The sequence below is a fragment of the Oncorhynchus clarkii genome, chromosome 18 (assembly GCF_045791955.1).
Source record: "Oncorhynchus clarkii lewisi isolate Uvic-CL-2024 chromosome 18, UVic_Ocla_1.0, whole genome shotgun sequence".
Taxonomy (NCBI): Eukaryota; Metazoa; Chordata; class Actinopteri; order Salmoniformes; family Salmonidae; genus Oncorhynchus; species Oncorhynchus clarkii.
Window position 1 is genome coordinate 33,519,829 of NC_092164.1, and position 144,179 is coordinate 33,664,007.

Consider the following 144,179-nt stretch of genomic DNA (forward strand, 5'->3'; position numbering starts at 1 on the left):
CTTATGGATGTTGCTGAACTTGCAAGACCATTCCCACTTCCTTTGACTGAACAACTAAGTGCATATCTGCTGGGCAAGAAACCCATAATTATCTGTAGTTACCAACAGTATAAGGGACGTATAAAGTTAGCGCCATACCCAGTAATTTGGCATTTGGAATCTTATTTTTTTCTTATTTCCATAGAGAACTATCTATGGTGGTGTACTGTACACTTATCCAACCTCATAATGCAGTCAGATGTCGTTGGCAGGTCTGGACATCTCAGGGCTTTGGGAACTGCTTCTGTGACAACACACAACATTAGTCACATGTCTATCACATGGTGGCTCTCAAAGAGTCTGCCCATCTCTGTAAGTGGGAATCTCTGCAAAACAGTGGAATGTAATCAGCTGTGTAGGCCTTCGTGATGCAGAGGTGCCATGCAGTAATCACCTTCAATAGACACTATGTGGGTGTCTTTCAGAACACAGCACAGCTTGCCAACACCGCTTGCCTCATTCAGATGTTGAAGTTGCACTTTTCAGAGTAGGTTATGATAGTGGTACTTCACTCAAAGTATTTCTCTACACAACAATGCGCTGTGAATGCCAAATGTACAAACAAAAATGTTGGGTCAATTATGACCCAATTTGGGTCCTTTCTGTGACCCAATACTGCATTATTTTAACCCAGCACTGTTGGGTTATGTGAATGACCCAACATGTTGGGTCCTTTCTGTGACCGAACACTGCATTATTTTAACCCAGCACTGTTGGGTTATGTGAATGACCCAACATGTTGGGTCCCTTGATTTTCCCAAAAATGTCTATTACAGAATCTGTTAATTTTCTAAAGGAACAAATAATTATATCAATCAATGTTAAGATGTCACTATACAGTCGACACAATTCTTTAAATGACATATGGCCAATCATGACAAATTGTAGATAAAGTACAAAATATTTATTTTCTGATATTCATTTCAGTTACAAAATGAAGTCATGCGAAAGTTAACAAATTAGGAACACACAAATAAACAAAAACCTTAGAAGCACAGTCCATCATTTGAAAATCCCAGCAGCCCTACTGGGGAACGGGGCTGAAGAATATTAAACACTTTACCCTCTACTCCCCCAACCCCTACTGGGTATACATTTTCAATATGAAATTATGTAAATTTAAAAAATGCTGAAACAATGTATTCTGCTCCAGAGCCTGATGGTGAATGCCAGGGATTGGAGGCAATGGTCTCCGAGAGTCAGAACGAAGGTGTTGGGTCTCTTGTTCTTCTAGTCGCCTGGCAGAGATATTCAGCCATATTGGTTCCAGCCTGAAGATTAGAGAATGACAAAAATGTTGAACAATAATCAAGACACTCATCACAATCTTGCACAAGCCCGCGCGTGCACACACACAAATTGAGGCATTTCCTATTGCTCAGAACATGTTATACTCCTATACCGTCTATTGCTGTGTGCAGGATGTTGATATGCATTGAGTTGAGTCCAGCCACTTTGTGTGTTGTTTACAGCAGGGGTGGGAAGAGTAATGAAATATCCTACTCAAGTAGAAGTACTGTTACTTCAATGAAAATGTACTCTATTAGAAGTTTAAAAAAACTACTCAAGTAAAAGTAGCTCATTTAAAAAGGTACTTTTTTCATGCATTAAATTGAAAAAGGGAGAGGAAAAGAATGTACATTAGGAACTAATGTTGCAATTAGACATCTATCTGTATGTCTAAAAAACGAAGGATTTGTCCAAAATAAACTATTAACATTTGAAAATATAATAAACATTCAAAGAAATGACAATCAGTGGTGGAAAGAGTACTGAACTATCTTGCTCAAGTAGAAGTCAAATGGCTGACTTTGAGAAAGACTCAATAAAGTACAAGTGCTTGGAAAAGCTACTAAATTACCAACATTACGACCAGGAATACGTCTTTCCTGAAGCGGGTCCTTTGTTCGGACCTCCATCCTGGACATGCGATCTTATCCCAGAAGCCGACCACAAACAACGCGGTCGCCGGAGGAGAGGCAGACGGAGCGGCCTCCTGGTCAGACTCAGAAGGCGAGCACACTATCCACCGCTTCTGAGAATATTTTTCACCAATGTCCCGTCTCTAGATTACAAGGTGGACGAAATTAAGGCACGAGATGCCTTCCAGAGAGACATCAGAGATTGTAACATTCTCTGTTTCACGGAAACATGGCTCACTCGGGATACGTTATCAGAGTCGGTATAGCCACCCGGTTTGCTTTCTTTGAGGACAATACAGTGCCACTGACAAGGCCCGCTACCAAAGCCTGTGGGCTCTCCTTCTCCATAGCCAACTTGAGTAAAACATTTAAATGTGTTAACCCTCGTAAGGCTGCCGGGCCCAGACAGCATCCCTAGTCGCGTCCTCAGAGCATGTGCAGACCAGCTGGCTGGTGTGTTTACAGACATATTCAACCAATCCCTATCCCAGTATGTTGTCCCCACATGCTTCAAGATGGCCACCATTGTTCCTGTTCACAAGAAAGCTAAGGTAACTGAACTAAATGACTATCACCCCGTAGCACTCACTTCCGTCATCATGAAGTGCTTTGAGAGACAAGTCAAGGACCATGTCACCTCCACCCTACCTGATACCCTAGACCCACTCCAATTTGCTTACCGCCCCAATAGGTCCATTGACGATGCAATCGCCATCATACTGCACACTGCCCTATCCCATCTGGACAAGAGGAATACCTATGTAAGAATGCTGCTCATTGACTACAGCTCAGCATTTAACACCATAGTACCCGCTAAACTTGTCATTAAGCTCGAGACCCTAGGTCTCGACCCCGCCCTCTGCAACTGGGTACTGGACTTCCTGACGGGCCGCCCCCAGGTGGTGAGGGTAGGTAACAACATCTCCACCTCGCTGATCCTCAACACTGGGGCCCCACAAGGGTGCGTTCTCAGCCATCTCCTGTTGTACTCCCTGTTCACCCATGACAGCGTGACCATGCACGCCTCCAACTCAATGAAAATAACCTCACACTCAACTTCAACAAAACAAAGGAGATGAAACAGCAGAGGGAGCCACCCCCCCCCCCCCCCCCCCCCCCCCCCCCCCCCCTTCCTATTGACGGGACAGTAGTGGAGAAGGTGGAAAGTTCCTCGGCATACACGTCACGGACAAACTGAAATGGTTCACCCACACAGACAGCGTGGTGAAGAAGGTGCAACAGCGGCTCATAAACCTCAGGAGGCTGAAGAAATTTGGCTTGTCATCTAAAATACACACAAACTTTTAGACGCACAATCGAGAGCATCCTGTCGGGCTGTATCACCGCCTGTATCACGGCAATTGTACCGCCCTCAACCACTTGGCTCTCCAGAGGGTAGTGCGGTCTGCACAACGCTTCAACGGGGGCAAACTACCTGCCCTCCAAGACACCTACAGCACCCGATGTCACAGGATGTCCAAAACGATCATCAAGGACAAAAACCAACCAAGCCACTGTCTGTTCACCCCGCTATCATCCAGAAGGCGAGGTCAGTACAGGTGCATCAAAGATGGGGCAGAGAGGCTAAAAAACTGCTTCTATCTCAAGGCCATCAGACTGTTAAACAGCCCATCGTTAACATAGAGATGTTGCTGCCAACATACAGACTCAAATTTCTGGCCACTTAGATAAACTGACTTAATAAACGTATCACTAGTTACTTTAAATAACGCCAATTTAATCATGTCTACATATCCTACATTACTCATCTCATATGTACATACTGTATTCTGCACCATCTATTGCATCTTGCCTATGCCGCATGCCATCACTCATCCATATATTTATATGTACATATTCTTATTCACTCCTTCACATTTGTGTGCATTTGTGTGTATAAGGTAGTTGTTGTGAAATTGTTGGATTACTTGTCATTTTGCTACACTCGCATTAACATCTGCTAACCATGTGTATGTGACCAATAACATTTTATTTTATTTGAAGTACAGTGTAGACATTGTTAATGTTGTAAATGACTATTGTAGCTGGAAACGGCAGATGTTTAATGGAATATCTACATATGTGTAGAGGCCCATTATCAGCAACCATCACTCCTGTGTTCCAACAGCACGTTGTGTTAGCTAATCCAAGTTCATCATTTTAAAAGGCTAATTGATCATTAGAAAACCCTTTTGCAATTATGTTAGCACAGTTGAAAACTCTTGTTCAGATTAAAGAAGCAATAAAACAGGCCTTTAGACTAGTTGAGTACCTGGAGCATCAGTATTTGTGGGTTCGATTACAGGCTCAAAATGGCCAGAAACAAATAACTTTCTCTTGAAACTCATCAGTCTATTCTTGTTCTGAGAAATGAAGGCTATTCCATGCGAGAAATTGCCAAGAAACTGAAGATCTCGTACAACACTGTGTACTACTCCCTTCACAGAACAGTGCAAACTGGCCCTAACCAGAATAGAAAGAGTAGGAGGCCCCGGTGCACAAGTGAGCAAGAGGACAAGTACATTAGAGTGTCTAGTTTGAGAAACAGACGCCTCAGCTTCATTAAATAGTGCCCACAAAACAGCCTCCTATGAACCCAATCACCCAACCTTGCTCTGTTTAAAGCAAAACAACTTCGTTACCTAATGCCTGCAACCAAGCAAATGGGACATTCAAAGTAAAACTACTCGTGTAAAAAATGTGTCATCTAAACAACCCAGTATTTTTTTAGAGTGTAATATTTCCTCTCACCCATGGGGAGGGGATCCCATTTCAATTGAGTATATTAGAGTATCCTTATGAACGACAACACCTGTGTTGCAGCCTGGTCTCATAGAGTAGACATAACATAGTAAATGTAAATCCAGGATCTCAAATTAGTATAATTTGTTATGTTTGGTATGGTTACATAAGACAGATGGTTACTTAAGGCAAAAACGAAGGGGATGAGTGGGTGTATAAGGTGTATAAGATGAACGTCTAGCAACCCAATGGTTGCGAGTTTGAATCGCATTATGGACAATTTAAGCATTTTAGCTAATTAGCAACTTTCCAACTACTTATACTTTTTAGCTACTTTGCAACTACTTATCATGTTAACTAACTCTCCCCCTAACCCTAACTTTAACCCTTTAAGCTAACCCTAACCTTAACTCTAACCTAGATAACGTTATCCAGATAACTATAATTTGTAACATATCCTACGTTTTGCAAATTCGTAACATATATTACTTTTTGGAAAATCAAATTGTAATTTCTAACATATCATACAAAATGGGTGATGGACACAAATTAATACAAACCATATGAAACGTAACTCTAAATGGACTGGCATGGATTTATGTACAGAATAATACAAAATGCTCTGAGACCAGGTTGCAGCCAGCCATCCCAGCCCAGCCAGCCATGAAATGGTAGCTGTCTATTTCATCATGGGGTCATTGGCTCAGTGCACTTCCCCATTCATTTAAAGAGCTCCCCCCTTATTTATTTGACCTCATGGAAATCTCTCTCCCAAAGCATGGGGCCTAATTGTGGCAGAGGGTATCATTGCTCCCCCTGTTCTCAAGCCATGTGTCACTGAAACATGTGCTGCAGTAAACACTTCCCCATCTGCAGTTAATAAATAGCACCACTGTTGCTGATTGACGCGCAGCTCCAACTACGTCAGGGCAGCGTCGGATCACTGTGGTTTTCCCACCCATGCCTGCTCCTGGTTAGCAGGCACTCTGGTCAGGACCATCCCTGAAAGCAGTATACTGTAACTAAGAACAGATCATCAAAATCAAAGCAAATTTTATTTGTTACATGTGCCGAAATCAACAGGTGTAGGTAGACCTTACTGTGAAATTCTTACTTACAAGCCCTTAACCAACAATGCAGTTTTAAGAAAACAAAGTTAAGAAAATATTTGTTAAATAAACTAAAGTAAAAAATAAAAAAGTAACACAATAAAATACAAATAACGAAGCTATATACAAGGGTACCGGTACCAGGTCAATGTGCGGGGATAAAAGTTAGTCGAGGTCATTTGTACATGTAGGCAGGGGTAAAGTGACTATGCATGGGGGAATGCAAATAGTCTGGGTGGGCATTTGATTAATTGTTCAGCGGTAATGGGTAACAACGCAAGTGTCTTGTCTTAGTGGCGTAGTCGGTACAAGACCCAATACTTTATAAACATTCTGATGTAGTAGTAGGTCTACCCCAGCAGACCCACCACTACATTATCAAAGTTCACTTTCATTAGCTGTGTCTTATGGGCTTGATACATACATTACTTACATTCCAATAATTCATGTGGATTTTTTGCAGATCAAGTCAAGTGCATTCCTCAAAAGTTCAAAAGGACTGGGACCCTCACATCTGTGAGATTTCGTTCTTCAAAAGGACTGGGACCCTCACATCTGTGAGATTTCTTCCCCAAAACTACTACACACTACAGTTCAGTATGGTTTATGGAGAATATTTTGGCTGAACCCTACAAGTGATTATTACAGATAAACAGTGCCATGTTCACAACCCCAAAACCTCCCCTTACCCGCCCCTCTCTCCCTGACAGCCCTTCAGTCTGGACAGAGTAGGGCCCTTTGAGGGGGGTCTCTGATGTCACAATCCTAATCACCTCGCCTGCTGTTCCATATCCTCAACCATTTGGTGGGTTAACATCCCTGGTATGACGTGGGTTGGCCGGCGCATAGTGGAAAAGACCTTGACTCGCATTTCTTTCCATAACGCTTGCCTTAAATCCAGTGCCCGGCTTTATTTGTCTATGGACAAAAACATGGTAGAAAATGTCAACATTGAACAGATTTCCAAACAGAGCTATGATCAACACAAATGTTGGCCATGATGCTGAATCACCTGTTTGCTTTGGAAATATGATTTGGTAGGACATTTAATATCCCTGATTCTGTGTTTGTGTGCAGAGAGGTTTTCTTTCCATAACTAGCAATAAATTCATCATGACTGGGATTTTATTATGTGTTTCTTGATTTAATATCATAAACATTTTAAATTATCTTTCCACTTATAAGTACTTTAGGAAAGTTCAAATGGTTACAGCCCAATGACCCTAAAAATAGCGTAAAATGACATGTTATTTTGTCATCTGGATGGGGAGGGGATGTGGGTTAGGAGTGGATTGGAAAGGCTGGTAGATGGATGGAGGGGCTGGAGGGTGCCCTGCCCACCCTCCGACCTCCCTCCCACTCAGCCTTCCTGTCTCCCATCAATGTGCTCCATTTTTCTCTGGCGCTGTGACGGAATCCCCCAGTTCATTTCCTGTTGTGTAGGGTGGTTGCCAGGCATCAATGGCAGGCATCCAGTGGAGAGGGAGTTTTCCGAAGCAGTGATTCCCCCAAGGCTGAGAGAGAACTCACAGCTCCCTAACACTGCACTAAACACAACCTCCACTAAAGACACAGTATGCTTCAGCATTTTAATAGGTGTTTAGAGATCTTCTTTTCCTTGAGCACAAAGAATTTCCCTATCTTACAGAGTATAGTTTAAATACTGGCAATGTCAGACTACTATACTGAGATATCTTCTTTAAGCATCCCTAAACTGAACTCCTGCCAGAAGCCTGGACATTATATCTGGTCATTTTACTTATTTTGTACATAATTTTGCTGCTACCATCTCTTATGACCGAAAAGAGCTTCTGGATATCAGAACATTGATTACTCACCTCGAACTGGATGAAGATTTCTTCTTTAATGAGTTCTTCCCAGGGACCAAGCCCAAATCCCTGTCATTCTCGTGAAGAAAATACTAAAATACAGGGGGCGGAGATCGGGGTGCCTTGTGAGAATTCATCAGCGAGTGCGTAACCTACCTTTACCATCCGTTCTATTGGTCAACGTGCAATCATTGGAAAATAAACTGGATGATCTCCGTTCGAGATTATCCTACCATCGGGACATTAAATTATCTTGTGTTTCACCGAATCGTTGCTGAACGACGACACGGATAATATAGAGCTGGCTGGTTTTTCCGTGCATCGGCAGGACAGAGCAGCTATGTCTGGTAAGAGTGTCAGTGTCAATTTGTCAATAACAGCTGGTGCGTGATGTCTAATTTTAAAGAAGTTATGAGGTATTGCTTGCCCGAGGTAGAATATCTCATGATAAGCTGTAGACCACACTATCTACCTAGAGAGTTCTCATCTATATCATTTGTAGCCATCTACTGTATTTACTACTACAACCCGATGCTGGCACTAAGGCCGCACTCAATGAGCTGTATAAGGCCATAAGCAAACAAGACAACGCTCATCCAGAAGTGGCACTCCTAGTGGCCGGGGACTTTAATGCAGGCAATCTTAAATTCGGTTGACCTAATTTCTACCAGCATGTCACATGTGCAACCAGAGGAAAAAAAACTCTAGACCACCTTTACTCCACACACAAAGCACTCACTAGCACTCCATTTGGCAAATCTGACCGTAATTCTATCCCCCTGATTCCTGCTTACAAGCAAAAACTAAAGCAGGAAGTACCAGTGACTCGCTCAATACGGAACTGGTCAGATGACACGGATGCTACGCTACAGGACTGTTTTGTTAGCACAGACTAGAATATGTTTCCGGGATTCATCCAATGAGCAATGACGAGCATACAACCTCAGTCAGCAGCTTCATCAATAAGTGCGTCACTGAAGTTGTCCCCACAGTGACCATGCATACATATCTCAACCAGAAGCCATGGATTACAGGCAACATCCGCACCGAGCTAAATGCTAGAGCTGCTGATTTCAAGGAGTGGGACACTAATCCGGAAGCTTACAAGAAATCCAGCAATGCCCTCAGATGAACCATCAATAAGGCAGAGCATCAATACAGGACTAAGATTTAATCCTACTACAACGGTTCTGACGCTCGTCGGATGTGGCAGGGCTTGCAAACTATTACAGACTACAAAGGGAAACCCTACCTGACGAGCTAAATGCATTTTATGCTCGCTTCGAGGCAAGCAACACTGAAGCATGCATGAGAGCACCATCCTTCCGGACGACTGTGTGATCACACTCTCCATAACCAATGTGAGCAAGACCTTTAAATAGGTCAACATTCACAAGGACACGGGGCCAGACAGATTACCACGATGTGTACTCAGAGCATGCGCAGACCAACTGGCAAGAGTTTTCACTGACATTTTCAACCTCTCCCTGACCGAGTCTGTAATACCTACATGTTTCAAGAAGACCACCATAGTCCCTGTGCCCAAGAAAGCAAAGGTAACCTGCTTTGACTTCCGCCCCATAGCACTCATGTCGGTAGTCATGAAGTGCTTTAAAAGGCTGGTCATGACTCACATCAACGCTATCATCCCAGAAACCCTAGACCCACTCCAATTCGCATACCGCCCCCAACAGATCCACAGATGACGGAATCTCAATCGCACTCCACACTGCCCTTTCCCACCTGGTCAAAAGGAACACCTGTGTGAGAATGCTGTTCATTGACTACAGCTCAGCATTCAACACCATAGTGCCCAGAAAGCTCATCACTAAGCTAAGGACCCTGGGACTAAACACATCCCTCTGCACCAGGATCCTGGGCGGGCTGCCCATGGGTTGTAAGAGTAGGCAACAACACATCTGCCAGTCTGATCCTCAACACGGGGGCCCCTCAGGGCTGAGGGATTAGTCCCCTCCTGTGCTCCTTGTTCACCCACGACTGTGTGGACAAGCACGACTTCAACACCATCATTAAGGTTGCTGACGCCACAACATTGGTAGGCCTGATCACCGACAATGATGAGACAGCCTATGGGGAGAAGGTCAGAGACCTGGCAGTGTGGTGCCAGGACAACAACCTCTCCCTCAACGTGATCAAGACAAAGGAGCTGATTGTGGACTAGAGGAAAAGGCTGGGCCGAACAGGCCTCCATTAACATTGATGGAGCTGATGTGGAGCGGGTCGAGAGTTTCAAGTTCCACATCACCAACGAACTATCATGGTCCAAACATACCAAGACAGTCGTGAAGAGGGCATGACAAAACCTTTTTCACCTCAGGAGACTGAAAAGATTTAGCATGGGTCCCCAGATCCTCAAAAGGTTTGACATCTGCAGCATCGAGACCGGTTGCATCACCGCCTGGTATGGCAACTGCTCGGCATCCAACCGTAAGGCGCTACAGAGGGTAGTGTGTATGGCCCAGTACATCACCAGGGCCAATCTTCCTGCCATCCAGCACCTACATACAAGGCGATGTCAGAGGAAGGCCCAAAAAATTGTCATAGACTCCAGTCACCCAAGTCATAGACTGTTCTCTCTGCTACCACACACCAAGTGGTACCGGAGTGCCAAGTCTATGTCCAAAAGGCTCCTTAACAGCTTCTACCCCCAACCCATAAGACTACTGAACAATATCAAATGGCTACCCATTTGATATTGGCCAATTTACATTAACAATGGTCAATTTACATTGATACCCCCCTTTAGTTTTACACTGATGCTACTCACTGTTTATTATCGATGCATAGTCACTTTACCCCTACCTACATGTACAAATTACATCGACTAACCTGTACCCCCACACACTGACTCTGTATCTGTACCCCCTATATATAGTCTCATTATTGTTATTTTATTACTTTTTATTTTATTTTTTACTTTATTTATTTAGTAAATATTTTAACTCGTTAAGGTCTACACCTGTTGTATTCGGAGCATGTGACAAATAACATTTGTTTTGATTTGTGTTCGTCTTGCCTACTTAATTCAAACAGGTTGCATTGGAATTCTAGAACAAACCCAGTCAAATGGAATAAGGCATTTGGCCATTTAGTAACAAGATACAGTAGCATAATAGCATAATGGTAGGTCTTTCCAGCGTATAAAAAGCTGTCATCGAAAATACACATTTGACAAAATGTTTCTCCACACATCTAACATTTCTGTAATGTTTTAGTATTACACCCAGGGTATGGCTAACATAATTTTGTCAAGAAATGTCAAATAGATGCATCATCCTGCAGCATTTAAAATTATCTCACTCACAACCATCTTACAAATGATTGATAATATGAATTCTCTGTATACCTTAAAATCCAATTTGGACACTTATTACAGCTCTTTGATAATTTGCTCCAATGAGCCCTTAGTTTGTGCTGATCATTGACTAATACTCCCTAGTACCTTCTATTTCATTATTCTTTGTGTGTAATTTTCACCCTCTTTTCCTCCCCAATTTCGTGATTATGATCTTGTCTCATCGCTGCAACTCCCCAATGGGCTCGGCATAGGCAAATGTCGAGTCATTCATCCTCCTAAACATGACCTGTCAAGCTGCGCTTCTTAACACCCGCTCAACTTACCCAGAAGCCAGCTGTACCAATGTGTCTGAGGAAACACCGTTCAACTGATGACCGAAGTCAGCTTGCAGGCTCCCGGTCCGCCACAAGGAGACGCTAGAGCGCGATGAGCCAAGTAAATCCCCCCCCCCCCAAACCCTCCCCTAACCATGGACGATGCTGTGGGACACCCGGTCACAGCCGGTTGTGACACAGCCTGGGATCAAACCCCACGCTGTAGTGATGCCGCAACACCTTGATGCAGTGCATTAGACCGCTGCGTCACTGGGGAGGCCCAGATTATATTTAATTCTAATGAAGGTAACTATATTATTGGGAGTAATGGGTTTACAGTAGCTTTGACATTGTGCACTCACCTGTGTAGAATTTCCACAACATGTGTACAGAATCTGATTTGACTGCCAAACCTGTTGACTAACAAAGAAAACATCCAAACCAGGGAGTCATAGAACACATTAACTAGTTGTGTTATTAAGCAAAAAAGGTCACAAAATAAACAAGCTGATTTACAGTGCTTGAAACTCTGTATTTATCTTTAGTATACTGCAATGTCAAGTAAACCAGCGGTATTGCCATTTTCCAAATAACCACATAGAAAAGGCTATTCTTTCTACTTACAGTACCTTTTCCTCTTTGTGAATGTGAAGCTGTGTGTGAAAACAAGGGGGAGATGCAAGTGAAGGTTTCCTAACATGAGCCATCAGACCATCATATTCATCGCTGGGTCACCCACCATCCACAGTGTTTCCTAGTACTCTCGAGGGGGGAAATTGACAACACATTGTTTTCTGCTTAGTAAGCAGCTCAAACCTGAATACTGTTTTTACAGTATATCGTAACCCCCCTCTCTGAAGGTAAAATATAAGAAAGCAGTCTAAATACTGCTTCCGCATAGTGAGGAGTTTTCTATTGATCAAGTCATTCCTTTGTATTACTATACATTCGGAATCAATTACTGCCTTGGGAAAAGTTGATTAAATGGTTAGTCTGATTATTTGGAGGTGCCTAAGGAGGAATAGATGAGCCCACAGACTAACATGAGGCAACCTGATGGGCCCATGAGGGATGGGTACCACAGAGATCGTTGCAGAAACGTATACCACACCACAAATGTTAAGAGCATAGTCCTGCATACACTTCAGTTGCTTCGACCTCAACGAGCCATTGTTTAGAATGGCTCGTTGCGGGATGAAGCGAACACCTCAACAGTCTTCAAATGTACTGGATTCTTAAACAACCTTTTTAGATTAATTGTCATATCTTTCCAATGTCTGGTCTTTGCCACCATCTTGTGGTCAAAAATGATTCTCCATCAGCATGAATACAATACTGAGGGTTACCAGTATTATAACCAAAGACAGTACAGTAGCTAGGTTTTAAAAACTCTCTGATACAACAGTTACCACTCAAATCAGACAAAGTTTTTAACGAGATATAAAATATCCACTTACTTCCTTGAGCATGATGACATTAGGGAATTGTTTTTAAAGTGTGCCAATCTAAGTGACATAATACAAAACCCCATCCAAATCTGTCAGTTTAAGCTAGAGATACACTACATGTCCAAAAGTATGTGGACACATACTCGTCAAACGTCTAATTCCAAAATCATGGGCATTAATATGGAGTTGGTCCTCCATTTGCTGCTATAACAGTCTCCACTCTTCTGGGAAGGCTTTCCACTAGATGGGTCTTGCTTCCATTCCCTCGATCGGACTGCCAGATGGTGAAGCGTGATTCATCATTCCAGAGAACGTGTTTCCACAGCTCCAAAGTCTGATGCTTGGCATTGTGCATGGTGATCTTAGGCTTGTGTGCTACTGCTCGACCATGGAAACCCATTTCATGAAGCTCCCAACAAACAGTTATTGTGCTGACATTGCGTCCAGAGATAGTTTGGAACTTGGAGATCACCATCGTGTTCGTGAGTTTCCCCTTTCCATAGTGGGTTCATATTAGTTCATTTTAGAATAAGGCTGTAACGTAACAAAATGTTGATAAAGTCAAGGGGTCTGAATATTCAGAGGAGGACAAATCAGAGCAAGATTACTGAATGTAAGTACATTATTTACCTTCAGAGGTGAGTGTATCAAACCAGTTGCCGTGATAAAAGTTTTTTGTTGTTGTGCACTCTCCTCAAACAATAGCATGGTATTCTTTCACTGTATTAGCTACTGTAAATTGGAGACTGCAGTTAGGTTAACAAGAATTTAAGCTTTCTGCCCATATAAGACATGTCTATTTCCTGTGAAATTTTTGTTGTTACATACAACGTCATGCTAATCACATTAGCGCACGTTAGCTCAACCGTCCCGCGGGGGCAACACCGATCCCGTATAGATTAAAAAAATGTGGTTTCTACTGACAATTGAGATGTACAAACTATTGCATAAGGGGACAACAAGCGAGGCAATTCGTAATTTCGATTTAGACAATAATGAGCGAGCTAGGACGGACATAGTGTGACGGCCCTGAATTTTTCTGAACCGTCTCAGTGCTTCTCCTTCCAATAGGGTGTTTTCCCTTTAATTCCCAATTAAATAGCCAGCACCAGCTGCCCAAAAGTGGGGTTGTGATGGAGACGTGAATGAGGATGTGTTCAACCCTCAGTTCCGAAGCTTCTCTATTCCGTTTGTTTTGTTGCCTTTAAATGTGTGTTTTGTAGCCTCATAGAGTTTACCCAGGATCGGATCCACTCTTTGCGTCTGTGGACTACACCTCTCTGTTCTTCGTGGAGAAGGATTGGATTGTCTGACTGACCGACTACAACCTTTTTGTATACGGTATTTCATTTGTTTTGATGTGATGTATACTGTGATGATTTATGTAGTTAGTTGTAGTTGAGAACTTAGTAAGAGTTGATACGCTTTAAAGTTCTGTGGTAAAATAATTGTTACATTGATTGTATGATTAATACTGGGTTTACGCTACACTTGTAGGAATGGACAAACATTGCGTGACTAAGGTCACTTGAGTTCCCTGAACTTCTTTGTTGTAGGTTGTAGTCTTCTTTGTTGTAGTTTGTAGTCTTACAACTTCAAGGTGACATCCTTGATATTCGTCGGACTCAACAACATCTCCAAACTCTAATCCACCATAAATTCAAATGTCTGAGTGAAGAGCAACAACAGAGTGCCATGGAATTCAGAAACTCACTGAGCACTCTAACCCACACGTTGACAGAGCTCAGTGAGAGTGGAAGACTGGAAATTACTGGTGCCATGGACAGGCAGTTTGACTACCAACGAAACCAACTCACTGCCACTCTCCAATGGCGCCTGCAACATCACCACACTGAGGTCCTCAAGGATGTTAATTCTGTTTTTTCCCCCATGGTTAACACTGTAGACCACTTGCAGACCGAGCTCTCTAATTGTGTTAAAATGTTGGATGACATGTCTGTGGACATGGCCTCCATTAGGCACAACTCCTTGCACAGAGTTTCTCTGGTGTCCACTTCTGTTCAGACCACTGAGGGCTAAGCTGGCACCTCCGAACAGCCAAGACAAGGCCATGCTGCAACCACCCCTTGCAGGATGCAATCCACCATGCATCCTGGTGTTCATTTTCATGGTCCGATAACTCTTTCCCCCTCTACTTCCTCAATCCCTCCTAGCTCGTTTGTTCATGGTGATTTGAGTAGACGTCATGTGGGGGCGATGCCCATTAAATTGCAATTTCACACCTTTGGGAAAAAAAGATGACAGTCCTGATCCGCTAATGTATCTGGAAAGATGTCGTGACTTTCTTGCCCTCAATCCCCTGGCTGACGAAGAACTCCTTACCACATTGAGGAATGTGTTGCATGGGACAGCTCGAGACTGGTGGGATGTGGCACGTCTCACCACTATCTCCTGGGCTGACTTTGAGGCCAAGTTTTCCTCTGCATTTCTGTCTGAGGACTACACAGATGAGTTGGCAGGCAGAGTCAGAAATCGAGTGCAAAGAGAGAAAGAGTATCCGTGACTTTGCATACGGTTACCACTCCCTGTGCAGAAGGTGGAAACCTGGAATTGAGGAGGAAGAGGTCATTCAATTGATCTTGAAGAACATCAAACCACTACTAGCCAGTCAACTCCGAGAACGAGTCACCACTGCCGATGGACTGGTTCGCTTGGGACAGCAGTTTGAGAAGGACAGAGAATGCCAACAGCAATATGACCAAAGAAAGAAACAGACCCCCAAACAGTTACCAAAGCCAGACCATCAACAACAGCCAGAGTCTCCAGCCAAGACCCCTCCCATGTTCTGTTGGAGATGTAACCAAAAGGGACATTCTTCAGCTACATGTCTAAGACCGTATCAAGTAAACCCTTCCAGAAACCACAAATCACAACAGGCCAACACACCTAACTCTCTTCGCAGGAATGACCATCCTACTCTGGTTGCTTTAACCAGTGCTGAAACCCCAAGAATCACTGCCTACGCCCCCCCATCGACATCCCCTTGCTTTCAGTTAATACCGCACCAACTGATGTTACCCCTGTCCATAGGCCCATGGACAGGAAGAGCCATCTGGACACCGGGTCATCCTGCACACTGCTCAATGAGAAACTATGGAAGGAGGTTAAAGGTCCACAAAACAACTTGAAGCCGTGGACAGAAGGTCCACTCTATCTGGCTGATGGTGAGGCTAAACGACCACTTGGATGGAGTGAGGTAGAGTTCCGCCTGTGTAACCGCTTCTATATGATTCCTTCTGTTATCCTACGAACCAAGAACCTTGCTTTTCCTGTCGTGTTGGGAATTGATTTCATGTACTTCAGTGGTGTCCAGATTGATATCGCACACAATTGCTACTGGTTTCCATACAATCCGAGCAAGAAGCATTTCTTCCAATCAGAAGCTACAAAGTTACATGATTGGGGTTCAAATGTGGCAGTCTTCTCTGCCGTTGCTCCGGTACCACTAACCCTTGATAATCCTTCTGATGATCTCCTTTTACAGGGTGTGAGAAGAGCTCAGCTGGAACAGCCAGAGAAGTTAAGGCTGTTGGAACAGCTCCAGAATAATGCGGATGTATGTACTTCAAAGCTAGGACGCACCGGGCTCCTGAAGCACAAAATATTCCTTACACAGGAAATGCTGATCAAGCAAAAGCCATATCGTTTGTCCCCAGCGAAGCTAATCATCCAAAAGGGACTCATTAATGATATGTTAACACAAGATATAATAGAACGTTCCTCCTCTCCCTGGGCTGCTCCTGTTGTCCTCATCCCAAAAAAGGTCGGTGATTTTGTGTGGACTATAGGAAGACCAACAATGTTTCCCAGACTGATGCCTATCCTCTTCCCACCATCCACGAGATCCTGGAGTCATTGTCTGGCCCTGTTGTGTTCACTATCATTGACCTCAATAGCGGATATTGGCAGGTTGAGATGGACCAGGAAAGCAAGGACAAGACTGCTTTTGTCTGTGCTGAGGGCTTGTTTTCCTTTAAGGTGATGCCTTTTGGATTAAAGAATGCACCTGCCACTTTCCAAAGACTTATGGAGATTGCGTTAGGTGAGCTCAAAGGTAAGATCTGTTTCGTCTACCTGGACAATATAATTATCTACTCCCAGAACAGAGAACAACACTTTCAAGATCTTCAAGCAGTGTTGGACAAGCTAAGAGAAGATGGTCTGACCTTGAATATGAAGAAGAGCAACCTCTGCCAAACCTCCCTGAAGTTCCTGGGCCATATTGTGTCTTTTGATGGCATTCATGTGGATCCTGAAAAGACCAAGGCGGTACAAGATTTCCCTGTCCCAACCACACTCAAGGCCCTTCAACAGTTCCTTGGGATGGCTGGATGGTACCATCGGTTTGTGTCGAACTTCTCCCAGGTGGCAGAACCCCTCAACGCGTTGAAGCGAAAAGGAGCTAAATTCCTATGGACGGCAGAGTGCCAGACCTCCTTTGAAACTCTGAAACGACACCTCGTCACACCTCCCATTTTGGGTCATCCCAACTTTGATTGTCCTTTTGTTGTTTACACTGATGCAAGTGACGTTGGACTTGGTGCTGTCCTAGTCCAACAGACTGGGCTTGGCACTGAAGAAGTGCTAGCGTTCGCCAGTCGGACATTGAATGGAGCAGAACGGAACTACTCCACAACCGAGCAAGAGTGCCTTGCAGTTGTCGGGGCTTAGGAAAAGGGGAGGTACTACCGGGAGGGAAGACACTTCACTGTGGTCACTGACCATTCCTCCCTTGTGTGGGTGTTCAAGACCATCAAACCAAGTACCAGACTCATCAGATGGGCTTTACCGTTGCAAGAGTTCACCTTTGCAGTAGAATACAGGAAAGGAAAATACAACACTGTTCCAGATGCCTTATCCAAAGCTCCTGCTGGTGGTAATGGTGGCCCTCATCTTACATGTGCTAATGTCCTGTCAAGCAGTCGAGACTCACCCAAAACTGACTTTCCCATCTCTGATGAGGCCATTTGGAAAGCCCAACAGGATGATCCAGAAGTACAGGCTTTGTACCAGACTATCCTGGAAGATGAAGAAAAGATGGTCCATCCTACCACAAAGCTGACCATCATTGAAGACAAGGTCTACCGAGTTGTACAACTACCTCACAGAACACTCTACCAAATGTACATACCTGAACCTCTGCGCCTTCAACTGCTTTAACATTTCCATGAAGACCCATTAGCTGGTCATTTGGGCACGTTCAAAACCTACAAGCGGTTGCAAGCATTACTGTACTGGCCACATCTGAGCATGGATGTGAAGTCACACATCCAAAACTGTCAGGTTTGTCAAATGTACAAACCAGAAGGTAGAAAGCCTGCTGGCAAGTTGCAGCAAACGGTGGTTACCCGACCTTGGGAAATGTTAGGAGTGGATTTGATGGGTCCATTTCCTAGAAGCTCCAATCAGAATGTGTACATGCTTGTTTTTGTTGATTGCTATTCTAAGTGGGTGGATCTCTTTTCTCTGCGTCAGACCACAGCAAGGACTGCCTCTAACATCCTTACGAAAGAGATCCTGACTCACTGGGGAGTGCCTGATTACATCCTGTCTGATCGAGGTTCCCAATTTGTCTCTGATCTCTTTGAGGAGACCTGCCAAAGCTGGAACCTGAGACAGAAGTTGACCACGGCCTATCACCCACAGACCAACCTCACTGAGAGGGTAAATCGAACCTTGAAGACAAAGGTTGCTTCCTATGTAGGGACCCAGCACAAACACTGGGACAGGCACCTTCACGAGTTTCGATTTGCCCTGAATTCTGCTGTGCAAGAGTCCACTGGAGTCACACCTGCAGAGCTGAACCTAAGTCGTCCCCTCCGAGGACCCTTGGATATGGTGCTACAGCCCCAGTAGCTTACTCCAGACGCTGCTTGCTGTGACCAGGTAGTCCATCTCCATGACTTGAGAGCTCTTGTCTCAAAGAACATGATCCAGGCTTGACTCAGGCAGAAGATAAATTATGATAAGAACAGACGAGACATGCAGTACCAGCTTCGTGATCGGGTGTGGCTTCGCTCTCATCCTTACTCGAAAGCTGAACAATTCTTCTCGGCCAACCTCACTCCTAAATGTCAAGGACCATATAGGATTGTGGAGCAGATGGGCCCTTTGAACTACCGAGTGGTGAAAGAGGACACAGGTGAAGATATGCACGTTGTCCATGTCTCACGCCTTAAGGCCCGTTACCCCTCGGCTGAGGAATTGGAGGCGATTGAGCGCCACAAGGTCCTGGATATCTTTGAAGAGAAAAGTGAGGAGACTTTTCTTTGATTTCCAGACCCAGAAGTCTCACACCTTAAAGCCTGTGACCCCTCAGCTGAGGAGCGCGAGCTCCAAAAAGTCATGAATATTTTTGTAGAGGAAAGTGATGAGGAGACCTTTCTCGGTTTCCCAGACCAAGATGTGCCTTCCAGTGCAATGGTCAGCTTTTTCCAGGGGAGGGGGTGTGTGACGGCCCTGAATTTTTCTGAACCGTCTCAGTGCTTCTCCTTCCAATAGGGTGTTTTCCCTTTAATTCCCAATTAAATAGCCAGCACCAGCTGCGCAAAAGTGGGGTTGTGATGGAGACGTGAATGAGGATGTGTTCAACCCTCAGTTCTGAAGCTTCTCTATTCCATTTGTTTTGTTGCCTTTAAATCGGATCCACTCTTTGCGTCTGTGGACTACACCTCTCTGTTCTCTGCTGGAGATCTGTTAGCGGATTGGATTGTCTGACTGACCGACTACAACCTTTTTGTATACGGTATTTCATTTGTTTTGATGTGATGTATACTGTGATGATTTATGTAGTTAGTTGTAGTTGAGAACTTAGTTACACTTGTAGGAACAGACAAACATTGCGTGACTAAGGTCACTTGAGTTCCCTGAACTTCTTTACCGGGCTGGACTCTTTTTAGGCCCGAGGTACAGGACATTTCTGGAAGAACCAGAACATTGTGTTATATTATTATATGTGTGTGTAATCATTTATGTTGGTAATACAACCCACGCAAAATAACATTGTTGTTTTTGAAGTTCTTTCCAATGTTTTAAGGGTTTATGAAAAGTTTATTCCCATCCTGACTTTTACATAAGTCCTTTGTATTGGTGTAGATTTGACGGACCAGATGGGACTCATTCCCTCCCAAACCAAAAGGAGAAACCAATGTTTTCTCTGGTAGGCACAACCTACCTGACACCCCTATAAATAATAACCTCAAGTCAAAACCGTTACAGTAGTCAATATAACTATTTGTTCAGCACTTTTGAAATGTACAGCTACAGAATTCAGAACATGGGCCGTTCTTACTCCTGTACACCAAGTCAGAACCGTAGGATAAATAAAGAGGTCATATAAGCAGACAATGAAAGCTCTTACAATATTCAATGATTACATTTCTCTAAAACAGGTTATGTGGACCACCAAATTAGAACAGTAGGTGGAATTAAGAGATAAAAAATAGACCAAATTATGAGGGTGAGGCACATTGAACGCTGTTTGGGTCTTTGCGTGTCAAAAAAGATACACTACTTGACGTGTTAAATAAGCATTTAATTTGACACGTCAAATAACACAATTCATAGAATGTTGCGTGTGCTGAATTTGCATGTGCAAGCCAAGCGCCACTACTACAATCAGTAGCACTGTCAGCTGTACAAAAAAAAGTCTGCAAACAAGCACACTGTCACAGATCCCTCTGGACCTTACATTGCGCACACCTGGCCCCACTGATTGTATTCGTATATATTAGAGGTCAACTGAGTATAATTTTTCAACGCCGATACCGATTATTGGAGGACCAAAAAAGGCAGATTAATCGGCCGTTTTTTATATATATTTGTAATAATGACAATTACAACAATACTGAATGAACAATGAACAATTGTATTTTAACTTAATATAATACATGAATAAAATCTATTTAGTCTCAAATAAATAATGAAACATGTTCAATTTGGTTTAAATAATGCAAAAACACAGTGTTGGAAAAGAAAGTAAAAGTGCAATATGTGCCATGTAAAAAAGCTAACGTTTAAGTTCCTTGCTCAGAACATGAGAACGTATGAAAGCTGGTGGTTCAATATTCCCAGTTAAGAAGTTTTAGGTTGTAGTTATTATAGGAATTAAGACGTGTCGAATATTTCTCTCTGTACCATTTGTATTTCAATACTTTTGACTATTGGATGTTATTATAGGCACTTTAGTATTGCCAGCCTAATCTCGCGAGTTGATAGGCTTGAAGTCATAAACAGCACTGTGCTTCAATTATTGCTAATAGCTGCTGGCAAACGCAGTAAAGTGCTGTTTGAATGAATGCTTACGAGCCTGCTGCTGCCTACCACCGCACAGTCAGACTGCTCTATCAAATATCAAGTCATATTAATTATAATAAAATAAACAGAGAAATACAAGCCTTTGGTCATTAATATGGTCCAATCCGGAAACTATCATTTTGAAAACAAAACGTTTATTCCTTCAGTGAAATACGGAACCGTTCCGTATTTTATCGAATGGGTGGCAACCCTAAGTCTAAATATTGCTGTTACATTGCACAACCTTCAATGTTATCATAATTATGTAAAATTCTGGCAAATTCATTGTGGTCTTTGTTAGGAAGAAATGGCCTTCACACAGTAGGCAACGAGCCAGGCGGCCCAAACTGTTGCATATACCCGGACTCTGCTTGCACTGAACACAAGAGAAGTGACACAATTTCCCTAGTTAATATTGCCTGCTAACATGAATTTCTTTTAACTAAATATGCAGGTTTAAAAAAATATACTTCTGATTTTAAGAAAGGCATTGATGTTTATGGTAAGGTACATTTGTGCAACGATTGTGCTTATTTCGTGAATGTGCTTTTGTTAAATCATCAGCCGTTTGTCGAAGGTGAAGTAGGCTGTGATTCGATGATAAATTAACAGGCACCGCATTGATTATATGCAATGCAGGACAAGCTAGTTAACCTAGTAATATCAACCATGTGTAGTTAATTAACTAGTGATTATGTGAAGATTGTTTTTTATAAGATAAATAATAATAATGCTAGCTAGCAACTTACCTTGGCTCCTTGCAGCCACAAGGTCCTTTTGACGCTGCACTCACGTAACAAGGTGGTCAGCCTGCCACGCAGTTTCCATTACTGATTGTTATGAAAACTTGAAATCGGCCATGCCGATTTATCGGTTGACCTCTCGTATATTTGTGCCCTTTGTTCACCATGGTGGTGTTGATTATTGCAACTATGTCCGTTGGTGCGTGTGAGTACTTGTGCTCTGTGTGTTTTGGGCTTTCGTGCCCTTGTGGATTGCCAGATGATTACGGGTCTTGTCCCGTGGGTTAATCATTCTTCTGTTCACTCTTTTGTTTGGGTTTCAACCCTGTGTTTTTGTATTGTTTGTTTGGTCTTCGTCCCCGTGCCTTTACACGGTACGCTGTAATTTGGGGTATAATAAAAAACCCTATTACGTATTCCAGCACCTGTCTCACTAATCTCTTCATACCAGCGTGACACACACACCGGCCACGAATGATGTGTTTATAATACCGCGTTAGGGGGAAAAAAAAAACCAAATTATTAGGGTGAGGCACATGGGCTACTAACAGCTTACTACACAATATACACATAATATTACTTTCTTAGCAACAGTATACACATCTCCCTGGTATATTACATCATTTATGCATCAGTATAACATTACAATACATTTTTGGACTCACCTTGTGCTGTGCTCACTTAAACAGGAAGGTGGTGGGGCGGTCCTGTGTAGGCAAATTTTGTCATCAAAGTCTGGCATTCTCTGGATTTATGGTGGGAACTCTGAAAAAAAACACAGCCACCCCATTAAATAGCAGGCTAATGATTGCTTTGCAATACTTGCAGTTAGCCACTGATTCCTTCCAAACCACTCATTGTTGAATTAGCGATTTCCAACTTGTTGTGTAATGTTTATGTCCAATTGCCGATGAGCACCGATACGTTTCATCTATCATTTTTCTTCCTTATTTCTCTTCATATGACAAGGATTAAAAAGATCTGCCAGAAGATTGTCGACTTGATTCATGATGATGACTGCTAGCTTACTAGCTAAGACTTTGAAAGAAATTACATGATCAATCCAATCAAAGCTACTGTACATATTTTGTATTTGTATTTATTATGAATCCCCATTAGCTACTGCCAAGACAGCAGCTACTCTTCCTGGGGTCCAGCAAAATGAAGGCAGTGTCTACAATTTAAAAAACATTACAATACATTCACAGATTTCACAACACATTGTGTGCCCTCAGGCCCCTAATCTACCACTACCACATATCTACAGTACTAAATCCATGTGTATGTGTGAATGTTTGTGTTGCTTCACAGTCCGCGCTGTTCGATAAGGTGTTTTGTTATCTGTTTTTTAAATCTAATTTTACTGCTTGCATAAGTTACCTGATGTGGAACAGTTCCATGTAGTCATGGTTCTATGTAGTACTGTGCGCCTCCCATAGTCTGTTCTGGACTTGGGGACTGTGAAGAGACCTCTGATGGAATATCTTGTGGGGTATGCATGGGTGTCCGAGCTGTGTGCCAGTAGTTCAAACAGACAGCTCGGTGCATTCTACAATACCTCTCAAATATAAGTAGTGACGAAGTCAATCTCTCCTCCACTTTGAGCCAATGAGAGATTGACATGCCTATTATTAATATTAGCTCTCTGTGTACATCCAAGGTCCAGCCGTGCTGCCCTGTTGAGTCAATTGCAATGTTCCTAAGTCCTTTTTTGTGGCACCTGACCACACGACTGAACAGTAGTCAAGGTACGACAAAACTAGGGCCTGTAGGACCTGCCTTATTGATAGTGTTGTCAAGAAGGTAGAGCAGCACTTTATTATGGACATACTTCTCCCCATCTTAGCTACTGTTGTATCAATATGTTTGACCATGATAGTTTATGGTCCAGAGTTACTCCAAGCAGTTTAGTCATGTCAACTTGCTCAAATTCTACATGATTTATTTCAAGATTTAGTTGAGGTTTAGTAAATGATTTGTCCCAAATACAATGCTTTTAGTTTTTGAAATATTTAGGGCTAACTTATTCCTTGCCACCCACATTGAAACTAACTGCAACTCTTTGTTAAGTGTTGCAGTCATTTCAGTCGCTGCAGTAGCTGACGTGTATAGTGTTGAGTCATCTGCATATATAGACACTCTGGCTTAACTCAGTCAGTGGCATGTCATTCATAAAGATTGAAAAAAGCAAGGTGCATAAACAGCTACCCTGGGGAATTCCTGATTCTAACTGGATTATATATGAGAGCCTTCCATTAAAGAACACCCTCTGTGTTCTGTTAGACAAGTAACTCTTTATCCACAGTATAGCAGGGGGTGTAAAGCCATAACACATATGTTTTTCCAGCAGCAGACTATGATTGATAATGTCAAAAGCTGCACTGAAGTCTAACAAGACAGCCCCCACAATCATTTTATCATCAATTTATCTCAGCCAATCATCCCTCATTTGTGTAAGTGCTGTGCTTGTTGAGTGTCCTTCTCTATAAGCGTGCTGAAAGTCGGTTGTCAATTTGTTTACTGTGAGTTGGGGCGGTAGGGTAGCCTAGTGGTTAGAGCGTTGGACTAATAACCGGAAGGTTGCAAGTTCAAACCCCCGAGCTGGCAAGGTACAAATCTGTCGTTCTGCCCCTGAACAGGCAGTTAACCCACTGTTCCTAGGCCATCATTGAAAATAAGAATTTGTTCTTAACTGCCTAGTTAAATAAAGGTAAAAAATAAAGGTAAAAAAAAAAAAAAAAAAGATAGCATTGGTCAAACACCATTTTTGCCAGAAGTTTACTAAGGGTTGGTAACAGGCTGATTGGTCAGCTATTTGAGCCAGTAAAGGGGGCTTTACTATTCTTTGGTAGCAGAACGACTTTAGGCCTCCAGGCCTTTCTAGTAGGCTTAAATTGAATATGTGGCAAATAGGAGTGACAATATCGTCTGTTATTATCCGCAGTAATTTTCCATCCAGATTGTCAGACCCTGGTGGCTTGACATTGTCGATAGACAACAATACTTTTTTCACCTCGTCCACACTGACTTTACAGAATTCAAAAGTACAGTTCTTGTCTTTCATAATTTGGTCCGATATACTTGGATGTGTAGTGTCAGCGTTTGTTGCTGGCATGTCATCCCTAGATTTGCTTATCTTGCCAATGAAACAGTCATTAAAGTACTTGGCAATATCAGTGGGCTTTGTGATGAATGAGCAATCTGATTCAATGAATGATGGAGCAAAGGTGGCCTTTTTTCCCAAAATGTCATTTAAGGTGCCCCAAAGTTTTTTACTGTAATTCTGTATGTCATGTATCTTTGTTTCATAGTATAGTATAGTTTATTTTTTATTTCGTCACATGATTTTTAAAATTTGCAGTACGTTGGGCTGCCAGACTTATTTTCCATACCTTCCCCTCATCAAATCAAATCAGGGGGATATCTTCAACCACCAACTTACTATCAACTTACTACCCTGAGACAAGGCAGAGTATAGCCCACGAAGATCTCCCCCAAGGCACAAACCAGAGGGGGGGCTCCAACCCGGACGGGAAGATCACGTCAGTGACTCAACCCACTCAAGTGACGCACCCCTCCTAGGGACGGCATGGAAGAGCACCAGTAAGCCAATGACTCAGCCCCCGTAATAGGGATTGAGACAGAAAATCCCAGTGGACAGATGGGAACGGCCAGGCAGAGACAGCAAAGGCAGTTTGTTACTTCAGTGCCTTTCCGTTCACCTTCACACTCCTGGGCCAGACCAGATGAACCTGTAGCCATATTACTTCAGCAGCATTTAACATTAGATCGTCTCTAAGATTTACAGGAATGTGGTTCTGAATATAGACCGCAACACCGCCCACCGTTGACATTTCTGTATTTTTGGTAGATGTTATAACCGGCTATTGCTACCACTGTATCATCAAATGTATTATCTAAGTGATGTTTCAGAGATAGAATATGACTGTCATCTGCATCCTCCGGGTTATGATAATATGAGCTATTTTTAGCACTTTTCTTTTGCTTGGTTGTTTTTAATGCTTTACTGGAAAGCTTATCTGAAGTAGACTTACTCATGTATTGGAGCTGATAGTGCAGGGTGAGCTGCACAAAGTGGTCTTCCTACTAGGGCACACCGCCTCAGTGCAAACAGTCTAACTCTGGTTCATAGGCTAAGGATTACTGCATACAATAACTGTAGGATAAACAGAGGTATTCGTGCAATTAGGGGAACATAAATTAAGTTACTTACATTGTGTTTGCCAATGCCCCTAGGATCATGTACAGTTGAAGTCGGAAGTTTACATACACTTAGGTTGGAGTCATTAAAACTCAACATTCAACCACTCCACACATTTCTTGTTAACAAACTGTAGTTTTGGCAAGTTGGTTACGACATCTACTTTGTGCCAAAGCACACCCCCACAAGTCATTTTTCCAACAATTGTTTACAGACAGATTATTTCACTTAAAATTCACTGTATCACAATTCCAGTGGGGCAGAAGTTACACACACTAAGTTGACTGTGCCTTTAAACAGCTTGGAAAATTCCAGAAAATGATGTCATGGATTTAGAAGCTTCTGATAGGCTTATTGACATCATTTGAGTCAAGTGGAGGTGTACCTGTGGATGTATTTCAAGGCCTACCTTCAAACTCAGTGCATCTTTGCTTGAAATCATGGGAAAAATCAAAAGAAATCAGCCAAGACCTCAGAAATAAATTGTAGACCTTCAAAAGTCTGGTTCATCCTTGGGAGCAATTTCCAAACGCCTGAAGGTACCACGTTCATCTGTACAAACAATAGTATGCAAGTATAAACACCATGGGACCACACGGCCGTCATAGCGCTCAGGAAGGAGATGTGTTCTGTCTCTAGAGATAATCAATCCCAGAACAACAGCAAAGGACCTTGTGAAGGTGCTGGAGGAAACCGGTACAAAAGTATCTGTATCCACAGTAAAAATGAGTCCTATATCGACACAACCTGAAAGGCCGCTCAGCAAGGAAGAAGCCACTGCTCCAAAACCGCCATAAAAAAGCCGGACTACGGTTTGCAACTACACATGGGGACAAAGATTGTACTTTTTGGAGAAATGTCCTCTGGTCTGACGAAACAAAAATAGAACAGTTTGGCCATAATGATATAATTGATATGTTTGGAGGAAAAAGGGAGGGGCATGCAAGCCGAAGAACACCATCCCAACCGTGAAGCACGGGGGTGGCAGCATCATGTTGTGGCGGTGCTTTGCTGCAGGAGGGACTGGTGCACTTCACAAACTAGATGGCATCATGAGGATGGAAAATCATGCGGATATATTGAAGCAACATCTCAAGACATCAGTCAGGAAGTCAAAGCTTGGTCACAAATGGGTCTTCCAAATGGACCCTAGTTAAGCAATTTAAAGGCAAAGCAACCAAATACTAATTGAGTGTATGTAAACTTCTGATCCACTGGGAATGTGATGAAAGAAATAATCGCTGAAATAAATCTCTCCACGATTATACTGACATTTCACATTCTTAAAATAAAGTGGTGATCCTAACTGACCTAAAACAGGGAACTTGTTCTATGATTAAATGTCAGGAATTGTGAAAAACTGTGTTTAAATGTATTTGGCTAAGGTGTATATAAACTTCCGACTTCAACTGTCCATTTGATGCAGTCCAGGAGCCAAGATGATTTTGGATGTTAATCTATGGCAGGACCCAAAGGGCTTAAATGTTCGATGTCTACCCTTACTAAGGACTTAGACTTGGCCTGTGACGTAGTGTCCCCATAAGTGACAGAACACTGAGCCAATCACAGCGCAATGCTCCTATTTTCTGCTGGCCTGCCCCACCACCACAGAAAGCACTGAGCTAGGCTGAAACACCTGCATTTTGGAGCCGCCTTACTCAAGTAAGAAAAAAAAAGACCATGTTTGTATGTAGCTTTATTAACTCAATGATATATCTTTTTTACATTGTTTGCAAACTTCATGTGTGACAAGTATTAATGCCAAAATAACATGCAAAATTGTCAAGACCCCACTCCCCAAAAATATATATAGATCATTTATTTTGTTGCTAAAAATGTAGGGCTCAAAACAGGTGGGACCCTGAATGATGGTTGCCACTGATTCTGATCTACTTTCTTTCCGGCTGTCTTTTTAGCCATTTATGAATGCATTTCTATGGGCTAAAGTAGTAAAGGACAAATTCAAGATGATATAAAATAAAAAATAAAATAAAATATTTTATACCTTAAGGTTGTTAAGCAATCACACCATATGAAGCAATTATTTGTTAAAATGTCAATTTATTGCTCATTAATCAATAGTAATACCATAAATTGCAGTCCTCAACAGATTAAACCTGTATAACACCATACAAACAGAGCATAAGTATCAACAGAAAACACATCGTTAGACAATTGGGATCAAGTTAACTTAAAAAATATATATTTGTATTACAATGACAGCCATGTCCATACTTCACTCATAAATAAACACAACAGCCCAGTCTCATACAGCGTTGCCGTGTACAGTATGGTTGCCACAATTCTATTCAGACTATTCAGGACATACAGGAATGATTTACCTGAGTTCAACTCAAATGGGATACAAAAACATGGCAACCTCTTCCACAGAGAAATATACAACACTTACTGTACAGACAAAGACAATCAGGAAAATAGATCAGTGTAAGCATCGTGATACATATATTCAATTGTGTTTGGACTAGGCATTTATATCTAACTAAACACACACTCACATGGCAAGAATGATAAAACTCATTCCCCCAAACCGCTGTCAGGTTTCGTCTTTGCATCCATAGCAGGGTGAAGTCAGCTTCATCTCAAGCCCAGAAGACATGATCAGAGGTTAATAAAGATACTGTCATATTAGTAATTGTCAGAGGATGCCTACAAAACTACAGCCTTAATATTCTGTGGTTGTTTAAGATTGAGAAAGAACAGTGGTCATTGTGAAATATTGTCAGAAGTGAGTGGTTACAGCAAGGTATATATATCCCTTGTGGTCAAGCTGCTGGCCCAGGAGATCTTTCAAATAAGAAACAGAATACTCTAGCTAGTCTATCTGATCCTGTGATTGACAAATCGGAGCTATGAAAGCCGTTTTCCAAACGCAACAATCAAACAATGAGGCACAAACGCAAACTGGCATGTCCAGCAACCAGGGCTGGCAGCCAATGACAAATACACATCCCGATAGCGTAATACACTGTGTTCAAGGCCAGGATGCAAGGAATACAATTGCCTAAATCATAACTATGGAGTGCTGGTTTCTACTCTCAGGAATTCATGAAGATATTTTATATGATATTCAGCATCTGGAAATGTAAAGGACTTATTGTACAAAGAGAGAACATCCAAAGCAAGTTGGGTGTTTTTCCCAGAAAAATAATTTGCACTTTTATTTGCAAAATGTAGCTTATTTTGGTTAATGTACGTTTTCCCTATGCACACTACCGGTTAAAAGGTTTAGAACACCTACTCATTCAACGGTTGTTCTTTATTTTTACTATTTTCTACATTGTAGAATAATAGTGAAGACATCAAAACTATGAAATAACACATATGGAATCATCTAGTAACCAAAAAAGTGTTAAACAAATCCAAATATATTTTATATTTGAGATTCTTAGCATTCTCTCAACCAGCTTCATGAGGTAGTCACCTGGAATGCATTTCAATAAACAGGTGTGCCTTGTTTAAAGTTAAATTGTTGAATTCTTTCCTTCTTAATGCGTTTGAGCCAATCAGTTGTGCTGTGACAAGGTAGGGGGGTTTACAGAAGATAGCCCTATTTGGTAAAAAACAAAGTCCATATGATGGCAAGAACAGCTCAAATAAGACTAGAGAAAATACAGTCCATCATTACTTTAAGACATGAAGGTCTGTCAACGCGGAAAATGTCAAGAGTTAGTTCTGCTGCAGAGGATAAGTTCCTTATAGTCACCAGTCTCAGAAACTGCAGCCCAAATAAAAGCTTCACAGAGTTCAAGTAACAGACATCTCAACGGTGTGGGTGAACGCGGTGTGGGTGAACGGATGATCTCCGCATGTGTATTTCCCACCGTGACGCACGGAGGAGGAGGTGTGATGGTGCTTTGCTGGTGATACTGTCCGTGATTTATTTAGAATTCAAGGCACATCTAACCAGCATGGCTACCACAGCATTCTGCAGTGATACGCCATCCCATCTGGTTTGCGCTTAGTGCCACTATCATTTGTTTTTCAACAGGACAATGACCCAACACACCTCCAAGGCTGTGTAAGCACTATTTTGCCAAGAAGGAGAGTGATGAAGTGCTGCATCAGATGGCCTGGCAATCCCCCGACCTCAACCAAATTAAGATGGTTTGGGATGAGTCGGACAGCAGAGTGAAGGAAAAGCAGCCAACAAGTGCTCAGCATGTGGGAACTCCCAAGACTGTTGGAACAGCATTCCAGGTGAAGCTGGTTGAGAGAATGCCAAAAGTGTGCAAATCTGTCATCAAGGCAAAGGGTGGCTATTTGAAGAATATCAAATAGAGAAATATATTTGTTACTACATGATGCCACATGTGTTATTTCATAGTGTTGATGTCTTCACTATTATGCTACAATGTTGAAAAATGTAAAAGAAAGAAAAACCCTGACCGTTATTGTAAGTACAGTTAAGAGTCAGGGTACAGTAGTAAAATGGTGCACGCGTTAAGTTCGTAGGAATCAAAGTTGTAAATCAAAAATTAAACCATCATACTGGCATCTCTACTCAGCACAGAGATGAATAAAGTTGAATAAAACACTTTTTAATGCAGAACTACATATACAAAAAGTTCAACGCAGAAACCATTGTCATCAAGTTATAAAAATTTAAAAAAGACACTTGAAGCAATTGGGTTGGAAGTGCAGAAGGCAAATTGACCCGAGCCTTCCAGTCCAGTGCCTCAAAGGGTTATTTGTTCTGTTTTTACCCCTTCCCTGTCCCTTTTTAGCATTTGTGTGGCGCTGTCTTTACAAGTATTACCACATTCCAGTGACATGAATCCATACAATACTCTACTCATGTTGTTGCTTCTAGTGACCTCTTTAGGTTCCCTGTCTGTCAATCACTGTGGACCAGTTCAAAAAGCGCTGAAAAGAAAGGTTGGAATCATAGAGAGCATGAGACAGATAATTAGGGGAGTTGTGTGAGCAGGATAGAGCTTAAAATGGCTCATGAGGACAGCTTGGAGTAGCTGGGTGGTGAGAACTTGCGCTTCAGGTATTTGATGATATAGAGAGGGAGACAGCTGACGACGGTGATCACTGACACCTTCCAAAGGAAGGCTGGTGTCGTGATGAAGCCCAGGTCTGGGATAAAAAAAACAAACACAGGTTAGAAATCTGTCCAAATAACGGCACAAACAATATGTGCAAGGCACTAACATGTTGATATACATACATTTATTATCACTTTATTCAAAATATTTGGTTGATAATTATGGATCCATGCTATCTGTTTAAAAGAGCTTTTGCACACATGCCTGGAATGAGACATCACTGAGTGGAATGGTAAAACAATATAAGTAGCAGGAAAATATGCTCAATACGTCACATCAAATATGGCTGCAAAAGGCATGGTCAGAGTCTGGTCACTAAAGGAATGTGAACCGTGCTGAGCAGTCACAGCACGGTCAAAAACAGTGATGAGAGGAGAGTGTGAAAAGGAAGTGGAAGAGAAGAGGTAGCGTTTCCAGTGCTGCACACCTACCCAGAAATGCTCCAAAGGACACTCTGCCTATGCCTGTCCCAAGGACACATACAGTAGCAAAAGAGAGAGGATGAGCAGAGAGAGAGAGAGACCAAATGAGTGCATGAGAGAGAAAAAAACAGGGAAAGTAATACAGGAGCGAGCGAGGAAGAAGGGGAGAGGGAGAGAAAAGATGGCAGACACGAACAAAGCACAGACCTCCAAGGTTTAATTGGGTTAACTCATAAACATAAGTGCATCAAACTAAAACACACAAGCTGTAGTGCAAAGGGTGAGACTGTTCCACTACAAGATTAAAGTGTTCGTAAAAAACTGCCCTCCACATAACAAAAAGCAAAGAGCAACATCAAATAATTTTCCCTCAACACTTATCAGCACAATAGCAAACAGCATAATACTTGTTGTTTTTTTACTTTGGCCCTAAGGGGATAAATAACATTTAATTTAGTTGTTTTTTCCCCTCAGGTAAACAACATTTGCTTACCGAAGTACTCATTGAGGAAGGCAAGCGAGGCTATGTAGCAGCCCAGACTGAGGAACTCTGCTAGCACCATGAGCCAGTGCCAGGTACGGATGTTGAGCGCCACCATGAGCAGCTCGGTGAGGATCAGCGCAGTGAAGGAGATGGCCACCACGTGCACAAACTCAGACTCAAACAACACCAGTGCGCCGTACATCAGGATGCCACCTGGGGGCGCCACGAAAAAGTGTTAGTGACGTAGTACTGGTTGAGTAACAGGTTAACTTCATTGGCTGTTGGCGAGGGGTTCCGCTACCAGACAGGTTAACCAGCTTGAGAAATAAACTAGAGAATGATCAACTAGAATGAATTCTAGTCATCAACTACAATCAAATTGTTTCTAGTTAATAACAATAAGACCTAACATAAAATGTACAGGCTTATTCTTTTAGGGAACCAAATATGACAAGTACATTAGGCCTTTGTTTTGGTTTACTTCTTAAGTTACTTTGATCCCCATTGCTAACTGAAAGTCTGTTATTCAAAATATGTATTAGGATTCAAGTAAGTCTTAAGACACAGGATCTGACTCAATTACAGTATGTATGAGGGCAAACAGACAATAGGTCCAAGTGTATCCAAAAACCAACCAGGTAAACCACTGAGTACTGTAGCTTGACACTCATTCATCAGTTCTATAGTGGTGCCTACTGTATTTTGATAGCCTTTCATTTAATTATAACACGCCGCAAATTGAGCTTAATGGCCTATTACTGATCACATAATTGCCTTTTCCATACAGTCTACATACAGTGCATTCCTGGGAGTTAAACTCTGTAATAAATTAAAACCGACGATCGTGGCCTGATATTTTTTCTCCCCCCTCATATCTCCCTGTTTTTCATTGGACTTTGGTAATAGACCTTTAATTAAAAAACGAGAGCTGTCAGGAAGTGACGCTTCAGTGAGAACATAGATCTTTCTCAATACGCTGCATGGCTTAGCGATTACAGAAATATCGATTTACTGGACAGACAAAAGCCTGCGTGTAACTGCAGATGATGCTTGGAAACCTAAGCTACTGAGAAACAGGACTGTCTGAGAGTCAGGGAGCCAGGGGACTGACGGTATCGCACATGGTAAAAATGATGAAATATAAGTGTGGTGCCTGGACGGTCAGTAATAAAAGGTGTTTAAGCTGCGCTTCGTTCAGGTTGCTTTCAGAAGAGCTGCCAAACTGTGCGGATGGATCATTTGGATATAAGAGTTGTGCACCTGGCCAACATCTTCATAATATCCAAAATGTTTAGAAGCACCCTCCCCTGTGTGTTAGTATCCGTCATCTTCATAATATCCATCATGTTTAGAAGCACCCTCCCCTGTGTGTTAGTATCCATCATCTTCATAATATCCATCATGTTTAGAAGCACCCTCCCCTGTGTGTTAGTATCCATCATGTCCATCATGTTTAGAAGCACCCTCCCCTGTGTTAATATCCATCATCTTCATATTATCCATCATGTTTAGAAACACCCTCCCCTGTGTGTTAGTATCCATCATCGTCATAATATCCATAATGTTTAGAAGCATCCTCCCCTGTGTGTTAGCATCCATCGTCTTCATAATATCCATCATGTTTAGTAGCAACCTCCCCTGTGTTAGTATCCATCATCTTCATAATATCCATCATGTTTAGAAGCACCCTCCCCTGTGTGTTAGTATTGATCATCTTCATAATATCCATGTTTAGAAGCACCCTCCCCTGTGTGTTAGTATCCATCATCTTCATTAATATCCATCATGTTTAGAAGCACCCTCCCCTGTGTGTTAGTATCCATCATCTTCATAATATCCATCATGTTTAGAAGCACCCTCCCCTGTGTGTTAATATCGATCATCTTCATAATGTCCATCATGTTTAGAAGCACCCTCCCCTGTGTGTTAGTATCGATCATCTTCATAATGTCCATCATGTTTAGAAGCACCCTCCCCTGTGTGTTATTATGCATCATCTTCATAATATCCATCATGTTTAGAAGCACCCTCCCCTGTGTGTTAGTATCCATCATCTTCATAATATCCATCATGTTTAGAAGCACCCTCCCCTGTGTTAATATCCATCATCTTCATAATATCCATCATGTTTAGAAACACCCTCCCCTGTGTGTTAGTATCCATCATCGTCATAATATCCATGTTTAGAAGCATCCACCCCTGTGTGTTAGTATCCATCGTCTTCATAATATCCATCATGTTTAGTAGCAACCTCCCCTGTGTTAGTATCCATCATCTTCATAATATCCATCATGTTTAGAAGCACCCTCCCCTGTGTGTTAGTATTGATCATCTTCATAATATCCATGTTTAGAAGCACCCTCCCCTGTGTGTTAGTATCCATCATCTTCATTAATATCCATCATGTTTAGAAGCACCCTCCCCTGTGTGTTAGTATCCATCATCTTCATAATATCCATAATGTTTAGAAGCACCCTCCCCTGTGTGTTAATATCGATCATCTTCATAATGTCCATCATGTTTAGAAGCACCCTCCCCTGTGTGTTAGTATCGATCATCTTCATAATGTCCATCATGTTTAGAAGCACCCTCCCCTGTGTGTTATTATGCATCATCTTCATAATATCCATCATGTTTAGAAGCACCCTCCCCTGTGTGTTAGTATCCATCATCTTCGTAATGTCCATCATGTTTAGAAGCACCCTCCCCTGTGTGTTAGTATCGATCATCTTCATAATGTCCATCATGTTTAGAAGCACCCTCTCCTGTGTGTTAGTATCCATCATCTTCATAATATCCATAATGTTTAGAAGCACCCTCCCCTGTGTGTTAATATCCATCATCTTCATTAATATCCATCATGTTTAGAAGCACCCTCCCCTGTGTGTTAGTATCCATCATCTTCATAATTATCCATCATGTTTAGAAGCACCCTCCCCTGTGTGTTAGTATCCATCATCTTCATAATGTCCATCATGTTTAGAAGCACCCTCACCCGTGTGTTAGTATCCATCATCTTCATAATTATCCATCATGTTTAGAAGCACCCTCCCCTGTGTGTTAGTATCCATCATCTTCGTAATGTCCATCATGTTTAGAAGCACCCTCCCCTGTGTGTTAGTATCGATCATCTTCATAATGTCCATCATGTTTAGAAGCAACCTCCCCTGTGTGTTAGTATCCATCATCTTCATAAGGTCCATCATGTTTAGAAGCACCCTCCCCTGTGTGTTAGTATCGATCATCTTCATTAATATCCATAATGTTTAGAAGCACCCTCCCCTGTGTGTTAGTATCCATCATCTTCATTAATATCCATCATGTTTAGAAGCACCCTCCCCTGTGTGTTAATATCCATCATCTTCATAATATCCATCATGTTTAGAAGCACCCTCCCCAGTGTGTTAATATCCATCATCTTCATTAATATCCATCATGTTTAGAAGCACCCTCCCGTGTTAGTATCCATCATCTTCATAATATCCATAATGTTTAGAAGCACCCTCCCCTGTGTGTTAGTATCCATCATCTTCATAATGTCCATCATGTTTAGTAGCACCCTCCCCTGTGTTAATATCCATCATCTTCATAATATCCATCATGTTTAGAAACACCCTCCCCTGTGTGTTAGTATCCATCATCGTCATAATATCCATAATGTTTAGAAGCATCCTCCCCTGTGTGTTAGTATCCATCATCTTCATAATATCCATCATGTTTAGTAGCACCCTCCCCTGTGTGTTAGTATCCATCATCTTCATAATATCCATTTTATTTAGAAGCACCCTCCCCTGTGTGTTAGTATCCATCATCTTCATAATGTCCATCATGTTTAGAAGCACCCTCCCATGTGTGTTAATATCCATCATCTTCATTAATATCCATCATGTTTAGAAGCACCCTCCCCTGTGTGTTAATATCCATCATCTTCATAATATCCATCATGTTTAGAAGCACCCTCCCCTGTGTGTTAGTATCTATGATCTTCATAAATTCCATCATGTTTAGAAGCACCCTCTCCTGTGTGTTAGTATCCATCATGTCCATCATGTTTAGAAGCACCCTCCACTGTGTGTTAGTATCCATCATCTTCATAATATCCATAATGTTTAGAAGCACCCTCCCCTGTGTGTTAGTATCCATCATCTTCATTAATATCCATCATGTTTAGAAGCACCCTCCCCTGTGTGTTAGTATCCATCATCTTCATAATGTCCATAATGTTTAGTAGCACCCTCCCCTGTGTGTTAGTATTCATCATCTTCATTAATATCCAGCATGTTTAGAAGCACCCTCCCCTGTGTGTTAGTATCCATCATCTTCATAATGTCCATAATGTTTAGTAGCACCCTCCCCTGTGTGTTAGTATCCATCATCTTCATAATATCCATAATGTTTAGAAGCACCCTCCCCTGTGTGTTAGTATCCATCATCTTCATAATATCCATAATGTTTAGAAGCACCCTCCCCTGTGTGTTAGTATCCATCATCTTCATTAATATCCATCATGTTTAGAAGCACCCTCCCCTGTGTGTTAGTATCCATCGTTAGATTTCCAGGTGTACAGTTCTAACTCAGAAAGCTGCAGTATCCTGTCAATTCTCTTACCTTGGTAAATACTGATCAACACCCAAATGAGAAAAGTCTTGAAAGACAAGGAACGACCCTAGAAGAAGAGAAAAATACAGAATTGCAGACATCATAATCTAATTCCTGTCAAACCACAAAACACAACTTTTGAATTCACGTTAACCTGTTAAACCCTTAATGAAAATAGAGTAAATTGACCATCCATTCCCCGTCAGCCTGTATTATATAGGAGAGGTTGCCATTTTACCTTGGTGAGGTCTTTGTAAAGCTCAGGGTACAGCAGGGCCATCTCTGGCTTCACGTCCTGGTCCAGCACCAGGGAAAATACAGGGAACATCGTGTAGATGGTAGAATACCTGCACAGAAGGGGAGAACACAGGACTGAGGTAATACAGAACACTGGACCAGTGCATCAATAGAAAGGGTCTCACCACCTCATGTTTAGATGCATGCACATACTGTACGCACCAATGGAAACAATTGCAGTAGAAATATAGACAACCACATACCCAACCATGAGAAAACCCTGGTACAAAGGGACTGATGCAAAGTAGAAAATGGAGGAAAACACTGCCTGCAAAGAGGGAGAGATGAGACACATTTCATTCAAGTCCTTCCATATTCAGTACTAGTAACATAAACATGTTCAGGTATGTTACCTGCATGGTTGATATGATCATGCCTCGGTGCATGACAAACTGGCCCAGGGCTGCTGAACGCTTGTAGCTGTTCCTGCCGTGGACCATGAGCAGCCGGCCAATGTGCTTAAACTGAGTGATGGAGAAATCTGCCGCCAGGGATGCCTGCTTCCCCTCCTGCATGGGGAGAGCATAAGTGTGTAATGTTACTCTACGGAAGGACACACCCCCATAACCGACTCAATACGGCACCCATAACAGGTTTAGCATTTGATTTGACTATTTAACGTTATAATATGTGGATAGGATAAGAGGAGTGATATGGGTTGTTACCTTTCCTTCAATGCCGATGCCACAGTCTGCTGCCTGGATCATACTGACATCATTACCTCCATCACCTGGGAGAGCCACAGGCTCAATAATATTATGTAAAAGAGCCATATGGAAATAAGGCTTAGGCCCCAGGATGATGACAGAACAATGTTAACAATGATGCTTGTGCTGTTTGATTGCCATCTTGTGGACATAATAGGTGTGTGTACCTTCTCGTACTGGGTCTAGTTTCTTCTTTTTCAATTAGTGAGGTATATTACTGGTAGGAATTTTCTACAATTGACTTATTTAATCATTTAGCATTCATTGTACACAGATCATTGTAGCAGTTGTGTCTGATACAAAGGATGAGAGTGGTTAGTTGTTATGCATCTGGGTCTTGCCCAGGGTGCAAAGGGGCTCACCTATGGCACAGGTTCTGTTGGCTGTGTGCTGCTTGAGAAGGTGGACAATCTGGGCTTTCTGAGTGGGGGAGCAGCGACAGCAGACTACTGCTGGACACTGACACGCCAGCTCCACAAACTCATGCTCATAGTACCGCAGACACACCTGTGGGAAGAGAAATATACTGACACGCCAGCTCCACAAGCTCATGCTCATAGTACCGCAGACACACCTGTGGGAAGAGAAACATACTGACACGCCAGCTCCACAAACTCATGCTCATAGTACCGCAGACACACCTGTGGGAAGATAAACATATCGATTTGGAAAATGCAAACACATCCGGACCCACACAAGCACATTTACATAATTAAGTATTTACTGTACCATCTCTTCAGATCCATTATCATTATTTTTTATACCTTTTATTTAACTACGTAAGTCAGTTAAGAACAAATTCTTATTTACAATGACGGCCTAGGAACAGTGGGTTAACTGCCTTGTTCAGGGGGTAGAACGACAGATTTTTACCTTGTCAGCTCAAGGATTATATCCAGCAACCTTTCGGTCACTAGTCCAACACTCTAACCACTAGGCTACCTGTCGCCCTGTCAATCAATGGTGTTATAATTAAGCAACAAGGCCAGAGAGGGTGTTCAGCCAAGGGCTGTTCTTCTGCACAATGCATAGTGCCTGGATACAGCCCTTAGCCGTGGTATATTGGCCATATACCATAAATCCCAGAGGTGTCTTATTGCTATTATAAACTGGTTACCAATGTAATTAGAGCAGTAAAAATACATATTTTGTCATACCCGTGGTATACGGTCTGATATACAGTGAGGGGAAAAAGTATTTGATCCCCTGCTGATTTTGTACGTTTGCCCACTGACAAAGAAATGATCAGTCTATCATTTTAATGGGATGGTTTATTTGAACAGTGAGAGACAGAATAACAAAAAACAAATCCAGAAAAATGTATGTCAAAAATGTTATAAATTGATTTGCATTTTAATTAGGGAAATTAGTATTTGACCACCTCTCAATCAGAGAGATTTCTGGCTTCCAGGTGTCTTTTATACAGGTAACTAGCTGAGATTAGGAGCACACTCTTAAAGGGAGTGCTCCTAATCTCACCTGGTTACCTGTATAAAAAGACACCTGTCCACAGAAGCAATCAATCAGATTCCAAACTCTCCACCATGGCCAAGACCAAAGAGCTCTCCAAGGATGTCAGGGACAAGATTGTAGATCTACACAAGGCTGGAAAGGTCTACAAGACCATCGCCAAGCAGCTTGGTGAGAAGTTGACAACAGTTGGTGCGATTATTCGCAAATGGAAGAAACACAAAAGAACTGTTAATCTCCCTGGGGCTCCATGCAAGATCTCACCTCGTGGAGTTGCAATGATCATGAGAACGGTGAGGAATCAGGCCAGAACTACACGGGAGGATCTTGTCAATGATCTCAAGGCAGCTGGGACCATAGTCACCAAGAAAACAATTGGTAACACACTACGCCGTGAAGGACTGAATCCTGCAGCGCCCGCAAGGTCCCCCTGCTCAAGAAAGCACATATACATGCCCGTCTGAAGTTTGCCAATGAATATCTGAATGATTCAGAGGAAAGTGTTTTGGTCAGATGAGACCAAAATGGAGCTCTTTGGCATCAACTCAACTCGCCGTGTTTGGAGGAGGAGGAATGCTGCCTATGACCCCAAGAACACCATCCCCACCGTCAAACATGGAGGTGGAAACATTATGCTTTGGGGGTGTTTTTTCTGCTAAGGGGACAGGACAACTTCATCGCATCAAAGGGACGATGGACGGGGCCATGTACCGTCAAATATTGGGTGAGAACCTCCTTCCCTCAGCCAGGGTATTGAAAATGGGTCATGGATGGGTATTCCAGAATGACAATGACCCAAAACACACGGCCAAGGCAACAAAGGAGTGGCTCAAGAAGAAGCACATTAAGGTCCTGGAGTGGCCTAATCCCATAGAAAATCTGTGGAGGGAGCTGAAGGTTCGAGTTGCCAAACGTCAGCCTCGAAACCTTAATGACTTGGAGAAGATCTGCAAAGAGGAGTGGGACAAAATCCCTCCTGAGATGTGTGCAAACCTGGTGGCCAACTACAAGAAACATCTGATCTCTGTGATTGCCAACAAGGGTTTTGCCACCAAGTACTAAGTCATGTTTTGCAGAGGGGTCAAATACTTATTTCCCTCATTAAAATGCAAATCAATTTATAACATTTTTGACATGCATTTTTCAGGATTTTTTTGTTGTTATTCTGTCTCTCACTGTTCAAATAAACCTACCATTAAAATTATAGACTGATAATTTCTGTCAGTGGGCAAACGTACAAAATCAGCAGGGGATCAAGTACTTTTTTCCCTCACTGTACCACGGCTGTTAGCCAATCAGCATTCAGGGCTCAAACCACTCAGTTTGTGTTTTTTTTTGGCTGCATCTACATTACAATCTGCTTTGAGAGGTCTGTGAGAAGTGTTTGTGCTGTAGTACCTCCAAGGAGTCTCCAGAGATGACCAGAGCACAGTCGTGTTTCCTTCTGAAGGCATTGAGCTCCAGATGGGCCTCTCCTCTGTTGGAGACCTGCTCGAGAGCCAGGCAATACAATTAGTGGAAGGACAGATACAGGACCATTTCTTCATCCCTTTAGCACTCATCAAGTGACAGATTATTATCTTAAAATGAAAAAGAAAGAGAAGCGTACCGATCTGAATACATGAATATCTTGGCTTCTGGACACCAAATGGGAGCTTTTAGCGATACAAGTAGCTGTCTCCAGCTTATCCCCGGTAAGCATCCATATCTGAAGAGATAACAAAACCATGACATGGAATCAGTGACAGCATTAAAAGCACCATTTTACCGTATTTCATATTATACAAGGACTAGTCAGATTCTGGTATGACATGGAATACGTCTTTTTCACAGCTAAAACATTATACCGTACATGGAAAGGACAGCGCAATATAAATGCAGCCAACATATAACAAGTTCACAGGTGTAGTAAAACACAGAAGAATAGTGTGGTCTCACACCTTGATCCCAGCGTTTCTGAGGAGCTCCAGGGTTGGCCTGACGTCAGCCTGTAGTTGGTCCTCAACCCCAGTCAAACACAGAAGCTCCATCTCCCTCTCCAGACTCTCTACCACTGCTGACACCTTCAGAGCCCGGTCATGGATACTCAGCTTGGCCTGGTTGTAACGGTTCTACACAGAGGGAAAGATAGTCAGTCAGTGAGGGAGGCAGAGATGAGAAAGGAAGTGATAATGAAAGAGATAGGGAGGTAGAAATCCAGTCAAAGGGAGAAAATCAGAGAGAAATAAATAACCGTTGCAAAAGTGTGTAGCGCATAGGGCAAAAGAGGAAAGGAAATAAGTGGAATGAGGGCAAGTTGGCAGCTCATTCGATTTGAAGATTATTTTCAATTCAGCAGGACATTAAGGAGGGACATTATGTTTTGCACCTCAAAGTCTGTATACTGCTCTTCAGACAGAGATTTCTTAGCCACCACCAGGGTCCGAAGCCCTTCCCTGGCCATGTTCCCACACTGAGAACAAAAGAGGGGATAGTTAGGAAAGAGTGATGTAATATGATAAAACCAGAAATTACTGAACATTTGTAGAGACAAACTTACTCTCTAAAGTCCAGTCAGATACATATTTATTAAACAAACACTACGTTTCAACAAATTTCATATGGCATACAGTAGGTTTAACATACGCTGAATAGCATACAGTACAGGGATAGATCATTTCATCTAATTAAGAGTCAGCTGCATCAGAACAGCACGTACAGTCAACCAACAAAGACAGAAATCAATGGGGAATAACGTCGCCTCGGGAGAAAGTTCAGAGGACACAAAACCACATTTTATTGTTTTATATGAAACGCCAATGAGCTGAAAGTGACGCGCTGATTGCTTATTGACATGGTACCCATATAGCACCACTGCTTGGACAGTCTACGGGATATTACAGTCAATGGAACATCATTAACACCATTGTTAGGAATATGACATACTGGATGCGTCCCAAATGGCACCTTACTCCCTATATAGTGCATTATATTAAACCAACGCCCGGGTCAAAAATAGTGCACTAAATAGGGAATAGGGTGCAATTTGGGACGCATACATTAATGCCTCCTAGGAAAGGAATCCACTTCATGTTGGTCACTAATTAAATCAAAAACAGCCCCTGGTCCTAAATGACTCAATATTGCCAATACAATTATGAACATACAGTATTGCACACCCAGTCATGGGTGGGCCTGTTGATCTTGTGATGAATGAATGTCCTGGTTAACAACAGAGGTAATTATCCTGCATGTGTTCGATACATTTTGTTCATACGTACAACAGTCTGGATGGAAGCCTTACCTCCTCCTCCAGCCAATCATTGTACTGCACGATACTCGCCATGGCAACATCAGCACCCTTCATATAAAACGTGATGTCACCTGTGGTCTCCTCCTAGAGCAAAATATGAGAGAAAATGTAGATGTATAATCATATAAAAAGCATTCCAGTACATATAGTACGAACACCAGACCTGAATTCAAATATAATTTTTGTTAACAGTTCTAGATGGGGTTTGCACCATTCTGACTTTTCTACGGGTTCCATTAGAGCAGGAAAGCTCAACCAAGCACAGCTTAAGTATTTGAAATGATTTCAAATAGTATTTAAACCCAGGACTGACTGACTGACTGACTGACTGACTCACACACACACACACACACACACACACACACACCCAGTACCAGTACCAGTGAAAAGTTTGGACACACCAACTCATTCAAGAGTTTTTCTTTATTTTTTAAAATGTAGTATAATAGTGAAGATATCAGAACTATGAAATAACACATATGGAATCATGTAGCAACCAAAAAAGTCAAAATACAGTTGAAGTCTGAAGATTACACACACTTAGGTTGGAGTCATTAAAACTCATTTTTCAACCACTCCACAAATTTCTTGTTAACAAACTATAGTTTTGGCAAATGTTTACAGACAGATTATTTCACTTAAAATTCACTGTGTCTTTAAACAGCTTGGAAAATTCCAGAAAATGATGTCATGGCGTTAGAAGCTAATTGACATAATTTGAGTCAATTGGGGGTGTACCTGTGGATGTAGTTCAAGGCCTACCTTCAAACTCAGTGCCTCTTTGCTTGACATCATGGGAAAATCAAATAGAAATCAGCCCAAAACTCAGAAAACAAATTGTAGACCTTCACAAGTCTGGTTCATCCTTGGGAGCAATTTCCAAACACCTGAAGGTACCACGTTCATCTGTACAAACTATAGTACGCAAGTATAAACACCATGGGACCAAGCAGCCGTCATACCGCTCAGGAAGGAGACGCGTTCTGTCTCCTAGAGATGAACGTACTTTGATGCAAAAAGTGAAAATCAATCCCAGAACAACAGCAAACAACAAAGCACCCTGTGAAGATGCTGGAGGTAACAGGTACAAAAGTATCTATATCCACAGTAAAACGAGTCCTATATCGACATAACCTGAAAAGCCACTCAGCAAGGAAGAAGCCACTGCTCCAAAACTGCCATAAAAAAAGACAGACTACGGTTTGCAACTGCACATGGGGACAAAGATTGTACTTTTTGTAGAAATGTCCTCTGGTCTGATGAAACAAAAATAGAACTGTTTGGCCATAATGACCATCGTTATGTTTGGAGGAAAAAGAGAGAGGCTTGCAAGCAGAAGAACACCATCCCAACTGTGAAGCACGGGGGTAGCAGCATCCCGTTGTGAGGTGCTTTGCTGCAGGAGGGACTGGTGCACTTCACAAAATAGATGGCGTAGGAAAATTAGGTGGATATATTGAAGCAACATCTCAAGACATCAAAAATAGAGCTTGGTCGCAAATGGGTCTTCCAAATGGTCAATGAACCCAAGTATACTTCCAAAGTTGTGGCAAAATGGCAAAGGACAACAAAGTCAAGGTATTGGAGTGGCCATCACAAAGCCCTGACCTCAACCCTATATAAAATGTGTGGGCAAAACTGAGAAAGTGTGTGCGAGCAAGAAGGCCTACAAACCTGACTCAGTTACACCAGCTCTGACAGGAGGAATGGGCCAAAATTTACCCAACTTATTGTGGGAAGCTTCTGGAAGGCTACCCGAAGTCTTTGACACAAGTTAAACAATTTAAAGGCAATGCTACCAAATACTAATTGAGTGTAAGTAAACTTCTGACCCACTGAGAATGTGACGAAATAAATAAAATATTAAATAAATTATTCTCTCTACTATTATACTGACATTTCACATTCTTAAAATAAAGTGGTGATCCTAACTGACCTAAGACAGGGAATTTTTACTAGGATTAAATGTCAGGAATTGGGAAAAACTGAGTTTTAATGTATTTGGCTAAGGTGTATGTAAACTTTCGACTTCAACTGTATATTTAATATTCTTCAAAGTAGCCACCCTTTGCCTTGATGACAGCTTTGCACACGCCTGGCATTCTCTCAACCAGCTTCATGAGGTAGTCACATGGAATGCATTTCAATTAACAGATGGGCCTTGTTAAAAGTTAATTTGTGGAATTTCTTTCCTTCTTAATGCATTTGAGCCAATCAGTTGTGTTGTGACAAGGTAGGGGTGGTGTACAGAAAAAAGCCCTATTTGGTAAAATACCAAGTCCATATTATGGCAAGAACAGCTCAAATAAGCAACAGCAAAAATGTGGAATGTCAATGTGGAAAATTTCAAGAACTTTTACAGTTTCTTCAAGTGCAGTCACAAAACCATCAAACACTATGATGAAACTGGCTCTCATGAGGACTGCCACAGGAAATGAAGACAAAGTTACCTCTGCTGCAGAGGATACGTTCATTAGAGTTAGTAGCCTCAGAAACTGCAGCCCAAACAAATGCTTCACAGAGTTCAAGTAACAGACACATCGCAACATCGACTGTTCAGAGGAGACCGCGTGAATCAGGCCTTCATGGTCGAATTGCTGCAAAGAAACCACTACTAAAGGACACCAATAAGAAGAAGAGACTTCACTTGGAAAAGCATTCCAGGTGAAGCTGGTTGAGAGAATGCCAAGAGTGTGCAAAGCTGTCATCTATTCAAAAGGTGGCTACTTCTCAAATATCTCAAATATATTTTGATTTGTTTACAACTTTTTTGGTTACTACATGATTCCATATGTGTTTCATAGTTTTGATGTCTTCACTCTTATTCTACAATGTAGAAAATAGTAAAAATAAAGAAAAACCCTGGAATGAGTTGGTGTGTCCAAACTTTTTACTGATACTGTAGTTTTGTTGACCATTACATGGATGGTAACTACGTCCATACCCTGATGATGATGCCCATCCTCTTGCTCTCTGAGGTGAAGGGGAAGATCTGCAGGATGTAGTAGGTTAGGACCTGTCCTGCTGGGGTCTTCAGCTGCAGGGAGGTCAGGTCCCTGTTCACCAGAGTCAGCCCTACGCTCTCCGTCCACCGCACCAGCGCCACCTGAAGAGGAGCAAAGCACACACACACACACATAAACACACACTAAGGTCAATGGTCAGGAACACACCTGCACTACTACACAGACCCAGGCCCCCTGTGCCTCTCACTAGGGGCTAGCTACGGGTCCACATAGAGGGTTCAGAGGTCAAGGTTAGGGGCTCTGTGTACGCTCACAGGGTCAACTTCATGATCGCCTTGAATCAAAGGAAACACACAGGAAAGTAACTGATTCATTGTTAAGTATTATTCACAGCTGAGAGGGAATACAATGAGAGACAGAAGGAGACTGTTGGCCTCATAGTAACAGAAGGACTAACTATAACTCAGTGGCCAATTATTACACAATAGAAGAATGGTGAATAATCCTGAAGTCATAGGCTATGCTTTAGATTAAGACATATGGTGAAGGGACAAATTTGTTATCCAGGACCATTATAATGGTTGGTAAACAAAAAAATATACACATTTGGATAATTTGTTTTGTCCAATTATCTTAAGTATCACTTGCGGTCAAAAAGCATAAAAAAGGTGACATGGCCAATAATTGAAACAGAAAGGCAAGTAGTAAAACTGGGCTATACTTAGTTATCATAATGAATGGGGATCTTTGTGTGCGTGTCCCTTCCCCAATAATGGGGCATATGCTCAACCACAGCTTCATGTAAACAACCAACACATCCATGCTCAGTGTGCCAAAATAAATACATTTTGTGGTTTAACAACTGGTTGTATTACACATTGAACATGCTTTGCATTTCAAAAATATGAATCCAGTACACTATTGTGATGCAGTACAGCCCTTTACTGGATATAACCCAAAATCCTGAAGCATCCACAGTTGTAATATTGATAGTTTGTTGCCTTACAAACACTCTGTATACAATGCTCTAGGTGCCTCATCTCTGGAGTGGAGTCCATTCACAAACAGAGGAGTGTTTTTCCTGTTGTCTTTTCCCTCCTCTCCTCAGCAGGAACTCCTGCCCCCCAAGTGAGTGTTCAGCTGCACACGACTCAATTCTCCACGGGTTCATTTTCAATTTGCTCACTCAAAGGTTGTTATTATACTCCTGACCTACAAATTGGAACTTCCTGCTAATACCCCATAATTTCTTTCTGTTTCCCCTTTGAGGTCCGTGCTAGAGCTGGCTGTATTTACTTAACACACATCTGTGAATCATAATCGCATGGGCGTACGTGCGGCACATATGTGTGTACAAATGCGTACAGAGTCAGGATTTAATACCTACCTCCTCAATCAAGTTTATCAGCTCCATGGGAACTGTTTAAAGCCATGTCAACTTTGATACAAACTGTATGTAAATCATGTGTTACACAAGTAATGTAAGAGACTACCCGTGACTACTTGACGACAATGGCAGACCGGTTTAAAGTACCCAATCAATCATTTCAATAGCATTCCCAAAGTTCTAGTGATCATGTATATCAACATGGCAGAGCTGCATTTAAAATGAGAGGCAGCTAAGCATTTCATGATGAAAATGGATCTGTAATAGCTAAATTCTTCCCACCATGTCATTACCAATTAGAACTAGGATTTTAACAGCACACACTAAATATCATTTTCTTAATTGATTTAGGGTGGTCAAAATTCAAAATACTAGCTTGTAGCACTGTAGCTAACACGTGCATTTATGTAAAACATTCATACATGCCGACTGTAGATAAATGTCCATAATTGCAGTTTTATTTGGTCACCTATTGAAAAGGTCAATCAGGGACTTGCATATGCAAGTCAAACAGCCAAACCAATGAATTGCTCCTTTGCCTGGTACTCCCATTGGGGTCCCCTTTTTCCATCGGATATCCTATTACCTCCTATTGGAGATGATAAACTCCTACTTCATGAGACTCCACGGTCATTAAATGCCATGGTCAAACATTCTCGGGCCAGTTCCGAATGGCACCCTATTCAATGTAGGCCCTGTTCCAAAGTAGTGGACTATATAGGGAATAGGGTGCCATTTGAGATGCAGCCCTCCTCTGACATCACAGGGTCAGAGGTTAGAGCAGGGCCCTGTTCACAGCATGGTTGACCAGAAGGTCAACTGACCCCTGACCTCGGGTCGGCCCACTCCATCTCCTTAATGACGGCTCATTACATTAGAGAGAGTCAGCTAATTAAATATGGGCCTCATAGCGCTGCACTGACAGGGCTCTGCCACTGTTGTCAATGAGGCTGAGGCTAGAGAGAGAGGGAAAGGAGAGCTAAGGGGAGAGAGAAAGAACAAAGAGAGCGAGAAGGAGAGAGAGATGTGAGCAGAGATGGAGAGGAAAAGAGACACAGATAGGGGTGGGTGAGGGGGAACTGAACAACCACAGACCCTTCTCACCGTCTCTCAGAGAAAATTAAATATTGATCAATCCAAGCGGTGCCAGACAACAGAGGGAGATAGAGCCGAGTGTAAAGGGAAATAAATAAATATACACATGAAGGTGGGACAGGACGGGCGAGCAGGCAGGCAATTCCAGAGCAGACAAAGCGGGAAACCCATATATATCTTTTGTAACAGTTTTATCTTCATTTGGACTGCTAGGTTGAGCTCGAGCCCAGTGCAAGTCAAGGTAAGTTTCACAAAGGCTTCACAAAATCATTGGGTCATGGGTGAGAAACACTTCACTATATGGTGGGATTAGCGATCCTTTGATATGTATTGCATATTTATGACAAAGTTATATGGCGAAGACTCCTCCTCATCCAGCAATCTGTCCCTGTGCCCTGTATGTATTCAATATTCATCCAGGACTTAGCAACCATATTTCCATCAGAATGGAAATAAATAATTGGGTAAGCAGCGCCTGGTACTCATAAACGGCCCTACTCTAGTATTACACAGACAGGCAGTGGACTGCCGTTGGGGTCTTTATCAGTCCAGATTCTAAAGGACACAAACGCCGCTGATTAAAATAGCTTAACCTCTGACAACTTTATGGCCTCTGCGTTAACCTGGGCCTCAATGGAATGGCCAATATGACAAACTACAAAGATAATTTAGTGTTGAAGACTGACATCAGAGAGAAACCGGGGTTGTAATCAGTAGCGACTAAATGGAAAACAATGGACTGAAATAGGGAGGGGCTACATGTACTTGTCCAATAAGAAACGCTTGTTTCGGTATTCCGTTGCAAAACATTTTGCTTTGGTGTGAGTAATAAATACAACTCGATGGAGTTAGAGCTGACCTCGTCAGGGCTGGAGGCCTGATAGGTGCGGTTGTCGTCGCTGAAGTCCTGGTCGGCCTCGGCGGCAGTGGACTCTGTCTCCCCGTTGGCGCGGGACTCGTAGACGGGCGTGACGTTGTGGCACAGCGCGATGGCCTTCACTGCCTCGTGGATACGGCTGCTGACGCTCCTGCGGACCTTGGGGGCCGCCGCCTTGGGGGCCTGGGCTGGCTGGGGCTTCCTGGATGGGGAGGAGCTGTTGCTGCTGTTGGACTGCTGGGTCTGGGAGTTCGGCTGTGGAGGCAAAGTACACCACATTAATTATTATTCTGCATACAGGGAGTGGACTATGATGACATGAAAAACAGACATTCCCTATAGGGAATTCCAAATAGCACTGGGCCACATTCAGTTGCCAAACATTCTCGAATGTTGCAGATAGAAATGCCATGACTAGAATCGACATGACTCCTTGTTCTACATAGCATATTTCTATTTGAATGTTCCAAAACGTGTTCTCTGACAACTCCCATCAATTCAACTCAGTGGCGTCTCACGGCAGCCCACTGTGCCACCTAGGTTTGACAGAGTTGATGTGTTCCACTGAAGCGGATGGTTTCGCCTTATTAACCCTTATTGCTGAAAGAGAAAGAGAGACTCCTACAAAGACGGAAAATAGAAACACTTCAGCAAGCCTACTACAATGGAGTGCTCACTTCACTATGAAGAATGGGAGAGGTGGTCAGTCAAGTTATGAGAGCTCCTTTTATTGCCAGCTGCCATTAACATCATGTTTCATTTCATCCCCCTCTTTCTCTTTTAAGAAAACCCTTCACTCTCTCTCTGTTTCAATCACTTACACCGGGGGTGGGTAAAAAATTGTCTGATTAAAGGGATAAACATCTATTTGATTCCTCTATGTCTACATTGACATCTGTAGTTAATAGATTACTTCCACCGAGTTGGCAGATCTGTACACAACTGCGCTCTATAGTGTACATTCAATGTAACAATGGCATCACCATAGCTTTGCACATGATATTACATTGATTTATTCCTATGAATTACATAATGTTTACAGATGCCTGCATAATTCAATTTCACACATTGATATCTATATGCCCTTTGTTCGTCACAAACCATTACCCGCAGGGACCTATAATGAGGTTATGATAGATTTCCACGTAGCGTTACAATCAACCTCTGACCCTCTCTGTCATCTCAGTAATAAAGGGAACATGAAACACACCAGCACGACAAATCAATGGCGCTGAAGCGCTAGCTGCTATTGAGTAATGTGCTAAAAAGACTCATCTTTCATTAGCCAAGCTTAAACAGAGTGCAGGCAGATGGTTCCATCCTCAGCACAGCTGTTAGGGGCCTGCCTGAGTGTGAACAATATAATTCAGTCATGCCTTCATCTAGAGATCAACCACCTAGAGGGAACGCTGTATTTTACTGTATGTCAGTGTAACACTCAGGGACTGAGCTTGAATGAACAATGAAAAGGCCAAGAGGAGAAGTAGTGGAGAGAGAGGTTTAACTAAGTGTCTCTTTATGAGGAGTTGTGAGCCATGATCTCTCCTGGTACCTATGAAAGTTAATAAAACAAAGAGATCAATAGCTAATCTTTCTCCTGTTTATTCCCCTAAATGACAGGTGATGTTTGCACATGTTTACTAAAGTTTCTCAAATTCAGTGAACCATTTAGGACAACACTAAGAATGTGGGATCACCTGTGCGTATGACTGCCCTATATGGCTCTGGATCTCGTCCATGGTGTCTGTCCCATAGGACACTGTCCCCAGGTGCAGCCGCTTGAAGATCATCTCGTTCTGTGTCAGAGTGCCTTCAATTCACAAAGCAGAATGAAGTGAGATTTGTATTAGAGGCAAACAACAGGTTAATGAGTGAGTCTCTCTCTATACCAGCACATAATTCACATACTGCTGTTCATCGAGTCATTTTTGAGTGGGTCATGTATGCATTCTTATAGCTACAGTGTTACCCCTAGGACTTCTTTCAGCATTGGTGGCAGAGTTTAGTGGGGGGGACAGACATTTGTCCTCAGAAGAATGCCTAATGACCACGTACCATCATGCATCTCATTACCCGTATGGACTCCCTGTCCTCTCCAACCAACCCAACACAGCATACAAGAGATACTGAGTGTTCCGACTAAAAACTACTGAAAATGGAGGCAGCGGCTCTCGTTTAATGGATGCTGCTTGCCAGAATGTGTATTGATACAGTGTAAACCTGATTAGGGGGCAACTACCTTCCAATAACATCACGGGCCCACAAGGTTATCCAATTCTAACGGATTGATCGTTTTTTGCTTTCTTTCCATGTGGTTTAACTATCAACTGGGATAAATAGGTAAGGAGGCTGGCTAATCTATTCCTACTCTGCCTGGTAAGACAAAGAAGCATGTCGGGACCACCCCCAGAGTTGATCACTTCGATATAAGGTTTGGTTCTTGGAAAGGACACTCATTTGTTCTAAAAGAGTCAGAGAAAGAATACATGTAGAATAAACAAAAGAGAAATTAACTAACAATCTCATGTGAATTCTATATTTTCAGGGGTGCAAACAGGTGAGGGCCCCAAAAGGTGACCACATTTCTTGGGCACGGAAATGAGTGAAAAATCCATGTGGAGTGCAAGAACATTTGGTTATTTTTTGAGAATAACAAATCCATAATACAGATATAAAAATAGTGTCCAGGTGTAAGGGGGAGTAGGGCTCATCATGACATCGCCGTACATATACTATTCTTCAGATATACTACATATTCTATCCATATACTGTCGATATTGTCTATACATTCCATATACACACATATACAGTACCAGTCAAAAGTTTGGGCACACACTCATTCCAGGGATTTTCTTTATATTTTACAAATTTTCCACATTGTAGAATAATAGTGAAGATATCAAAACTATGAAATAACTCATATGGAATCATGCAGTAACCCAAAAAGTTTTAAACAAATCAAAATATATTTTATATTTGAGATTCTTCAAAGTAGCCACCCTTTTGACATTCTCTCAACCAGCTTCATCTGGAATGCTTTTCCAACAGTTTTGAAGAATGCCAAGAGTGTGCAAAGCTGTCATCAAGGCACACACACACACACACACACACACACACACACACACACACACACACACACACACACACACACACACACACACACACACACACACACACACACACACACACACACACACACACACACACACACACTACACTTAGATTGGAGTCATGAAAAGTCATTTTTCAACCACTCCACAAATTCCTTGTTAACAAACTATAGTTTTGGAAAGTAGGTTAGGACATCTACTTTGTGTCTGACACAAGTCATTTTTACAACAATTGTTTACAGACAGATTATTTCACTTAATCACAATTCCAGTGGGTCTGAAGTTTACATACACTAAGTTGACTGTGCCTTTAAACAGCTCGGAAAATTAGAGAAAATTATGCCATGGCTTTAGAAGCTTCTGACAGGCTAATTAACATAATTGGAGGTGTACCTGTGGATGTATTTCAAGGCCTACCTTCAAACTCAGTGCCTCTTTGCTTGACATCATGGAAAAAAACCAGCCAAGTCCACAGCAAAAACAATTGTAGACCTCCACAAGTCTGGTTCATCCGTGGGAGCAATTTCCAAAAGCCTAAAACGTACAATAGTATGCACGTATAAACACCATGGGACCACGCAGCTGTCATACCGCTCAGGAAGGAGACGCGTTCTGTCTCCTAGAGATGAACGTACTTTGGTGCAAAAAGTGCAAATCAATCCCAGAACAGCAGCAAAGGACCTTGTGAAGATGCTGGAGGAAACAGGTACAAAAATATCTATATCCACAGTAAAACAAGTCCTATATCGACAGAACCTGAAAGGCCGCTCAGCAAGGAAGAAGCCACTGCTCCAAAACCACCATAAAAAAGCCAGACTACGGTTTGCAACTGCACATGGGGACAAACATTGTACTTTTTGGAGAAATGTAGAACTGTTTGGCAATAATGACCATCATTATGTTTGGAGGAAAAAGAGGGAGGCTTGCAAGCCGAAGAACACCATCCCAACTGTGAAGCACGGGGGTGGCAGCATCCTGTTGTGGGGGTGCTTTGCTGCAGGAGGGACTGGTGCACTTCACAAAATAGATGGCGTCATGAGGATGGAAAATTATGTGGATATATTGAAGCAACATCTCAAAATATCAGTCAGGAAGTTAAAGCTTGGTTGCAAAGGGGTCTTCCAAATGGACAATGACCCCAAGCATACTTTCAACGTTGTGGCAAAATGGCTTAAGGACAACAAAGTCAAGGTATTGGAGTGGCCATCACAAAGCCCTGACCTCAATCCTATAGCAAATGTGTGGGCAGAACTGAAAAAGCGTGTGCGAGCAAGGAGGCCTACAAAGCTGACTCAGTTACACCAGCTCTATCAGAAGGAATGGGCCAAAATTCACCCAACTTATTGTGGGAATCTTGTGGAAGTCTACCCGAAACGTTTGACCCAAGTTAAAAAATTTAAAGACAATGCTACCAAATACTAATTGAGTATATGTAAACTTCTGACCCACTGGGAATGTGATGAAAGAAATAAAAGCTGAAATAAATAATTCTCTATTATTCTGATATTTCACATTCTTAAAATAAAGTGGTGATCCTAACTGACCTAAGACAGGGAATTCTTACTAGGATTAAATGTCAGGAATTGTGAAAAACTGAGTTTAAATGTAAACTTCCGACTTCAACTGTACATATATTCAGGACTCCGACATTGCTCATCCTATATTTCTTAATTCCAATATTTTACTTTTTAGATGTGTATTATTGTGGATTGTTAGATATTACTGCACTGTTGGCGTTAGAACACAACTATTTTGGTACACCCGCAATAACATCTGCTAAATATGTGTATGCGACCAATACAATATTATTTGAAGTATTTGAGGGATTTAATAATAAGACATGAAAGTTAATGAATAAAAGGTTTTTGGAGTGTTCCATGCTCAATCAAGCACATTGTACCCTCAAATATGAGTGACTTAGGTGAGAAAAAAAAAATTCAGCTGCCTCTTTAAGGACGGTAGGTTGCCATGGTAACTGTCGAGAATCTCTGACATCTCTTGGTTAGTTAGCAGTTGCATCAATCGCAAACTAACATTGAAAAATAACCTAGCAAAACTATGTAAATAGCCAAGAAACTCTATAACAAAGTCACACTTTAATAGACCTTCTGGTAAACCAGACCAACTATGCCTATGTGCCAATTTGTTTTATTTCAGCACCACACTCACATCACATATCTGACAACCCTTTCTTTGACATTCTTTTTGTAGGATGCGTTCGGATGCATTCTGCGCACAGTCAATGATTTCGAAATGAGAAATTACACAGATCTACACAATTCACGTGGATGGCCTATTTTGACATCAAAACAGTGAATATCGCTGAAAAGCGACAAGCTTGCATCCCTGATGGTTACATTTGGTCATACTACAGTGGCTGTGTGTCCTGTCACCTGTTTTGTCAGTCAGTAGGTACACCAGGCGGCCCAGCTCCTCGGGAATGGTACTGGTCCGTACCACAGTACCAGGGATGTTTTCATCTTTCATGATCATCCAACCGTAGGCCGACTTCCCCATGTCTAGATTGACACGCAAGCTGCAGATTCAAATAAAACAGAGGTCAAGTCAAATATGTGTTAACCTTTTGCGTGTAGGGGGCAGTATTTTAGTTTTTGGCTAAAAAACGTACCCATTTGAAACTGCCTATTTCTCAGCCCCAGAAACTAGAATATGCATATAATTGTCATATTATGATAGAAAACACTCTAAAGTTTCCAAAACTGTAAAAATATTGCCTCCATTTAAAGGGATATCAACCAGATTCCTTTTTCTATGGCTTCCCTAAGGTGTCAACCGTCTTTAGACATAGTTTCAGGCTTTTATTTTGAAAAATGAGCGTGAAAGATCACATTGCGTAAGTGGATAGGTGGGGGCTCTCAGAGTGAGTTTTGCGCTACAGAGTAAAGCGGCCATTGTTTCTCCCGGTGATTTTGAAAAACCTAAACACCAAATATATATTTTTAAAACAACCTGAGGATTGATTATAAAAAATGTTTGAGTGGAGATTATGGATATTATTTGGAATATACATCTGCGTTGTTGTGACTGCTCTTTCCTGTGGATTTCTGAACATAACACGACAAACAAACTGAGGTATTTTGGGTATAAAAATAATATTTATGGAACAAAAGGAACATTTGTTGTGTAACTGGGAGTCTCGTGAGTGAAAACATCCGAAGATCATCAAAGGTAAACGATTAGTTTGATTGCTTTTCTGATTTTCGTGACCTAGCTACTTAATGCTTAGTGTACATAATGTTATGTTTTGCTATCGATAAACTTACACAAACGCTTGGATTGCTTTCGCTGTAAAGCATAATTTCAACATCTGAGACGACAGGTGGATTAACAAAAGGATAAGCTGTGTTTTGCAATATTGCACTTGTGATTTCCTGAATATTAATATGTTTTTGTAATCTTATTTGACTGTTGCGCTATGCTATTCAGCGGTTGCTGACAAAAATGATCCCGCTAACGGGATGGGTAGCGTCAAGAAGTTAAGCAAAATACACTGCTCAAAAAAATAAAGGGAACACTAAAATAACACATCCTAGATCTGAATGAATGAAATATTTTTATTAAATACTTTTTTCTTTACATAGTTGAATGTGCTGACAGAAATCACACAAAAATGATCAATGGAAATCAAATTTATCAACCCATGGAGGTCTGGATTTGGAGTCACACTCAAAATTAAAGTGGGAAACCACACTACAGGCTGATCCAACTTTGATGTAATGTCCTTAAAACAAGTCAAAATGAGGCTCAGTAGTGTGCGTGGCCTCCGTGTGCCTGTATGACCTCCCTACAATGCCTGGGCATGCTCCTGATGAGGTGGCGGATGGTCTCCTGAGGGATCTCCTCCCAGACCTGGACTAAAGCATCCGCCAACTCCTGGTGATGGAGCGAGACATGATGTCCCAGATGTGCTCAATTGGATTCAGGTCTGGGGAACGGGCGGGCTAGTCCATAGCATCAATGGCTTCCTCTTGCAGGAACTGCTGACACACTCCAGCCACATGACGTCTAGCATTGTCTTGCATTAGGAGGAACCCAGGGCCAACCGCACCAGCATATGGTCTCACAGGGGGTCTGAGGATCTCACCTCGGTACCTAATGGCAGTCAGGCTACCTCTGGCGAGCACATGGAGGGCTGTGCGGCACCCCAAAGAAATGTCACCCCACACCATGACTGACCCACTGCCAAAACGGTCATGCTGGAGGATGTTGCAGGCAGCAGAACGTTCTCCACGGAGTCTCCAGACTGTCACATGTGCTCAGTGTGAACCTGCTTTCATCTGTGAAGGGCACAGGGTGCCAGTGGCGAATTTGCCAATCTTGGTGTTCTCTGGCAAATGCCAAACACCATGCACGGTGTTGGGCTGTAAGCACAACCCCCACCTGTGGATGTCGGGCCATCATACCACCCTCATGGAGTCTGTTTCTGACCGTTTGAGCAGACACATGCACATGTGTGGCCTGCTGGAGGTAATTTTGCAGGGCTCTGGCAGTGCTCCTCCTTGCACAAAGGCGGAGGTAGCGGTCCTGCTACTGGGTTGTTGCCCTCCTACGGCCTCCTCCACGTCTCCTGATGTACTGGCCTGTCTCCTGGTAGCGCCTCCATGCTCTGGACACTACGCTGACAGACACAGCAAACCTTCTTGCCACAGCTGGCATTGATGTGCCATCCTGGATGAGCTGCACTACCTAAGCCACTTGTGTGGGTTGTTGACTCCGTCTCATGCTACCACTAGAGTGAAAGCACCGCCAGTATTCAAAAGTGACCAAAACATCAGTCAGGAAGCATAGGAACTGAGAAGTGGTCTGTAGTCACCACCTGCAGAACCACTCCTTTATTGGGGGTGTCTTGCTAATTGCCTATAATTTCCACCTGTTGTCTATTCCATTTGCACAACAGCATGTGAAATTTATTGTCAATCAGTGTTGCTTCCTAAGTGGACAGTTTGATTTCACAGAAGTGTGATTGACTTGGAGTTACATTGTGTTGTGTAAGTGTTCCCTTTATTTTTTTGAGCAGTGTATGTTTTAAGCAAGCAAAATTAAATCCAACTACCATGATTCTACTCAAACAATGTCACCCAATAATATACGATTAGAAAGGTTAAAAAATGTAAAACATCACAGCACAACTGAAAAATATATGGCACATGGTAATAGGTGGGATGGGCTGAGAGTGGCTGAGGGTTGGGATTAAAGAGCTTATGTTTGGTAATGTATTATAGTTATGTGACTGCTTTATTTAAAAGTACCATGTATGTGAAATGTATATGTAGCAAAAAAGCTGTAAAAAAAACTATGACATTTGTCCTCTGAAGAGGGGTTAATAAACAAAAAATAATAATGTTACCCAACAAGAGTCAAAGACTAATTAGAGCAGTGAAATGGATGCCATGCTGTACCATAGTTAGATACACTATCTATACTGTGTGTACCTCTATGTGCTGTACCTGATGGGGATGATGTAGGAGAATAGCACGATGAAGCGGAACAGGTTGCGAAACCAGGGGCCCACAAAGCCCTGCAGCGCTACCATGACAATAGACAGGACAACCTGAGCCAGGAACAGAGCCTTGGTAAGGCGGTTCAACTCCAGGTCCAGCAGACCCACCTGTTGAGGCGAAAGAGGTCAGGGTTCAGAGGTTAAAGGTTAAAAAGACAGACAAATCATCCCCTGGGACTAGATATGCTTGGTTTCGTTGACTCTTTATGCATGCATGTATTTATTATGGATCCCCATTGACAGCAGCTACTGTTCCTTGGGTCCTGCCATATTAAGGCATTTATATACAATTAAATTACATTACATTTCATAACACATTAACTGTGTACCCTCAGGTCACTACTCTACTACCACATATCTGCAACACAAAATCCATGTGTACGTGTGTGTATAATGCTTATGTTATCATGTGTGTCTGTGTTAGTCTTCACAGTCCTCACTGTTCCATAAAGGTGTATTTTTATCTGTTTTTTAAATCTGATTTAATTGCTTGAATGCGTTACTTGATGTGGAACAGATTTCCATATAGTCATGGCTCTAAATAGCACTGTGCACCTTCGAGACTCTGTTCTGTACTTGGGGACTACGAAGAGACCTCTGATGGCATGTCTTGTGGAGTATGCAGGAGTGTCTGAGCTGTGTGTTAGTAGTTTAAACAGACCTCTGAATGCATGTCTTGTGGAGTATGCAGGAGTGTCTGAGCTGTGTGCCAGTAGTTTAAAACAGACCGCTGATAGTGTTGTTAAGAAGGTAGAAACTAGAGCCTGTAGGATCTGCCTTGTTAACAGTGCTGTTAAGAAGGTAGAAACTAGGGCCTGTAAGATCTGCCTTGTTGACAGTGCTGTTAAGAAGGCAGAAACTAGGGCCTGTAGGACCTGCCTTGTTGACAGTGTTGTTAAGAAGGTAGAAACTAGGGTCTGTAGGACCTGCCTTGTTGATAGTGCTGTTAAGAAGGTAGAAACTAGGGCCTGTAGGACCTGCCTTGTTGATAGTGCTGTTAAGAAGGTAGAAACTAGGGCCTGTAGGACCTGCCTTGTTAATAGTGCTGTCTAGAAGGTAGAAACTAGGGCCTGTAGGACCTGCCTTGTTGACAGTGTTGTGAAGAAGGTAGAAACTAGGGCCTGTAGGACCTGCCTTGTTGATATTGTTAAGAAGGTAGAAACTAGGGCCTGTAGGACCTGCCTTGTTGATATTGTTAAGAAGGTAGAAACTAGGGCCTGTAGGAGCTGCCTTGTTGATAGTGCTGTTAAGAAAGTAGAGCAGCACTTTATTATGGACATACTTCTCCCCAGCTTAGCTACTGTTATATCAATATGTTTTGACCATGATAGTTTATGGTCCAGGGTTACTCCAAGCAGTTTAGTCATGTCAACTTGCTCAATTCACACATTATTCATTACAACATTTAGTTGAGGGTTAGGGTTTAGTGAATGATTTGTTTTTGAAATATTTAGGACTAACTTGTTTCTTGCCACCCATTCAAAAACTGACTGCAGCTCTTTGTTAACTGTTGCAGTAATTTCACTTGCTGTATTGACTGACGTGTATAGTGTTGAGTCATCCGCATACTTAAAGCCAGTGGCATGTCATTTGCAAAGATCGAAAAAAGTAAAGGGGCCTAGACAGCTGCCCTGGAGAATTCCTGATTCTAACTGGATTATATATGAGAGGCTTCCATTAAAGAACATCCTCTGTGTTCTGTTAGACAAGTAACTCTTTATCCACAATATAGCAGGGGGTATAAAGCCATAACACAAGTTTTCCAGCAGCAGACTATGATGGATGTCAAAAGACACACTGTGCAGCAAAACAGCTCCCACAATCTTTTTATCACCAATTTCTCTTAGCCAATCCTCAGTCATTTGTGTAAGTGCAGTACATGTTGAATGCCCTTCCCTATAAGTATGCATAAAGTTGACAATTTGAATACTGTAAAATAGCATTGTATCTTGTCAAGCACAATTTTTTCCAAAAGTTTACTAAGGGTTGGTAACAGGCTGATTGGTCAGCTATTTGAGCCAGCAAAGGGGGCTTTACTCTCCTTAGGTAGGATAATAACTTTTGCTTCCCTCCAGACCTGAGGGCACGTTCTTGTAGGCTTAGATTGAACATATGGTAAATAGGAGTGGCAATATCGTCCGATATTATCCTCACTAATTTTCCATTCAAGTTGTCTGACCCAGGTGGCTTGTCATTGTCGACAGACACTTTTTGCACCTCCTACACTCACTTTACAGAATTCAAAATTACAATGATTGAACAAATTCTGAAAGACAGTTACACTTGGATGTGTAGTGTCAGCGTTTGTCGCTTGCCAATGAAAAACTAGTAGGCAATACCAGTGGGTTTTGTGATGAATGAGCCATCTGATTCAATGAATGATGGAGCAGTTGGCATTTTTGCCCAAAATTTCATTTAAGATACTCAAACTTTTTACTATCATTCTTTATATAATTTATAGTACAGTTTTTTTTGTTAACAATGAAAAAAAAGCATTGTACCGCATAAAAACATTGAGCATGACATCCAGACATATCCTCCAACATAGCACACAGTCAAACAGTATCTCACAAGCTACAATACAGAACTAAAAGGGTTCAAGTCATCAACTCCCAGTTTTAAAAATAACATTACAACTAAAAATGTATCCAGCTTCTAGAATTGTTGTTTCTACAAGTGATCCTAGCAAGCATTTGTTCATAAGATGCTAACCTCCAACATTGATTCTATCCACTGTTTCAGAGTAAGAGTGGCATGACCCTTCCAAATTCTAAGGATTACTCTAGCTGCTGTAACCATACCAACAATGATCAATGCAAATTCGTCACACAAATTCGTTGCATTAAGTAACTCTGTTCTATCGCCCAAGAGACATACAGTGGGGCAAAAGTATTTAGTCAGCCACCAATTGTGCAAATTCTCCCACTTAAAAAGATGAGGCCTGTAATTTTCATCATAGATACACTTCAACTATGACAGATAAAATGAGAGAAAAAATCCAGAAAATCACATTGTAGGATTTTTTATGAATTTATTTGCAAATTATGGTGGAAAATAAGTATTTGGTCACCTACAAACAAGCAAGATTTCTGGCTCTCACAGACCTGTAACTTCTTCTTTAAGAGGCTCCTCTGTCCTCCACTCGTTGCCTGTATTAATGGCACCTGTTTGAACTTGTTATCAGTATAAAAGACACCTGTCCACAACCTAAAACAGTCACACTCCAAACTCCACTATGGCCAAGACCAAAGAGATGTCAAAGGACACCAGAAACAAAATTGTAGACCTGCACCAGGCTGGGAAGACTGAATCTGCAATAGGTAAGCAGCTTGGTTTGAAGAAATCAACTGTGGGAGCAATTATTAGGAAATGGAAGACATACAAGACCACTGATAACCTCCCTCGATCTGGGGCTCCACACAAGATCTCACCCCGTGGGGTCAAAATGATCACAAGAACGGTGAGCAAAAATCCCAGAACCACACGGGGGGACCTAGTGAATGACCTGCAGAGAGCTGGGACCAAAGTAACAAAGCCTACCATCAGTAACACACTACGCCGCCAGGGACTCAAATCCTGCAGTGCCAGACGTGTCCCCCCCTGCTTAAGCCAGTACATGTCCAGGCCCGTCTGAAGTTTGCTAGAGAGCATTTGGATGATCCAGAAGAAGATTGGGAGAATGTCATATGGTAAGATGAAACCAAAATATAACTTTTTGGTAAAAAAAACTCAGCTCAACTCAAAAGCATTTCAAGGTCCTGGAGTGGCCTAGCCAGTCCCCAGATCTCAACCCCATAGAAAATCTTTGGAGGGACTTGAATGTCCGTGTTGCCCAGCAACAGCCCCAAAACATCACTGCTCTAGAGGAGATCTGCATGGAGGAATGGGCCAAAATACCAGCAACAGTGTGTGAAAACCTTGTGAAGACTTACAGAAAATGTTTGACCTCTGTCATTGCCAACAAAGGGTATATAACAAAGTATTGAGATAAACTTTTGTTATTGACCAAATACTTATTTTCCACCATAATTTGCAAATAAATTCATTAAAAATCCTACAATGTGATTTTCTGGAATTTTTTCCTTCTCATTTTGTCTGTCATAGTTGAAATGTACATATGATGAACATTTCAGGCCTCTCTCATATTTTTAAGTGGAAGAACTTGCACAATTGGTGGCTGACTAAATACTTTTTTGCCCCACTGTATCAATGATGAAACTGGAATTGTTAACCCCAACCATTCCTCCAGATATTTCAAAACATCCTTCCAGAAAGGTAGTACATTCCCATATTGCATGTAAAAATGTCCAAGTGTCTTTTTGGCATTTCCAACACAGAGAATTGTTGGTCAGTCCCATCTTACGAAGTCTTAGTTGGAGTCCAATAAAATCTACACTGCATTCTGAAATTATTCCGACCCCTTGACTTTTTCCACATTTTGTTACGTTACAGACTTATTTGAAAATGAAATAGTTTTTTCCACCCTCAAGCGACACACAATACCCCATAATGATTTTTTAAAAATTGTTGCAAATGAATTACATTTACATTAGTATTCAGACTCTTTACTTAGTACTTTGTTGAAGCACCTTTGGCAGTGATTACAGCCTCAAATCTTCTTGGGTATGACGTTACAAGATTGGCACACCTGTATTTTGGGAGTTTCTTCCATTTTTTTCTATGCAGATCCCCTCAAGCTCTTTCAGGTTGGACGGGGAGCGTTGCTGCACAGCTATTCGCAATCAAACTACTCCCCCATATACAGATCGAGTGGTTTCAGAGAGACGACATCTACGTGTAAATATATGTTGCATTTATAATCTGAATGAGCTGTTGTTAGGGTGCTAAATGTTCATATTCCAGTGAGCGTAGCTTCCAAATGTATGTACGACAAGTTGACTCTTTTTGTCGCCCTTCTCTCCTTACCACCCCTCCTTTTCCGTGGTGTAACCAAACAGTCATGCTTTTGCTAGTCCAGTAGGGACCTATTAACATTCCATTATGTTAGTAATCAATAACCTATACAGTGTGTTTATGCATTTCTGTGTGATTATTTAGTTAGTAAATAAGTAATTAAGCCAATTTGGGTATCGCTGATTCATCACTTAAACTAGGGTTTGTGCAGATATCCAGAATTATGCGATGTTCAGATTGACACTGAGGTAATAATTCAGAATTGACTGTTATTAATGTAAGAGATATTTATAGATCTTTAGAGTTTAAGTCGGGAGATAGTAACTCGGTAAACAACTTTTCCCGTGGTGCCCCAAATTCCTAATAAGTTAATTGTTACATGATTCTGCACTCATTTTCATAATGAGTGTATGCTTATTAGTAACTGGAATAAGCAATTTCATAAATGTGTCAAGGGCAGCATCTGGTTGCTCCTCATTACACACCACATACCAGCAAATATTATTTACATCAACGTAGAAATCACTACAAAACCTCTTCTATGATCTCTTATACACTATATTAGGCCCAGCCTTTGGATCTTGGGTTTTTCTAGATATGGCTAGTATATTGTGACCGCTACTTCCAACGGATACTGCTCTAAAGCCGATTTCTGCAGCATTAGTAAAGCTGTGATCAATATATGTTGATGATTTAATTCCTGTGCTGTTTGTAAATAACCTGGTAGGTTGACTGATAACTTGAACCAGGTTGCAGGCACTGGTTACAGTTTGAAGCTTTTTCTTGAGTGGTAGCTTGATGAAAGCCAGTCACAGTATTTAGGTCACCCAAAAAATTACCTCTGTTGACATCACATATATTATCAATAATTTCACACACATTATCCAGATACTGACTGTTAGCACTTGGTGGTCTATAGCAGCTTCACACAAGAATGGGCTTTAGGGGAGGCAGGTGGGCCTCTAGCCATATTACTTCAACAGAATTTGCTCAACACAGCCTTGAGTCCTGGAGACAAGATGATTTGGAAGGAGTCCTTCATTCCTGTCGAGCATCTTCTGTTTCCAGAAGGTGTCAAAGTTATCAAAGTTATTCCAACAGAGCTACAGTAATCTTTTAGCCATGTCTGGTATTGAAGGCAGAGCTGTAGTCGATGAACAGCATCCTCACATATGCATATATTTTGTCCAGGTGGGTGAGGGCAGTGTGCGTTGTAATGGAGATTGTGTAGTCTGTGGATCTGTCAGGGCGGTAGGTGAATTGGAGAGGGTCGAGTATGTTGGGGAGGGAGGCGGTGATGTGGACTCTCAAAGCACTTGATGGAGGTGAGTGCTACAGGACAGTAGTCTTCAGTTCAGTTACTTTTCCTTTTTTGGGCACGGGGATGACAGTGGACATCTTGAAGCAAGTGGGAATAGTGGCCTGAGTTAGAGAGAGATTGAAAATTTCCGAAAACACAACAGCGAGCTGGTCTACTAGGGATGCCGTCTGGGTCGACAACCTTGCAAGGGTTAACACGTTTGAATGACTTAGATACGTCCTCTGTGGAGACATTAAGTACGTAGCACACGTTGTCCTCTGGGGCTCTCCATGGCAATTCAGAGTCATTGTTGTGCTCGAAGTGTGAGGAAAAAGGCGTTTAGCTGTCCGCGATGTGGCTGGCTTTCATTTTGTAATCTGTGATCGTTAGGACTGTGATCGTTAGGAGTCCCTGCCACATACGCCTCGTGTCAGACCCGATGAATTGCTCCTCCATTTTGTCCCTATACTTGTGTTTCGCCATCTTGATCGATCTGCGTAGGTCTGTTGGACTGTTTAACCATTCTATTGTCCCCGGTCACCTTGCCCTGTTTATAAGCAGCATCTCTCTCCTTCAGTTTCCCTACAAGACTGACATCAATCCACGTTTTTTGAGTCGGGTAGGTTTTGAAAGTCACTATCGCTATCACATCTATGCATTTATTTATGAAACCGGTGAGGCGACCCGGAACATATTCCAGTTCATGTGATCAAAACAGTATGAGCATGGATTCTGTTTGGTCAGACCAACGCTGTACAGACCTGACCGCCGGAACTAACTAGCTAGCCATTTCACATCGGTTACACCAGCCTAATCTGATAGGCTTGAAGTCATAAACAGCGCAATGCTTGAAGAATTGGGAAGAGCTGCTGGCAAACACACGAAAGTGCTTGTTTGAATTAATGTTTACGAGCCTGCTGCTGCCTACCACCGCTCAGTCAGACTGCTCTATCAAATATCAAATCATAGACTTAATTATAACATAATAACACACATAAACTCGAGCCTTTGGTCATTATGGTCAAATCCGGAAACTATAATTTCGAAAACAAAACGTTTATTCTTTCAGTGAAATACGGGACCGTTCCATATTTCATCTAACTGATGGCATCCCTAAGTCTAAATATTGCTGTTACATTGTACAACCTTCAATGTTATATCATAATTATGTACAATTCTGGCAAATTAATTACGGCCTGTGGAATAAATGGTCTTCACACGGTTCGCAATGAGCCAGACGGCCCAAACTGCTGCATATACCCTGACTGCTTGCACAGAACGCAAGCAGTCATCGATAAGAGACATTAGTGTGCAGCCATATTCTGATTGGCTCTGTCAATCACAACATTCTTATTGGCAGCCTTGGTTTCTCAAATGATTGCCTCGCCTGGTTTACCAACTACTTCTCTGATAGAGTTCAGTGTGTCAAATCGGAGGGCCTGTTATCTGGACCTCTGACAGTCTCTATGGGTGTGCCACAGGGTTCAATTCTCGGGCCGACTCTCTTTTCTGTATATATCAATGATGTTGCTCTTGCTGCTGGTGATTCTCTGATCCACCTCTACGCAGACGACACCATTCTGTATACTTCTGGCCCCTCCTTGGACACTGTTAACTAACCTCCAGACGAGCTTCAATGCCATACAACTCTCCTTCCGTGGCCTCCAACTGCTCTTAAAACGCAAGTAAAACTAAATGCATGCTTTTCAATCGATCGCTTCCCGCACCTGCCCGCCCGTCCAGCATCACTACTCTGGACGGCTCTGACTTAGAATACGTGGACAACTACAAATACCTGGGTGCCTGGTTAGACTGTAAACTCTCCTTCCAGACTCACATTAAGCATCTCCAATCCAAAATTAAATCTAGAATCGGCTTCCTATATCGCAACAAAGCATCCTTCACTCATGCTGCCAAACATACCCTCGTAGAACTGACCATCCTACCGATCCTCGACTTCGGTGATGTCATCTATAAAATAGCCTCCAACACTCTACTCAACAAACTGGATGCAGTCTATCACAGTGCCATCCGTTTTGTCACCAAAGCCCCATATACTACCCACCATTGCGACCTGTACGCTCTCGTTGGTTGGCCCTCTCTTCATACTCGTCGCCAAACCCACTGGCTACAGGTTATCTACAAGTCTCTGCTAGGTAAAGCCCCGCCTTATCTCAGCTCACTGGTCACCATAGCAGCACCCACTCGTAGCACACGCTCCTGCAGGTATATCTCACTGGTCACCCCCAAAGCCAATTCCTCCTTTGGTCGTCTTTCCTTCCAGTTCTCTGCTGCCCATGACTGGAACGAATTGCAAAAATCTCTGAAGCTGGAGACTCACATCTCCCTCACTAGCTTTAAGAGCATTTTACAGATCGCTGCACCTGTACTTAGCCTATCTGTAAACAGCCCATCTACTGTATCTACCTACCTCATCCCCATACTGGTATTTATTTCGTTATTTTGCTCCTTTGCACCCCAGTATCTCTACCTGCACATTCATCTTCTGCCAATCTACCATTCCAGTGTTTAATTGCTATATTGTAATTACTTCGTCACCATGGTCTATTTATTTCCTTAACTTACCTCATTTGCACTCAGTGTATATAGACTTTTTTGTTCTACTGTATTATTGACTGTATGTTTTGTTTATTCCATGTGTAACTCTGTGTTGTTGTATGTGTCAAATTGCTACGCTTTATCTTGGCCAGGTCGCAGTTGCAAATGAGAACTTGTTCTCAACTAGCCTACCTGGTTAAATAAAGGTGAAATAAAATAAAATAAATAAGAGAAGTGACACAATTTCCCTAATTATAAGAAATTCATGTTAGCAGGCAATATTAACTAAATATGCAGGTTTAAAAATAAATAATTGTGTATTGACTTTAAAGAAAGGCATTGATATTTATGGGTAGGTTTGGTGCAACGACAGTGCGTCACCCGTTTAGCCCCCCCAACCCCTCTTTTACGCTTCTGCTACTCTCTGTTCATCATATATGCATAGTCACTTTAACGATACCTACATGTATATACTACCTCAATAAGCCTGACTAACAGGTGTCTGTATATAGCCTTGCTACTCTTTTTTGAAATGTCTTTTTACTGTTGTTTTATTTATTTACTTACCTACACAGACACAAATTGCTCCCAAGGATGATTCAGACTTGTGGAGGTCTACAATTTTATTTCTGAGGTCTTGGCTGATTTCTTTTGATTTTCCCATGATGTCAAGCAGAGGCACTGAGTTTGAAGGTAGGCCTTGAAATACATCCACAGGTACACCTCCAAATGACTCAAATGATGTCAATTAGCCCATCAGAAACTTCTAAATCCATGACATAATTTTCTGGAATTTTCAAAGCTGTTTAAAGGCAGTGTATGTAAACTTCTGACCCACTGGAATTGTGATACAGTGAATTGTTTCTTAGGATACATATGTTGATCTGGACAATGTTTTTGCACTTTTCTGGGATTATTGATTGTTTTTATTGCTAAACTGCTAGGCTCATCAGAGAGAGACATGACGGTGATGGTTGTGTTTGAGCTGATATACTGTTAGTACACAGTGGACTTCAGTGCTAACTCGGGTTCATAGGCGCATGATTACTGCTGACAATAGCTGTAGGATCGACAAAGGCATTCATATAGAAGTATTCCTTCATATAGAGACAGCAGGATCCCTAGTGTATGAATTTATAAAGCTAGTTACTGATAGGCAAATAATGCTTAAGCCATTCCTTAAGTCTCACTTTCAAGAGGACATATTTTTTTTATCCCCTCCTAGCATAATGAGTTCCTCAACCTTATTACGTCAAGGGTGAAGAACACGGGAATAATCAGGCGAAAGTCTCCACTGCAGTCTTTTATCATGCAAACCGTGTTGTTGGGCAGAGATGAGTTTCTTGGTGGCACTTCCTGGTAAACCATAAACTGAATTGTCACAAACCTCCTTGAATACCACAAAAAGAAGCCAAAAAAGAGTAAGTTCCCATATTGAAATGGCTTTTCCTTCAAAAGGTCCGAACTTTTCTTTTATTTCTCAAGTGCATCGCTCAGCCAATTGAGCATGTGGGAAAATGATGTCAAAAAAAGAAGTGCCCTTCCCCTCTCTGGCAGGGCTCGCAGCAAAGCACCGAACACAGAGGTCTTTCATCTCCGCACCATGCAAACAAAAACAGCAAACCATAACATCTCCCCCTAAATAAAGGAGCTTGGATTGAAAAGGGGGAGGGGGAGGATGGGGGTGTATATAAAGCAGGTGAATTCCAGTGCTGCTAAGCCCCTACCAGCCCCATTCCCCAGAGAACTGAGAGCACTGAGAGAGCAGTGAGTGACTTATCTGCTGTAGTTAAACCCCCGCTGTAGAGGGGGGTAGAAATATCCCCCCCCCACCCCAGTGCCTCACTACAAGGTTCATGCTTGAGCTATTGAGAAAAATAGGGGGTTTGGTAGATTAAAATTAAGAAAAATTTAAGACAGAGGACACAGTTTAATGGCTGAAAAGCAAAGGATACCCTTTTGCCTGAACAATGGACCAATCTTCATTTTCTGAGGCTCGCTGAGGATCAGATGAAGTCACTATTCATTCAGTCAGGGGGGGAAAGGACTAAATTACCTCAACCTAAAGATGCTATCAATGAATAAAAGTGCATATTTTACTCCATTCATCCCAAACCCATTAAAAGTGAAAGGAATTATTTAATCTGGCTGCACGGCGGTGTTTGTGTGAAATTTGATGATGAATTACAGCCTTGAGACATGCATATTCATTGAGCAAAAGCCAAAGAATCCTAACACTAAGACCATGGCAAAAATAACAAGCAGGTAGTATATTCAGTAACATTCCACATGATTGTGCTTAAAAGAAAAGGGAAAAAGACAAAACAGCAGAGAAAGCATTTCGGATCTTTTTGTATATCATGTAAATCATTCTAGTAACCGCCAATGTGCTCTGTGAAGAACCAGTGGAAATAATAAGTACAGGGTTCGATGAGGAATAGACGTTGGGGAATGTCTCACATCACAGAATGTTGATGTACTGTTTTAACAACATCCAAATAAAAATAGAGAAGCTACACCTGATGTCCTGTCACTCAGATCAAGTGCATTGTGCTGGCTTGTGTCACAATAGATTATGAGGCAAAAACCTTCTTGTGACTTTAGCCACACTGTATTGACTTTCTCCCCAATCTCAGTCTCCATATTGGCACTTCTGACATCTCCTTGAAATATTGAATTCCTCTCAACCGCGGAGCTTACACAAAACACTGGCCCTTGCTGTTCGACCGGCAACATCAGCGATCTTATTAAAAGGAACTTGTGTCAAAAAATGTCCATAGTGAGGAGAGTGTCAACCAACAAAAAGGTTAACACAGAAGAGTGTGGTTGTGGCAAAGATCTTTAGGTAAGAACTCTGTACACATATCAGTGCATGGCAGAGATATTCTTCCTTCTACTGTTGCCAAAACAGTGCCAGACAGCGGGATCTAATCGATAGCTCTCTATCAGTTGACCCACGTCCATCTAATCTGAAGATCTTGGGTTTGAAATCTTATATTTAGAAACGCGTTTTCATTAATCTCCTCGTTCTGGGGAGAATAAACGCTCAATGGGGATTCTGCAGGATTAACTTTGTGCTGAAAATGTAATTTAAATCCTGGGTTGGTTAATTTCCCTCCAGGTTAATTAGCATGGGGGTGACCTTTAGAATTGACAGGTCATCAGTGATTGATTACTGATTAGAGAAAGGCAGCGGAACAGAGAGAGGAGTTCTGTGGTTCTCAATGCTGTACGGGCCTTGAAACTTTTGAGGCTTATAATCTTACAAATCTAACACCACTGAAATTTTATAAATGGTATGACAACATTTCAGTTTTTTTGTAGCTGCTTACTGTACATCTTTAATAAAGGGAGCCTTAAAGGGATACTTTGGGATTTTGGCAATGAGGCCCTTTATCTACTTCCTCAGAGGCAGATGAACTTATGGACACCATTTGTGTGTCTCCGTGTCTAGTATGAAGGAAGTTCGATGTAGTTTCAAGAGCCAGTGCTAACTAGCGTTAGCGCAATGACTGGAAGTCTATGGGTATCTACTAGTATGCTAGCAGACACCCATAGACTTCCAGTCATTGCGCTAATGCTAGTTAGCAATGGGTATTTACTAGCATGCTAGCAGACACACAGACTTCCAGTCATTGTGCTAATGCTAGTTAGCAATGGGTATGTACTAGCATGCTAGCAGACACCTATAGACTTCCAGGCATTGCGCTAATGCTAGTTAACAATTGCGCTAACGCTAGTTAGCAACTTCCTTCAAACAACATGCAGAGACATAAAAATGGTATCAATGAGTTCATCTCACTCTGGGGAAGTAGTTAAAGGGCATCATTGCCAAAACCCCAAAGAACCCCTTTAAATAAAATAGAGGGGTTATATTTGGTGTAACGTTATGGGTTATCTGTTCATACAAGCAGCACATATAACACATAACACACAAATCTCCAACTTCTTTCGGCCTGTACACAAAAAACATTTACCTTATTCTTGGGCGAGGACGTGTTCAGTACACTCCTGGTCTCTTTTCCTGTGTAGATCACCACCCCTATCACTGTGCCTGTCAAACAGAGAGACAGGAAAGCAATGCTGCTCATTAACTGGAACACACACACATTTCAGACTCATCTTTGTCAAGTAAGCGGGCGGCAGGTAGCCTAGTGGTTAGAGCGTTGGACTAGTAACCGAAAGGTTGCATGATCGAATCCCCGAGCTGACAAGGTAAACATCTGTCGTTCTACCCCTGAACAAGGCAGTTAACCCACTGTTCCTAGGCCGTCATTGACAATAAGAATTTGTTCTTAACTGACTTACCTAGATATTTAAAAGATAGAAAAAAAACAATGCAAAGCGCAGAGAGCGGCTATGCTCTATGGTTGTAGCCCCACAGACAGAGACAGAGGTTTAATGTGCTAGGCTCCTGGTCCCTGGCCGGACTTCCCATGGAAGCAGCTCTTAAAAGCCAATCGATACTCCACCATCTTTATTTGCAGATTCATTAAGGCACCCTTATTACAGAAGACGAATGTGCCATTAATATTAAATGAGCTTAAATGGGAGAGCAAGACCACTAATAAACTTAAATACAGCCCATGCAATCCCCCAACTAAAAAGGCTAAGAGGAAGAGAGAGAGGACACGACTGGGTGAGAAAAAGGGTAAAGAGAAAACTATTGACAGATTAGGAGAGAACATTCGGTGAGGAAACAAATCAAATGTAATGAATCACCTTGACTGAAGATAAAAGGGCAAAAATGTGACAAATGGTTTTGGCACAGACAAGATTTCATTTAAATACAGTGGAGCAAAAAAGTATTTAGTCAGCCACCAATTGTGCAAGTTCTCCCACTTAAAAAGATGAGGCCTGTAATTTTCATCATAGGTACACTTCAACTATGACAGACAAAATGAGAAGAAAAAAATCCAGAAAATCACATTGTAGGATTTTAATGAATTTATTTGCAAATTATGGTGGAAAATAAGTATTTGGTCACCTACAAACAAGCAAGAGTTCTGGCTATCACAGACATGTAACTTCTTCTTTAAGAGGCTTCTCTGTCCTCCACTCGTTACCTGTATTAATGGCACCTGTTTGACCTTGTTATCAGTATAAAATACACCTGTCCACAACCTCAAACAGTCACACTCCAAACTCTACTATGGCCAAGACCAAAGAGCTGTCAAAGGACATCAGAAACAAAATTGCCCCACTGTATGTGAATAACTTCTCACAACTTGACTTATCACACCTAATAGAGCAAAACCATGATCATCTGAGGAGTGCTTTACCAGTCCCAGACAAAGACCTAAGTCTATCGAGTGTCCTTCTGATGAAAGCCAAGGAGAGTTATGTGGTGGACAATGACAAAGCCTTACAAGAATGATGTCAGAGGTCTAAGTTAGGTGTGTGTAAGTAAAGGTGGGTTGGGGGCAATAAAGGATGTGTGTTTTTGTGTTCAAGGTCAGGCCAAGGGAGAGAGGGAAACCGCAGATCAATGGTGTGGAGAATGACTGAGAAAGTGTCAAACACTTTCTACTGAGACAACTGTGGTGTGGGGAATTAAGCTTAGCAGGCTGAGGTAGGAGAAAGTTATACACTGTAAGCTCACACATTTAATTTAAATGTATTTAAATCTCCCATTTCCAAATCATTGTATCTCACTACAAAATGTCATTGGGTTGGATGGAAAATGTGATCCCAAGTCATAAACAACTACACATCAGAAATGTCTAGATAAAGCTTAATTGCAAACTTTGAATGCAAAATGAAAATTAAGAGTCAACCTATCTTGGCCTTTGACAGTAAACATATCATAAACCACACAGTTGAGAAGTTTTTTTTACTTACCAGATGCCACAATAGTGCTGGCCCAAAGGGTGTGGTCAATGCTCAAACTCTCATGGATTTGTGGATCACCGTCTTCCTAGAGGGGAAAATTAAAAAATATGTTTATCTTCGCTCAACATTCAAGAAGTAAGGTTACTTTATAGGGTAATACCTGACCGCCCATCCTCAGACGGTGCAGTCAGAATACCAGACTGCCATTCAGTACCATTCATTTCCATGAACCTGCTACCATGGGTCCGAGCTACATACTGTAGCTACATACTCCCTTACTGCCTTATACTTTCACAAGATGTGGCAATAGTGGGGAAAGAGGCTCCTTTAAAAGAGTCCTGGGTGGGGTTGCAGATGAGATTTCAGTGATACATAAGCCCCCAGAGGGCCTCGATTCAGAGTAGTACCCCCACCCCCGATGCTCTTAAATAAAGACGTACGCTGAAAACAGCTCAAGTCAGAATGAGTGCCGAGGCTCCGATTTCAGCTCAAATGGCATGCCTGATATGATAACTATGATACCCAAGCCCCCACATCCGGTCAATTCATTAAAACAGGGGAAAAGGTGCATGAAAAATAAAATGGCAGGTTGGCTGAATGCTTGCCCACTCTGACATTGACATAATTTCCCACATCGTTCTCAGAGTCTGACCACTGAATGTAGAAGTAGGGAACACTGAAAGAAACAAAGCTTCATATCCGTCTTGAGGAAGGAAAGCCTCATAAATAGGTACGTTTAGTTGAAGGGGGTCAGTGGGAATGGCCAGGACCTAAAGTACATGTTATGCAAAGGAAGGCCGCGGAGGATGAATGAGCAGAGGAAGTGCTCGCTCACTAAGCCTGGTGTGGCGCCAAGAGTGAAGGCGATACACAAAGCCCCTCTGTGTTGGGGCTCTACTCTCTCTGGGGGCTGCACTAATCTGCTATTAATAAAATAAAATAAGTGAGGGGACGGATGGAGGAGAGCAAGGAGGACCTTCCTGTGATGTCAGCACTCAGCACCATGCCTCTTGGAGATACTGCTGCTGCTGCTCACACTATTCTTTATTGTTGCCATTTGTCAACGTGGTATATCCCTTTGTGATGTTGATCCTATTTTTGTGTTCATGTCATGTACCTTTCACATTTGTTTGACAGTGTGATGTCAGTGAGCCACTTACCCTTGTGAAGTTTCCCTCAAAACTGTGGATGTCCAGCTGAGGCTTCTGGGCATAGACATAAGCATTGATGGAAAAGAGGTCCTGAGAGAGGGGTAGAAATGACCTGAATAAAGTAATCAAGTAAATATTTCCCTTCATAAAAAGCCTTCCTAACTATCCCAGAGAGTATCAAAGTGTCAGGAGTTGAAGAAACCTGTGTGGCTTGCCAAAGATAACACCTGCTATAAAAGGATGGGATTATCGTGTCAGCGAAAAGTAGTGTGTGTGTGTGTGTGTGTGTGTGTGACACAGTAAAAAACCCAAAACGTAAAAAATATTTAACTGCAAACACATACAGTACAGACACTACCTTACTCTCTTCTATTATCCCAAACCCCTTAAACTGTATCAAGTTGGGGGCTCCCGAGTGGCGCGGCGGTCTAAGGCACTGTATCTCAGTGCTAGATGCGGCACTACAGATCCTGGTTCGATTCCAGGCTGTATCACAACCGGACGTGACTGGGAGTCCCATAGGGCGGCGCACAATTGGCCCAGTGTCGCTAGGGTTGGCCGGGGAAGCCATTTATTGTAAATAAGAATGTTTCCTTAACTGACTTGCCTAGTAAATAAAGGTGCAAAAGCTCCATTTCAGTTGTGTGACCTGTCACCCACTCCCCTTGTGGAATATAATTGATTGTAAACATTAAATTATTCAGCCAGGCTGCCTCTATGCACCAGGTACCCTCAGTTATGCTCACATAGTGCTCTCAGGGTGAGAACATGCAGATTATCTTACTCAGCCCCAGTGTAGAGCTGTTGCCAGTAGATGCCTCCCACAGATGAAATACAGACTCTCTAGAGCCAGACACAATAGAGGCAGAATGTCACTTTCTGAGACACAGTTGCAGCAAGTGTCTTAACAGACTAAATGTCTCATCAAGATAGGAAATGAAAAAGGAAATGAATGGGGTTCCGAATCAAACGTTCAAATAAATAACTTGCTTATGTGGACAAGAGAATTTTATGAGAAAAGTGTATCTGAAGTTAGAATTTGTAACCTCGATTAGTAATCTGGTCAAATAGCGATACTGAATTTTTTTTTTTTTTTTTTTGTTTTCCCGCTCTGTCCAACATAATTTCAATTCACTCTCAAGTGTTATTGGGTGAAAGGTTATCCCTGTATAAAGATCATTCAATCATAACACATGGGACATATAACTAATAAAATAGAACCAAGCAGCTCAATAGACCTCATCAAATTGACAGAATATGATTTGGTTAACAACTGTATGGATCTTCTCAAAAGCTTGTCACAATTCACTGAACGTTAAAATGACCCCACAGCCTTCTAAAAATTATCCTGTTACAATAAGTAGGGAGGACGGGTTTAATTGGGGTAAAAAGTAATAAAGTGATTGCCATCCCCCATCGACTGGAAACCTTATATGGTAATGAAATCGCCCAGTTGACTTGCTGAAACTTGAATTCTGTGGTCGCATTAAGTAGTGACAGAAAAACAAACATAAATCTGAAGTGTTTAGTATCATCTCATCGTAGAGAAAGAAGGTACTGTGTTCTATGGCATTCTGGCTATCATGAGGATAAGGTTTCCATGCCTCATTAAAAACAACCTAATACTGACAATGTTTTTAATAACACAAAATATAATCACTGAATATAACATGACATTTATCAGTTATATTAGTCACATACTGAGAACAGGTCATGTACATACCCCAAGAGCAGGTAGTCTTTGTGTGCAAACAACAGCAACTTTCAACTTCCAGTCTGTCTCTCCATCTAATTGGTCCGTCCTGATGAAACATGAACCTAGAAAAACAAAAGGTTTTACAGTAGGTATGCTTTTAATCCCTCATAAAAAATAACTGTGTGTAATCAGAGACGTTTGGGTTTAGTCAGTACCTAAAATATGAAAGATATGCAGTACAGTGAAAGAAGATGTATACATATTATAAATATCAGTTCTTAGCCTGAAAGTATTAATGTACTAATGGTCAAACCATTACAGTATGTCTGCTTTCAACATGTGTGCACTGCACAATATAGAGCCATGAGAAAGCCACTTAGCCATCCACAAGAGCCTAACAAATGCTTAGAGGTCATGAACTGTATGGATCTGAGGTAATATTCTATATGAAACTGATGGACGAGGACGGCTATTTGACAGAGAGGCTAAAGGTCAGCTTTAAATGGGCCCAGGGGGTTAAGCATGATGGAAAACATATCGCCAAGGATGATTCATGGCTGCTATGATGACTCTGCACACATAACACCACTGAGATGTTGTGAGGGCATAAAGACATCAGTGCTCCCTGCGAGGGCATATTGACACATAGGAGATCGATGGAAATTATGTCCAGAGCCTTTATTTCTCATGATACCTCTCAGAGAGGAGCCCGAGACCCGATGGAACCATTGATTAATTGATATTTAAATCATCAGTCACTGGAGGAGTCTGGCATATGGTTTCCATTCCCCAGCCAATCAGCTGATGGTAGAGAACACAGAGGCCTCTGATGAGACGAGTCAGTAATACCACACTGAGCCCAATACTGTCCCTTATCGCCAGTCAAAGGCTCATTTCACTCATTACATTCTGTAGTACTGTATCTATAGTAAAATCATGGATTGATGTTGAGGTTTCTTTATTAGTTCTATTCAAAAAGGTGGACATGATTGTTTTATTGCTTGTAAATGCAAAATAGTTCAGATTTTGATTAATACTGTACTTTCGTGGGCAGGGTTTTTCATTACACATATAGGTCACAGGACAGTCCCTAAATCTACGATAAATTATAATCTGTGTTTTTCTGGACAGAGAGCCAGATCTAGGGTAAATCCTGCTACTTTACTATAATGTGACAAGAGAGGAGTATTTAATTCTGTGAGGACAGGCTTTGGCAGTCCTGTTTTGAATATCTAATGCTTTGGAAATTGGAATGTGTTTATATCAAATACATTTCATCACTATCATAACTGTAAAGAATTTGTTCGGGTCTTTATCATTCCCAAATCCGATATCTTTATTCAATCTACAGTACTTTTTTTCTAGTAAAAGTTGTATGAAACTCAACTTTACTTTTCAGGAAAGGTTTGTTTTGGTGAGCTACAGCTGAATTAGATAGAAAGACAAGGTGGGATATTTGAACTGTCATGACTTTACTTTCTCTGCTCCATTGTATAACCAGAATTGCCCGTAAATATTAGCCAAGATAAACATGACAGGGGAAAGCATAAAGTTACTAACTGGATAATGTAATAACACTACTATAATTGAACAGTCCCTTCCCCTAATCATTTATATGGACTACATAACTTTGTAGTCTTAATGTCAAACGTTATTATCTACACTATAAATGCCCAATGTAAAGTGTTGGTCCTGTGTTTCATGAGCTGAAATAAAAAAATGTAAAAACTTTTTTTAAATCACAGAAATTCTTCATAAACAAAATGCTTATTTCTCTAAAATGTTGTGCAAAAATTTGTTCACATCCCTATTAGTGAGCATTTCTCCTTAGCCAAGATAATCCATCCACCTCACAGGTGTGGGATATCAAGAAGCCGATTAAACAGCATGTTCATTACACAGGTGCACCTTGTGCTGGGGACAATAAAAGGCCACTAAAATGTGCAGTTTTGTCACAACACAATGTCACAGCTGTCTCAAGTTTTGCAGGAACATGCAATTGGCATGCTGACTGCAGGAATAATTTCTCTACCATAAATTGCCTCCAATGTCATTTTAGAGAATGGCAGTACGTCTAACCACAACAGCCCAGCACCTCCACATCCAGCTTCTTCACCTGCGGGATCATCTGAGACCAACCACCCAGACAGCTGATGAAACTGAGGAGCATTACTGTCTTTAATAAAGCCCTTTTGTGGGGAAAAACTCATTCTGATTGGCTGGGCCTAGCTCCACTCCCTTGCCCAGTCAAGTGAAATCAATTGATTCAAGCCTAATTTATTTATATCAATTGACTGATTTCCTTATATGAACTGTAACTCAGTAAAATCATTGAAATGGTCATATGTTGAGTTTATAGTTTTGTTCAGTATAATTACACTGATGGTATTTGTTGTGCTTTGGGAATGTTGTGTTTATTCCATGTTACAGACACTGAGACCCTACAACCCACCAGTCTTCTCTGATGTCCTTAGAAATATCATATCTGCAGGGATCCTTTGGTTCTGCAACAAAACATTATAATGAGATAAAAAACAGAAAAAGATGAGGTGAGAACTAGCTAGTCAACTAAGGCCACTAAGTGAGCTTAGTATGGTTGTCAAAATGTTAGCGAGCGCAGTAACAGTAGTCCTGGGATATTCCTGAATAATTGAACAAGGTCACTTCCCTGACTAGGCAGTTACGGTGATCCAGTCATATGAATCACTTAGGGCCATATGATACTCAAACACAAAGTGAATTTACAGGATTGCAACATTGCTCACAAGAGCTATAAGAGACCCACCTTTTCAACTATGATGAGGTCTCCAACTTGTATGTCAGAACTCTTCACTTGAACTTTACCTGAGGGAAAAATAAAGAGAACCAAGATCAAATGTCTGTAAATAGACAGAAACACAGAAAGCAATCTCTAAAGTGGCTCCTTTACAGACACATTGACTGTAGATTGACTACCTCATAAGACACACTATGAATGTTTAAACAGAGGTGAAATAAAATGCATGTATTGATCTTTGGTCATTGAAAATGATGCTGACTCTTAAAACCACAACCCTGTTTTTCCATCACTCTTCTTCTCACTCCCTCAACTTTGAAGAGATTGATTACCTTGCCCATGCAAATGTAATACCCTTCTGTTCTGATCCCTGGTCTGAGGCATAGACAAAAACATGGGCACACCAGGTCACTCTCAATTATATCCATTCACTACCCTCTTTCCGACACATAGACACACTAGACAGAAAGACAGACAGACAAACAGAGAGACAGAGAGACAGACAGACACACACACAATAGACCAGGTGTGGGAAACTGTCGACCCGCATTCCTTTTGTGGGCCGAGGACCAATTACAACAAACAAAACATTAATTCATTCATTTTTGGGGGATTTCTTTTTAGGGGGGGGGGGGGGCTCTTGAGAGTTAGAACAAAATACATGTGCAATTTCAACATTTGATTGCTGATGCACAACCAGCAGTCACTCAATTTGCCCATGTCAGCTAATATTTTTTAGATTGGTAAGTTAGTATAGTGGCAAGCTATCTAATCGTGTAGTAAGCATGGTCGAATTACCGACTGGGGTGGGGCCCACTGATCATCAATGGCCAGCCATCTAATCGTGTAGTAAGCATGGTCGAATTACCGACTGGGGTGGGGCCCACTGATCATCAGTTATCATATTAAAAACTAAAAATATTTGCTTCCATCCTATGGCAAAATATGTGGAATTGCAGCGAACTTGCTTTAAAAAACAACAACATTTTCTCTACACCCCATGGCAAAATGTGCAGAATTTCAGGAAACTTAAATGCTGTTATCATTGCTGTCACGAGGGCGGCCGCTAAAATGTTTTTCCCGCAAGGTGTGGGGGGATGTGTGTATGCAGACCCACGAGACCCTTTTTTATGGCCCCCACCCAAGTTGCCCATCCCTGCACTAGACATACACACATTCTGTGTGTGAAACTGACATCCCTCTCCCGTGTCATGGATATCACACTAGAGGATATCCTCACACACACACAACTGTTTGCAGTCTTGGAAAGAAATCAATGCAATTACAGCAAGTAGAATGACTTTCGTTAGAATGCAGAACCCTGTGAGTGTTGTTCCTTAATTGCATGGGGCAAGCTTAAGTACAACTACAATATCATTCAGCATCATGTGACCAATCAAGTGTGAGCAGAGGAGTAGCCATTTCCATAACAGTAGTATCTTCATCCATACAGAGGAGTAGCCATTTCCATAACAGTAGTATCTTCATCCATACAGAGGAGTAGCCATTTCCATAACAGTTACAGTAGTATCTCCATCCATACGGAGGAGGAAACATGTTTTGTTATGAACCTCGCACTGTGAGCTTGCTGTAGAGCTGGGAGTTCATCTCCTTGTCCCGCTGGTACCGTCGGACCTCGTCCACGGCCTCACGTACCATTGTAACAGCCATCACAAAGCCCTGGGTGGCAGAAATAAAAACACACTGTTGACATTTAACACACATAACAAGTACTGACAGGATGTAATACAAGTGTGTTCATATTTAGGACTGGGACAACATCAGTTTGTGTGTTCAAAAACACAAAGGTTAGCCTACACAAAGCATTCACACTAATCCTGAAAAGTGAAAAACACATTTACCAGAGGTGCCCAGTAGGTGTACAAGTACCCTATTTTTAGGGATGGCACGAACTGGGAGCAGGCCACCACTAGAAAGTACAGGTTGAGGAAGAACTTGAACTGCTGGTAGAGAACCTGAGAAGAATAAGAAAATGATGAGTGAATATCTGCACTGAAGAAAGAACGCAGATAACAGTCATAGCACACCGGATGGGTTAGATCAAATCAAACTGTGTCACATGATCCTAATACAACAGGTGTAGTAGACCTTACCATGAAATGCTTACTTACAAGACCTTAACCAGCAATGCAGTTCAAGAAAGAGTTAAGAAAATATTTACTAAAGTAGAAAATTATAAAAAGGTAACAATAAATTAACAATAACGAGGCTATATACAGGTCCTAGACTTGGCGCTCCAGTACCGCTTGCCGTGCGGTAGCAGAGAAAACAGTCTATGACCTGGGTGACTGGAGTCTGACCATTTTTGGGGCTTTCTTCTGACACCGCCTAGTATATAGGTCATGGATGGCAGGAAGCTTGGCCCCAGCTTCCTTGGGCACAGGGACTATGGTGGTCTGCTTGAAACATGTAGGTATTACAGACTCGATCAGAGAGAGGTTGAAAATATCAGTGAAGACACTTGCCAGTTGGTCTGCGCATGCTTTGAGTACACTAGACTCCCACAGATAGCCAAATTCATTTTTTTTGTAATGATCACAATGATGAGCGCTTGCTTCCAGTCCCAGATTATTAGAGGCAATGGGATCAATGAATGACGCTCTATAGTTAATGAACTCCTTGACCTTTAGGATAAAGCATACTGCTAAACCATTTAATAATTCAAAGTGTAGGAGAAAAGCAGAGAGTTTGGCTCAATATGGATGAGAATATGTTTCTGAGAGACAGTTTCATGACACTGGCTGAAGACCAGTCTCTTCATCATAAAGCCTGAGCTTTGGTTGATCTGCGCTTTGTTGGAAACTTAACATTACACCTCAGTTCGTGACAGCAATTTCTTCACAGCATGTTCTTCTATACATTTTTCTAAATATATGTTGGAATTGTATGCACCCTGAACTGTTATAAATTGGTACATGACATCTAATATAAAAGTTCGTAATAAGTTTTAACTTTGTCCTTTAGAACGACACATTTCAAATATGTCTAAAGCGCATCCTGATAGATAAGCTAACATTCAGCACTGTGTGCAAACTCACCCCAGGCACAAAGGTGAAGAAGTTGTACTTCTGGTTTTTAATGGCGTTCTTGGGGTACTTCTCCTCACACTTCTCCGGGTGGCCCAGCCACACTGTCCGGGCTTTCAGCTCCTTCGTCCTCCGACACATACGAGCCAAGCAGTCACAGCAGCTGAGGGACAGAATGAAGAACGTCATCACCATCACTAAGAAATGCGCTGTGAAAAACAAGCCACGGGTGACGTTGTCATGAGAATCCCTTATTTCCTGTGAGTAGTAGTCCAAGAACAGATGAAACAAAAGGTGTTCCAGACAGGTAATCCAAACAAAAGGAGAAAGAATGACATCTTAAGAAACATAATTGGAGTATAACTACATACGTCCCAAACAAGGTTTTTGCTTTCATGGTTATCTTCAATTAAACAGAAAACCCTAAATAAATAGCCTAACACTAAACACGTTTTGTTCAGACGGCCTTCCTCATGGACGGCCTTTGCAAAGGTCTGAAGTGTGGCATCTCTGCTACGGAAATAAAATAGGTCAGGTGAGCTACCAAAGGAAGTTGCGTAATGTTTACAGGTAGATTTTATAATGTAAATAAACCTCTAGCTATGGGACGGTTACTTTACACAATTATCATGGGATTTGTACTGTATTACTGGGGTTCAGCCTGGATACTGCAAAGTAGAGACTAGTACAGATTCTTGAGTACACATTCACATTCTCCCAAAGCAGGCTAGGTCTCTCATCGTTCATAGCATCGCTGAGGAGAAACAATGTGGTGGTCCAGTCTGCTAATTATATCCTAAGCCATGTCACTGTTAATTAGATCTACTGGGTTGCTTTGACACAATTTATAAGAAAGCTCTTTTAGCACTTTAAATTAACTGAAAAGGTTAGGAGCACTCCAGGGCGGATTCCCATGTGAATGTTACGGCAGCCAGACTTCATTGCCAGCTGAAGAGAAGAGTCAAGTCTCACTCAAGAGCCAGACATATGGAATAAATGCTTTTTAGGGCATTATGTAATAATTGCATATAGTCTACTCCATAGGTTCTTTGTGAGTTTTGCCCGGGGTGGCTGAGTGGCACTGGTAACATCCAGAGATTAGCCATTTCCCATGCATCTGAGTCTACAAGAGGTTGCAAAGAGGCCAGAATATCGGTTTCAGTACAGTCTCCGCAAACACATTTGACATGCATAATGGCTACTTCATAATGGCTGAGTGATGTGGACTGTGTGTGATACAACTGCTTGTCTTTAGACAACTAGCTAGTGGTAGGGATAGCTAACACGTATGGGTCTATATTCAGATGCATCTGACTAGGCCTCTGCCCTAAACTCTGGCACTAGAGAGAAGAGAAAGTCTGGCCTCATGGTGTACACCGTCATGCTGATTGCCTTGGCATTTACACTCTTTAAGCACATTGGCAAAACACAACATAAATCAACTTTGAAAAAAATATGTGTTTGTGTTGGCTTCTATGTAACCCCTCTCTACATGCCACCGTCCAGATTCATAAGTGAGATTATTTGCACAAATGAATACTATTTAAATAATAGGACATTTGAATAAGCAGGGGTTATTCTGCGTGAATTATTTGTGTTTTATAATCCTCGGCTAAGCATACATAAAATTACTGGAAAGCATCAAACTGGTCAGCTGTGAAAAATCCGATTTGTTCATTAGGGAAAAGATCAATACGCAGTTTTGGGCTGGAGATGCACCACTGATAACCAAACGACACTGAAAACGTAGTATTCTATCAAATTCATACATAAACATTGCAAAAAGTTATTTGTTTAGCATTAAAATATCCCTCTTCCATTTGTTTACACACCTTATTACATTTTATTGGTGTTAGTGCTGATAAATATTTCACTCTAACACATTGTAAATTGTATTTTAGTAGAGGACAAAACCCGTCAAATAAATCATTAGCTGGATAAGCCGCATTGTATTGTTTGACCTCAAAGTATTTTGGGACTGGTAGTGCGTATCGAGGAACTCAACCAAAAACATCCCCTCTGCTCACTTCATGCACAGCTACCAGTGCGTTGGAAATCCAAACTGAGCTTCTCTGGCATACAATACAAATATACGAATAATGCCCCCTCCCCAACACGCACACTTTGGGGCAGGGAATGACTATATTTTTGTGATATGAAATGAAGTCCTTAAAACTACATCGCCATATAGGGCACCCGAGTGGCGCAGCGGTCTAAGACACTGCCTCTCAGTGCAAGTGTATCACATCCGGTCGTGATTGGGAGTCCCATAGGGCGGGGGCCAAATGGCCCAGCATCGTCCGGGTTTGGCCGTCATTGTATATAAGAATTTGTTAACTGACTTGCCTTGTTAAAAACATTTCTTCTTTTTTTAATAACCAATTTAAAAAAATATATAGTATAGCTCATCTTTCAATAAAGCCACTGGTTGCTTGATGAAAAAACTAAAACCTTTTGAGAGCCCCTGGATGGCCAAGGCTGAATCCCAATTCTGCACCCTCCTCCCAAAGTGTGCACTTACACATTCAGGACATGGATATAAAAGCATTGGATTTGTGCAAGCATTAGCTAGAGGAAGTTTCCAACATTGTTAAATCTTTGACAGGGAGTGTGCAAGTCAGGAGAAGGGTGGAGAATCGGGTTGCAGCCCAACAGTTAGTGGTTCCACTTCCCACATACCTGCCACAGAGGATCTTCCAGCCTCCCATGAGGAGCCACCCCAGGCCTCTCTGTCTCTGGTTGGCCCTGGCCCGAGGCAGGGTGTGGTAGTCACTCTCATCATTCTCAAAACCTTCCTCAGACATCATCAGGGGCATCTCATCCAAGTTAGAGGGTTCATCTTCTAAAGAATACCTGGAAAGGAAAAACAACATGTTTACTGTAAATAATACAGCTATATACAAGTTAATTTCAAGCAGGCACAGATACTAACAAACCTGCAGTGAACATGTTGACAGAAGAGACCTTACAGCAAACGCATGTATGCCTACAAAATACAGATGTTTGATAACTGGGCTTGTTGTTACAGCAAAATATTTACAAAAACAGGAAGGAACTCATGGTAAAAGTGAGAACTTGGGAACTAACAATAATGAAGACGAGGGCAGAAAATTCTAGACAGTTGTTTACCCAGACAACAACAAAGGCCTATCAGGGTGAGGATCTGTATTGATTGCAACCTTAAAGCAGGGGAACTTGAACATTTGTCAGTTGGTTTCACTGATTCACTACCACTCTGATAAAGAAAAGGTTCAATTAATTAATTTGCTGACACATTCCTCCTACTTTATTGCATTACATCGATTCCACTGGGCCACATTTTTCACTTAACAAATAGGATCCTAGCATCCAGATGCAAACATGTATGGACCCTAACAGTATGGATGCATGTAAACTAATCTCTACTGCATTTTAAAGCTTTAACATCGCTGATGTAGGAATGAAAGACTACTGACAAATATAATTAAGCCAGAGGAGAGGTTGGCTTGGTTCCTATGTCCTGGAGTAGCACACAATTCACATGAGCACTAAGAGCACACAGGAAAGTCTCCTGGGAACATAATGTCTTATGCATAAGGACTTAAAGAATTAGGAAGCAGATCTAATACAATACCAGGTAAAGGAGGGCCTCTCAATGAGCTGGACTACACAACATACTGTAGATTCTGTTCATCCTGCCTCAGTCATTGAATGGGTCCACAACTCTCCAATGCAACAGACACATTTTGATAGATAAGCTACAATGCAACTGGTTTAGTCCCATGAGGGTATCAGATTCCCTAACACTAGGCTATACTGGTGATTAGAAGAGCTTCTCCCCTGGTTACTGTAAACCCCTTGCTATTTTCCTTTCTGTATTCATGTTATTCTATAAGTAGGTAATAGCTATTCTATTTCTTCAATTGATCCTTTGTAAAAAAAAAAATAAAGATTTACAAACCACTTTGCTTGAGTAATAATTGGCCAGTTCAAAATATCAAAGGGATAATGGATCAAAATTGAAAGTTGATAGCAAGTGCAAAGGACCTATCTAATTTGGGTCAGTCTACATTGTCTAGCATTTATTTTCAACAATGCATAGTCTCATCATGAAAACGTGCTAAATATGATACCTGCACTGTATCAATTCCAATGCAAAGCCAAGGCCTACATAATGCAACATTGAAACAATGGTTCCCCTACATTCGAATGGAGAAGTGAGGAGCCATGCCCAAGACAAATGCTAGGCCTTGCATAATAACCTGGCCAAGCATTTGTTGATTAATCGTTTCATTCCACCAACAACTACACAAAAATTGACAAAGGCAACAATTGATGATGAAAATGTGGTGTTGTTGTACTTGTAAAAGATATTAATATGAAGCGCAGATGGAGGGCTTTAGTACAATCGCAGGGCCAACCCATCCAGTAGCACTTGATGCATTTAAACTCTACCGAGCAGTGCAATACGCCAAGGCAGACGATTCTATTAACTTGGAAATCAGGGAGATTCCCTACTAATGTTCCTGCTTATCAGAAATGTAAGATTTTCTGTCAGACATATGCTGTGGTGGAGAGTTTGTCTAGTTCAAAGTCATTCCAAAAGAAACTGCACTGCTGACATCATCATTGAGGATTTGATTAATTGGAAAACAAAAATGATTAGGACTAAGCTAGGCATATATAATAAATATCTAGAAAAAATGAAGTGTGACGTTTTCACAAACTCAGACCATGCTGAATGTCCATGGCTGGATGAAGAGGAGTGAAAGTAAGGGACAACACCTTTCAATATAAACCACCTAGAGATTCAAAGAGCCATGGAAATAGGATTGTGATGGTGTAAGGAGGTAGGGAAGCACGTTTACTGGCATTGCTTTCTTAAAAATGCACTAATAGACTCAGCAGTGAATGTCTTTATAATGGCCACATTCGGGGTCCATTAGCAAGGACATATCCTCAGCAGCAGGTTATTGATCAGTGAGCTAGTCACGCACTCTGCCTCCAATTCTCTTCCTACTCCGAGCCAACCCGGACCAGCAGATGGGGTCGCATTGTATTTCATTAGGTAAATCATAAGTTATCACTTGGAAATGTGGAATTATAAGCACTTTTTGCCAATAAATAATAATTTGTTCTTATGTTCTTATGACTTGTCTAGTTAAATTAAGGTTAAATGCTTTAAAAAAAAAATGTAACTAGCCAACCTAGATAAATAACCAGACGACAAAAGAAAGGGCGAAAACGTCATGTGACGCTTGGCGTGCAGCAAAGCTGTTCTGTTATCTGGCGGTGCTTGGCAAATAAAGGGCTCCTGAGTCCTAGTCATGCCTAAAATAGCAATAGGTCTTGTCTACTTTTCCTAGTCAAGAGAGATTAGCGGTTATCATACAGCTAACATTAGCTAGCAAAGAAGCCTGCTTCGTTTGTTGAAACCAGAGGTAAGAATTGCTTATTAGCTCACGCGGCTAGTCACAGAACAACTAACGTTATTGTATCAACGTCCCAAACTACTGAAATGCAAAATAAATACTTATAACGATGTCTCCACCGGTTGAACAAAAAAACGTGTCCCATACCTAGAATGTCTTGGAGTGTTGTAATAAGCTACTTTTTTCGAGCCCTTCCGCATCGAGTTTAGCGGGATGCTGTCAGCCATCTTGGCTGGACTATACACATCTTGACGTCACTGCCAGCACCGGAAAATGCTTTTCTTACAGTATGCTGTGTTCACCGTATCTGGGAACTCGGAAATCTCTGACCTCCGACTTCAGTGCGTTACGAACAACTGGGAACTCGAACAAAAACGAGCTCCGAATAGAAAAAAATCTTTTGAACGGTCATCCAACTCGGAAATCCAACTCGGGAACACGGGCCTCTTTCTTGAGCTCCGACTTTCCGAGTTGAACATCACTGACTGACGCCGTGATTTCACCTAGCATTTTTCCGAGTTCCCAGTTGGCTCGAATGCACCGTTATTCGGTTTGACTGGATTGACAGATGCGAATGTGGGATTTTATTAGCTCAGTTCGTTTTGTAGTCTACAATTATGAATTAATGTCGCTACATGTTAAGCAGTAATGCTTAACACAGTAAAAGTTGGAAAAATCACACTTCTCAAATTGTAGATATTTATTTAAAGTAGCATGAAATATTGTAATCTAGACAAATAAATTATTTTCTTTCAGTAGATGTCTGTCAGCCCAGCAAATTTTGCTTGTAAAAATATTTGCTGAGATTGAGAGGATCCACTTCCATTGCTTTTTAGCTCATCCTACCATATGCACACTAATTTATTGTTGTTGTCTGTAGCCTTCATGCAGAAAAGAGGCAAATGTCTCTAGTTTGTATCTGTGGTGCCTCTTCTGTACATCAAATTCAGAAATCTAAAAAACAGTTCTCATTGGAGGAGATAAAATGATTCAATCTCTAACAACAAGATAAACAAAAAATGCAACTTTTTGACTAAACCATATAGCTTACATTCTGTTTATGTATGCATCTGTAAGCCAATTGATTGTTTTCACATTTTTATCTAATATACATTTTGGATGCAGAGAAAATAACCTAAATGATGAAGCTGAAATAAATGCTGATAGACTGCATAAAGTCAAGAGTAAAGTCCAGTGAAGAAATGGGACATGCAGTTTAAGCTGAAGTAAATTCAATAAATGATTGTCCAACCTTAGGCTTGCTCAATTACTTGCACAAATTCTTCAATTTGAAATGCTGCAGGCCTACATGTGAGGCCTCATTATAAAGACATTTGTGCTTTGCACCAACTAGCAGCAGTGAGTAACCGACAGATTCATCTCTTTGCATTTCTATATCACATTTTCCCTTTCTAGAGTAATAGAGTGTGTGTCTATAGTAAGCACCATGGACGAAGTGAAACAACCTGTTTGTGTGGGCAAAACCAACATTTGCATATGGACAATTCAATAAAAAAAGAATGAAATACTGTAGGTCTGTGAATTAATAAAACATGTTTTATCTCTATATAATACATAGTCAACTTGTTTTTACAAATAAATCAATCATTTATTCTCTACATTGTTTGTATAATCTATATATTTTATTAATCTGCCATTCAAATAATTTTTAATTGATCTCAATCTCTTTACTGTCACCAATTAACATAGAAAAGTGTCGGGTCGGTTAATTCCAAGGTCCATGGCTGTCTTTCCAAGACTGGTCATTGGTGGGCTACCCCCAGTGCTGACTCTGTCCATGCCTGCCGTCATGGGATAAAGCTGTAGAATACCCCCATTCTGGATCACTGAGATCTCATTCTTCTTCATGGCTAGGCCGTTGGTTATAGCTGATGCGTAGCGGTTCCAGAACCCTGGATCCACGTTCATGGCCCGTTCCGTCAGGTCCTTCTGAAACATCTCTCCGAACTTCATGGCAGCTTCCCCACCCAGCAAGGCCAAGGGGTTCTCCACCGACAGACGCCTGCCTCTTCTGGCTGGTGCGTTGTTCCACATATGAGTGCCCATGTGTACCTAAAGAGAAATGGGGGAGAGGGGATGGAGGACATAAAACCCAAATACATTAACATTAGTCATAGCTATTAGCTAAGCTAAAAATATGCTGAAATAGTTTGAACAACAGGTACTGAGTCTTAAGAGTGTTTGGGAGAAAATACAGTCATTATAATCCCATTAAAATGTGGAGTACCTTCAGGTTTCCTTTAGTTGTGAATGCCCTGCCACAGATGGAGCAACCGAAAGGTTTCTCCCCTGTGTGGGTCCGCTCATGGATCTGTAGAGCACTGGCTGAGGAGAAGTTCTTTCCACACGCATGGCAGTTGTGTTGCTTCGGGGTCCGTCGAAGTTGAGGTGGCCCAAGCAGAGAGGTGATTCCTGGGCTGACCAGAGATGGAGGAGCAGCAGGGACCTGGAGGCCAAATGGATGATGCAGCCCCTCGTTGAAGTTCATTGGTCGATGGTGCCCATTCATTTCAGATTTGATCATCCTTGGCGCAATGCTGGTAATCAGGCTAGGAATGCTTTGGCTGGAACCTAAAACAATTAGATAAAGGGATGTTTAGAGTTTTAATCAGTTGTGGGGATAACTTAATAAGATCGACATTTGCTAGATAGTGAAGGGGGAAAACAACATTTTCAACAGTTGTAGTGATAAAGAGCATTTAAAAAGGGAACACCTTTTTACATTGTTATTACACCTACTCTACACAACAGGTATTATCAGTTGATATTGTTATCTTACCACGTTCTTTACTCAGGAACAGCGTACTGTAAGGACTCTCCTGTTTCACACACTGCCTGTTAGGTTGCAACCCTCTCAGATCCAAAGTCACTCCATTTTCCAGTACCGGAGTTGAGGTGGGCGAATCAAATTGCTCACTCTTCACTGAGGCTGTGATCTCTTGGGACTCTCCACTGTGCTTCCCAGATGGGGAATTGCAGAGGTGGACCTCAGAATTGCTTTGCGCAGGTGACACTGGTACATGAATACAGGTGGACGATTCAGACACAGTTGGGCTGCCGGCTGCATTGTGATTCTGTCCTTCTCCCACTATAGAGGAGTGGATAGCAGCACGGCGCTCACTGTCCATAAAACCATTCATCATTGACTTTAGCCCAAAGGAGTGGTTTAGGTTCATGGTGGAGTCTATCATTTTCATTTGGTTCTCCAGTGCAGCTATGCTGAAGACAACAGCATCAGAGTTGGGAGAAGAACTGGAGACAGAGCTCAGGGGATTAAGGGTATCAAGACCCCCCTCCATATTTTCTACCTCTTCTTCTTCTTCATCATCATCCTCTTCCTCCCCCATGGAGTTGTCATACATGAGGTCATTGTCATAGTTATTTAGGCTGTCAACGTTCTTCTCGTGGAAGGAGAGATCATTGTTGAGGTCCTGTAGGCAGTCCATTAAGGGTGAGTTTGAGATCTGACCCCCCATATGCATGCGGATGTGCTGCTGTAGAACTACAGCGTTGGTGAACTTCTTCTGGCAGATGGGGCATGAATGTTGAACCCGGAGAGGAGGGTTTGCTCTGTGGACACCAATGTGTGTATTCAGATTTCCTTTGGTGGTGAAAGCCCTGCCACACACCTTACATTTAAAGGGCCTCTCCCCAGTGTGGATACGGTAGTGCATCTTCAGCGCGCTTTGGCAGCTGAGCACGCGGTGACAGAGGATACACTGGTTGGGGTCTCTTATCTTCTTGTCTATGTTCTCCACCAGCTGCTGGAGCTTTGAGGTCTCTGACGTTTGCATAGAGTCCAGGAGGCCACCGAATGGAAACTTTGCTTTGAACGGGTCAGAGGCCAGGGAAAGTGGTGAAAAGTTGGAAGTCAGAGCACTGGGCTCAGGTGTGGATGTGGTAATAGTCATGGCTTTACTTGTTGCCACAGTAAGTGGACTCACCCTGGGTCTAGTCATCCAGTTCTGGGACAGATGAATTTCCTCTGCTTTCAAGACATGGGAGGATTCCCCCTCCTGATTAGACTGTGGAGACTCTAAAGCTGTGGGAACACTAGTTTCACTGCCTGTAGTGTTCAGCGACAAAGACACACATTCACTTAAGGCTGGGGAAGGCCTAAAAGGAGATTTGATGGGTGGTGTGACACTTAGAGATCCACTTGAGCTTCCCATAGTAGTGAGAGTGAAGGGAAGCTGAATGCCCATAGAGGTGGGTACCGTCGCTGAAACAGGCTTGCTATCCAGCCAAGTTGCTCCTGTTTTTTCAGGAGGGAATGACATGCCATAGGGAATGCCAGAGCTCGTTGGCACATTGTCTAAATATTCCGGCACTGGATAAGGGTTCATCTGAACACGGGGATACTTTTCTTTGTGTCTCTGGAAGTGGACTTTCAGGTTCCCTTTAGTGGAGAAGCGATTGCCGCAGAGGTTGCACTTGAAGGGCCTCTCCCCGGTGTGAGAGCGCAGGTGGATCTGCAGCGCGCTGTCGCTGCCAAACACTTTGGCGCAGAACCTGCACTTATGCTTGAAAAAGGGCTCCTCGGGGCTGGGCTTGGTGTCGAACATGGACACACTGGGCAGCTTGCCATTCCGGTGGTGCTTCATCAGGGCGGAGAGGGGGTCGAGGGCATTAGTCGTGGCTGCGATGCTGGCCAGGGGGTTGGGGAAGATGACACTGCTGGGGGGGCTCTGAGGTAGAAACGGCAGGCTGGATGGTGAGCTGAGGAGACTGTTGCTCTGGTCCTGCATGGAGAGTGGGCTGGACGAGGTCAGGGTCTGAGTACAGCTACTGCTTGTGTGTGAGTATGAACCCATGCAGGGAGGATGTAATGAGGAAATATTGTTGCAGCTAGTAGGGGGAGGGGCAGAGTTGTCAGAGGGAGCTGAGGTACATCTAGCGTCTCTCATGTGGGCCTGTCCATATAAAGTTTGTTTGGAGAGTGTGTGGGACCTTTCAAGCACAGATGCCGAAGACACAGACGCTTGTCCATTAACAGCAGAGGGTATGGTCCCAGACAGTGGTAGGACAGGGGGAGCAATGAGGCCTTGGGAGGGGAAAGGGTTTGGTGCCAGTGATATTGCCCTGGAGACTGGGTTTAGTGCTGTTTGTGTGGGCTGTCTGTTCATGAAGGCCACCTGGCTACGGATCTGCTCAATAAGCTGCAACTGGTGGACCTGTTGCTGCTGCAAAGCCAGCAGGTGCTCTAGGATCACTGGGATTGCCGCTGTGGCCGCCTTCCCTCCTGCCCCACTACTGTGGAGGCTCTGGGAGAACTGGGCAACAGCCACCCGGGTACCGTGGAGGATCTCCAGCGTTACGTTCGTACTGGGCATGCTGCTACTCACAGAGGACGACTGAGCTGAAGGGATAGCCAACTCAGTTATATCTGGGGGACTCTGGGGGCTAGATGACTTATATTTGTCGTGGTGCTGCTGCTCCACCTCCATGGATTCATCCTCCTTCTCACCCATGTTCATCTCCTCTAACATATCTGTGCTGTCATTATCATTATAATTCATAGGCTCCACCAGTTCAAGGCCCCCGTCCGCTGACTCCATGTCTGCTGAGTCCCTGTGGGCCAGGCTAAGAATGGCCAGGCTGAGGGTTGGAGAGGATCCAGCTGGGGACCCCTCAGGTTCAGGGATCCTCTCATCTTCCTTCACAATGAGGACCTGAGGAAGGTCCTCTGTGCAGCTTCTCTGGTGCTCATACAATTCGGCCCAGGTGAAGTACTCAGCAATGTTTCTACACACATGGGTTTCCTCAATGCAACTGCGGCGCTCCTCCTCATCCATTCCCTCCAATAGAGCTGCATGGAAAACAGGGGGAGAAGAAAATAATTGTTAGTTAATATAACTAGGATGACAGACTATAACCCTACAACTACAGTAAGAGTAAACCTTTTCAACGATAAACTAAATCTATAGTTTTCATTCTAAATGTGTAGATTAATTGCATCATATTAGACCCAGTTTCTACTCAATTCAATCTCCTTGTATGCAGCTGCTAATTTGATTTGGTTAATCAATCAAATTATGTGACCTACCAATTGTGCATACTGAAACTTAATGAAATGTATTGATTATTGATTCCCAATGCATTCATACAGTTAAAGTGCCATGTCCGTTGAGTACAAATTGGGTCTTTGAATGGCTCATTCCCTATTGCAATCAACCACTCGAATTTCCGCAGCAGGAATTTCAAATGCTATTCCACAACGCTTGGCTCTGTCAAACAAACAAATCACTGTCTATTAGAGCATGCCTGGGAAAAGTGCACCATTATCTTTGTGAAATTGTTTCCAAAATGACCTTCTGTAAACAAGCTGAAAACAAGTTCATAAAACAGCAATATTTCCAAATAATATTTCATAGTTCATTCGAATTACTACATTCTGTGAATTCATGTGAGATTATATTTATAGTGTAGTAATTTAAAGAACAAAACAGGGAAAACCCAATAATTGATCTTCATTTAATAAATTCTATAGGAACCTTTTAAATTATTCATCTATAATGCTGCTTCTATTTGAAAGTAATAATTAGTTTAACATGTTATCAATGTAGATCATTAAAATATGTATTTATTGGTCTGATGTTGATATTAAATAACTTCACTAATACCTAGCTACACAATCCAGCTATAAACACATGGCAAACCATTTTTTTTTTATTCCTGGCTGCAAATACCTCCCTCGCACAGACAGAACATTATATTTTAACATGATATTTATCTAGATCTTGGACATGCAATAGCTACTGCTATGTTGATGTAAATTATATAAGAAACAGAGAAACAGTTCCTACAATCTCATGGCCTCTTGTTCAGTATCCTCAGTGATATTCTAGCAGCTGCAGTAACTGTAAAAAGTCTAGAGAGCTTAATTCTTTTAGACATTAAGCTTCTCCTAAATGCCCTCAAATCAATGCAGTTGACAGGGAAATCGCCATGGCATCTGTTAAAGCTGTGTGTTGTTAGGAGGCTGGCTGATGAGCATGCCAGCTGGGTAATGCTGGGAAGTTCCAGCGAAACAATACTTTATGTGCATCCAAAATGGCATCCTATTTCCTTTATAGTGCACTTTTGACCAGCGCCCATAGGGTTCCATTTTCAACCTTTCTTTTATTGCACATACACCCAAGTTGCTTTTCAATGCGCATTGAAACAACTTTTCAATGGTCATTGTGTGATGAATAAATTCAGTCTATAAATCTATAAAATCAGAAAAAAAGGGATAACTGTGCATGTTTACCCTTCTATAGAATAAGATAGAATGGAGATATGGCTTAAACGTATCATTGAAACATGAGTGCCGTGATCTATCCAAGGTTTAGTCTTTTCAGTACATCAAATAAATAAAATTGACATGTTTTTTTGATCACTGTTTGTTAAAAAACTAAACATTGTAGCAAAAACATTTTTGGGGGGTGCTTAAAAACTTGTTTCTTACTCTTTTTGAGTGCCTTCGTGGCACTGGTTGAAAATGCGCTGTGACAGCGCATACACAAAGCAGCTTCGATAATGTGCGTGTGTGCGTGTGTGTGTGTGTGTGTGTGTGTCTGTGTCTGTGTCTGTCTGTGTCTGTGTCTGTGTCTGTCTGTGTCTGTGTGTGTCTGTCTAGTGTGTGCGCGCGTGTATATTTGTGTGTGTGTTTGTATGCGCATGTCCAACAATGTCTAGCATACTGTGTGGTAAATAAATTGTAGTTCTGAGGGATTAGTGATGAGTGCTTTTTGAAGTCAGTTCGGTTTCAGTTTGATAATTTAAAAAAAACGGTTATCAATTTCAGTTCCTATTGTTTTGTTTTTTAACATTAAATGCACTATGCATCATGAGAGTGCAATGCTGTAACAACACATAATAAAATAATTAATAAAAGTCCCATGATGGTAGTTACTGCTTATCTCTTATTAACCATAATTTGTTCACATTACTTGACTTTCATAAAATATTTCAGTTGTGTTTATTACATTTGTTTTATTTGAAGACTTTATTATTTCATTCCGAGTCATCATCTCATCTCTATAGTTCTGCTGCCTATGCTGTCTGACAAATCACTATTTAGTAGTTCTTCAAAGTAAATAAGACACACTTTTATGACTGCTGAATACCAACTATCTCTATCCCTCTTGATCACACATTCTTCTCTCACTGTCAGTGTCTGGACCACACTAACCTAACGTGCCAGGCGTAAAAGAAACACACAGACTGGACAAGTAGGCGTGCAATGGATTATGGGCATTGTAGTTAATTAACCTTGTTTCCAACTCGAAACTATGTAGAATATTAGCCTGTTGGAAACTACAACTCCCTACTACATGACACAGTTCAGGATTGATCTGATTTATCTTTAGAGAAACTGCCAATGTGAGCATTGAGCTCACAGAAAAAAAATAAACGAAGGCGAATAAAAATAATTGAACCGATGTTGGTCAATTAGTTGTTTAAAACCTAGAAAGTAGCAGACATTTCTGCACTAATTTATTGTCACACCAAGTTCAATAATAATTGATCGTGGACTACAGGAAAAGGAGGGCCGAGCACACTCCCATTCTCATCGACGGGGTTGTAGTGGAGCAGGTTGAGAGCTTCAAGTTCCTTGGTGTCCACATCACCAACAAACTATCATAGTCCTTGCTTCCTGCCATCCAGGATCTCTATACCAGGCAGTGTTAAAAATTGCCAGACTCCAGCCACCCTAGTCATAGACTGTTCTCTCTGCTACCGCACGGCAGGCTGTACCGGAGCGACAAGTCTAGGTCCAAAAGGCTTCTTAACAGCTTCTACCCCCAAGTCATATGACTGCTGAACAGCTAATCAAATGGCTACCCGGACTATTTGCATTGACCCCACCCTTTAAAAAAATATGTTATCTATTATCTATGAATAATCACTTTACATATTACCACGACTTACCTGTACCCCTGCACATTGACTCGTTACCGGTACACCATGTATATAGCCTCGTTATTGTTATTTTATTGTTGCTCTTTTATTTTTTAAATTGAGTTAATCTGTACATATTTTAACTGCATTGTTGGCTTGTAAGTAAGCATTTCACGGTAAGGTCTACACCTCTTGGATTCGGCGCATGTGACAAATACAATATTATTTGTTTTGATTTAATAACCTAAACAGCATACAAAACATTTCAGTAGAGAATCAGTGTTATTGGCTCATCTAAGTGGGTGGCCTCAAGATCACCAATGGTAAGTTACTTAGCAAACAGAAGTAAGACAACGATGCCATGATTAGCTAGAGTTGGATTTTCTAAAAAATATTACAAATATTTTTCTAATTGATCATTCAAATACTATCATTCTTCATAGTTAATATAGGGAAAGTTGTTGCTGTATCAGAAAGCTACCTCAACAACAAAAACAGAAACACTTTTGACAATCTAATTGGGTATATTATGACTCTGACGGGAAATAAATGACACTATCCAAACACAGGAACAAAGGATGGCCAAAATATATTTGTATTGTTTGTTTACAGTGGAGAGCAAAATCATTCACAGCAATTGATATTTTGATATGAAAACAAACAGATCAAGGTGAGGAATCAGTTTACACAGCAATACATGCTTCAGAGGTCAATGGCACAGATGTACTAATTGCATTATGATTCTGACATGCAGCACTTGCCCCTTGTAGGGTGAGGTGGACAAAGGTTAAATCAGCAGGCTCAATCAAAGCTCATCTCAGAACACACCCCCTGCCTGGTGGGGGAAGGGACAAAGAAGAGCCTTGTTGGCACTCAATGCAATCCCACCTTTTCATACTACTAATCTGCCACATTTGTCAACAATACAGGCCAAGCACGAAGACCCTAGAAAAAAATGGCCTGATGGGTTGCCTAACATTGAATAACGGATAAATCCTACACAATCTTTGACTGAGGTGGGGGGAAATATTTAAAAATAATTACTCAAATAAATACCGTGCAGATAATGTAATAAACCTGATAGTAATGAATCATTTTGAGTTTAAGGACCTCTGAGCAAGATTCTGATGATTCTGATTTAATCACTGTGCCAAACCCTATTACAACCCGTTTAACACCATAACACTTCTAAAACGTATCAAAACTAGATTATTTAATTATCACAAATTAATGTTACCATGAAATATATAATATATTATCATAAGGATAAATGTGATATTACTGTAAAATATATTTATTTAAGTTGATATATCCATCAGCCATATAAGAACAATATTGGCCTACACTTATGTGCTGTCCAGAAAACTTTAAAAACATTAGGCATTTGATTTGGAGGGAGGGAATAGCATTGGTACAAATGACGAATATCTTAAACAAAACAAAAACTGTCATCTAGAATTTGTATCTATGGAAAATGGAAAAAAATACTTTAAGACTATTTAGGAAATGTGTAGAAAGCATAAAATATGTTGTCTCAAGTAGAACTCAATTAAAATAGTCATGTTTGAGTGTGGCTCAGATAAATATTTAAACAATGCAATTTCTTGTCTTGAATGGCTTGAATAGATTAACGGGATAAATACTATATTTTTGTTGATATTCATATTTTATACATATAGGCTACTGTATCTGTAAAATATGAATCGAATCAGGGAAACATTTTCTGACCATTAGCCTCCCACTGGGCACACCACGCCATTTCAACATGGATAATTTGGTAATATCTGTTTGAGACATTGATCAATGAGATTACAACCTATATTCCTACACTCAAAAAGACAGCCAAAAGTTAGTTGAATTTCCATTGTGTTATCACTACGCTTTCAGCCATCTAATAGCACAACCAAATTCCACTGTTAAAACAATATCAGATTTTTGGTTTAGTTGCCACCCAAATGTCTATCACTACGCTTTCAACTATTTAAAATCACAGTCCTATTGTTTCACTTTTTGGATGAGATGGAGATGTGATTCCAACATATACATTATTCATTTGTAGACAAACTGGAACGAAGTCAGTGGCACAGAACTATCTAATTAGAACATACATGGCCTTCAAATGTTGATATTTGGTTGCGTTGACAACCAAACACAATTGAACATCACTAAATATCATTACATTTGAAATCAACCCGAGCTTGAAACCCTAAGCCTCTGTATTGTTGATTGTTTTTGGTTGAATCCTGGGTGAATTGAAACAATAGCTGTTGACAATTTCGCAAATGCTATATAGGCCTAAATAGCATAATTGATGATGTGAGTGATAAAGTATGGTCACATTTTGTTTGCTCTATTAAACTAACCCTTTGGAATGACATTGATAGCAACAGAAAATCTATTTCATTTTTAAGTGGAGATCTCTCAACAATCATTCTCTCGATAGCACATTGGTCATAGTCAGTGACAAATATCATAGCTCAGCAGGGCTTGTTTAGAACCTTTGGTGGGAGATCAGAGGGTAACTGTAGATAGATCAATTCTCCAGTAGGAGGTGCTGCCCAGCCTATTGTTTTTTTTCTGATAGTGGAAATAATGTTGAAGATCTGACATTGTTTTAAAGGTACAAATTCAACATATTTTATACTAGGTTTGTCTATGTTAATATATGGTTACAATGATGACATCCTGTGGTTTAAATTTCACCCTCAAAACAACAGTTTACTTTTGTGCTTTTTTTCCAAATACAATGTATTTTCCATGTAGATTTTACGTCACTATATGTTGACAAAATACCTTGAAACAACGTTGATTTAACCAGTTTGTGCACACTTTCAATTGCAGTAGAATATGAAAAATTGTATGACATATACGTTTTCTTTTCCATACCTTAGGATCAATATAGTCTAATAAAAAAACTAAAATAGCATATAAAGCCTACCTCTTTCAAAAAACGAAGTAGGCTAGTGGACCTGTCCTAATTATCTTGGACACTTCCATAATCCAAAACCGAACTCACATTCTAGACTTATAACTCCTTGTGTAAATCATATGTCAATTGTACCATAGTTGCCTACCATATGTGTGACAACAAAACATTTTTATGACATAGTTTTTCATTAACATTATACAGTTACACTAAAGTATAATATACACAGACAGGGAGCTGACGTGGATCCTCTTTGAAACTACTTCCTTTTTATAAATGGGTCAAAATAATGTCATATGATTTCATGATAAATGTAATAACAACAACAATACATTTTTTATGTACATGTAGGACCAAACTGTTTCAATATTCCTTCACATCGAAAGGATATAGCCTATAGATAGGCTACACATCTCTCAGGACACATTTCTACCATTACCTGTGGGCAAAATTGCACGCATAGCTCATGAAAGTGTGCTTTGATATCGATCAGACAATAATCTATCCGGAGTTATCTTATCATATCCGAGGGCTTTTTAATGTATTTATGCTAATGTGTATTATTTATCCAGGCTATAAACGACCATTTATTTATAACACTTTCTTATATTGAATAAGACATCACACTGGTAAAGACCGTTGAATATCTGCTCCCATTCACAGTAATCCTGAGTTTTTGTGACAACTTGGGAAGTAAAGGAAATAATAAAATCGTTTTTTTTAAGTCCCTGACTCTAATAAAAAAAATATATATATAAGGCAAAGGGTTATAATAATATATGAATGGTTAGGAAGGATTATAATAAGATATTAATTAATAACTAGTCAAGCTAAATAGGCCTGCTGTAGCCTAGTATAGTCTGGCAATCAAATATGCATATGATAACTTTTTTTAATGCTTTTTTTTGTTGGATATAAATGTGTGAATCTCACGTACCATGTTCTGTGGCGACGTCGGTTTGCAACGCTTCTTCGTCCAATTTGAGATGTAGTGGCTTCGCTTGCTTGCGGCGGGACATGTTGTCAGTTCTCTGCTAGTTGCTCTTGTTGCCTTTGGCGGATACATCAGCATCTAACAAATAAAACCCGTCAGAGAGAGTCGGGTCTGTGAAATAAGGGATAACCTATTAGCTGGTGTTACTTACCCATGTGCAGATTGCGCATGTCAGTGTAATTATGATGGAGGATAATGCTTGATGACTCTTGGTGGCTTTCGATGGGGGATTGGCTTTCGATGGGGGATTGGCTAAGGTCCAGCTGACCCACACTAGATATGGAAATGAGGGATGGATTTGATAATTACACTATACTTTGCTTCCTATCCACCTGTCTTTCCGCACGGTCCACCATACAACAGTGATGGACATTACTAAGTCGAGAACATTTCTCTCCCTTCTGGTTGGTTTTGTTCTGTTTTTACCCGCCACACTTTTGTAAATGTATTTGTGCCATTCGTTTTTATTGTAGCCTACCTTTTCCCCAACGCGTCTTTAAGTTTAAGTCCCATTGTTATCACAAGTCCTTTCTTTTAATTTACTCCACTTCCATTTCTGTTTTTTTTACCCCGCATTGAGTATTGTACTTTATTTTGGAGGTCTACACATGGATAAGAAAGTGCTGGCTGGAAAAGTGTTGCCCATTGCCTTTATCCTCGTCTTTCTCATGAAGCTGAGCGGAGGAGGGGGAAAGTAAAACAAAAAAAATAAAGATAGCAAGAGTCCGGTTCAGGTGCCCAAAAAGATGTCACGGGGCCGTGATCGAATCCCTATCTCTGTTTTCGTGCATAACAATCTAGTTATTGCGTAAAAGTAATGTTCCTATTCCCAGACCGACGGCGAATCTCATTGCGATGGTCGTTCCGTGGAGCGGGTTCTTGGTCTTCCTTGCCCGCAGCTGCTATTCTTTAGATGCCTCCGCCTCTAGTCCATTATGAGAAGCCCTGCAGCCGAATGTGATAGGCGACCGCTAGGATGCCACAGAAGGTGTTGGAAGCGTTACTTCAGTTTCAGCGACCTCCCACAGCTGATGTTTCAGTTGGCTTATGGAGCCATTTTACTGGGTTGATAAGTTGTTTTCTCAAACAATCAAACTGAGTGTAACTAACAGTAGCCTATAGATAATTAAATTACAAATGTCACTTTTGAGGTTTCATGTTTTACTAACAATACACTGTTGTAAAAGTTGTGTGGATATAATTCACTAAGCATTCCCTGTCTGAGATAATATTATGTTTTAAATTAAATTTATCAAAGTGGGTGCTTTAGTTATGGCCCTCTCATCAGCTATTGTTTAAAAGTCTGTAATTATGGTGTTAAAATATGTGGCCTGCCTGGAGAGGACAGAATCAGCTGTAAATAACTGCATTTGGGACTACTACACAACAGCCTTGTATTGATCGCCTTGTCTCCCATTCCCTTGGTATAGAGAGGTAAGAAGACCCACTCCTTGAGGAATACAATTTATTTTGACCTATCAGCTTCCTACAGACTTATGATGAGTAGCGAGAGTGGTTGAGAGCTGTCTTATCTCGAAACTTAACCCTCCTTGATATAATATTGATTCTTTATAACTAGCTCGGCACACAAACTACCTACTTGACCACTATCATGTACAACTACAATGCTGGAACACTGATCTCCTGCTTCTGCAAAGAAAATCCTATTTTGAAACAGTTAGTATGATTTAATTTCAGTACTGTACTTTTACCAAAGAGAAGCACAATACAGTACAGACACAGATCAGCCTACTTAAGCTGAATGTATGATCCTACTTATCATGAGTAAATGATTTAATCCAATAGGATAGTGCATCACATGCTTGCTATAACAAAGAAGTGCATGAGCTCCAGTAGAGGGAGGGGTTTAGGGAAGTGTTTCTTTCCCAGGGACCAGGGAGATTTGTGGTGTTCTGTTCGTTCAACCTTCTGATTATTTAGATTTTTTTTTTTTTTTTTACAGTATCAGCCTACTTTAGATTGTTTTCAATGTGCATGCGGAAAAAAAGAATTTTCCAAAATACATTGTTATAGATGGTAAACAATCGTATGTGTATAAAAAAACATGTTTACTGCATTTTGTCTGTGCCACTAAAGTCTCAACGAAACAAGAAGCTCGTTTCAAGGTAAACAACGTCTTGGAGGCCAGTGCTCAAGTGTACATATGGAAGTGCTTCCTGTGGCATGCTTTTGTGTGCATTGATTACAGTGGGGTGTGATTTACTACGGGCCAAATGGATGAGCAGATTTTACCCCCCTCGGTCAGGATCTGTCAGCTGAGGAATGTGTGTACTATGTGGGTTTGGTGACCTACAATGAAGATATGACATCCTGTGACCCCTGTCCCTGTCCCTGCTCAAAGACACTGATCAGCAAGACAGCAACCGCAAAATGCTAAGCTTTGCATTATGGGTTAGACAACAGATGACTGACACCAACAGGCCTGGTGAGGGCTGTACAAGGAAGAACAATTGAATTATTTTGGGACACTTTCAAATCTATTTGGAGAGACAACACCATTTCTCTGACATTAAGCAACATTGTAGGTGTTTTACTATTTACCACATAAGGAACACCTTACATTAACTTGCACCTGTGTAGTAACGCTGTAATTACTATTGTAGCAACATTACATAAGCATGTTACATATCAGTTTGGCACTATTGATAGTAAGCTTCTATAGTTATCACTTGCTATTACTTATTTGAAAATATCATTCCACAAAAGGGTTATCAGAGGAGCACCATGTTTGGCAACATTCTGTGCAGTCTGCCTGCACGCTACACCGTTACGAAATAGATAACAAAATAATTACACACATACTGAGGGTCTGTTTCCTCGTATAATCACACAAAGAGATTTTTCTTGAAAATGATCATCAATCACAGCCTGGATCAATACAGTGGGGCCTGGCTGCAATGGCCTGATAACACAATCAATACTGGGTATTTGGATTTTAATTAATACATGACAGAGAGTCAGACCTCATATCATGAAATATTATGATCTAAGCTCTGTCCCTTTAGTGCACCAAAGATGTTCTTGATATCTGTAACCGTTAATCAGATGTAGTTGGGATCAAGAACCTATAGGTGTAAAGAGTTTGTGAAACAAGAGTCGGTATAGTGTGTGTGTGTGTGTGTGCTTCTTCAGCTCTGCCTTCTATACATGATGGCATGTGCGTGGGAAAGAAGGGTTTTGTTTTTGTCCACACATCCCTTGACATGAAAGTGGGGGTCTCCAGAGTGGTGCAGCGGTCTAAGGCACTCTATCTCAGTGTTAGATACGTCACCACAGATCCTGGTTCGATTCCAGACTGTATCACAACCGGCAGTGATTGGGAGACCCATAGGGCGCCGCAAAATTGGCCCAGCGTCGTCCGGGTTAGGGTTTGGCCGGGGTAAGAATTTATTCTTAACTGACTTGACTAGTTAAACAAAGGTTAAAATATATATATATATATTTCTCCCAGCAATGAAACCATTATTTTAGAGGAGGCACAACAGCCTTTTCCTGCATTCTAGAGCCATAATCATAAAAAAATATTTTACATATATTTTTCTGCATAAGTATACCTCTTCACCTGTTCAATGATCATTTTAATGAGGGTATCATTCTGACCGTTGTAAATCACACATCTCAATATACTGCACTAATGCCTAGGATATTTCATCCAAATTACAACACAGTACATAGAATCACAACATATGTTATCAATAGAGGCATATAACATGGCATCATAATTAATACACAAATGTGATATTGTCATAACGTGCCAGATTACATTTAAACCAAGGATTTTTCTGCATATCTAAGCATACCTCTTGAGCTGTCTGTATCCTGGTGGTTCTTTTTTTTTTAAAGAAAATAAATATGCTTCTCTGCATCTCTGCTATAATCTGGGGAAAAGATTGAAAGGAATGTGAGTCTTACTCAGTACATTTAGTAATTGCTTGCTTTTCTAAAGTCTAGCAACCTTTCCAGCAGGCATGCCAGCTAAGATAGTTAGTTACACAAGCTACTTGATTGATACCCTGAATTGGCTTGATAGCTACACCAATAGAACCATATAGGGTTCTTTGGTTTGTCCCCATAGGAGAAACCTTTTTGGTGTTATGTAGAACCTTTTGCAAATGGTTCTACCTAGAACCCTATATGAAGAGCAATTGCTGGAACCATCTATGAAGGGTTCTACCGAGGAACCATTTTATCTTTGGAGGGTTCTTTCTAGAATCGTCTATGGATCGTTCCACCAGCCTTATTAGCCTTTAAAATAAAATTCTTTATGACAATAAGTACAAAAGGCTTTTCTTTGAGGGCCTAGTTCTACCCTAACACACTGTTCTGCATGCGTCTATGTAACCCTGACTTGTTCACCGGACGTGCTACCTTGTCCCGTACCTGCTGTTTTAGACTCTCTCTCGCTCTACCGCACCTGTCTCTGACTCGGCTATGAAAAGCCAACTGACATTTACTCCTGAGATGCTGTCCTGTTGCACCCTCTACAGCCACTGTGATTGTTGTTATTATTTGAATCTGCTGGTCATCTATGAATGTTTGAACATCTTGGCCATGATCTCCACCCGGCACAGCCAGAAGAGGACTGGCCACCCCTCAGAGCCTGGTTCCTCTCTAGGTTTCTTCCTAGGTTCCTGCCTTCCTAGGGAGTTTTTCCTAGCCACCATGCTTCCACATCTGCATTGCTTGCTGTTTGGGGTTTTAGGCTGGGTTTCTGTATAGCACTTTGTGACAACGGCTGATGTAATAAGGGCTTTATAAATACATTTGATTGATTGATTAGGAAACTCCCGGTTTACAGGCCACGTCAGGCCTGCAAGTCACATTATGCTGGCTTGCAAAGTGATGTATAATTCCTATTGGAATCCAGCCAGAGTTAGGATATCCAACAATTGGATTTTTTTATCACTTTCAACTTGCATTCAATATGACTGCCAGGGTAGGAAAGATTGAATACTTAGACTAACTCAATCATATAAACTGGAACAACCATCCCAGTACCAGGTGTAATAAGTGGTATAATTACTAACAGATTGGATTAGTTTAGAATTTATTTATTTATTTATCTTTGTGTAGCATTAAATGAATCAACCAATCAATGCACATGTAAAAACACAATAGAGCATACTGGGAAATATGGCTAAATGTAGAACCCTTCTTGCCTTCCAAAAAAATAATTATTGCCTTCTAAATAATCATGAAATAAACCTTTCTTTCAAAATCAGTTCTTTGGATGTTAAAGGTTCTGGGTAGAACCGTTTCTTCCAAAATCAGTTCTTTGGATGTTAAAGGTTCTGGGTAGAACCCTTTGCCTTACAAATAACCCTTTTCCCCCTAAGAGTGTAGTTATGAGGTTGGGAGGTTGGGAACCTATCTAGCTGGCTAGCTAAAGCCAACTTCATAACATTGCTAGGTGGCTAGTATTACAGAGAAATAACAAAACATTTTTGTTTTATTTATTCATCAAGAAGGAATCAATAGGCTACAAATTAATTTACAAACATACCTCCTGTGAGTCCTGTACATCACCAGCACCTAAAATCAAATCAAACGCAGTGTGTGTCACTCTACACTCTTTCTCCCCCACTGACGATACTGTCTGCACACACTAGAGTATCTAGCGCCCTGCCAAGCATATCTTTTCTCTGTGGTGCACCTTGGAAGGAACCACTTGCTAGGGAGAATAGGGGAGGGTACTTTTTGTCTGGTCCAGCTAGTATGCCCCCTCCGCAAAATACCACTGACAAATAGTTGAATAAATAATTATGATCGTGGGCTTAAAAATGAAGTCTGGAAGTTAATTTAACATGTGAATCCTTTTTAAACAGGACAGATCTGAGGGGACACGTGCCCTTGTGCCCCCTATCGGCATGACTTGTTTGAATGAAACTGTAATGTTGTTTTATGCTACAGATACATTATGCCTTTGCCCCAACAAGGATGAACAAGAAGGAGAACTACATATGTTTTTCAAGACCCCAATATAATATTGTTAAGTTGATAATACAGCTCAGAAAGGCAAACTAATATACCAAACCTTAACTAATCTGCCATTGAAACTAAATGGGTGCAGGTACTGTACCTCATCACAAAGTTCAAAAATAAATCACAAGTGAACAAAGAAGGGAAATGAACAAAGAGTGATAGACAGCTTTAGGGTATGTAGAGCGGGGCTGAGTGGACTAGACATTTCTGATCGCTTTAATTCACCATATCCGACCAGGGAGCCTCTCTCTCTCTTTCTCTCTCACCCACTGCTTTTATCTGGCACTGTGTTACAGTATTGATTTTTTTTTTTATCTTTAATGCTGGATAACAGGACAGAGCGCTAAGGGAGCCAGAGTGAATGGTGAGCTTTCCTCCAGATTGCTGCTATTCTCCACCTTATTGCCTCCTGTCGTTCATGGTTTCACATGATGTCCAGTGTGTCAGGATTGCCTTCCAGAAATAAACAAGCTGGATGACGATACCACTGGCCTGGGATAGAGATGAGAGGAGAGAGAGGAGCTTAGATGGAAACTACAACAAAACAACTCTTTACACCTAAATCTACGTTCTACCTCTGCATGGGACATGACTGTTGTAAATATTTGCTCTGACTCTATGAGTAGAACTATCCTGGGACATTGTTATTTCAATTCACAGCATATGGTCATGACATTGTCATGTATTTGTCAATGTATCAATCAAATGCCCAGTTCCAATTATGACTATGCAAATTCCTTATAACTAACATTATGGTTTATTTAACATACAGGTGTGATTACCTCAGAAATATACAACACTTTTCTAATTATTAAGTGAGTGGATTTCCTCATTTTGTAGTTACACAAGAGACAAGGTGTTTAGCTAATTCTCTAATTTAACACATCTAGTAACAGACTGGATAAACATAACACCTCTAGGACTGACATCCTCAAACAAGTAGGTGACTTTTTATGATAGGGTTGGGAGTTTTGTTGGCATTTAAGCTTGCATAACAACCCCATCTGAAACAAAATGGTGGATTTATGGAAATTGTTTATTTTAACCACCTCCAGGGAGTACATGGAAATTACAACAATGAGTGCAGTGGTTATAACAGTGGTTAAATAAAGCCCGTGAGCATATAACATCTAACAGTGGTTAAATAAAGCCCGTGAGCATATAACATCTAACAGTGGTTAAATAAAGCCTGTGAGCATACAACATCTAACAGTGGTTAAATAAAGCCTGTGAGCATACAACATCTAACAGTGGTTAAATAAAGCCTGTGAGCATACAACATCTAACAGTGGGCAAAAGAAGACTCAAGGCACAATATAATTCAGACGCATTTAAGACTTTAACTAGTAAAGACCCTGTTATTACAGAGAATGGTTAAAGCATGGGAAGGTATCAAATCGTTTATGTGTTGATCTCAGTGTGTCTTAATGTGGCAAAGGTTATTTAGTAGCACCCTATATTGATACCATGTGAGACCAGCCTCTCCAAAAGTTACAGGATATATATAAGGTCGTTGTAACTATTTTGAATACTACAAATGAGAGTATTGTAGACCTTTGTCATAGCTGTTTTCTTGGAGAATAAAGGGGAATATATTCTTGAATGTACCAGTAGGATGTCGTTTGTGTTGTTTGAGGATGTCCCGTTAATGTTTTTCAGATAAAAGGACAACCAAGGAGTCCTTTCGTAGCCTTCCTCAAAAAGCATCCTACACTCTTAGAAAAAAAGGTGCTATCTAGAACCTAAAAGGGTTCTTCGGCTGGCCCCATAGGAGAACCCTTTGAAGAAACCTTTTTTGGTTCCATCTAGAAACCTTTCTAGAGAGGGTTCTACATGGAACCCAAAAGGGTTCTATCTGGAACCAAAAAGGGTTTTCCTATGGGGACAGCTGAAGAAGCCTTTTGGAACCCTTTTTTTCTAATAGCGTACCTACTGATATCCCTTTGTTGATTTCTAGCTTTAGCAAAACCAAGTTTTTATACCAGTCCAGCGGTAATTTGTCCAGACATACTTTTTAGGGAGGGCTACAAAGTCAGAGAGGGCTATTGCAAGAAACTACATAAGATATCTTTTCAGTTAATATTAATTATTGCTTTTCTGGAGAGTTTACAATTGGGATCCTTTGCTCCCGAGAAGGGCATTTCTGGGCATAGAGTCGACGTGTAAATGAATAATATAGAAAATATTTAGAATATTTCAAAAACAGATCTTTTCCCTTTTTCCTAAAATTCCACTACATTTATTTTGTATCTCAAATAATGCAAAATAAAAATAAATCATGTTAACAATTAATGCTCCCTGCTGGACAAGGACTGTCCTGAATTTCAAGAATCCTACTATGTTTTCAATGTCGACATTGGCATATGTCATTGAAATGGAAACTGTGAAACATTTACTAAAGTTGTAACGCTACACTAACTAGCATCTTTGACGCATTAAAGCAACATATGTAAAGATTCTGGAGCTTCTATCCAGCATGTGAGTCTCAGTAGGAGACAGGGGACAAGATAACGATTTGGAAACTCATCCCTAAAGCATGCTGGGAGAAACACATAACCATTTTTAAGTACTCATAATTCACCTATACAACTGTCACCTGATTACCCACATAAATGAATGACTCATGAACGAGGATGGTATAGCATGAACACCAGAAACGAACCAGAATGAAACCACTTCCTCCTGCACTTTTACATACAGAAATGTCATTCTACATTCGTACATCTACACTTTTCATAAGTACAGCAAAAGTAAATCATAGTGCATTTCAGATGCATATAATAGTTTTTTTTTTTTTTAGAAATGCTCGACAAGATGGTGTGTCTGAAAATAGTTCCCCCTACTTAGATGCCATTGGTGTGAGATCACAGATGCTTGCATTTGTAGTTTTGAAGCTCTGTACACCGATCGGGAATAAACAGACGGTGGCAATGATGTGTCTGAATTTATGAATTAGCTGGATTCCTCTCTGCCTGTAAAATCTCCTCAAACAGACATTTCAAACAACACAGAACCTGGGAGGACTAAACAATTATTTTAGTAGTATTGCATTTATTCTTCACGGAAATTAGTGTTACCTTTCCCCCAAAAATATGTTGAATTAGTGTAGGTTATAAACAAGAGATGGCTAGGGCAATTTGAAAATAAATAGAATTCAATGAAGTTCAGCAAGGCTGGCAAACAAATATTTATTTTACTCCTGCCCACTCAAACGCTTTTACACTCTAAAACTTTTGTCACTGTCTGCATACATTGAAAAAGAGGCATGAAAAAAAGTCTCAGACCCATTTTTATGTGAATGTTGACTAAGAATGGTCTCCATCTGTGTAAACTGTCTGAAACGGGGACTTCCTGTGAGTCAGTCTGAAGCCTGAAGCAATCAAAGATATTTATCATGCAAGATGGCACACATTCCCATGGTTACGCTTTGTTACTGGTCTCCAATACATTGAGTCCCAAATATATTCTGCAGTGTTGGGAGTTGGGACAGGTCAGTGTGTCTTATACCTCTAAAATGCCCTAGTTAAATCAAAGCTCACTTTTAAAGCGACAATCAGCAGTTGAAATAATAACAAAGCTTACTCCCACATCACTGTTTGGCAAATGTTTTTGACCACTCTCAAATTCCTAGACAGAGCTATGGAGTCAAGGAGTCACCATGCATGATATCAAAAGGACAGTTTTGACCATGTTTTGAGGCTATAGAATGGTTGTTTACATTTAGTTTGTTTACAAACATTGGAATAAAACAAGGAAATGTGAACAACCACTCTATAGCCTCAAAACACAGATTGCCCCACTAAGGTTGTAAGTATGACATTACTGTACATTTCAGTGCCTGGAAGACATCTTTTTTTATCCAAAAGTCCAAAGATATGATCATAACGCTGCCTTCTCATGTACATTTGAGATAAACAAGAACAAGATTCATCAATATATTAGTCTCATATACAAGGTAGGGTCATACCTAATGTTTCAGTGATCAAGAGAACTCAATAACAGGTTCCACAGCAATGTTTTCCCATATCCCCTCATTCTTACTATGGACATTTATAGTGCCTCTATAAGTCTGTCACAGGCCATCCTTCACATGTTCTTCTGAATATCCTCATTAATGCAAGCTTTGTTTTATAGGGTTCCACATAATGACATGTTCGGCGGTTCAGAGAAAAAGTGAACTAGTCCAAACAAACCCAGGGGATCATAGGACGGAGGGGGACGGAGGACAGGAGCCATAAACAGCACGGCGGCTTCCCAGGGTCTCTTTTCCTCTCCCTTGCTCTCCTGTCCTCTTCGGTGATATTAGTGTTTCTCTATGACACCACCCTTAAAGTTAGCATCCTCCATTTATCAGGGAGGATACTGGAGTGATGGGTTTCTGCAACTACTTATTGAGATTGTAAATAAATGCCACAGCATCAAAGGGCTAAGGAGATGGAGACTAGATTAGGAGAGATTAGGAGAGACTGTAAAGGTTCCATCCATATACTTTATGACGGTTTTCCTCTGCTACAGTGAGATGTTCTTCTTTTACAATCCCACAGTAAAATATATAACTTGTTTGTTTTGGAAAATTCATAAATTGGGGTCATCATTTCTCGGTAGGAGTTTTCTTTTTTATTACCTGTGAATTTCGCATATGTTGTGCAATTAAGAGCGGTTGCCCCTAAAAAGCAACTTCTCGTTTTGAAATGGCCTATGGCGAATCAATATGAGTCTGAAACATTTATTGTAATGTCAAAATTGACTACAGTGTAAATGGGATAATTTTGGTCATAAAGTCATTCTTGTCCTAAACTGAGATTTTCAAGATGATAGGAAAAAAGTCTATGTCACAGGATAAAGGGTACTGTACAGTTTTTCTTCGGTTGGGTTTATTTGAATCCTGCCCACATACCCACAGTTGGCAGCACCCAAGTAATCATCAATTCGGAGAGCAGCTGCACACGATCCAATTGTAATGCCCTCTCAATTGGGTTTGAGATTCCATATCCCTATGGGGCTAGTTAGGGACCGTCAGTAAATTATACAATGTATGTATAAGGGACAATATTTTTAAAATGTCAATAGCTCCAAATTTCAATTACTTATAAATTGTAAAAATTAATATTGAAAGCATTTAATGAGGTAACTTAAAGATGTGCAACATGAAAATATTGTTCCGTTTACATTGTGTAATTTATTGACGGTCTCTAACTAGCCCCAGAGATAGGCTATGTAATGTCAAACCAACTATGTCACGGTTGCACACCAGCAGGCTGAAGCTAATTGGCTAAAGAGGTTGGCTAGCACTAGCTAGCCTAGGCTACTTCAAGACACGAGACCTGGTTAGACTGGTTAGACTGTTTCAAGCTATCTAGAAGGCGGAGTTACTGTGTACTGTTTTGGCTGAGGGACTGTACACTTACCATGTATGAACACACATACACAAGAGACACCCACATTAAACCACCACCCTAAGACAACTCTCGTCATGGCCGCTGCATTTCTTAACGACCAAAATGAAATACAAGGCCAAATCAGGAAGTTCAGCCACCCTGTGAACATTTTTCTCTGGCACTTGTAGTTTTTCTTGGGTTGGGTTTAAACACATATGTGTCAAAACATATAAAGACAAACTTTTAGAAAAAAGTATTAACGTCAAACAATGTAATCTTCTATCTTCTATCACCACAAGGAGTCGCTACAGCGCGATGAGCCAAGTAAATTACCCATCATCATCTGGGTCAAAATATATTCACAACATCTGACCTGTCACTAGAGGTTAATCAAATAAATCATACTAACTCCATCTACCATTACTTTTTTACCCCCCTATATTTTATCGGATCATCAATGAGTGTGTGAGCTAGATAGAGGTCTAAAACCAGTCAAGAAACACGTTTTATTTGATCTTTAGAACTAATTTGGGCACAATGAGCTTCAGACTCATTGTGCCCAAATTAGTCCTAAAGATCAAATAAATCAAATCAATTTGGGCACAATGAGCTTAATGGAGTTAGTATGATTTATTTGATTAACCTCTAGTGACAGGTCAGATGTTGTGAATATATTTTGACCCAGATGATGATGGGTAATTTACTTGGCTCATCGCGCTGTAGCGACTCCTTGTGGTGGGCCGGGCGCCTGCAAGCTGACCTAGGTAGTCAGTTGAACGATGTTTCCTCCGACACATTGGTGCAGTTGGCTTCCGGGTTAAGCAAGTGGGTGTTAAGAAGCATGGTTTGTTAAGGCATTTTTTGGAGGACGCATGACTCGACCTTCACCTCTCCCGAGCCCGTTAGGGTGTTGCAGCGATGAGACAAGATTGTAATTGGATCGCAATTGGATATCACATAATTAGTGAGAAAAAGGGGGTAAAATCTAAAAATCCAGGGATAGGCAGCTGGACAGCATAGACTGCTTGGACAGTCTGTCATCAATGTAATGTTTACAATATATGTCTATCCTGCACTGGATGTGTGAACACCAGTAATATCACACCACCTTGACATATGTTTTGCAGGGCTGATGCTTCGTGAATGCCGATTTAATCGCTACGGCCACACACATCCACATGCACACACTTGCACGCATGCATTCTCCTGTAAAACCTAAGGCAAGAACCACTGTTGTTTATCTCTTGTTACCTGGTTATATGCCTTTGCTCTCATTTAAAACACGGCTGACAAACATACAAAATGGCAGCATGTGTGTCAAAGAGACCATTTACCAGAAAAGAAGGGAAGAAAAAAAAACGTTACGTGATGTAAACAGTAAAATAGTCCAATATACTTTACAACAGTTTTACAGCACATCCTGGGCTGGATCTGACTGACTGCCTGCAGTCAAACCCGCCTCATATCCGGCCCCCTTCAGAAAAACAGCAATGTGTTGTTCTCCGCCTCTCTGAGCCATCCTCACTGGGTGCTACACTTAAACCGCCACCCGCTTTGACTTCCTAACGGTTGTAAACAAATGCAATTTCACATTTCCTGTAGTCTAGACACAACAAAGGAGGTAGAGGCATAGTATAGTAGGAGTACACTGCAAATCTTTGACAGGCAAATTACAGTAAAAAAGGGAAAATGAAAGAAAAATCTGAATAAAAAATACATAAAAAACAGCTACGCCATTTTTAAAATGTTACGTAGAATGTAATTTGTTTATTTTCTGGCTTTGACATGGCTCACTTGTCAACGGCTTACTTTACTCAAATGTAATGTTTTTAAACATATTTTCTATATTCCCATACATTAATTCATCATATACTTTTGACAGAACCGGTTGTTACGCAACAAAACTTCATAATTTTTTGGGTGAATGATACCAACATCCTTGCTTTTTACTGAGGCAAATTGCTAAGCCTCAGAACTACACAGGAATGAATCAAGGAGTGATCATTGATTTAATCACACAATCAGCTGCATCCACTTCAGGCAAAAGTAGCTAATCCATAACTTCCTTCGACCACTAATAGATTTACAACTGAATTTAACAAACCCAGGTCAGCTTGGCAGATTCACTAGGGCTACATCCATATGTAGTAGAACAGTACCTATGTAGTGGACTACATTTGACCAGAGCCATCATGTTTTTAAAATATATTTTTGTCACCTTGTCAACTTTTTGTGACAACAATAATTTAACATAGTTGTTTTGCTAGATATTCAGAAAAAAAACTTGGATAAAGATAGAGCTCAAATGGTGTTCAGGGCACATACTGTAAGATGATAATAAGAGACATTCATGAAAATAAAAAAATTGCAGTGGAATTTGTTTAATATTTTCACTTATCTTATGCTTACACATATATTTGTTATACATGTTTATGTTGAATATGTGAGACAAATAAAGTAACACCTCACGGCACAATGCCTTGCAGGTGACCTACTTGGTGTATGTACAGTATGTACTGACATGTATGTGCAATTGATAACTGCACACACACACTACATGTTAAAATGTTTTTTGAAAGTACAGTACGAGTCAAAAGTTTGGACACACCTACTCATTCCAAGGTTTTTCTTCATTTTTACTATTTTTTACATTGTATAATAAAAGTGAAGAAATCAAAACTATGAAATAACACATATGGAATCATCTAGTAACCAAAAAAGTGTTAAACAAATCTAAATATATTTTATGCTTGAGATTAATCAAATTAGCCACCCTTTGCCTTGATGACAGCTTTGTACACTCGTGGCATTCTCTCAACCAGCTTCATGAGGTAGTCACCTGGAATGCACTTCAATTAACAGGTGTGCCTTGTTGAAAGATAATTTGTGGAATTTCTTTCTTTCTTAATACAATACCACCCCTACCTTGTCACAACACAATTGATTGGCTCAACAGCATTAAGATAGCCCTATCCTTGACTAGCCTGTACCCCCGCACATTGACTTTGTACCGGTACCCCCTGTATATAGCCTCGTTATTGTTATGCTATTGTGTTACTTTTCATTAATTACTTTAGTTTATTTGGTAACTTTTTGATTAACTATTTATTGAACTGCACTGTTGGTTAAGGGCTTGTAAGTAAGCATTTCACGGTAAGGTCTATATTGTTATATTCAAATAAGCGAAGAGAAACGACAGTCCATCATTACTTAAAGACATGAAGGTCAGTCAATCAGGAAAGTTTATTCAAGTGCAGTCACAAAAAAAGAAAAAAAAAAAGCTTACAGACAGTAGACAATTAAGGTCAGAGTTATGAAAACTTAGGACACTAAAGAGGCCTTTCTACTGACTCTGAAAAACACCAAAAGAAAGATGCCCAGGGTCCCTGCTCATCTGCGTGAACGTGCCTTAGACATGCTGCAAGGAGGCATGAGAACTGCAGATGTGGCTAGGGCAACAAATTGCAATGTCCATACTGTGAGACGCCTAAGACAGCACTACAGGGAGACAGGATGGACAGCTGATTGTCCTCGCAGTGGCAGACCATGTGTAACAACACCTGCACAGGATCGGTACAGCTGAACATCACACCTGCGGGACAGGTACAGGATGGCAACAACAACTGCCCGAGTTACACTAGGAAAGCACAATCCCTCCATCAGTGCTCAGACTGTCCACAATAGGCTTAGAGAGGCTGGACTGAGGGCTTATAGGCCTGTTGTAAGGCAGGTCCTCACCAGACATCACCGGCAACAACGTCGCCTATGGGCACAAACCCACAGTCGCTGGACCAGACAGGACTGACAAAAAGTGCTCTTCACTGACGAGTCGTGGTTTTGTCTCACCAGAGGTGATGGTCGTCTGGGACCTGTTGGATCGGAGGGTGAGAACTAGGGCCATTCCCCCCAGAAATGTCATTTGCAGGTGCCTTGGTGGAAGAGTGGGGTAACATCTCACTGCAAGAACTGGCAAATCTGGTGCTGTCCATGAGGAGGAGATGCACTGCAGTATTTGATGCAGCTGGTGGCCACACCAGATACTGACTGTTACTTTTGATTTTGACTCCCCCCTTTGTTCAGGGACACATTTTCCATTTCTGTTACTCACATGACTGTGGAACTTGTTCAGTTTATGTCTCAGTTGTTGAATCTTGTTATGTTCATATAAATATTGACAGATGTCAAGTTTGCAGAAAATAAACGCAGTTGACAGTGAGAGGATATTTATTTTTATGCTGAGTTTATGTCCTTTGGTTTGATGAGTCCAAATTCGAGATTTTTGGAGGTGTGACGGTGTGGGGATGCTTTGCTGGTGACACTGTCTGTGATTTATTTAGAATTCAAGACACACTTAACCAGCCTGACTACCACAACATTCTACAGCGATACGCCATCCCATCTGGTTTGAGCTTAGTGGGACTATCATTTGTTTTTCAACTGGATAATGACCCAAAACACATCTCCAGGCTGTGTAAGGGATATTTAGCCAAGCAGGAGAGTGATGGAGTGCTGCATCTGATGACCTGGCCTCCACAATCACCAGTACCTCAACCCATTTGAGATGGTTTGGAATGAGTTGGACCGCAGAGTGAAGGAAAATCAGCCAACAAGTGCTAAGCATATGTGGGAACTCCTTCAAGACTGTTGGATAAGCATTCCAGGAGAAGCTGGTTTAGAGAATACCAAGAGTGTGGCCGCCGGGCCAAAGTGAGGAATGAAGGTGGAAGGGCCTTGGGTACCTGGGGAAGGGTATCAAAAAAATTCTGCAGGATTGAAGATCCCCTAGAACACAATGGTTTCCATCATTCTGAAATGGAAGAAGTTTGTAACCACCAAGAATCTTCCAAGAGCTGGCCGCCCGGCCAAACTGAGCAGTCGGGGGAGAAGGGCCTTGGTCAGGGAGGTGACCAAATAGGGCTATCTTCTGTATACTATCCCTACCTTGTCACAACATAACTGTTTGGCTCAAAGCACAAAAGAAAGAAATTCCACAAATTAACAAGGCACACCTGTTAATTGAAATGCATTCCAGGTGACTTCATCATGAAGCTGGTTGAGAGAATGCCAAGATTGTGCAAAGCTCCCATTAAGGCAGAGGATGGCTACTTTGAAGACTCTCAAATATAAAATATATATTTGATTTGTTTAACACTTTTTTGGTTACTAAATGGTTCCATATGTGTTATTTCATAGTGATGTCTTCACTATTATTCTACAATGTAGAAAATAGTCAAAATAAAGAAAGACCCTTGAATGAGTAGATGTGTCCAAACCTTTGACTCTTACTGTATGTAAATTGTAAAGTATTTTGTCGGTAATGTATTGTTTTATTTATTATGTGTTGGACCCCAGTAAGACTAACTGTCGCCATTGGCGTCAGCTAATGGGGATCCTAATAAATCAAATCAAATGAATTATTTTTTCTAAATTAAAAACCTTAATGTCCTATTAGTTACCCAAGACTAGAAAAAGTCAATTAAAAGAAGAAAACAAACTATCTGAGAGTAAGAGAAAGACTCCTGCCTTCCTATCTGATCTATTAAATTGAATCTTGGGTGGAAAATATAGTCCTGGGAAAGCTTAGGTTAATATTGGACATCCATTCTAAAAGTATTTTTGAACAATTCAGTGTTGTACTCCAACACAAAATCTATGAATACTTCTCAGGGGTGGAGGACAAAGCTAGGCTTGGGTCGTACATCTCGGAGTTTTGAAACAATGGTTTGTTTGTGTGCCTCGATCACTTGTGCTCATGAAAGCAGACACTTGAAAAACTTTTTTTTCAGCAAAACACTCTAAACCTACATCCTGGTATAAATTTGCAAAACGCAATACAGACCTTATTGTGTGTGGAGTAGACGCAGGATGCATACAAATAGAAGCCCCTCTAAAATGGCCCATTCCTTGCATGGCTCAGTGGTTAATGTACAATAAATCAACAAAAGAGGGCTTTAATACGAGCACTGGGCAGTGCCGAGGCTACTGTTATTTTATCTTTTTGCAGTATTTAATTGGAAGGTTTTCCTGAAACATTACACCCCGCTTCCAAATGACTTTGCCCAAATCTAAGAGGAGCTTGATAAGAATTTCCTCCCTCCCCCTTCACTCCTTCTCTCTTAAAGTTTTTCTTTCCCTTGTCTTTCACGAGAGAGCAAGTTTTTACCCAGGGAGAATAAAGTTACAAGTGTGTGGCATTTTGCAGAGGGAGAATGAAATCGGAGGCTCAGTGGGATGGATAAGGACAGGCTGGGAAAAAGGGAAGTTGGCAGTGGTGACGGGTCAACAGCCCGCCTCAGAGTCTTAGCCACTGCACCAGGTGTCCACTTAATTCAAATGATACTATTATTCATAGAGACAGAGGCAGAGCATTTAAACACCCCCAAAAATAATTTGCAACTGAATACAGATATAATCCTGGAAATATAAGTCTCCATTAAGGCTATCCCATTTAGCAAACAAGGCTCCCTTTGTGCAACATGTTGTGGATATAAATCAAGAGGCTGAGAACAAAATGGGGAGAAAGAAAAACACTCTCTCTAAGATGAGAACTGAGAAAGTCACGTTCCCTTGATATCAGAATTAGAATATTGTGTAAGTTTAGTTCTTAAAAATTGTATTATAACATATAGCAACATTTAGAATGGAAATCTCTAGCATCCTATTATAGACATTTTTGAATATCAATTATCATTTTTTTCTGGTCAGCTTGATTTAGTCATTTTCTTAGTATTTTTGCTTGTTTTTAAAGGGATTATTTGTTACTTTTGTATAGCTCTTAACCAGTGCGGTGCATTCGGAAAGTATTCAGACCCCTTGAATGTTTCCACATTTTCTTACGTTACAGCCTCATTCTAAAATTGATTTAATATTTTTTTCCCTCATCAATCTACACACAATACCCCATAATGACAAAGTGAAAAACAGGTTTTGAGAAAAAGAAATACCTTATTTTCATAAATATTCAGACCCTTTGCTATGAGACTCGAAATTGAGCTATGGTTCATCCTGTTTCCATTGATCATCCTTAGATGTTTCTAAAACCTGATTGGAGTCCACCTGTGGTAAATTCAATTGATTAGACATGATTTGGAAAGGTACACACCTGTCTATATAAGGTCCCACAGTTGATAGTGCATGTCAAAGCAAAAACCAAGCCATGAGGTCGAAGAAATTGTCAGGACAGCTCAGAGAAAGGATTGTGTTGAGGCACAGATCTGCGGAAGGGTAACAAAACAATTCTGGAGCATTGAAGGTCCCCAAGAATACAGTGGCCTCCATCATTCTGAAATGAAAGAAGTTTGGAACCACCAAGAATCTTCCAAGAGCTGGCCGCCCGGCCAAACTGAGCAATCAGGGGTGAAGGGCCATGGTCAAGGAGGTGACCAAGAACCCGATGGTCACTCTGACAGAGCTCCAGAGTTCCTCAGTGGAGACGGGAGAACCTTCCAGAAGGACAACCATCTCTGCAGCACTCCACCAATCAGGCCTTTATGGTAGAGTGGCCAGACGGAAGCCACTCCTCAGTAAAAGGCACATGACAGCTGCAGAGTTTGCCAAATGCACCTAAAGGACTCTTAGACCATGAGAAACATTTTCTGGTCTGATGAAACCAAGATTGAACTCTTTGGCCTGAATGCCAAGCGTCATGTCTGGAGGAAACCTGGCACCATCCCTATGGTGAAGCATGGTGGTGGTAGCATCATGCTGTAGGGATATTTTTCAGTGGCTGGTAGACTAGTCAGGATCGAGGGAAAGATGAACAGAGAAAAGTACAGAGAGATTCTTGATGAAAACCTGCTCCAGAGCGCTCAGGATCTCAGACTGGGGGCAAAGGTTCACCTTCGAAGAGGACAATGACACTAAACATACAGCTAAGACAACGCAAGAGTGGCTTCGGGACAAGTCTCTGAATGTCCTTGAGTGGCCCAGCCAGAGCCCAGACTTGAACCCAATAGAACCCGATCGGATCTGCAGAGAAGAATGGGAGAAACTCCCCAAATACAGGTGTGCCAAGCTTGTAGTGTCAGACCCAAGACTCGAGGCTGTAATCGCTGCCAAAGGTGCTTCAACAAAGTACTGGGTAAAGGGTCTGAATACTTATGTAAATGTAATATTTCAGTTGTTTTTTTTATATATATATTCATTTGCAAACATAAAAAAAAACAGTTTTTCACTTTGTTATTATGGGGTATTGTGTGTAGATTTATGAGGATAAAAAAATAAATCTATTTTAGAATAAGTCTGTAACGTAACAAAATGTTGAGAAAATCATGGGGTCTGAATACTTTCCGAATGCATTGTAGTTCTGAAAGTAGCTCATGAGCCAAAAGTCCCCAAACATTGTGTACTGTACTATGTCACATATATGCAGATATGTGCAACACATCATTGCTCTGTCTCTGAAACCCTAATGTGTCTGTATCATCTGCATCTTGCTAGTTGCATCTTGAAGTTCATTGGTCGAACTCGAATTGCTACTGTATGGGGGGGGTAGCCCACGTAGGGGAAAATGTAGGGAGAAGGGCTTCCAGAAAAACAGTTACATTACTAAAAGATTCCATGGCTAATTGAGATAAGAGAGTAATTCTGCTCATAGATTATGCATGTACTGTATGAACTGACAAATCCAGGCCAAAGCGGGAGTTTGAAAAAATACTTAGTAGTCGCCAAAGTCATGTCTTTAATGCCAAAGCGGTCTTCTTCAAGCCATTATGTGAGACCCAGAAGCCTACAGTATATCACTTTACCAGGCCAACACAAGTCAACCTATAGGTCCGGACTGTGGTCAGTGTTCACAGTTGACCCATTTTCCCCTCCCAATCTCTAGAAAAAAAAACTCACCACCAACACAGATAATATCACCACTTCCTAAGCTGATTTTCAGCAGCCTTGGCTCTTCAGTAATAAATGTTTGTCTGCGACTGAGGGCAAAGCCAACTTCTCTCAGCCCAGCTATGGTAAGGACTAAGGAAGCAGAGCTGAGCTGTCCCCTGTAGCTGTTGCCCCCCACCAAAGTTACCCTTAAAATCATCTATCTATGCCCTCACCTACATACAGTATGGAGACACTAATGATCCTGAGAAATAAAGTCCCTCTAACATCATTACTGGATCAATTCAGTTCTGAAGATAAGTGTTTGACAGACTGGTGCAATGCTTCAATGATACCAAACAATAGGCATATAGAGGTCTGATACCCAGGCCTAGTAATTTAATGGTGAAAGGTAGGAAAGGGGGAAAGACAGACACAGACAGTAAGGTGTAGCAGTAAGAGTAAAAATCCTTATCTGACTTCAATCCAAATGAATCATTTTGAAGGAGTTTTCAAAAATAGTGTTTTCAGAAAGTTTTAGAGAGAAATTAACTCCTCACACTATTGACAATGACTTATACACTGCTAAGATTGAAAATAAAATGGTTGTACCATATCTGCTACCGTTTCAAGGGGCTGTAGAATTCAATGATTTTACCCCAAAAATCACCAGTTTCTAATGCAGTTTTAATTCACTACCTGCCAATGGACACCAACACTACAAAAAAACACAATTTGGTTGCGTATTGAAAACTTGAAAACATTTTTCATAATGAACACCGTACTAAAAGAAAGCATTCTTAATGTTGCCACAGAAGAAGCTGGAATTGACCAAGTGGACATTTAAGTGTTCTTAACAGCCATTGGAGAGGTGATGAGAGCGGGATGACCTAAACACTTCATAAATCAATGAGGGAGCCAGTATGAGGCTGTGTGAATGGTGGAGAATGAAGGTAATCCATCTTTTTTACTATTGACTCTTCTCAATTCCACTCAGGTAATGTTATTTTCTCCCCCTCTGTCCTTCTCTTTCAGTGTATGTTTAATGTATTAGTAAAGAAGTTAAGCGCAAAATAAATTAACTAGTTAAGTATGTAGTATATAGATCAAATACGCCTAGATTTACAAGTATTGTATCTGATGTAAACATTTAAGCGCATATTAAGTATACAATGTAAACTCTGTTTATTACAGGTGTGACTGTTGCATTTATTCAATAGTCCATTGCACACAAAAAAATCTTGACTTCGATATCAACAAGTCTCCTTAATACAGCCTGGGCATCCATCAAAACAAGTATGAACATGTATAAATTAGGAATGAAATATGCTCCCTTAGCTGTCAATTTCTCTGTCTTTTGTGAATAGCTCTCTCTTCCCCCCCAAAGTTGACGTTCCCATGACCTATCACAATACAGTGATGAAGTATTCAAGCAGTGATGTATGAAATTCACGCAAATAATACCTTTGTCCCTCCACGCCGGCTAATTATTTGACAGATTGGAACCGTATTGTGTGTGGATATTGTGTAGGACCCATTGGTTTAAGGCCCTCACCCATCCCCCACCCAATAAAGAGGTCACTTGCAGAAAAATTCCTTTATAGGCTCCTTTTCTATTCTTTGTCAGAAGATTACATTTTTTCCCCACATTTTGGAATGGCAAAATGAGGGAGAACTATGGGGCTTGGAGGAGGCTCTGTGTGCAGAAACAATGACAGAGGGGCCAGGACAGCAGTCAGCGACAGACTTAAAAAGACTTTCTCAAGCAGAAATATTTCATCTTTTTCGAGAAAATAAAGTGGGGAAAAAAGTACGGGGACAAAAAAAAGAAGCCAATCACCCACAGGATGTCCTCCCTCCTTAAAAGTATGTTAAGAAAACGGGAAAAAAAGACAATATGTAAATATAAACACATTTGCATATGTAATTGCGATACTTTCCCACGTTACAACATACAACGAAAGTCAAATGTTTTATAGTTTTGCCTATAAAAAGACACAATGAGTACAAAAATGTATGTGTTGAGGGAAATAAGTGGGAGGATAAACTTAAAAATGCCTTCAGAAAGTATTCATACCCATTGACTTACTCCATTTTGTCTTATGGCCTGAATTCAAAATGGATTAACATCTACACCCAATACCCCATGATGACAAAGTGAAAATATGTTTAGAATTTTTTGCTAATTTATTGAAAATAAATTACAGAAATATCTCATTTATGCCCCTGAGTCAATACTTTGTAGAATCCCCTTTAGCGGCCATTACAGCTTTGAGTTGTCTTGGGTGTCTGTATCATCTATGCACATCTGGATATGGGGATTTTCTCCCATTCTTCCTTACAGATTTTCTCAAGCTCTGCTAAGTTATATGGGGAGCTGTGGTGAACAGCAATCTTCAAGTCTTCCCACAGATTTTCAATAAGACTCAAGTCATGGCTTTGGCTGGGCCACTCAAGGACTAAATCTCCACCCCAGTCTAAGGTTGTTTGCGCTCTGAAGCAGCTTCTCATCAAGGATTTGCCTGTATTTGGCTCCAGTCACTGTTCCCTCTATCCCAGCATTTCCCAAACTCGATTCTCGGGACCCCAAGGTGTGCACATTTTGGTTTTTGCCCTAATACTACACAGCTGATTCAAATGATCAAAGTTTGATGATTAGTTGATTATTTGAATCAGCTGTGTAGTACTAGGGCAAAAACCAAAACATGTACCCCTTGGGGTCCTGAAGACCAAGTTTGGGAAACGCTGCTCTATACTAGTCTCCCAGTCCCTGCTGCTGAAAATCATGATGCTGCCACCACCATGCTTCACGGTGGAGATGAAGTTAGACAGGTGATGAGCTTGCCTGGTTTTCTCCAGACATAGCGCTTTGCATTCAGGCCAAAGAGTAAAATGTCTGTGTCATCAGACCACAGAATATGTTGCCTTATCCTCTGAAAATTCCAGGTGTGCTGTCATGTGCCTTTCTCAGGAGTGGCTTCCTTCTGGTTACTCTACTATAAAGCTGAGATTGGTGAAGTGCTGTATGGACTGTTGTCCTTCTGGCAGGTTCTCCCATCTCAGCCAAGGAACTCTGTAGTTCTGTCAGAGTGGTCATTGGGTTCTTGGTCACCTCCCTAACCAAGCTCCTTTCTACCCAGTTGCTCAGTTTGGTCGGATGGCCAGATCTGAGAAGAGTCTGGGCAGTGCTACATTGAGACCACTGTGCTCTTGAACACTTTCAACAATCCAGATATATGCCTCATCATAATTCTATCTTGGAGATCCATGGACAGTTCTTTGGATTTCCTGGTATAGTTTCTGTTCTGACATGCACTGTCAACTGTGGGACCTTATATAGACAGGTGTGGTCCTTCTAAATCATGTCCAAACAATTTAATTGGCTACAGGTGGACTCCAATCAAGTTGTTGTAGTGATATCTCAAGGAGGATCAATGGAAATTGGATGCACCTGAGCTCAATTTGGAGTGTCATAGCGAAGGGGTGTGATTACTTATGTAAATTAGATATTTCTGTGTTTCATTATCAATACATTTGCTAAAATGTCTAAAAACATGTTTTCACTTTGTCATTATAGGGTATTGTGTGTAGATAATTTAATCCATTTTGAATTCAGGCTGTAACACAACAAAATGTGGAAAGGTCAAGGGGTATGAATACTTTCTGAAGGCACTGTATATGAAGTGTTCAGAATTTAAATCACCAATGAATCTGTCAGTACAGTTCGGCTTCTCTTCTGCTCTTCTAGAACGGTCCTCCCAATCTTGTCTTGCCCAACAGGGGGTATCAATGCCTGCTGATTTCCATTTGAATATCCCTAGTTGCACTTCTTAATCTATAGTTTAAGATTATTCTGTTGAAAATGATTAACTAAACAGATGTTAAAACATTGTCACACATACAAAATCATCAAAGACAGATGAAATGTTTGATCATGTTTTGAAACTGGCATATACTGTAGGTGTGTATTAGCAGGATAATGATTTGGCTTTGCCTTATCAGATGTTACATGCGATTGTGCTAATGCTAATGCCATGCAAAAACTAAACTAAAAAACGAAACTAATAGCGTCACAAATTAAGCTTGCTGCTAATGACCTGTATCGTGGCATTCAGTGTTATTGGCCACAACTCCAATATCCTGGTCCTAAAATTACCTGGGGTTGTACTGTTGGCATCTGGCTACTAAGTACAAGGGACTGATTGAAAGCATCTGTGTGGCCCATCCCACACCAAGCCACACGGGGAGGCAGGGTAGCTTAGCGTTGGACTAGTAACTGAAAGGTTACAAGTTCAAATCCCTGAGCTGACAAGGTACAAATCTGTCGTTCTGCCCCTGAACAAGGCAGTTAACCCACTGTTCCTAGGCTGCCATTGAAAATAAGAATTTATTCTTAACTGACTTGCCTGGTTTAAAAATAAAATAAGGTTGAAAGAACACCTGGCATTGGCCCAAGGAAGAGGTGGCTAGAGTAATTGCACAAAATGGCCTCCAAAGAAGGTTAAAAAACTTGATATACGTACCTGATAGTGTGAATGTAATAGAAGCGAGAATCTCACCATCTAAAGCTACCATAACTTTCATTCACACTCCCTTCTCTATTGCCAAAACAATAATATTTTACAAAGAGGAAGTTCATGTTGAATTGTAATATATACATTTATAATACATCTATAATACATAGCCACTTAAACAATACATTTCCCTTTTTTAGTTAACAGATGTCTGAGTTCGCCATTTGAATAGGGAGACCAGCAATGCTAACACACTGTGAATTATTATGAACATATTGTTCTTATGTTGGTGATGGCACTAAGTGCCTGGGAGTGTGTGCACATGTGTAAGTGCCTGCATACGTGTGTGTTGGGGCAAAGAGTGCATTATGCCCCGATCCAGGTCCTGACCTTTCATTTCAGCCTAATTAGTATCTCATGTCAACTGAGAGATGCTTAATCACCAACCATCATTCCTCAGCTGTTCTACTTGCCACACACCGCGCACACACACACACACACACACACACACACACACATATCATGGAGTCAGGTGAGGACAGACAAGTTGAGTCAGGGAGGGTAAGGACAACAGCCTACTATAGGAGCAGTGGTATTCCTCGGGCCCATTTGTGTATTGAAATGTATCTCTGGATGTTTTACTCTGGCTAATGGCTGTGTCAGCTCGTTCATCTGTGTCACACCACTGGCCAGGCAGGCTCTCGGCAGGGTGAGGGGGGTACGGAGGGAGGGTCCATGGAAATGAGACCCATTCATTCATACCCCTCATTGGCATATGGCATGGCATTGTCCTTGGCCTCTTAGCCAGAAGTGATGCAATTTGTTGGCATGTCCTGTCATTTCACAAACTAACCATCCCACTGAGGGCCCCAGAAAGCAACAACACAAGACATGGAAGGGCAGACAACACAAAAATGTGAGATTACAGAGAATTTGAGTTTCAAAGATGCTCTAAAATGTCCTCAGTTCAATTTTTATTTATACGACGGAAGAAAAGAAAATAATGGACACACTCCCTCTTTCTGCTGATATGAATATTTTTCATATTTTCATTCATTGACTGTTTTTGTATTGGTTGTGCAGATAATCTTATTTGAGACAGTTATTATTTGGGACATATGCCTTTTTTTTGTTTTTGAAATAGCCATAACCTATCATATTAAATTAATCCACAACAAGAGTTTCAAGTTCACATGTACAAGTACAGTTCCGTTTTTGCAAGCTCTAAACACATGATAATAATGATGCATGTCCTGCTAATGTTTCCAGAATTTAGTCTTTATTTTCATCTGTTCCAGCCAAGGATGTTGAACCCCAAGCTGGCTGTTGTTTAATTAGCCCTCACAGGGGGAAACAAAATCTTCAAAGAACACAGCTCTGCTTTGTGGAACGTTAAATCCAGTTCCAGCTCCTATTGTCTGGAGTTTTCTTATAGTTGACCTCACCTTCTGGTATGATCTCTTCCTGAAAGGAGTGGCTCACGATGACTGCGGGAACAAAGGGGCTCTCCCTCCAGGGAAGCCCTGAGCTGTCAGTGGGAGATGGTAGGCCACGTCACGTCACAGTGACATTAGCTCTGCTACCCTGCACCGGAGATATAGACACAACTTGTCACAAAGCACGGGTTCACTGTAGACACAACTTGTCACAAAGCACGGGTTCACTATAGACAGATGTATTTAAAATATACCTCGAATATGGGGGGGGGGGGGGGGGGGGGGGGGGGGTATTCAGAGGAGATAATGCCAGAGAGAAAGAGAGAACGAGAGCGAGAGAGAGAGAGAGAGAGGTGCTGCGGTGGAAAAGTGTAAAGATCTGCCCTCTGAAAAGCCTTCAATTACTCCTGTCTAGTGTCAGGTGATTAGCTTGGTTCTCAACTTCATATTCTATTCAAACACAGTCTAGCTCAGTTATATCCACCGTTGCACAAGTTGTTTGCGCAAGACTTTAGTAGTCACTTCATCAGTGCTGAGAAATGTCAAGTGAAAGTAACTATTGATAGAGAATTGTGCATGAGGAAGATCTCTGTCCAACTTTGTTTAAATCATTGTGTAGAATATAGAATAAGTCATTTAACTTGATGTAAATATTCTTGCTGCTCAGTCCTACCTTGAGAGCAGCCAAAGCCATGCTGGAGGTCCAACAGCCACAATTAACAACATCCTTCCTGCTCCACTTCTGCTGTTAAACATCAGAGCTGCTACTGCCCCTGGTGGAGATGGGGGATAGCTGTTTTAGATCTACACTGCATGACCAAAAGTATGTGGACACCTGCTCGTAAAACATCTCAGTAATTGCTGCGGGGACTTGCTTCCATTCAGCCACAGAAACATTAGTGAGGTCGGGCATTGGTGTTTGGCGATTAGGCCTAGCTCGCAGTCGGCGTTCCAAGTCATCCCAAAGGTGTTCGATGGGGTTGAGGTCAGGGCTCTGTGGAGGCCAGTCAAGTTCTTCCACACTGATCTCAACAAACGATTTCTGTACGTACCTCGCTTTGTGCATGGGGGGATTGTCATGCTGAAACAGGAAAGGGCCTTCCCCATACAGTTGCCGCAAAGTTGGAACCACAGAATCGTGGTTCCAAAAACTGTAATATAACATTTACATAAGTATTCATACCCTTTACTCAGTACTTTGTTGAAGCACCTTTGGCAGTGATTACAGCATCACATCTTCTTGGGTCTGACACTACAAGCTTGGCACACCTGTATTTGGGGAGATTCTACATTTCTTCTCTGCAGATCCTCTCAAGCTCTGTCAGGTTGGATGGGGAGCGTTGCTGCACAGCTATTTTCAGGTCTCTCCAGAGATGTTCTATCAGGTTCAAGTCCGGACACTCAAGGACATTCAGAGACTTGTCCCGAAGCCACTCCTGCGTTGTCTTGGCTGTGTGCTTAGGGTCGTTGCCCTGTTCAAAGGTGAACCTTCACCTCAGTCTGAGGTCCTGAGTGCTCTGGAGCAGGTTTTCATCAATGATCTCTCTGTACTTTTCTCTGTTCATCTTTCCCTTGATCCTGACTAGTCCCCCAGTCCCTGCCGCTGAAAAACATCCCCACAGCATGATGCTGCCATCACCATGCTTCACCATAAGGATGGTGCTAGGTTTCCTCCAGATGTGACGCTTGGCATTCAGGCCAAAGAGTTCAATCTTGGTTTCATCAGACCAGAGAATCTTGTTTCTCATGGTCTGAGAGTCTTTAGGTGCCTTTTGGCAAACTCCAAGCGGGCTGTCATGTGCCTTTTTTACTGAGGAGTGGCTTCCGTCTGGCCACTCTTCCATAAAAGCCTGATTGGTGGAGTGCTGCAGAGATGGTTGTCCTTCTGGAAGGTTCTCCCATCTCCACTGAGGAACTAGACCTCTGTCAGAGTGACCATCGGGTTCTTGGTCACCTCCCTGACCATGGCCCTTCGCCCCCGATTGCTCAGTTTGGCCAGGCGGCCAGCTCTAGGAAGAGTCTTGGTGGTTCCAAACTTCTTTCATTTCAGAATGATGGAGGTCACTGTGTTCTTGGGGACCTTCAATGCTCCAGAATTTTTTTGGTACACTTCCCCAGATCTGTCCCTCGATACAATCCTGTCTCGAAGCTCTACGGACAATTCCTTCGACCTCATGGCTTGGTTTTGCTCTGACATGCACTATCAACTGTGGGACCTTATATAGACAGGTGTGTGCCTTTCCAAAACATGTCCAATCAATTTATTTTACCACAGGTGGACTCCAATCAAGTTGTAGAAACATCTCAAGGATGATCAATGGAAACAGGAGGCACCTGAGCTCAATTTTGAATCTCATAGCAAAGGGTCTGAATACTTATGCAAATAAGGTATTTCTGGTATTTCTGTTAATAAATGTGAAAAAATAAAAAAAACATTTGTATTTAATCCATATAAGAATAAGGCTGTAATGTAACAAAAAAAAACAAAAAGTCAAGGGGTCTGAATACTTTTCGAAACACATCCAAAACAACCAGCAAATGCATCCAAGAAGTTTATAGAGTCACAAGTTTGATGTAATCAGACAAATTCTAAACATTTGATGAAAAGCTGTCATCAAGGCAAAGGGTGGCAACTTTGAAGAATCTCAAATATAAAACACTTTTTTGATTACTGCATGATTCCATATGTGTTATTTCATAGTTTGATGTCTTCACTATTATTCTACAATGTAGAAAATTTTAAAAAAATAAGAAAAACCCTGGAATGAGTAGGTGTGTCCAAACTTTTGACTGGTACAGTATGTCAATCTGTTATGGCTTCTAGGAGTAGTGGGTGGAGTAGTAAGGCGCAGAGAGCAGAGGTAGTTCAATCATGATCTTTTAATCCAGAACAACAAGCAACGGTAACGCCAATCACTAAGGCGCATCACCTTAACCAGCCCAAAACTAGTACCAAACAGCCCGGAGAAAAAGGTCTACGAGTATACACACACACACAAACAGAAAAACAAGCCCGCACAAAAGCAGGCGGGCATACCTGGTTTAAATAGCTCAAATCAAAACCCAAACAAGAAACAGGTGTAACAAATCAGACAAAACCAAACAGGGGAGCCTTCCCTTCCTGCTCGGGTGGCGCTCGGCGGTCGTCGTCGCCGGTCTATTAGCTGCCACCGATCCCTTTTTCCTTTTCATTTGTTTTTGTCTAATTGTTTTCACCTGTTCCTTGTTGGGGTTTTGGGATGGGTGTTATTTAAGTTTGTTTTGCCCGCTGGTGTTTGTGCGGGCTTGTTGGTTTGTTACGTTTGGTGATGTATCGTGTTTGTTTTGGGTTTGTAACTAGGTTTTGGGTTTGTTTAGCGCCAGTGTTTTATGGCATTCACCCATGTTTTGGACCTGTTACGTTTTGAAGGACATTAAAGCGTTTTCCCCGTTCACTTCGCTCTCAGCATTTGACTCCTCACTCATCACTCACCCGTTACAGAAGCCCGCACCACCAGATGGAGTCAGCAGAAGCAGCAACCACCCCTCTCCCCACGATGGAGGAGAGAAGAGAGTCCTTCATCATACATCCATCCTCCATCGCATCGGATCAGCCATGGATCAAATGATGGAGAGGATTGACCGTTGGGAGAGGAGTGGTCTCCCTACTACCCCACCTAACCTCCCACCAGCAACTCTACCATCTCCTCCAGCGGGATCCGGTGCCTGCGCTCTGCTCATCACGCCTCCAAGGGAGTACGATGCAGCGGTGGCGGCGTGCCAGGGATTTCTGCTACAACTAGAGCTCTACCTGGCCACCGTTCGGCCTGCTCCCTCGGACGAGGAGAGCGTGAGTGTCCTCGTCTCCTGCCTGACGGGTAGGGCCCTGGAGTGGGCCAACGCCGTCTGGAACGGGCCCGACTCAGCGAGTGGCCACTACCTGGAGTGTTCCATCTCCAGCAGGGGACAAGGAGCGTGCAGGACTTTGCGTTGGATTTCCGGACTTTGGCCACTGGAGCTGGGTGGAACGACAGGTCCCTGATAAACCATTACAGGTGTAGCCTAAGAAGGGACGTCCGCAGGGAGCTGGCTTGTCGGGACACTACGCTCAGTTTGGATGAGCTGATCGACATGTCAATCCGGCTAGACAATCTGCTGGCTGCTCGCGGACGTTCTGAAAGGGTCCTGTCAGTTCCACCACCTGCTCCCCCCGCTCCCATACCGATGGAGCTAGGAGGGGCTGCGTCTAGGGAGACCGGAGGAGGAGGTTCCTCCTGTACCCATTGTGGCCGGAGAGGGCACACTTCCGGTCAGTGCTGGAGGAGTCCATCTGGGAGTCGAGAGGGCAGGCGGAACACTCCTCGGTCACCTCAGGTGAGTCAGCACCACACTCTCCCAGAGCTTCCTGATGGACACATGTTTTGGTTAATCTGTTTCCTTAAGTTTTTCCCCTCTCTCCAGCATAAGGCGCTAGTTGATTCTGGCGCAGCGGGAATTTTATAGATCGCGGACTCGCCCAGAGGTTGAGGATTCCGTTAGATAAGGTAGTCCCCCCCCCCTTCCCCGTGCACTTTTAGATAGTCAACCGTTAAGGTCAGGGCTGGTCAGGGAGGCCACGATTCCTCTGGAGATGATTACGCAGGGGAATCATGAGGAGCGGATTAGTCTGTTCCTTATCGATTCACATGCGTTTCCGGTGGTATTGGGGATTCCCTGGCTGGCTATTCAAAATCCCAAAATTTTGTGGAGACAGGGAGTGCTCCAGGGGTGGTCTGATGAGTGTTCAGGCAGGTGTTTAGGAGTTTCCATTGGTGCGACAACGATGGAGAGTTCAGACCATGTTTCCACCGTGCGCATTCCTGCTGAGTATGCCAATTTGGCTATCGCCTTCAGTAAGAAGAAGGCGACCCTATTACCACCCCATCGACAGGTGGATTGCGTGATAAACCTCCAGGTAAACGCTGCACTCCCCAGGAGTCACGTGTATCCGTTGTCCCAGGAGGAGACGTTGGCTATGGAGACATACGGAGGCTCTGGGACAGGGGTACATTCGGCCCTCCATGTCACCCGTCTCCTCAAGTTACTTTTTCGTGAAGAAAAAGGAGGGTGGTTTTTATCTGTGTATTGATTGTCTAGGTCTAAATTCCATCACTGTGGGTTTTAGTTACCCACTATCTCTCATTGCTACGGCGGTGGAATCATTTCACAGGGCGTGATTTTTCACGAAACTGGACCTCAGGAGAGCGTATAATCTGGTGGGTATTCGGGAGGGAGATGAGTGGAAAATCACATTTATTACCACATCTGGCCATTATGAGTACCTCGTCATGCCGTACGGGTTAAAGAATGCTCCAGCCATCTTTCAATCCTTCGTTGATGAGATTCTCAGAGACCTGCACGGACAGGGTGTAGTGTTGTATATTGACGACATCTTGATCTACTCCGCTACACGCGCCGAGCATGTGTCTCTGGTGTGCAAGGTTCTTGGGCGACTGCTGGAGCATGACCTGTACGTGAAGGCAGAGAAATGTGAATTTTCCAAACGAGCCGTTTCCTTCCTGGGTTATCGCATTTCCACCTCGGAGGTGGTAATGGAGGGTGACCGCGTCATGGCTGTGCGTAATTGGCCGACACCCACCACGGTAAATGAGGTGCAGTGGTTCTTAGGGTTTGCCAATTACTACCGGTGGCTTTGGCCAGGTGGCGGCCCCTATTACCTCACTGCTGAAGGGGGGCCCGGTGCGTTTGCAGTGGTCAGCAGAGGTGGACGGAGCGTTCTGTCGTTTGAAGGCGCTGTTCACCGACGCGCCAGTGTTGGCGCATCCGGACCCTTCTTCGGCATTCATAGTTGAGGTGGACGCATCCGAGGCTGGGGTTGGAGCGGTGCTCTCCCAGCGCTCGGGTACGCCACCGAAGCTCTGCCCCTGTGCTTTTTTTTCGAAGAAGCTCGGGCCAGTGGAGCGGAATTATGATGTGGGGGATAGGGAGTTGTTGGCCATGGTTAAGGCTCTGAAGGTGTGGAGTCCCCAGTTTACGTACAGAGTATGGAAGGCGTTTATGGAGCGGCTGGGGGTCTCGGTCAGCCTGACCTCGGGTTATCACCCGGAGAGTAATGGGCAGGTGGAGAGAGTGAACCAGGAGGTGGGTAGGCTTCTGCGGTCGTATTGCCAGGACCGGCCAGGGGAGTGGGCGAGATACATCCCCTGGGCAGAATCGGCCCAGAACTCACTAAGCCACTCCTCTACCAACACGTCACCGTTTGAGTGCGTGTTGGGGTACCAGCCGGTTCTGGCACCATGGCATCAGAGCCAGACCGAGGCTCCTGCGGTGGAGGAGGGGGTGCAGCGCTCTAAGGAGACCTGGAGAGCCGTCCAGGAGTCATTGCGTCAGGCGAGTGGACGGCAGAAGAAGAGCGCTGACCGTCACCGCAGTGAGGCCCCCGTGTTTGCACCGGGGGACAGGGTCTGGCTCTCGACCCGAAACCTGCCCCTCCGCCTGCCCTGCCGGGAGCTGGGTCCGCAGTGTGTAGGGCCATTTAAAGTCCTGAGGAGAATAAACGAGGTGTGTTATTGTTACTCCCTTCGTATTATCGTATTAACCCCTCGTTTCATGTGTCTCTCCTCAGGCCGGTGGTAGCTGGTCCCATGCAGGAAAGTGAGGTTCCGGAGGTCCCTCCGCCTCCTCTGGACATCGAGGGGTCCCCGGCGTACACGATACGGTCCATTCTGGACTCCAGACGCCGGGTGAGGGACCTGCTGTACCTCGTGGACTGGGAGGGGTACGGGCCGGAGGAGAGGTGCTGGGCCCCGGTGGGGGATGTATTGGATCCCACTATACTAAGGGAGTTCCATCGCCTCCATCCTGATCGCCCTGCGCCTCGCCCCCCGGGTCGTCCCAGAGGCCGGTGTTGGCGCGCTGCGGGAGCCGCGCGTCGGGGGGGGGGGGGGGGGGGGGGGTTGGTACTGTCACGAATACCACCGAAGGTGGCTCCCCTTCCTGCTCGGGTGGCGCTCGGCGGTCGTTGTCGCCGGTCTATTAGCTGCCACCGATCCCTTTTTCCTTTTTGTTTGTTTTTGTCTGTCTAATTGTTTTCACTTGTTCCTTGTTGGGATTTTGGGATGGGTGTTATTTAAGTTTGTTTTGCCCGCTGGTGTTTGTGCGGGCTTGTTGGTTTGTTACGTTTGGTGATGTATCGTATTTGTTTTGGATTTTCGCTGTCCAGTGTTTGTAACTAGGTTTTGGGTTTGTTTAGCGCCAGTGTTTTATGGCATTCACACATGTTTTGGACCTGCTACGTTTTGAAGGACATTAAAGCATTTTCCTCGTTCACTTCGCTCTCTGCATTTGACTCCTCACTCATCATTCACCCGACGTTACAGTTCATCATAAGCCCCTGGTGCTGTTCTACTGACACAAGTGCCACAAAGAGCCAATCACCTCATCATTTTTCAGGATCAGGGCCTGTCGCCTGACTGAGAGGGTGGGCTGAGCTCCTAACTCTCAGCAGCCCCCAGACATACCTCTCCAGAACAACCTGCCTGACTGACTGCAGAGACTGAGACATTAGTCTACTGGAGGGATTGTCTTTCTTACCCTGATGTATGGTTCTGGGGACACTTGTCACATTATTCTTGGCCCCTTGTAGACCCTAACATTACAATCTCAATGTCGCTGAGTCAATAAATCCCTGTGTTTTTCTTTGAGAGCTGAACAATCTCAAGTACACAGTTAAAAATCCTCTTCTGATTACGTTTCCCCTTACACAAATCTGACGTTTTTGTCTGTTATATATTGATATTCAACCATTCTCTCTCCCCATGTTCCATGTTTTCTTTGTGTGAAAATGAGAGAATACATTTGGCATGAACTCCATCATGTTGATTATGTTGTTAATGTTATCACCACTGTAACCCAGAGTGTTTAAATCAGAACAAATTAATAAATCATCTCACAACTGTCACCTTTATTTGATTAAATCAGGGTCACACAAAGTGATTCTTAGTAGTCTAAAACAAAGCTACTTTTAAACTCGGACAAAACAGAGATGCTTGTTCTATGTCCCAAGAAACAAAGAGATCTTCTGTTGAATCTGACAATTAATCTTAATGGTTGTACAGTCGTCTCAAATAAAACTGTGAAGGACTTTGGCGTTACTCTGGACCCTGATCTCTCTTTTGACGAACATATCAAGACCATTTCAAGGACAGCTTTTTTACATCTACGTAACATTGCAAAAATCAGAAATTTTCTGTCCAAAAATGATGCAGAAAAATGTATCCATGCTTTTGTCACTTCTAGGTTAGACTACTGCAATGCTCTACTTTCCGGCTATCCGGATAAAGCACTAAATACACTTCAGTTAGTGCTAAATACAGCTGCTAGAATCCTGACTAGAACCAAAAAATTTGATCATATTACTCCAGTGCTAGCCTCCCTACACTGGCTTCCTGTCAAGACAAGGGCTGATTTCAAGGTTTTACTGCTAACCTACAAAGCATTACATGGGCTTGCTCCTACCTATCTCTCTGATTTGGTCCTGCCGTACATACCTACACGTACGCTACGGTCACAAGACGCAGGCCTCCTAATTGTCCCTAGAATTTCTAAGCAAACAGCTGGAGGCAGGGCTTTCTCCTATAAGAGCTCAATTGTTATGGAATGGTCTGCCTACCCATGTAAGAGACGCAAACTCGGTCTCAACCTTTAAGTCTTTACTGAAGACTCATCTCTTCAGTGGGTCATATGATTGAGTCTAGTCTGGCCCAGGAGTGGGAAGGTGAACGGAAAGGCTCAGGAGCAACGAACCGCCCTTGCTGTCTCTGCCTGGCCGGTTCCCCTCTTTCCACTGGGATTCTCTGCCTCTAACCCTATTGCAGGGGCTGAGTCACTGGCTTACTGGCGCTCTTTCATACCGTCCCTAGGAGGGGTGCGTCACTTGAGTGGGTTGAGTCACTGAAATTATCTTCCTGTCTGGGTTGGCGCCCCCCCCTTGGGTTGTGCCGTGGCGGAGATCTTTGTGGGCTCTACTCGGCCTTGTCTCAGGATGGTAAGTTGGTGGTTGAAGATATCCCTCTAGTGGTGTGGGGGCTGTGCTTTGGCAAAGTGGGTGGGGTTATATCCTTCCTGTTTGGCCCTGTCCGGGGGTATCCTCGCATGGGGCCACAGTGTCTCCTGACCCCTCCTGTCTCAGCCTCCAGTATTTATGCTGCAGTAGTTTATGTGTCGGGGGGCTAGGGTCAGTTTGTTATATCTGGAGTACTTCTCCTGTCCTATTCGGTGTCCTGTGTGAATTTAAGTGTGCTCTCTCTAATTCTCTCTTTCTTTCTCTCTCTCAGAGGACCTGATCCCTAGGACCATGCCTCAGGACTACCTGACATGATGACTCCTTGCTGTCCCCAGTCCACCTGGCCGTGCTGCTGCTCCAGTTTCAACTGTTCTGCCTTATTATTATTGGACCATGCTGGTCATTTATGAACATTTGAACATCTTGGCCATGTTCTGTTATAATCTCCACCCGGCACAGCCAGAAGAGGACTGGCCACCCCACATAGCCTGGTTCCTCTCTAGGTTTCTTCCTAGGTTTTGGCCTTTCTAGGGAACTTTTTTCTAGCCACAGTGCTTCTACACCTGCATTGCTTGCTGTTTGGGGTTTTAGGCTGGGTTTCTGTACAGCACTTTGAGATATCAGCTGATGTACGAAGGGCTATATAAATACATTTGATTTGATTTGATCTACTTTGAAACAAAGGTATACACATCACACACATAGTTATGAGCAAAAAAAATAGAAGAAAGAAGACTCCTGTACTGTACCATGTCAGATATAGAGTTGAAATGTACTTAATTTTGCATTCCAATATTACACTTTATATACACTACCGTTCAAAAGTTTGGGGTCACTTAGAAATGTCTTTGTTTTTGAAAGGAAAGCACATTTTTTTTCCATTAAAATAACATCAAATTGATCAGAAATACAGTGTAGACATTGTTAAAGTTGTAAATGACTATTGTAGCTGGAAATGGCAGATTTCTTATGGAATATCTACATAGGCGTACAGAGGCCCATTACCAGCAACCATCACTCCTGTGTTCCAATGGCACGTTATTATTTTAAAAGGCTAATTGATTATTAGAAAACTCTCATGCAATTATGTTAGCACAGCTGAAAAATGTTGTTCTGATTAAAGAAGCAATAAAACTGGCCTTCTTTAGACTAGTTGAGTATCTGGAGCATCAGCATTTGTGGGTTTGATTACAGGCTCAAAATGGCTAATAACAAATAACTTTCTTCTGAAACATGACAGTCTATTCTTGTTCTGAGAAATGAAGGCTATTTCATGCGAGAAATTTTCACAAAGAACAGAAATACCTAATTTACATAAGTGTTCAGACCCTTTGCTATGAGCCTCGAAATTGAGCTCAGGTAAATCCTGTTTCCATTGATCATGCTTGAGATGTTTCTACAACTTGATTGGAGTCCACCTGTGGTAAATTCAATTGATTGGACATGATTTGGAAAGGCACACACCTGTCTATATAAGGTCCGACAGTTGACAGTGCATGTCAGAGCAAAAACCAAGCCATGAGGTCGAAGGAATTGTCCGTAGAGCTCAGAGAAAGGATTGTGTCGAGGCACAGATCTGGGGAAGGGTGCCAAAACATTTCTGCAGCATTGAAGGTCCCAAGAACAGCGTGGTCTTCATCATTCTTGAATGGAAGAAGTTTGTAACTATCAAGACTCTTTCTAGAATTGGCCGCCTGGCCAAACTGAGCAATCAGGGGAGAAGGGCCTTGGTCAGGGAGGTGAGCAAGAACCCGATGGTCACTCTGAAAGAACTCCAGAGTTCCTCTGTGGAGATGGGAGAACCTTCCAGAAGGACAGCACTCCATCAATCAGTTATTTATGGTAGACTGGCCAGACGGAAGCCACTCCTCAGTAAAAGGCACATGACAGCCTGCTTGGAGTTTGCCAAAAGGCACCTAAAGGACTCTCAGACCATGAGAAACAAGATTCTCTGGTCTGATGAAACCAAGATTGAACTCTTTGGTCTGAATGCCAAGCGTCAACCTGGTCAACCTGGCCAACCTGGTCAATACCATCCCTATGGTAAAGCATGGTGGTGGTGCGAAGGTTCACCTTCCAACAGGACAACGGCCCTAAGCACACAGCCAAGACAATGAAGGAGTGGCTTTCAGGACAGGTCTCTGAATGTCCTTGAGTGGCCCAGCCATAGCCCAGACTTGAACCAGATAGAACATCTCTGGAGAGACCTGAAAATAGCTGTGCATCAATTTATTAGAAAGCTCCGGATTTCTTTGTTTAAATACGCATATTTAACCTCTTTTTGGGGGGCACTAAAGTTACCTTCAGATGAGTCTTGTGGGCGTCGTAGAGCAAAACATGTACATGTTCATGAGAGTTTCAGCTTTCGATAGTGGGATAATATTAGTTTGTAGTTCAAACTGTTCGGACGTTTTTGTAAGAAGACCAGTTTTGGGGATGTCTCCTGGTCTGACAAACACGCTGTAGCTCTGCCACATGCCAACACAGATGCTGAAGGCCGACCTTAGCGGATGCGGTGGATTGAGATGCAGCGTGTCAATCGACTCTAGTGGGTCTATTAAGGACGCACTACATACATTTTTTTACTTTTCCTGTTGAAGGAACATTCTCCCAGTCCGGGGCCCACAACGAGGGTGCCCAGTCCGGGGCCTGCAACGAGGGTGCCCAGTCCGGGGCCCGCAATGAGGGTGGCCAGTTGAGGCCCGCAGCGAGGGTCCCCAGTCCGAGGCCCGCAGTGAGGGTCCCCAGTCCGGGGCCCGCAGTGAGGGTCCCCAGTCTGGGGCCCACAGAGAGGGTCCCCAGTCCGGGGTCGGCGGCGAGGGTCCCCACACCAGAGGCGCCACCAAAGTGGGGTGAGCCAGAGGTGAAGCGGGGTTTACGTCCCGCACCAGAGTCCTCACCTTTTTTTTTGGGGGGGGGGGGTTTGCAACTGAACATGGGGACAAAGATTGTACTTTTTGGAGAAATGTCCTACGGTCTGATGAAACAAAAATAGAACTGTTTAGCCATATTGAACATCGTTATGTTTGGAGGAAAAAGTGGGAGGCTTGCAAGCCGAAGAACACCATCCCAACCGTGAAGCACGAGGCTGGCAGCATCATGTTGCGGGGGTGCTTTGCTGCAGGAGGGACTGGTGCACTTCACAAAATAGATGGCTTCATGAGGCAGGAGAATTATGTGGATATATTGAAGCAACATCTCAAGACATCAGTCAGGAAGTTAAAGCTTGGTCGCAAATGGGTCTTCCAAATGGACAATGACCCCAAGCATACTTCCAAAAATGTGGCAGAATTGCTTAAGGACAACAAAGTCAAGGTATTGGAGTGGCCATCACAAAGCCCTGACCTAAATCCCATAGAAAATTTGTGGGCAGAACTGAAAAGCATGTGCAAAAAGGGAGGCCTACAAACCTGACTCAGTTACAGCAGCTGTGTCAGGAGGAATGGGCCAATATTCACCCAACTTATTGTGGGAAGCTTGTGGAAGGCTACTGTAAACGTTTGACCCAAGTTAAACAATTTAAAGACAATGCTCCAAAATACTAATTGAGTGTATGCAAACTTCTGACCCACTTGAAATGTGATGAAAGAAATAAAACCTGAAATGAATCATTCTCTCTGCTATTATTCTGATATTTCACATTCTTAAAATAAAGTGATGATCCTAACTGACCTAAGACAGGGAATTTTTACTAGGATTAAATGTCAGGAATTGTGAGAAACTGAGTTGAAATCTATTTGGCTAAGGTGTATGTAAACTTCCGACTTCAACTGTATATTATCTATCAATTCAAGCTATTAATTAATCAGTAAATGCTAGAATCCTTAATTTGACTAATTAATGATATATACCCATTGATTCTTGAAGAATAAAATGTATGCCTTATGAGCTTAGTTCAACTGTCGCACCCCATCAAAACTTTGTAAACACTGTAAATGTTAACAAGACTGTATATAGACTCAAGACATGGTTAGAACTATAATTTTGATAACATGGACGGTCAGACCTTGCATCCATAGGTCTGTCTATGAATGTGACAGGCCTATCTCTCACCAATTTACAAAAACAGTGGCAAGGTGAACACTTTGTTATTGTTTCAACTACGGATTCTTGCTTTAATACCCATTCTACTTTAGAGTTAAGGTTAGTCATGTAAGCTAGCCACAACAATGATAGGTTTTAATAACTTATTAATGAACTGTTGTTACTGTAAATGGTTAACTGCTAACTGATACACTACATGACCAAAAGTATGTCAACACGTATTCATTGAAAATTCCATTACAAAACCATTGGAATTACAGTGCCTTGCGAAAGTATTCGGCCCCCTTGAACTTTGCGACCTTTTGCCACATTTCAGGCTTCAAACATAAAGATATAAAACTGTATTTTTTTGTCAAGAATCAACAACAAGTGGGACACAATCATGAAGTGGAACGACATTTATTGGATATTTCAAACTTTTTTAACAAATCAAAAACTGAAAAATTAGGCTTGCAAAATTATTCAGCCCCTTTACTTTCAGTGCAGCAAACTCTCTCCAGAAGTTCAGTGAGGATCTCTGAATGATCCAATGTTGACCTAAATGACTAATGATGATAAATACAATCCACCTGTGTGTAATCAAGTCTCCGTATAAATGCACCTGCACTGTGATAGTCTCAGAGGTCCGTCAAAAGCGCAGAGAGCATCATGAAGAACAAGGAACACACCAGGCAGGTCCGAGATACTGTTGTGAAGAAGTTTAAAGCCGGATTTGGATACAAAAATATTTCCCAAGCTTTAAACATCCCAAGGAGCACTGTGCAAGCGATAATATTGAAATGGAAGGAGTATCAGACCACTGCAAATCTACCAAGACCTGGCCGTCCCTCTAAACTTTCAGCTCATACAAGGAGAAGACTGATCAGAGATGCAGCCAAGAGGCCCATGATCACTCTGGATGAACTGCAGAGATCTACAGCTGAGGTGGGAGACTCTGTCCATAGGACAACAATCAGTCGTATATTGCACAAATCTGGCCTTTATGGAAGAGTGGCAAGAAGAAAGTCATTTCTTAAAGATATCCATAAAAAGTGTCGTTTAAAGTTTGCCACAAGCCACCTGGGAGACACACCAAACATGTGGAAGAAGGTGCTCTGGTCAGATGAAACCAAAATTGAACTTTTTGGCAACAATGCAAAACGTTATGTTTGGCGTAAAAGCAACACAGCTCATCACCCTGAACACACCATCCCCACTGTCAAACATGGTGGTGGCAGCATCATGGTTTGGGCCTGCTTTTCTTCAGCAGGGACAGGGAAGATGGTTAAAATTGATGGGAAGATGGATGGAGCCAAATACAGGACCATTCTGGAAGAAAACCTGATGGAGTCTGCAAAAGACCTGAGACTGGGACGGAGATTTGTCTTCCAACAAGACAATGATCCAAAACATAAAGCAAAATCTACAATGGAATGGTTCAAAAATAAACATATCCAGGTGTTAGAATGGCCAAGTCAAAGTCCAGATCTGAATCCAATCGAGAATCTGTGGAAAGAACTGAAAACTGCTGTTCACAAATGTTCTCCATCCAACCTCACTTAGCTCGAGCTGTTTTGCAAGGAGGAATGGGAAAAAATTTCAGTCTCTCGATGTGCAAAACTGATAGAGACATACCCCAAGCGACTTACAGCTGTAATTGCAGCAAAAGGTGGCGCTACAAAGTATTAACTTAAGGGGGCTGAATAATTTTGCACGCCCATTTTTCAGTTTTTGATATGTTAAAAAAGTTTGAAATATCCAATAAATGTCGTTCCACTTCATGATTGTGTCCCACTTGTTGTTGATTCTTCACAAAAAAATACAGTTTTATATCTTTATGTTTGAAGCCTGAAATGTGGCAAAAGGTCGCAAAGTTCAAGGGGGCCGAATACTTTCGCAAGGCACTGTATTATGGAGTTGGTCCCCCCTTTGCTGTTTTAACAGCCTCCACTCTCCTGGGAAGGCTTTCCACTAGATGTTGGAACATTGCTGAGGGGACTTGGTTCCATTCAGCCACTAGAACGTTAGTGAGGTTGGGAGCTGATGTTGGGCGATTAGGCCAGGTTTTTTCATTCCAAAAGTTTTTGATGGTGTTGATGTTCAGCCCAGTCATGTTCTTCCACACCAATCTCAGCAAACCAATTCTAATTGGACTTGTGCACAGAGGCATTGTCATGCTGAAACAGGAAAGGGCTTTCCCCAAACTGTTGCCACAAAGGTGGAACCACAGAATCATCTAGAATGTAATTGTATGCTGTAACGTTAAGATGTCCCTTCCCTGGAACTAAGGGGTCTTGCCCGAATCATGAAAAACAGCCCCAGGCCATTATTCCTACTCCACCAAACTTTACAGTTGGCACTATGCATTGGGGCAGGTATCGTTCTCCTGGCATCCGCTAAACCCAGATTCGTCCTTCGAACTGCCAGGTGGTGACGCGTGGTTCATCCCTCCAGAGAACGCATTTCTACTGCGGCAGAGTCCAATGGCGGCAAGCTTTACACCGCTCCAGCCGATGCTTGGCATTGCACATGTTGATCATGGGCTGTGTGCGGCTGCGGTCATGGAAACCCATTTCATTAAAACTTGTTGGGGATAGGGGGCAGTATTTTCACTTTGGATGAATTGCGTGCCCATAGTGAACTGCATTTCACTGTCCTAGATTGCTAATATATGCATATTATTATTACTACTGGATAGAAAACACTCTGAAGTTTCTAAAACTGTTTGAATTATGTCTGTGAGTATAACAGAACTCATAGGGCAGGCAATCTTCCAAACAGGAAGTGAAATTCTGAATACATGTCTAATTTCTAGTCATCGCCTATCCACTTCAAAATAAGATATGGATCTGGTAGCACTTCCTACGCCTTCCACTAGAAGTCCTCATTCAGTAGAACGTGGAATGGAGCTTCTGGTGTGAACTTTGACCGAATGGGAGGGGAAATAGTCACTGTCCCGACAGAATGCCATTTTCCTGTGGCGCATTTGTGGGTGTTACCATTGTTCCATTTGGCTGCAGATGAAAACGTATGATCTGGTTGGAACGTTATTGGATATATATGAAAATAACATCCTGAAGATTGATTCTCTACTTAGTTTGACCAGTTTATTCGACCTGGAATATATATTTTTGAAATTTTCGTCCGAGGTCGCCTGGAACAGCGTCAGCTTTTGGGCACGGAGCTGAAAGTGCTAGCAAATGCAGCTAATTGGACACTAGTATTGGACATTATGGAACAAAACAACGATTTATTGTGGAACTAGGACTCCTTGCACTGCATTCTGATGAAAGATCCTCAAAGGGAATATTTATGATGTAATTTCGTATTTCTGTTGACTCCAACATGGCGGAGAAATACTTTTACTTCTGAGCGCTGTCTCAGATTATTGCATGGTAGGCTTTTTTCGTAACGTTTAAAAAAAATCTGACATAGCGGTTGCATTAAGAACCAGTGTATCTTTAATTATATGTAGAACATGTATCTTTCATCAAAGTTTATGATGAGTATTTCTTTTTTTTTTTTTTTTTTTTGTTGTTGAATTTTCCCCCTTTTTTTTCCCCAATTTCGTAGTATCCAATTGTTGTAGTAGCTACTATCTTGTCTCATCGCTACAACTCCCGTACGGGCTCGGGAGAGACGAAGGTTGAAAGTCATGCGTCCTCCGATACACAACCAACCAAGCCGCTGCTTCTTTAACACAGCGCACATCCAACCCGAAAGCCAGCCGCACCAATGCGCCGGAGGAAACACCGTGCACCTGGCCACCTTGGCTAGCGTACACTGCGCCCAGCCCGCCACAGGAGTCGCTGGTGCGCGATGAGACAAGGACACCCCTACCGACCAAGCCCTCCCTAACCCGGGCGACGCTAGGCCAATTGTGCGTCGCCCCACGGACCTCCCGGTCGCGGCCGGTTACGTTGATGAGTATTTCTTAATTCCTCCTGATATTTTGGAGGCATTTCTGAACATGGCGTCAATGTAAACCGAGATTTGTGGATATAAATATGCATATTATCAAACAAAACATAAATGTATTGTGTAACATGTCATATGAGTGTCATCTGATGAAGATTTTCAAAAGGTTAGTGATTCATTTTATCTCTAATCCTGCTTTTGTGACTATCTTGGGCTGGAAAAAATGGCTGTGTTTTTCCTTTGATTTGATGGTGGTCTAACATATACAATATGTTTTGTTTTCGCTGTGAAACATTTTAAAAATCGGACATGATGGGTAGATGAACAATATGTTTCTTTCATTTGCTGTATTGGACTTGTTAATGTGTTAAATAAGTTAAATATTTCTAAAGAATATTTTTGAATTCCCTGCGCCACCTTTTCAGCTGAATGGGGGGGGGGTGGAGTTCCCCTCGGGGATCGCCTTGCCATAACAGGTTTTAAGCTCCAGACGAACAGTTATTGTGCTGACATTTCTTGCAGAGGCAGTTTGGAACTCGGTAGTCAGTGTTGCAACCGAGGACAGCACTTGGCGGTCCCGTTCTGTTAGCTTGTTTTTTAACATTTTATTTAACCAGGAAGGGCTCATTGAGATTAAAATCTCTTTTTCAAGAGCGCCCTGGCCAAGATAGGCAGCACCAAGTCATTACAAAAAAAAATACAGACAGACATCTGTCACGGCTGATTTCCTCCTCTTCTTCTGAAGAGGAGGTGTAGCAGGGATCGGACCAAAATGCAGCATAGTTCGTGTTCAACATGTTTAATGAAAGACGATAACGTGAACACTACACAAATACAAAATAACAAACGTGGCAAAACTGAAACAGTCCTATCTGGTGCAGAGAACACAAAGACAGGAAACAATCACCCACAAAGTACCCACAGAATATGGCTGCCTAAATATGGTTCCCAATCAGAGACAACGATAGACAGCTGCCTCTAATTGAGAACCAATCTAGGCAACCATAGACATACAAAATACCTAGAAAGGGGTCAGCCTCATAAACATACAAAACCCCTAGACAAGACAAAAAATACATACATCACCCATGTCACACCCTGACCTAACCAAAATAACAAGGAAAACAAAGAATACTAAGGTCAGGGTGTGACAACATCATGAAAAACTACAAGTAATCTAGTAAAAACCATTTAATTCACAAGAGTATAAAACAGAAAATTAAAAACATTGACAGGTCAGGGAATCAGCCTCAAAATCCTTCATCAGTGATTTAAAAACACCAATCGGGACAAGTTCTTCCAGTTTAAAAGTATTTTGTAAGGTGTTCCAAGACGATGGCGCAGAGTTCATAAAAGCCCTATTACCAAGGATAAAGTCCAGCGAACGAAGAGAGTACCCACCACATTTCTGAACAATAAAAATGCACAAATAAAAAGGTAGTAAACCCAAAATGGCTTTGTAAATAGTGTGTGACTGAGCCTACGAGTGACTAGAGAAAGCCAGCCAACCCTGGTATACAAAGTGCAGTGGTGCATAAGGGTTTTGTAGTTTAAAATAAATCTCAAAGTGCCATGGTAAAGAGTGTCAATTGATCTCAAACACTGAGCGGAAGCATTCATATGTAAAATATCCCCATAGTCTAGTAAAGGCATAAATGTAGCTGATACTAGCCTCCTTCTGGCTTCAAAAGAAAAACAGGCCTTATTCCTAAAATAAAATCCCATTTTCATCTTCAATTTTGTGGAAGTTGTGGAATATGCAATTTAAAAGAGAGGCCGTCATCAATTAAAATTCCAAGATATTTATATGAGGTTACAACCTCAATCTCCTTGCCCTGACAGGTAGTAATAGGTGAAAGGTTCAGAGGTCTATTTCTTGCATTAGAAAACACCATTAGTTTAGTTTTGTCAGTATTGAGGATAAGCTTCAATTGACACAAGGTATGTTGAACAGTGTAAACAGTATACTTGTGTGGACTACCACTTCGCGGCTGAGCTGTTGTTGCTCCTCGACATTTCCACTTCACAATAACAGCATTTACAGTTGACCGGGGCAGATATAGCAGGGCAGAGATTTGATAAACTGACTTGTTGGAAAGGTGGCCTTCTATGACGGTGTGAAGTTGAATGTCACTGAGCTCTTCAGTTAAGGCCATTCCACTGCCAATATTTTCTATGGAGATTGCATGGCTGTGTGCTCTATTTTATACACCTGTCAGCAACAGGTATGGCTGAAAT

At 41.8% G+C, this 144,179-nt stretch overlaps 2 protein-coding genes across 3 annotated transcripts; both read right to left on the reverse strand.

Moving 5' to 3' along the window:
• Positions 1–27,686: 27,686 nt before the first annotated feature.
• Positions 27,687–86,227, reverse strand: LOC139373406 (ATPase phospholipid transporting 9B). Of its 2 annotated transcripts, XM_071113869.1 has the most exons (30): positions 86,136–86,227; positions 83,257–83,430; positions 80,590–80,740; positions 79,393–79,506; positions 79,102–79,210; positions 77,540–77,598; positions 77,207–77,258; positions 74,782–74,876; positions 73,068–73,148; positions 71,917–71,992; positions 70,053–70,129; positions 57,250–57,410; positions 54,175–54,317; positions 50,369–50,481; positions 48,654–48,926; positions 45,291–45,452; positions 42,338–42,430; positions 41,423–41,506; positions 40,995–41,165; positions 40,664–40,762; positions 40,453–40,542; positions 37,947–38,091; positions 37,543–37,607; positions 37,231–37,386; positions 37,081–37,145; positions 36,819–36,927; positions 36,590–36,647; positions 31,991–32,194; positions 31,507–31,539; positions 27,693–31,106 (listed from the first exon to the last, which is right to left on the reverse strand). In XM_071113869.1, the coding sequence occupies exons 1-30, from the start codon at positions 86,213–86,215 to the stop codon at positions 30,970–30,972; spliced, it is 3,429 nt and encodes a 1,142-aa protein (XP_070969970.1). In that variant the 5' UTR covers positions 86,216–86,227; the 3' UTR covers positions 27,693–30,969. The 2 variants fall into 2 exon arrangements, with proteins under 2 accessions (XP_070969971.1, XP_070969970.1); XM_071113870.1 differs by lacking the exon at positions 31,507–31,539 and having other exon boundaries at positions 27,687–31,106.
• A 1,430-nt stretch (positions 86,228–87,657) lies between these two features.
• Positions 87,658–99,124, reverse strand: LOC139372578 (spalt-like transcription factor 3b). Its single transcript, XM_071112323.1, is given in 6 exon segments — positions 87,658–87,702; positions 87,705–88,061; positions 88,237–88,580; positions 88,789–91,818; positions 98,759–98,893; positions 98,967–99,124. Coding segments are annotated over 5 exon segments (3,858 nt in total). The 5' UTR covers positions 98,841–98,893; positions 98,967–99,124.
• Positions 99,125–144,179: the final 45,055 nt, after the last annotated feature.

What these genes read in the sequence shown, in the direction of transcription:
- LOC139373406 (XM_071113869.1), bottom strand. Translation starts at nt 86,215, where the DNA reads ATGGCTGACAGCATCCCGCTAAACTCGATGCGGAAGGGCTCGAAAAAA. An exon ending in TAGGGCAGTCATACGCACAG is followed by an intron (nt 48,927 to 50,368) that starts GTGATCCCACAT and finishes TTGCCTCCACAG; the next exon opens with CCGAACTCCCAGACCCAGCA. An exon ending in TTTACAAAGACCTCACCAAG is followed by an intron (nt 36,648 to 36,818) that starts GTAAAATGGCAA and finishes CTCTTCTTCTAG; the next exon opens with GGTCGTTCCTTGTCTTTCAA.